Source organism: Fistularia commersonii, chromosome 3, assembly GCF_037954325.1.
Source record: "Fistularia commersonii isolate RoL2024-O1a breed Wild chromosome 3, RoL_Fcom_v1.0, whole genome shotgun sequence".
NCBI lineage: Eukaryota > Metazoa > Chordata > Actinopteri > Syngnathiformes > Fistulariidae > Fistularia > Fistularia commersonii.
This window is the reverse complement of record NC_141286.1, coordinates 19,462,711-19,606,889: the sequence shown is the minus strand read 5'-3', so window position 1 is coordinate 19,606,889 and position 144,179 is coordinate 19,462,711. Positions and strand designations below refer to the sequence as shown.

Sequence of the window (144,179 nt, the reverse complement as noted above, 5' to 3'; positions counted from 1 at the left end):
ATATAACAGAAGCCTTGAAAAAATTGTAACTCAGCCAGAAGAAAACCACTAGAATTTACACACAGAGCATATACTATTTATGTAGATATTATATTTCTGTATTGATTAACTTTAAGATTACATTTTTGTGAGGACAATCTGTTCATATCTAGTTTTATTTGGTCTCTACACAGAATCTCAGTCTGGTGCTCCCACTGCATCTCTAGACTTAACACCAACAGTTTCCCTCACACATATTGAAAGATTTAACAGATGCTGTTGAACAGTAAAACCCTCATCCGAAGAGCATGGATCAAAGTTTTCTGTTTTTAGAAACAATGGCAACCACCAATGATCAAAATGATTTTTTTTTTTTTTTTTTTTTAAATTCAGGATACATCTTTCAATTACACTATGGGTACATGTGTTACATGTATACAGTTTTTTTTCTGAATGTTGAAATAGGGGTTTAATCTTATTTTTTTGATAGTAAATTATGCTTCTTTTAGTCAGGCAGATCTATTATCTCTCATAGATAGAAATATGTAATATTAAAGTAGAAGGCCCAGGATGTTCCACAGGTAAAATTTGTGAAGACATGTCTGAGTGGTGTATGCAAGCACTCTCTCTCAAAATAAAGCAAAAATAATTCAATTTTACCAGCTGACAACTGAATAATGAATTATATGAAAGAACATAATAATCATGCCACAATCAACATGGCCTCCTTTCGTCATTAATGCACCAGAAATCAAACCTACTGACCATCAATTTTAGGGAATTACTGACAGTGCTTTCCAGTGCAGGATGTATTGCTAATGCTGCCAGTCATTTCTGAAGCATTTCGTTCCAGCAGCGTCTGACTGGAATGTCTCAAATGGAAATGCACTTTTTCAGCGAATTGCCACTTGTGTTGCTGGAGGAAATTATTTCAGATAAGTTTGACTTTGAACATCTTTGAGTTGAAGAGGTTTGTACATATTTGGAAGGCGTTGTCCAAAAATGTCTATTTCAACAATTGTAACTTCCAAACGTTGGCAGTAAATACCACTGAATAATCGGTATTTGCAAAAAATTACAGTATCAAAATGCTATCGCCAAAATTTTGAGAAAAGCTACTGCTTCTATTTTACTTAAAAGTGAAGATCAAAGCATTATACTCACTATAATAATTTTTTGAAGCACCCTACTCTGGCGAAGAGCATTCGATTCAAGACGAGTGTACAATAGAATCAATATTTGCATGATAATTGGCAACTTATTAGCAAGGTTGAAAGAGCAAGAAGAAACTGGAAAAAAATGTCAGAAAAAGGAATATTATTCCAGTTGCTACAAGGCAAAAGAAATTATTATGATAAAATGTGCAGATAAAGAACCAATGAAGTTCCGTATTAGGCAGGTATGAACCTTGAATGTAGATTTTGCTCTAAAGAATATTAACTTGTTTCTTTTTGCATCTAATGTACCATTACTGACCACCCTCAATGAATAACAAGGAGTCCTTATTTAGTATTCTAAACATGTGGACACTGACTGATCTTATAACAATAAAACCCCTAAGATTTCTCCACAAGTCCGTCACCTGTTGTGAGGTACTGAGTGTGGGCGCTGTGAAGTAAACAAAAATATATGCCTACCTGCTGTGATGCAGTGGTAGCCTTCATGTTTCACAGAGAGATGATAGAATAAGACATCAAGCCTGCATTGTAGAGAAGAAATCACTAAATTATTTACTCTTAATTCACCTGTGCATAAGATCTTCTTATCCTTTCAGCTGCTCCCCTCAGGGGTCGCCACACCGAATCAACCTCCGCCATCTAGCCCTATTCTCAGTATATGCCTCTCCCACACCAACTGACTTCATGTCTTCTTTCACGATATCCATGAATCTTCTCCTCGGTCTTCCTCTAGGCCCCCTGCCTCCTTGGCAGTTCCAACCTCAATATTCTTGAACCAATATATACACTATTCTTCTTCTCTAAATGACCAAACTGTCTCAGCCTGGCCTTTCTGACCTTATCTCCAAAACATCTAGCATCTATACATCCAGATTACTTTCATAGAAAACCTAATCATCTTCATCTTTGCTACCTCCAGCTCTGTTTCCTGTCTTTCCTGTATTGAATATGGACAATACATTTTGTTGAGACCATAAGAAAATGTAAACATAGGGTAGGTTGGCTATGAGACACAAGCTTGACTTGGGTTCAGACCTTTTACTTGGAGGAAGTTTAGTAACTGGACCTCTGAATTGTAATTGAATACCCCTGCCGTAGATTGTCACCAATGGTGGTCATTGTCAACCCGGGCCCTGACCAATCCGTATTTGGTTTTGACATTAGTTATTTAACCATATAAACACAGTGGATTTTTCACCCTTCTGGGTATCTAATCTTTATTGGGAATAAATAGAGCTTCACTGTGCCCTCTTTATAGTGTTGAGATCTTGGTACTGCAGGTTGCATTATGAGTCAGTATATAGTCACAGATCAGACATTCCATTGCACTTATAAACCCAACATCTTTTTATTGTTTGGTTCTGCTTTATTTTTACCATTCCAAAATAAAGCCAAGCAAACCCAGGACCATTGCATCTGTGGGCAGCTTTCCTCAACCCACGCACTTCTTTGAGTTGAAAGTTTGCTAAGCGATGCATCAGAGAGACAGTCGCTCAGATGAGCACAACCAGGGTAGAAAATATGAACCAACATGAACACAAAGCTTTAATATATAACATGAGTCAGAAATATTGTCCCAGAAGTCTAAAAAGGCCATTGGAAAAATAAAAGACACAAAACACTTCATACATGTACTGCTTGACTTCAGAGAAATATGTACTGAAGGGATTCAGTTTATCGCATTAATCCTGATTCAGTATAATCCCCTCCATTTAAAACCTTGTTCCCAGATATGGAAATGAGTGATAGTAAAACACGCTAACCAAATGATTTAGTGATAATTGAATGAACACACACATCCCGATGGTTCAGGAATACCCAGAAACTGAAAACTTTTTTTGTAAAACTCATAAATCATATAGAAAACAATAACCGTTGCCATCATGATCAGGAAACTTTTGGAAGTTGATGAAGAACACAACTTAGAAGCAGGAAAACATGATCCAAATAATTGCTTTTGAAATACCGCCTACATACAAGTAGAGTGCAGATTAAGCATATACACACAACCAAGAGGGGAAAAAAACAGTGATATCATGGCAAGTGAGAAATGATTAAGTAGAAACACAGGGGCAGGCAGACCTTGTATGGACTGATTAACTGACAGATGGACAGCATAACAGGGGGAGGGTGATATTTTGAGTGTCTGTCTAAACACAATGTATCACATAATGCTGAAAGACACTTGATAATAAACCATTGCAATGAAAATGAGTTGTTTGCTATGTATTTGATAAAGTATAATTGTTATTTCATTATTCCCTAGATAATTTTAGAATTAATCAAATGCGAGTATAATTTTTGTTTAATTAAGAACCATCAATATACTGAAATTAAGACCAAATAGTATGCATACAAGAGAATAAGAGCACTTGTGTGTTTATGTAACTGAGCAGGAGCAAACAGGACCAAAGAAAGGGAGTTTTCAAGGGCCAGGAAACAAACTACAGAAGCAAAATAATACCTTGTTTATTGCTCGTAAGAATGTAATGGTAGCTACAGATGGAGACCCCAATTTTCTGTTGTCCTGGGGTTACGCCCCTCCACGATGTAATTTGTTCTCTATTTATATGGGTCAGACCAAATGTAGGTTATGTGCAACAAACAAAGAAATTGATTTTTCTGTATCAAGCATCAAAAAAGAGAGACAGAAGGAAAATACACAGATGCAAGAGGAAGCTGCAGTTGAGATGGTTGCCTAGAGATGGTCAATTTGGGTTTTCAATTCCGAGCTTCATCTGCTCATTCATCAAGGTGTCCTTGAGGGTAATACTGATTCCTTGGGCACCTGATTGGCTGACCAGCAGCCATTGTTTTACACATAATTTGCCACAGTCAATGTGTGTTTGCGTGTTTTTTGTGAGGGTTGGGGGGGTACTTCTCTTACTCCTCACAAGTAGAGTATATGAGGCCTTTATATAATACCTTTCTTTTCAAGCACAGTTCCACTGAGGATAATGCAAAACAATGGCTATTCTAAAATGATCATCAGCAAAAGCAGCATCAAATATCTGGGCCCCTTTTGAATTCCTGATAATATTTTGTCAAAGATACCAAGGTGATATCATCTCACCTCTATTGTAGTCTGGGGACACTTTAGTCTCAATTTTACCACTGTCATGTAAAATCGTATCTTTTCTTGGGTTACAGATGTCTGCTGTGACTGAAATTTTAGAATAAACAGAAGAAAAGCTTTCAAGAAGACCATGATATAATTGCATTTTGCTGCAACTAGTCTGCAGTAATTATGCTAACAAACATCTAATCCCAGTTCATTGCTTACACAGATAATTGGATGCAAGCCCAGGTGGCACTGTATTAGCATCCGACCCATCAAACACATTTGGCAGGTATTTCTTCACCCTCTCAAACAGATGTTCCTGATACAGGTAGAAATTACATGCACAAACCTTTTTAGGGAAAAAAATGTTTCTTTGCAGTTTCACATTAATGATACTGAGGAAATGTATTCAGCTAGATATGAAATAATGCCATATATCTTGTCGAATCCAAGAGCAAGATCAAGGTTGGAATGCTTGTTTTTGACCATCAGAATTGGAAATGTATTTTCAACCTTCATCACATTTGTGTATTCTCTTCCCACATTTGTCACCTCTTATGTTCATAACTTCACTATGAAAAACTGTGCAAGACAAAACTATTCTCTGCTGTCTATATAATTCTCAATAACAAGTGAAGGGGTTACAATGGTGCCAAGCATACTTTTAGAGTATAAACAGAATAGGTCATTTTTATGAAGGCCCCTAATTAATTTTAAGGAGAGGCTGTGTGTGCATCCAAATCTAAATGTGGGCAACTGAAAAAAGAAATAAATGGAGAAGACAGAATAACAATGATAATAATAAGACTGCTAGTTTAAATTGTATTTCAAAATAGGTAGAAGGAAGAAAAGGAACAAATAAAGCTCATATTACCCACTACAAAGAATGCAGCTCAAAGATCAACGGTGTAGCCACTAGGACGGCATATGTTGTTTGCAACATTTGTTCTGAGTTTCTGTTTCCCATTAAATCAGATCATATATTTTATTTTATCTTCTATTATCTTTTTTTTAGCAAACCATTTGTGAGTGATATTTTTTCACCTGCTATGCATAGATTACAGGACTGGCATGTAAAATATCTGAAGTGGACTTTATAGCAATCCTAGAACACATCAACCTCACAGTTCTGTCTAATGAGCTTTTTCTGTGACCCAATTTCATCCCTATTCATCTAATTTAATGCCAGCCAAACAGACTACATTGAGCATGTTACGATGGCAAGAAGATAAAGTGGTATGCAACCTCAAAATTGCATTCTGTTTTGCTTTTCTTAGCAATTTGCACAATGTCTCCTTATATAATTTATTTTTGGGGAGTGGGGGTTGTCACTTGCTGCGAAATGCAATTTCATGTAAAACATAAAACTATTTGGCAGATTGAGAATATTGCTTTTTATGTGATACTATCTTTTCAATTAGCTGTGTATTTATCAATCATCTCATTTGCATTCATGAAGAGCTCTGCAGTGAAAAGAAAAAAAAAAAAAAATACAAGCAAAATGCACAAAACAGCTTTGTTGGCCGATTTACAAATAACTCATCGCAAAATTGAAAAACCCAGAGTGACCCCTGTCTTCTGTGTGTGTGGTTGAAGGATGATCAGCAGATAAAATGCTACTGTTTGAACACGAGTGCACATTCAAGGACTGAGTTGCACAAAAACAAAACAAACACCTACAACAAATATAGGGGGAGGAGCAGTTAGCGTCTTGATTTTCTGCTATTGGACCCAGCCGAAACAGATAAAAATAAATTGCAAGACTAAACAATTGAATATAAGTAACAAACTGCCCATAGTCTATTGCTGCCCCCAAAATACAGCCCTTAGAATATTTTTCTTCTGTTTTTTTTTTTTTGTGTGTGTTTGATGTTTTCTATCAGATATTTATTTATTTTTAGAATTCATTAATTGTTTTTTTTTTTTTGCCACAAACATTATGTTTGCCTCTCAGGATACTCTGTCTCTGAAAGGCAGATCAATTGACCAATGTTAAAGACCAGAGATCAAAGCAGCTTTTCTGAGTTAGCTCATGATGAGAAAAAAAGTATGCGTCGTGATAATGTAATATTTATGTTCTGAAAGCGATGTAAATTTAATGTGAACACCTCTGCTGCATACATATAGAATACCTTCACGAAAAGGCCATAGGGAATACCTTTATAAATATTGAATGTTGAACACAAATATTCCATCTCTGTTCATTATTATGTCGATTAATTGTTTAAGCAGGAGGACAAAAGTATTGCATTAACAACACTGCAGATTGTCTGAGAAGACATTACTTGTTTCGTCATACATGAATAAATATCTACAATTCAGTCTTTGTCTGGAACGTTTTTTCTGCATTCAGGGCTGCAGTGGGCCTTGGGCCAATATCCGATGTCACTCGGCAAGAGATGGGGTGCACACTAGACCATTCGCCAGTCAATCACAGGAACATATATAGAGACATACAATCATTTCCTTTGCCATTCATGCCTGGTTGATTGAGTCTTCAATAACCTACTGTGTGTTTTGGATTGTGGGATGAAACCATAGAAGCTAGAGAAAGGACACATAAGGAGAACATGGAAACTCTACACAAGAAGGCCTGCGGTCGGAATTGAACTAGCAACTGTTTTGCTGTGAGGCAAGAGCAAATTAGTAAATTTGATGGAACTGAGATGAAAAAGCATTTCCCCTCACTGTGAAATAAAATTTGGAACTTCATTATGGCTATAGAAAATGTCAAGAATCAAAAGTTCAATACTCTGCAGTGTTTAATTGCTGTTTGTCTTGCATTTAAATTTCTGACAAGAAAACAAGTAGATGTCAGATCATGCAGCTTGGTAGGAACTGCCAACTGTCTGACATTGTTGTTAAGCAGCAAACTGCTGAGAAAAAGTGACATGTTTACTTCTCATTATGTAAGGTTAACATTTGCTGTTTATTGTGCAGTTTCATGTCTATAGGTTGCATTAAAAATATTACTTGCTTTCTCTCTTCAAGCCCACCTTCGTCACCAACAACTTTAGCTGAGACATCTCCATTGTTGAAGATAGTGTCTTGTCTTTTAGATAATGCGGTAATGTAACTGTTGGAGAACGTGCTGTTTTACATATCCAGATGTGACCATGGTAACACAAGATGGATTTATATAAACTAAAACTGGTGAAACACACAACTGATGTAAAGACTGATGATTTTATATTAAGGACATATAATAATGAATGTTGCTGAGTAATGTCATACAGCAGTGACACAATGTGAACCCAGATTAGCACCAAACTTGCATGGCTGCTCCCCTCTTAGATCACAGCAACTGCAAACAGCAGAGTGCAAGAGGGCTTTATTGAACATGGCCACTACACAGGTGACTCATCAGTCTCAAATTACAAATCAAATAAAAATGATTTGTTCATAAAAATGAACAAATAATTTAGGGCACAATTCAACAAAGAACCAATGGATTTATTTTGCAGTGGCAGCATCATTTTTTCCCAATAATGTACACCCTTTGGAACAAGTGTAATTCAAGGGCGAATCAATACATTTTTGCCCATCTACCATCAAGTTAAAGTAAAGCAGACTTTTTTTTTGTTGTAAAGGACATCCCTTTTTCATCATAGGTTTAAATGGTATGTTTTTTTATACAATTTTATATAATTATATTACTCCATAAGTGTGATAAGTAAGGGTTGCAGGTTTTCTTCAAGGTTTTTCAAGTAAATCTAATTCTTCAAGTAACAAAATTCCATCTATAGTGTTCTTTGTTTGCTTTCCTGTATTGGATTTAATTAAAATTTCCTAGAGATTAGCTTTTATTCCCTTGGCTTAATGCTTTATTACTCAGCATACTACCTCAGCAGTTTTGGTCACAGGGTGAAAGTATTCCCAATGCAACTGTGCTAGACTGAAACAGGCATGGCAATTGTCAGTCAGAGCGGCACGGTCGCGCAGTGGTTAGCGCTTTGGCCTCACAGACCTGGTTCGATTCCGACAAGGGAACCTTTCTGTGTGGAATTTACATATTCTCCTCATGTCTGCGTGGGTTTCTTCCGGGCTCTCTGGTTTCCTCCCTCAGTACAAAAACATGCAGGTAAATTGGGAAAACTGCCCCAAATGAATTAATGAGTGAGTGAATGGTTGTTTGCCCATATATGTGGCCCTGTGATTGATATATATATATATATATATATATATATATATATATATGTATGTGTGTGTGTTTGTGTAGCCCAGAGTGACTGACAAGGGTGTCCTGACTGATGTAAATATATATATGTGTTTGTTTGTGTAACCCAGAGGAGTGGCTAACAAGGCTGTACAGTCCTAATGAAGGACCCAAAGAGGTGCCCAGTACCATCCAACTACTTGCCCAAGTGCAACATGGAAGCTTCTGTTGGCATAAAGTATACTCTAATAGCAGCTTGAATGAGAAGTCACATGTGCAAAGCAAAATTGGCAACAATACCAGGGGGGCCAAACACCAGCTACTGGTTTAGAGAGCAATCACCCATGAATGCAACACCAGAAGTATCAACCTATGCGCTGTTGGGATTCAGTCTAACTGTAAGCGCTGAGAAAGACCCCCCTGGGTTTCCCCCGTTTGTTCTTGGGAGCAAATTCTCCTTGATTCCGATTGTTACTTTGCTAAACCCCAGTTTGCCACCATATGAATAACATCTAGCTGCTGCAGCCACATATCACACCGAAAACTGAGGCAGCGGACCAGTGAGTTCCAGAGCTACTATCCTGAAATAAACAATAAGCCAAAGGGAGTACACAGGGAAGATGGCCCCTAATAGTGGCATGGCATGTACACTGGCAGCTTAAAAGAGTAGCTGATGTAATTTATAATGATACTTTATCCTTTTTTAATCCCTCGTGGGGAAATTTGTCCTTCGCAATTAACCCATCATGGATGAACCATGAGAAGTAGGCTGCCATCCCACAGTGCAAGGGAAGCAGTTATGGGTTCAGTGTCTTGCTCTGAAACTCTTCTACACTCTAGGAGGAGCCAGGAATCAAATGTCATGAAAACACCATTGACTGGAAAAAGCTGGAATAAAAGTCAGCACAGAGGTATTAATTGTGACTCAACAGGCTTTTAACACAAGAGCAATCAAGGGCGCAGTGTACCACACCAGACCCTAGGTGCCGGATTTGCAAAAATGCTCTTGAGACGATAAAGCACTTAATTGCAGGTTGGAAAATACTTGCAGCAATGGCATGCTCTATGGAGCATCATAACCAGACAGCTTGCATTGCTTATAGCTACATTTGTACTAAATATGGAAGACGAATGCAAAGGGGATCCAGATCAGCCAAGTCAAGATCCCACTGGGTTTTCCAATTCAGACGGACAAATTGGTGATGACCAAACACACACATAGCGGTGTTGACGAACTGGAACAATGATGTCAGTGGTGGATGCAGTGATTCCGAGTAAAAGTGACAAAAGAAGGACAGAGCATGAGAAGCTGGAGAAATATCAGGCCGTCAAGAGGAAGTTGGAAGAGATTTTGAGCATAAAGGCAAAAGTAGTACCAGTAAGGTTACTTGGAGCAGTAACCCCCCAAATTCGGAGTTTAGCTCAATCCTGGGAACAGCTAGGATCATGCATAGAATCCTCAAGCTCCCAGGCCCCTTGTAGATGATTTGAGCTTAAAGGAGATTTGAGCTTAAATTTAGTTTTGCTTTGTTTCTTCATCTTTTCAAGTGCTAAATACCTGCAACATAATGCAGTTGTTCTTAATTAATCTAATAGAAAAAGGTAGCAAAGTTTTACATGGTAAAGATTCCAAATTCACATACATTAATATCCAACTATTCCGAATTTTAAGGAGAAAAAAAAATCAAAACCACCTGGTGCGATCAAAAAAAATCTTTGGGTACTTTTGGACCGCCATTCAAATTGGATTATGAGAAGTTCCTCTGATCTCTTAAGAATGTCTCAGCTACAGAACACCAGCCGCTCGGCCTCCCTCGATCTAAATTCATGCTTTCTCAATCTCAATTCCCTTTGACTGATTTCAGTAATTGGATTCACAGTGATCTACGGCTGCTGTAAAGCTATTCATAAAGGAGAGATGAAGTGCTGCAAGGAGACCTAAGGATAGGAAAATAGCTCAACTATATGGTGCCCTCACTTAAAACTTCAGAGTACATATTCCTGGAGCCTTATTTGCAGTCTATCTTAAAACAATGCAGGTAAAATTAAATGCCTTTCATATATATCACATGGCTATACATGGCAACATAAGGTGCTGTAAAACAATCACACCCTTGTATTCCCAAGACAACCAAACACTGAGCCAATAAATTGAAAATTGAATTGCTATGGAGCAGATCCATCAGCCCTATTGACACCTGGCTTCTCAACATTATCACATGAAAGAAATTACAAGGAAAAAAAAAAAAAACAGTTAATTCTTTTTTTCTGAGAATAAAGCTCTGGTATCATACCACAAGCTTTTCTAAAATTATGAATTGTAGATCTCCTTCTCTATCTAGGAAGGGATATTTGCTTATCATGCCAGGCTTATATTTCTTATTTTGGCTTAATGCTATGAATTTAGGGCTTTAAACTGCAAAATTTTCATTTTATATCAGGTTTTTAATGATTCCCCAAAACTTACATGATACTCCACACAACTGTTCTATAATTATCAAGAATTAAACAGTACAATGTTTCCAGATTGAATTAAAACTAAGGTCTTTCTGTGTGTTTGCACATTCTCTCAGTGCAACCTTTACGTCTCGTATTATATACCATATACATTATAGTGGTTAGATATAGTTTAACATGCATGCAGATGTTTAGATTGGAAAAAAAAACATTTCGTATTCCTTTCCATTATGGAGTAAATATTTAATGCTCACAGTTGTCACTACCAAATTAACAGAGTCTAGTTTAGACTGGAGGAAGACACTCTTACTTCCTTATAGGAATTGGCAAATTCATAGATTAAGAAAGACAGCCAAATAAGCAAAAAAATGGACAGTACAAGACATTTAATTTACATATTCCTTTAGTAGATACTTAGATACTTGAGTTGTCAAGTCTCAGCTTGTTTTAAAAAAAAAGGATTATAAGAAAAATAGAATAAAGTGCAGCAATGCATACATACATTTACATATACATGTAAAATGTACATCTTCACCGAATAATAACAAAATCAACTCGCGTATTATTTTGTTATTTAAGATATTTGGCAGCTTAATTTCAAATTATATGTCCCAGCCTGTATTTCTTGTCCATTAGCATCCTATTTTATACCTACCGGCAATAATTTCATTACAGTATCAAAGGGATCTCTTGTTCTCTGAATGAAACCAGTGTCACATTGAAAACAAAACAACCCCAGACAAAACCCTTTACAGCATGGTAAAGTTTTCCCTGTACTGCCTCTGCGGTTTTTTTTTTTTTATCCCTCTGTTTTGCAAACCTCTAAATCCTTCCAGCACATGGCTTGGGCCTTCATCCCTCTCAAGGGAAGGATTCAGACAAACACAATGAATGAGCAGAGTTGCATTGCAGTAATGAGGAGAATGTCAGAGGAGGGAGAGGCTAGTCCTGTTGCGCTGTCACAGAAGATATTCTCAAGGCCTGATCAGTTGCTTCTCTGCAGGCAAGACACTCATGCAGACACACATAGGCACACATTCCATATCTTCCACAAGGCACAATACACCCTATGCAAAACAAGGGCAAATACGCCATTTCAGCTTGTGTGCTGTTTCAAGTAGCAACTTGACTTGAGCCATTGCAATCCTTCAGGCCTGGAATGTCACACAGTCCATCATTGCTTGCCCCATGATGCTGCTGACAAGGTCACAGTCTTCAAAGCATCTTCTATGCTCACAATGGATTCATTTCTCTGTCAGCAAATTTTCCTCCCCTTCTCCTTTCAGCTTTTCCCCCCAGGGGTCGCCCTAACGAATCAACATTCTCCATCTAACCCTATTCTCTTTTTATCCTCCTCTCTCACACCAACTACCTTCATATCCTCTCACTCCGTCCATAAATCTTTTCTTTGGTCTTCCTCGAGACCTCCTGCCTGGCAGCACCAATTCCAGCATCCGTCTACCAATGTATTCCGTATCCCTCCTCTGTACACGACCAAACCATCTCAGTCTGGCTTCTCTGATCATCTCTCCAAAACATCTAACATATGCTGTTCCTCTGATGGACTCATTTCTGATCCTATCCATCATACGCCCTTTGTTTTGCCTTTGCTACCACCATCAATGCCTTATGTTGTATCTCCCTGTTCTCTTCAGTTGTCTCAGTGTCCCACTTCTTCTTCGGTAACCGCTTTGTCTGTATCGACTCCTGCACTTCCTCATTCCACCACAAAGTCTCCTTATCAACTTTCCTTCCTGATGACACGCCAAGTGCTCTTCTATCTGTCTCCCCGATAACACTAGCTGTAGTTGTCTGGTCATCTGGAAACTCTCTCTGACCACCTAGAGCGTTTCTTAACTCCTCCCTGAAAACCATGCAGCCCCCCTCCCTTATCAGCTTCCACCACTTTGTCCTCTGCTCTGCCTTTTTCCTCTTGAGCTTCCTTGTCACCAAAGTCATCCTACAAACCACCATGCTATCTGGCTACGCTGTCACCTAAAACTACTTTGCAGTCATTGATCTCTTCAAGGTTACCTCATCTATACAACACTCTCCTTCTCCTCAAACTCATGTCCCACCTCCGGAAACATAGCCACTAACAACATTAGGCGTCACACCTTCAGTTTTCAGTTTCAGACTTGAATATTCTACAAGACTTATAAGTCTATCTGACATTCTTTTCACCTACGGAACATTCCCGACAAACTCCTCCTTCAAGATAACTCCTACTCCATTTCTCATCTGTCAGTGCCATAATAGTACAACTCAAAGCCTACTCCTAAGCTTCTAGCCTTACTACCTTTCCAACTGGACTCCTGGACACACAGCATATCCACTTTCCTTCTCTGTATCATGTCGACCAACTCTCTAACTTCTTCTGTCATAGTCCCGATATTCAAACTCCCTACTCTCAGTCCCAGACTCTTGCCTTTCCTCTTCTCTCTCTACTTCTGAACACGCCTTCTTCTTCTTTGACCTACAGTAGCCAAATTCCACAAATTATCGGTACCAATGGCAGTCGTTGTTAACCTGGGCCTCGACTAATCCAGTGTGAGATTATTAGGTTTGCTTCGCATGTTTGGTTTTGGCAAAAGTTTTACACTAGATGCCCTTCCTGACTCAACCCTCTGCATTTATCTGGGCTTGGGACCAGCTCAGGGAGACACTGGCCAATGCCTTTCTGAGGTTGCATTCAGTATTGAAATGTGATATAGATTATTGAAGATAAAAAAGTAGAAACCATTGAATGAGATTCACCCAGACATTTGACTGTTCATGTGTATACTTGTTTCTACAAAATAAACATGTAATGACATGACCCTTGAAACAGACCTTGACCAGGTGAGGTCCTCACTTAAGTGCACACTCGAATATTTAAAAACACAAACCTTCTCAACATCAATGTCTCAGATGAAAAGGGTCTGATGAGGTTTCCTTTCCATCATATGTCCACTATCATCTCCTTTGTCTTGGCCGTATTTAGGATGAGGTTGTCCTCACACAGGACTGCCCACCTCTATCCTGTAGGCCGTTTTCTCCACTCCAGTGATGCGTCCTGTCATTGCGATGCAGTTGTTATTCAAAGGTAGTGTGCACAGACATTCAGCATTTGGCATGCATTTTTCATGTTTGACGAACATTGTGGCTCAGGCTTGTACAGATCTGACAATGACACCGTATGTGTTATTGCTGGGAGCCAACTACTGAATCCCCAATAAACCACTATAACTAGGAATACTAGGGTTCATATTAGAAATAAGTGTAATTTGGATTAGGGTATGGTAAATTCAAGAAAACATCAACTGGCAGTGTTCTCTCTATTGATAAATGCAAAGTGTATTTTGTAAAGATGTGTGTAATTGATGTTATCGGAGGACTTGTTTAAAAAATCTGCACTGACCCACATTACTTCTTTTTGTATTGTGCTTGAGTCACAGCATCAGGATTTGACATCAGTAAGTATTAGCAGGACTTAGAGCCTTCATAAATCCACTCCAAATACAGAGAAGAGTCAGTGAGCCACTAGGATTTCATGTATAAAGTCATCAACACACAGCTTGTGGTGATGCATATTTGCTTTGATGATTGCAAAGTCGAAGTTTCACAAATGGAGTCCGGTAATGAATGCTGAAAAGATATAGACACTTACAGATATGACCTTGTTATATGTTCCTGCCAGAAAAAAAAAAATGACATCACAAATTTAAGTCAGTTTATTTGGTAGCATTTATCTTATGTATACTTGTGCTGTTGAAGGATGATACATGTCAAACGTAATCTTAGCAGGATTGTCTGTTGCTATTGTCAGGGGTGACCTACATTTTTGTTTGTTGCCATGGAAATCAACGCCTAATTCAGTATTTTGATATTCTTGCTGGCTTAGGTGGGATTCATGAAATCAGATGTGATGGTGCTGTCTTCGTGATAGTGCTGTCTTTGTTTCCACAGGAAACTCAAACCATATTTTCTTTTCTATTAGAATGGCCTGGATTTATGCGACAGCTAAAGACAGGGGAAACCAGTCATGTAAAAGTATTGTGGCGAGTCACAAATGTCGGTGTTTATGTTGATGCTTGTTTTCCGTCTGATTTGCGTGTTGCTGGGAGTAATGTGGGTGTGGTTTGTGGTGCAATGACTTTGAAAGGGGTTTACCTGAATTTGAGTGGGAACAATGAGTTGCATTGAAGGCTTGTGTGGCTTGGCTGTGGCTAATAATACCTATTGCTCCTTAAACAGGTTTGGTGAAACCTGTTTTTATCCTTTGAGTTGTTTTTTTTTTCTCTTCTTTTAACCACTAATGTCCATTCAAGCATACCCTTTCTGTGTTTGTGATTGATTTGATTTACCCTAAATAAATAACTCAAATTCTAAAAAAATTGTTGATGATCAAATTTGAGTTTTTTGAAAGTGTGGCATCTCCAGGATATCGTTGGAACCTTTTTTGTTTATATATACTGAAAACGCCACCCAAGGGAGATATACCCCTCAGGCAAGGAGATCAACCCACTAATGCAAGGCACACAGGCTCTAACAAGGATGGACAGAAAGAGGGTTTAGGGAAACAACTAAAACCTTTTGTTGATTTATCCAGTAAGTAGTCCAAAATGGCAACCACTCAAAACACTACTCAAAACTCTGGCTGGGGAGGACATATAGGCGGATGGACCATCACGCCAATAACAGGAGAGGGGCTCACCACAGGGATGCGGCCAGTGGGCGGCCAAGAGAATGGGTACGCGCGCACACACACACGCACACACACACATACACACACACACGCATAAAAGCATGATGACAACAACCATTGGCGTGAAACAGGCACGCAGATACCCCGCCACCAGGTGTTAGGCCTCCTTGCTAGCTTCCCCAGCTCCTTTTCTATTAAAAAGAATAGCATTGAACAAAACAGCAGCCCGCCAGCAGCAGACAGCCCCACGTATTGGAGGTCAGCAGACTACCACAAACTGCAATGTACATAATCATCATCAGCAGTAGGGAAAATAGGCCAAGAGCTGATAAAAAAAAAAAGAAAAAAAGAGATCCCATGCCAGTAGTCCCACTGGAAACCCTGACATTGCCCAAGTTCACACCCAAGAAACTCAGATGAGACTCCCTGCAAACTGCCACTTTTCTACAGGGGGCAGATCCCTGGAGGCTCAGACTCCCAAGAGACAACCAAACAGACTACCAGAGTTTGTAAGAAATGATTAGATCTACCAAACACCTTGGCGTGGTCAGTGCCATGCTTTTTAAATAAACTAAAATATGGGCGCCAATTAGCGCCGATCAGTCGCATGCGATGACAACAATGCTGTGGCTTAAAGACACAGACACCCAATATCCACTACTATTGGAACGCTTAACTAAAAGCAATGTTTTGTGATGAATCAACAAAAAGTGGTGTTACATTTTTGGGCTTTGCCTTGTGGTATGTCATGACTAAAAATGCTTATCAGAACATTGTGATTGCCTGTCACTTAACTTGATATGTATTTGTATTTGTATTTCATTTTAAAACTCAAACCGTATTTTTGTATTTATTTATGTCTAGTGGGTAAGCTCACTCAATTATTCACATGAGAAATTAAATCAAACTCATGAGACTGTTATTTTCTAACCTAGATAAAGACGAATAGTATCGAGTAAGGTGTCCTGAAATTGGACAGAGTTGCATATTTTTCCAGTCTTGGTCGGGTGCTAATCTTCCCTTTTTTATTTTTTTGTCTGATTAAAACCAGCTGTCTTTGGGCATTCTGATCTAACTTGTTTGTTTAATAGTAATTCTTTTCCAGTTTCGCAGCCATAGTTATCAACTTCCTTACATGCATCAACAACTGTGCTTCTCAATCCATTCTTTTGTTATTTGCTGTCTTTGATATTTAACAGACTTTTTTGAGTTTCCAGAATTTCTTTGTTTTACTTCTTCTTTAAAGAGAGGTAGCTACATTTGAAGTGTTAATGTGATACTAAAATATACATGACATTTTGAACAAAGACTTGGACTTTATCAAAGAGAGCTGATTACAGGCAACTGCTCACTTTTTTGAGTATGGAATGAATAAGAAGCTGAGCTGGTGATACCACAAAAAGTGTTTCGTAATATTTTGTGGTGTTCAGGTTTGGGAGGACTGATTCAGGTGTTGGAGAGACACCTTTTTTTGGTCCACTAATTCATATAAATATCTTTCGGTTATCCCCTGCAATAACCCCTTTAAAAATGAGCTGAAACGGAAATGAAAAAGAACAAGGTTAAAAGGAAGGTTGGGGTGGAAAGGATTATAGCGACCTACACCCAAGATACTGAGTGCAAATACCATATCCTTACATAGAGCTAGCTCCCCTTTCACCCAACAGCCTCCCTCTGTAAGATTCCAGGGAACCCCCCCGCCTTTGCTGTCCTGAACCCCATATCCCTCTGGGATATCCATTCAGCGCAGCGGCAGAATGAATGTGAGGATGGGCTGGGGTGGCTATTAAAGTATATCATTTACATGTGAAGGCAGCACCCATCCACATAATACAGCCTATAGGGCCTCTATGTTGTTTTTTTCACCTGGGTTAGAGTCAGACTTTTCTGTGAGTTAACGGATCCGCAAGCATTTGTTACGTGAATAATCCATGTGTGTTTAGGTTAGTTAGTTTATAAAAGGAAGGTGCATTTGAAAGTCCTCTCAACAAAGCAGTATGAAGTGGGGAGTGGGGGTTAAATGACAAATGCCTCTGACTTGGTATATAAACACCTTGCAAGCTAATGTTAATTTTTTTAATGTTGCAATTCATAAGTATTCACATGGAGGAGACCTCAAAATCATAACTCATTGAATAGAGACAAAGAAAATGCTCCCTATAAGCTAAGCAGCTTTCTATCATTTCAATAAAGCCTCGGGGGGCAGGGGCCGGTGTGTCCCTGAGCCGGTACCAAGCCCAGATAAAAGCAGAGGGTTGCATCAAGAAGGGTATCTGGCTTAAAACTAAACCAAACATGCAAATCATACCTAATGACCAGATCATACCGCATCGGTCGAGGCCCGGGTTAACAACGACCGCCATTGGTACCGATGACCTACATGGTAAAAAAAGAAATTGGGCAACTGTTGGTCAAAGAAGGAGAGGAGGAAGGCATGTTTGGAAGCAGAGAGAGAAGAGGAAAGGCAAGGGCCTGGGACTGAGAGTGGTGTCTTTGGATATCAGGACTATGACAGGAAAAGGTAGAGAGTTGGTTGACATGATGCAGAGAAGGAAAGTGGATACACTGTGTGTCCAGGAGACCAGATGGAAAGGTAGTAAGGCTAGAATCTTAGGAGAAGGCTTTAAGTTGTACTATCACGGCACTGACAGGAAGAGAAATGGAGTAGGAGCTATCTTGAAGGAGGAGTTTGTTAGGAATATTCTGTGGGTGAAAAGAATGTCAGATAGACTTATGAGTTTGATACTGAAAACTGAAGGTGTGACGCCTAATGTTCTTAGTGGCTATGTTTCCGGAGGTGGGATGTGAGTTTGAGGAGGAGAATGTTTTATAGATGAGGTAACCTTGAAGAGATCAATGACTGCAAAGTAGTTTTAGGTGAGAGCGTAGCCCGACAGCATGGTGGTTTGTAGGAGGACTCTGGTGACAAGGAAGCTCAAGAGGAAAAAGGGAGAGAAGAGGACAAAGCGGTGGAAGCTGAAAGGTGTGATAATCAATGTCAGTAGTTGTTATGCCCTGCAGGTGGGATGTGAGTTTGAGAAGGGGAAGTTCTGGAATGGATTTGATGAAGTGATGCAAAATATCCCCAGAGATCATAAAGTGGAATTTTGGTGCAGACTTCAATGGGCATGTTGGTGCACGCAGTAGAGGGTATGAAGAAATGATGGGAGATTTGGTATACAGAATAGGAACACAGAGGGTCACATGGTGTTAGACTTTGCAAAAAGGATGGAAATGGCTGCAGTGAACCCTTTTTTCCAGAAAAGACAGGAACATAGGGTTACTTATAAGAGCCAAAGTAGGAGCACGCAGGTAGACTACATCTTGTATAGATGAAGTAACCTGAGAGAGATCAATGACTGCAAAGTAATTGTAGGGCGTAGCCAGACTACATAGGATCCTAGTTTTTAGGATGACTCTGGTGACAAGGAAGATCAAGAGGACAAAGGCAGGAAAGTAGATAAGGACTAGATAAGTAGATAAGGTGATGGAATGAGGAGGTGCAGGAGTATATACAGAGAAAGCGGTTATCAAAGAAAAAGTGGGGCACTGAGAGGACTGAAGAGAACAGACAGGAGTACAGGGAGATACAGCATAAGGTAAAGATAGAGGTAGCAAAGGCAGAACAAAGAGCACGTGATGACTTGTGCCCTCGGTTGGACAGTAAGGAATGATCTATACAGGGTGCCGAAACAGAGAAATAATGATAGAAAGGATGTAAAACAGGTCAGAGTGATTAAGGTTATCGAGGGAAATGTATTGACAGATTCTAGAAGAGTGGGATGGGAAGATGGAAAGAGTATTTGAAGAGCTGATGAATGTGGAAAATGAAAGAGAGACACGGGTAGAAGGGCTGACTATTGTAGACCACAAAGTAGCAGAGATTAGTAAAAGTGAATTGAGGGAGGCATCGGAGAGGATGAAGAGTGGAAAGGCAGTTGTCCCTGATGATATACCTGTGAAGGTGTGTAAGTGTCTAGGAGAGGCACCGGTAGAGTTTCTGACTCGATTATTCAACAGGATCTTAGAGAGTGAGAAGATGCTTGAAGAATGGAGACAAAGTGTGATGGTGCCCATTTTTAAGAATAAGTGGGATGTGCAGAATTGCAGCAACTATAGAGGGATGAAATTGATGAGCCATACAAAGAGGTTGTGGGAAAGAATAGTGGAAACTGGACTGAGAGCAGAGGTCAGCATTTGTGAACAGCGGTATGGCTTCAGAATTAGAAGTAGTACTACAGATACAGTATTTGCGTTGAGAATGCTAAAAGAAAAGTACAGAAAAGGCCAGAGGGCACTGAATTGTGTTTTTGTTGACCTAGAAAAAGCATATGGCAAGGTGCCAAGAGAGGAACTCTGGTATTGTATTAGGAAATCTCTAGCGGCAGAGAAGTATGTCAGACTGGTGCAGGACATGTACGCTAGTTGTGAGACAGTGTTGCAGTGTCGTGTAGGGGTAACAGAGAAGTTCAAAGTGGAGGTCCATCAGATATCATCTCTGAGCCCCTTCTTGTTTCCACTGGTGAGGGACAGGCTGACAGATGAGGTTAGACAGGAATCTCTATACACCATGATGTTTGTAGATGACTTTGTTATCCGTAGTAAGAGCAGAGAAGAGGTTGAGGAAAATCGAGAGAGGTTTAGGTATGGCTTGTATGGCTTCTTCGGTCATGTACAGAGGAGGGATAGAGACTATATTGGTAGACCGATGCTGGAATTGGCGCTGCCAGGCAGGAGGTCTCGAGGAAGACCAATGAAAATAGTTATAGATGTTGTGAGAGACGATATGAAAGTAGTTTGTGTGAGAGAGGAGTATAGAGAGAATATGGTTAGATGGAGAGAGTTGACTCGCTGTGGTGACCCCTGAAGGAAAAAAACTAAAAGGAGAAGAAGAAGAAGAAGAAGCTTTCTATTATGTCAGTGGTATTTGCATCTAGCTAGTAGTGCTGATACCCTCTTACTTATGCTACTTCACGTTTTGTATGTGCATCTGTATAAAGTCTGTTAAACTCCTTTGATGTCTACTTGTATACATTAAATAATCACATTAAATAACACATAACTTCTAGATGACATGATCATACTCTTTCTATATATATATATCTAGTGTGCAAGACTATACAGGTGAGTAGGTTTGCTTCGCTTTTTCAGGCTTCAAGAGTCAAAAGAGTGTGTCTTGACATCCAGTTAAACACTGTTACTTTTTACATTTTGATTAACTTGAAATATTCTTTAACAAAAAATAACCAAAAAGTATGATGTAGGTTGATATAAATACAAACGGGTATAGATATATAGAGGCCATATTGAGTGTTACCAAGGGTAGACCACAACATATCAAAACCACCAAAAATACATGCAAAAAACAAACAAACAAGATAAAATGGCATAAAGGGGTATATAATGGCTTTAAGGGCTCAAGGGGTCTCAAGTGCTGTAGACAGTCCAGTGTTATTGGGCTGTACATAAAATGGTACATCCCTGAGGCTTTTTCTCAATCATGGAAAGAATTTCCCCCATTTTCTTAAAATAAATTCTGAATTAAAATTTTGTGAAAATGAAAAAGAAAAAAAATCGCATTTTAAAGGTTGCAATTGGCCTTTATGTAATTTCTGTAATTTTGTATGAAAATGACCTCTGAGAGATTTAGATGAATGTAGCCAAAAAAAAACTTTACAAATGAAACTGAGATTCTGTCACCTTAAGGTTGTCTGGGTTATTTATGGCCACACTATTATATAAATCCCTGACCCGCTCTCAAGCCCAAATAAATGCAGAAGGTTGCATCAGGAAGGGCATACAGCATAAAACATAAAACATATTCTGCTTTGTTTAATACATTTCTGTTAACTACATCATTCCATACATGTGCATTAGTGGTTTAAATGCCTCAACTTTCAATCAACGATGTTGATGACAACAGCCTACTTAAGACAATTTATACAGGAATTTATCTTTTATTAGAATGTGAGAGAGCTTAGCAACAACAAAGGGTGTGGACAAATTTGATCCAGGCTATATCGGTCACAGGCTTCAGCCTGACGCATCCCTGATATATTAAAAAAAAATAAAGAGAATATGGTCGAACAGCAGAGACAATAAAGATGCAATATCCTGTCAGCTTCAGTGTCCTCATGTTACTGATCAAGGAATTTGGATACTGCCTGCAAAACTACACAAGACTCTGGAGAACAGATGTGGATAGCTGTGGGATTTGACCTTATGGCAATGTAAGTTTAAAAACAAATTAAGCTGTGAGACAGAAACACCATATGAAATAAAGGCCAAATAATGCCCTCTGAATTTGAGGCTTTGAGTAAAAAAAAAAACACCTTAGTGTGATGTGGCCTATACATATATATATATATATATATATATATATATATATGGTTGCCAAAGTTTCTGTACCAAATATTAAGTTATGTTTTTTTGTTGTAGCTCATACTTATGTCATGCAATAAAAAGCAAATTAATTACTTAAAAATTATACAATGTGTTTTTCTGGATTTTTGTTTTAGATTACTTCACTCACAGTTGAAGAGTACCTATGATAAAAATTCCAGACCTCTTCATGCTTTGGAAGTGGGAAAAGCTAGCAGTGTATCAAATACTTTTTCTCCCCACGGTATATCAATTTGAGACAAAATACATGTGGATGCAGAGAGGAGGTATATCTTGTCAGATTAAAATACTAAGCAGCAAATACAGCAGAAATACAGGTTTACACTGCATAAATCGCATCCTGAGGGACCATCCTCTAGCCAAATTTCAAGCAGTCTAGAGAACATACAGAGCCATCACTGCTAGAAAACTTGAGATATGGGAGCTTTTTAGGTCATTTACATATTCAGAATGGGCCATGCAGATTGGACAGATCTTGTTTGTGGCAAATACATAACAGTTGCCTAATTTTCTTCACTAGATCAACATTAAGAAGCTTGGCAATCACATGATTTTAAAGGCTGTGATTTGTGCTTCAATTCAGGATGATCCTGAACTTTGACTCTACTTTTTATTTACGCACCGCAATCCAGTCTCTTTGTCCCACTTCAAAAATGTTTCTAGAAAATCTTAATCACAAATGTTCAATCTAATTTTGAGGTTATTTGGTAATACAGCTTTTTTCTGAATTTCTCAACAGAGGTCAGTTTTCCATAAGAAATATATGCAGCACAACTAATGTACTATTATTGCACAGTATGACTGTATTTTATTGTTTATTGATATAAAAATCAAATATCAAAATGAATTGCGGACTGAAATATTACATACTGTAGTTGGCATATTAACCTGTAAATTGATTAAACCAAAAGGTGAGGGGGCATTCCTTGTTGTCTTTACATTTGTCAGATTTAGAGCATCAAAAAGAAATATATATCTATAGCAGTTACATTATTAAAGTTGTAATATTTGATTAGACTTGTTTTGGAGATGCAACAATAATGTTAAATTAAGAGAAAAATATATGAAAAGTAAAGAAAATAGTAATCCATGCTATTTACTTTACTTGTTCCTTTTTCACCAGGCAGACAGACAAAAAACAGACAGATTAATGAAAATACACACGCACGCACGCACACACACGCACATGCACACACACACACACACACACACATACACAAAACAGAAAACACGGGCATATTGTTGTATTACAAATCCCTGTAAGGCACATTGAAGACGAAGAGCCCTAAATGATAATGAACTGGAAGGCTATCATGCAGCAGCAGATGCACGGCTTCAATGTGGGAGTGTGTCCCTTGACATGGTTTCTACCAGCTGGATACATTGACATCAATGCTCTGGGGATAGCCGTGTAATCAGAACTGCAGGCTGCTGCATATTGCACCCCCTACGGCTCTGCAGTAAACATATGCAGACGTATTCCTTCTGCATGGTTAAGACAACACTCCAGCAACTTGAGGGACTGTTCAGGAAAGGGCAAGTGAATGTGACTGACTGTGGAGTAACAGACGCAATAAAACTTGCCTTTGATTGTTTGTGTAGCCTTGACAGTGCAACTTATGTAAGGACACCCTTTGGAAAAGACACTAGGAGAAAGTAAATCTGTCTTTATTATTGGTCTGAATCCTGTGCATCCCATTGACCTACGATACACTCACTTAATATTCTAACAATAATTTGACTGGCTTATAGGTTTTGTTTTTTTGGTTTCATCTTTTATGTGTATAGTTTTACAATATGTCTCCTTGAACAACAATAACTGACTTACACCTGTTATTACACAAAAAAATATTTGTCTAAAGAGATACATTCAGGTCTTAAGGCGATGTAGGTGCTCCGTGAAACAATTTTCCTTCAGTCACATTGATTAAACCGTGTTGAGACCTTTTGGTTATCAATGCTATTTAATGTTTATGTTTCGGTGGAAGTGCCTGGTTGTGGATACTGAAGAGAGAGAAAGTTTAAGGTTGGAAAAATGTTGATGTTTTTCACAGAGCAGACAGAGATGAGATAGCATATTTATAAAGAGAGTCCGCTGAAAGTCCAGTTCAAAGGGATTGTGTGTAATTCATTTATTCACTGATTGATTGACTGATTGGTTCATGCGGCTCGAGGGGGTCACAAGCCTTCTTCTTGAGCTGGTCCCAGGCACAGAAAAATGCAGAGGGTTGCCTCAGGAAGGGCATTAGGCATAGAACTTGTGGCAGAGATAAATATGCAAATCAAAGTATAAAGTACAATTTTCATGCTGGATCAGTCGTGGGTTGGGTTAACACCTGGCAGTGTTGCAGATAACCAGAAGGACACTAGTGGACCTTAGGGTACTGTGGGTTGAAAAAGGAGAAGAAGAAGGCATGTTGATAACCAGACAACGAGGAGGAAAGCCAAGAGGCTGGGATTGAGAGTGAGGGTCTTTGAATATTTAGACTATAACAGGAAGAGCTAGAAAAGACAGGAGGCAGAGCTGGGAAAGATGTACAAGACAGTGGTGAGACCAGCAATTCTGTATGGCCTAGAAAAAGTTACAATGACGAAAAGACAGGAGGCAGAGCTGGAGGTCGCAGAGCTGAAGATATTAATGTTCTCTTTGGGAGTGATGAGGTAGGATAGGATCAGGAATGAGTCAATCAGAGGGACAACATGTGTTAGATGTTTTGGAGAGAAGGTCAGAGAAGCCAGACTGAGATGGTTCGGTCATGTACAGAGGAGGGATAGTGATTATATTGGTAGACGGATGCTGGAATTGGAGCTGCTAGGCAGGAGGTCTAGAGGCAGACCGGAGAGAAGATTTATGGATGCAGTGGGAGAGAATATGAAGGGAGTTGGTGTGAGAGAGGAGGATACAGAGATTGGGTTAGATGGAGAAGGTTGATTCCCAGTGGCGACCCCTGGAGGGAAAAGCAGAAAGGAGAAGAAGAAGAAGATAACAAGAAGAGCTAGAGAGTTGGTTGACATAATCTAGAGAAGGAAGGTGAATATACTCTGTCCATAAGACCAGGTTGAAAGGTAGCCAGGCAAGAAGCTTAGGAGCGTGTTTTTCAGTCTTTCTATGATGGTATTCATAGGAATAGAAATGGACTTGGAGTTATCTTGAGACTTTCCTCCAGATGAGATAGGAACATTGGGTAATTTATAAGAGTGGAGGTTGGAGCACACAAAGTTACTACATATTGTGTAGCTCATGTAATCTGAAGTAGGTCAATGAATGCAAAGTAGTGGCAGGTGAGAATGTATTCATTCAGCATAGAGTGGTGATTTTTAAGATGACTCTGATGACAAGGAAGATAAAGAGGACAAAAGCAGGCTGAATGATAAAGTGGTGGAAGCTGAAAAGTGGGGAGTGTTACTTTTCAGAAGAGGCAAGCCAGGCTCTGGGTGGTCGGGGACGCTTTGAGATAACTGGATAACTAAAGCTAATATCATCAGGTTGATGAGTGCTTTGTGTGTCATCATGAAGAAAAGCAGATAAGGAGAGATGATGGTAGAATGAGGTAGTGCAAGAGTATATACAAAGAAAGGGCTAAGCAAAGAAGGAGTGAGAAATGAAGGAGACTGAAAGGAGTGCACAGGACTTAATGGAGATGCAGCACAAGGTAAAAGTAGGAAGAACGTGCAGCAGGGTTGGGTGATAATGGAAAGAAAGTGATATGTATTGACAGTTACCAAAAACGGATGGTAAGATGGAAAGAGCACTATGAAGAGCTAATGAATGAGGAAAATAAGAGACAGTGAAAACTAAAAGGAAAGGTAGAAGAGGTGACTATTGTTGACCATTAAGTAGAAGAGATGAGGAGTGGAAAGGCAGTTGGTCCTGATGATACACCTGTTGAGGTATGGAAGTGTCTAGGAGACAAAGCAGTAGAGTTTCTGACTAGATCCACCAGGATCTTTGATAGTGAGAGGGTGCCTGCGTAATGGAAAGTGTGAAAAAGAGATGAAGAGATGTATTCAAGGAGGTTGGGACCGCTGGAGAAAATTGTCAGGGCTAATGTGTGATTCAAAATCAGTAGTATGTGGAGAAAGGCTTCAGGGAGGGCTGTGTCTCCCTCCAATTTGGGCGGGAGTTGGGCATAGTTGATGTCATGACAGTGACATCAACGATACCATGTAGTAGCAGGTTGTTGGAGAAGCTAGATAGTAATCCGCAGTGGGCTGGACTTAAGCCAAGCAAATCTAGGTGCATTTCAGTAATTAAAGGGAAGGTAGTTGACAAGAAGCAGTGCCTACGGTATTAGAGAAACCTGTGAAGAGTCTAGGTAGGTGGTTTGATGCCAGACTTAGTGATAAGGGACAGTTTGAGCTGTTGAGGCAGGAAATGAGTCAAGATATTTTAATTATAGATAGGTCAGGGTTCCCAGGGAAGTTGAAGTTATGGTGTTTGCAGTTTGGGGCCACGCTGTCTACGCAGTGCAGCCTTGTATGGAAAAAGTATATTGGATTTGCCAGTTTCTAATTTGTCAGAAGAGTACAAGTTGCTATGGTTAGACTAGAAATGACTCTCACTCGGACAAAGGAATCAATGGTTAGGAGTGTGGCACCCATAGGTAGAACAGGAGGAAGTGGAACCCAAGGGAGGCAGTGCAGGAAGCACAGGCAGCTCTTAGTCACGGGGATATCATAGGCCGGGTGCAGCATGGGCATGTGGGTTTAGGCTTAGGGTTGGGGATAGGAAAACCGGGGTGGATTAAGGCAACAGTTGCAGAAAAGAGGAAGTTGATAGTTGATGAGATACATAGACCAGAGGAGGTAGTAAGACATACTAGAGCAGTGTCGCAGGCAAAGCAAGGACAATGGGTGAATTGGGAGAATGTAGAAAGAAGTGGAGACAGTTGTTGAGCATGGAGGCTAATAGAATAAGGTTTATCGTAGGGGCTACATATGGTGTATTGCCATCTCCCCAGAACCTAAAGCAAGGTTGGGCAAGGACGCTGCCTGCCCATTGTGTTCTGGGGAGGGCACACCTAGACATACAGTTATATTGACAGGGTGTAAGGTTAGTCTTTCCCAGGGGCCATACACTTGGCATCATAACCAAGTCTTGAAATGTTTGGTAGCAGCAGCGGAAGAAAAGCATTTAGAAATAAATTCTGTCGTTCGTAATAGGGAGGTTAGGCTGATTAAATTTGTACACAACGGAGAAAAGGTTAGATCATTTAGGACCAGGCACCACACAGGGCAGCTAAGTGTAGGCGGGGCGTGGGAGCTGATGACTGATCTTGACGAGCAGCTGGTGGTACCAGCATATATAGTTAGTACCCAGCTATAGCTGGATTTGCTGCTGTGGTCTGGGGTAGAGAGGATAGTATATATTATTGAGCTTATGGTCCACTGGGAGGATTGAGTTGATGAGGCTATGTAAATGGAATGTAAAAAAAAAAAAAAAGAGTGGTATGCTGAGATGGCAGCAGAGGCAGAGCAGGAAGGTTGGACAGCCTGGGTGCAGCCAGTAGAGCTGGGCTATTGTTGGTTTGCGGCAAAGTCTGTCCTTGCCTTACTGACTGGGTTGGACATTCGTCGGCGGAGCCTGAAACTTGCCGTCAGTAACATGTCTCAGGCATAATACGTGAACTGATGGGAATGTTCTTCCACAACTTAAAATCTCTTTTTTTTTAATTTTCTGAAGTGCACATTTTTGTTGATTAATTCCATCCATGTGTGATGGAATAAAACTAATTCATTTGATATCCACAAAGGTTAACTCCACAGTGACAGCCAAAGCATTATTTCCTTGTTTTTATTTTCCCCAGCTGTGAATAAATTTCTTTTTTAATCCGTGTTTGTCTAGAGAGATACAGAAGCTGCTGCATTCCACAGCTTTATGGTCCGTGTTTTGTATGCAACGACTGATCCTCACGTCAAAACATACTTCGCTTCGGTTAGACTAGTTTCACCTCTTTTTGCTACAGCTTTTTATTAAATTGTGTGTGTGTGTGTGTGTGTGTGTGTGTGTGTGTGTGTGTTACTTCCACAAAATACAATTCTTGATGTTTAGTATATTTATGTGCGTTAATATCGGGATAGTAAATGCCTCTTTGGTCAGGTGGAAGACTTCATGTGAATGCATGTTTTAAAAAGTTTAATTCGATGCAGAGATAAAAAAAACATGTTACTTTGCACATACAGCATAGTTGACCTCTGAAAGTGGAAATGGCTACTTCCAAGGAGAAGTACTTACAATTTCACACGGTCTTCGGTTTGCTGTCAAGAACAACCTACACCAGGGTTGCAACAGTGGCTCCACTGCTTCATATTGGGACTTTTCTACATTCAGCAAGCCTTTCCTTCCTGTGTGTGTGTGTGTGTGTTTGTGTGTGTGTGCTGGAGAATCTCTGGATGTGTGAGGTAGGAGACTGAAGACGATCGTGATAATTGTGCTTATGTTGGGGAGGGAGTAGGGGTGGCAGGTGGAAAGGGGAGGGGTCAGGGGTGGTCCAGACAATCGGTCCTTGTGTACCTTACACATTCGCAGCCACTGCGCCTTATTTGAAGGGATCTCTCCCGTCGCTCTCTCACTCGAGTCTTTCCTCCTCCGGTAACACCGTCGCGATCGCCGCTCCATCACTTTCCGCTCTCTCCTCCTCGCGGTCGACCATAGCCGTTCAACTTTAAAACCAACCAACCGAACTTAGATGGGGAACACGGTTACGGCGGATGGAGTTTATCTTGTCCTCTCCGGGGAGCATCACGAAGTGCGGAGCGTCTGTGAGGACCGGGGGGAAGCGGCCGTGATGGATGTATAGTTCATCATGACAACATTACATCTAACGACAAGGTATGAGGGAATCAAGTGAGGATGTCTTCCTCGCACTGAATGAATATATGAATAAAAAAAATAAAATAAAAAAAAAATACACTAAAGCTTTTATGATGGCTTCATATTTTTAATATGGTGGGATTTCTGAGTACTTAGTTGCTGCGTTCACGTTCGTGATTCCCCCTATCCTCGAGTCCTGGCGGACGAAACAGAGAACCTGTTCACGCTGCAGTGTTCAAACTAGCATTTGTTCTTTTAAGAATCTCAATGAGCGGTTAGTCCCAGATAATATTTTGAATCAATTTTGAGTGAAATCCGGGATTTATTCAAACACACCCCCCTACCCCCACACACATGTACTGGAGGATTAATGATGTGATTTCTCTTTGCATTGAGGAGGGAGTCGATGATAGTAGATAACCATAGAAAAAAACTATATTTTGTACTTGATATATCAGCTTGTGTGTGTCTTTGTGTTTTTTTTTTCCTTTTGAGGTTCGAATGGCTTGCATAAGTGCTTTAAATTCCTCTGACAGGACTTGTCCCTAAATAGTCATAAGTTGAAGAGAACCTGAATTTCAAGTTGTCTTTTTAATTTGCAGTCTTGTCATTTCTTTTCTTTTCATTTAGCCAAGACATTAAATGTTAAATTTAGGTTAATGTTTTACATCAGAGTTGAGTCAAAAATATCTTTAATCGTGGTACAAATAAAAATATATCTTTCTATTCTTAGACACTGTATTTAACTTGTTTCATGCTTTAGTTCTGAAGAGATTCTGGTGCTCTGACTACTAAGGAAAGCCTTATTAGTTCATTAATCAAATATGTTATGTTTTACCTAAATTTCACAGTGAACCATAATTAAAAAAAGTACTGGTCACCAATAAAAAATGATAATATTGAAACAATGTCTGAGTATTCCAGATTTTAGACAAATTTCTGGTCACCCCTTGAGATTGATTTTTTTTTAAATACGTTTTAATACCAATTTTTTTTTTTTTTTTTTTTTTCTTTCACAGAGAGGACCAGGAATAGACACATGTGTCTGGATGAAGTTTTTCAGCCATGCAATGTTCCTGGAAGGCAGTGATCCTGCTGGCCTTGGCCTCCATTGCCATCCAGTACACGGCCATCCGTACACTCATCTCCAAGCCTTTCCTGTTGTGCCCATTACCCACCCCTCAGAACTGTAGTGTGTTGGGCCAGGAAACAGAACCTGCCTTTGAGCGAGGAACAGCAGGTGGAGGAGGTTGCGATGACTATGCCTACATTAACATCAATACAACCCGTAAAACTCATATCCTGATTTTGGCTGCAACCCGTAGCGGTTCTTCGTTTGTTGGCCAGCTGCTCAACCAACACCATGACATTTTCTACCTGTTCGAGCCTCTTTATCATATTCAAACTACACTTATCCCACGTGTGTCCCACACTCTAACAGCTGCAGACAGGCGTATGATGCTGGGCGCCAATCGAGACCTTTTGCGAAGCCTGTATGATTGTGACCTCTATTTCCTGGAGAGCTACATCAAACCAACACCCTCTAACCACCTCACATGGAGAATATTCCGCCGTGGTACAAGCAAGGCATTATGTCAGCCACCTGTCTGTAAAGCCTTTGGTCCCTCCACAATTAATGTGGAAGAGGGGGACTGTATTAAGAAGTGTGGAGCTGTTAATATGACCCTAGCAAGAATGGCCTGCCAAAAGAAACAACATGTGGCCATCAAGATTGTACGTGTGCCACAAATTGGGGATTTGCGGGCCTTGGTAGAAGACCCAAGGCTGAATATCAAAGTCATTCAGCTGGTCAGAGACCCACGTGGGATCCTGTCCTCACGGATAGACACATTCTGGGATACATACCGGTTGTGGCGCACTTGGAAGGCCACAGGGCGAAAGCCCTACACTCTAGATCCAAGCCTTCTCAAAGCTCTCTGTGAAGACTTTCACAGTTCTGCTTCAACTGGTCTGAGTAATCCTGATTGGCTGAAAGGAAAATACATGCTGGTTCGCTATGAGGACGTGGCCAGAAATCCTCTCCTCAAAACAAAGGAGATCTATGACTTTCTGGGGGTGCCACTGGATAAAGATGTAGAACACTGGATACAAGCAAATACTCAGGGCAGCAACAAGCCCTCAGCAAAACACAAGTTTGGTACAGCACGAAACTCCGCAGCGAATGCAGAAAGTTGGCGTTTGAAACTGTCTTATGAGATGGTAGAATATATACAGACACTATGTCAAGATGTACTTGAACAGCTAGGATATACGGTTGTAAAAACAGCAGAGGAACTGAAAAATATGTCCATCTCACTGGTGGAGGAGAGGAATTTTGTACCATTTTTATAGGAGAGATAGCCCTTGAATGACTATTTTTGATATTTTTATAGTTGCCTTATAATGTCTATCATTTGTGGGAATTGTTTCTGAAGAAATCTCTTCAAATTTGCACTAAACTTGAAAGATTGCACAGAGGGAACTGTTGTTGACTCCCAGTGTGACAGAACAGCACACTTTAAATACAAAGTAATCAAATATTATATAGTTTATATATGTCTCATTTAGGGTTGAGTTTTCCCTTAAAGGGCATTGTCTTCATTATTGTTTTTTTTTAATTTCCTTCATTTAAATTTTCATTCTGTGGAAGCCCTGCTGTGCAATATATTGTGAATGTCGCAGTCAACCTTTATGTGGGAAGAAGGAAACACTTTTAAATAACTTATGTTAAAAAAGGCTGATTATGGAAAAATGTATTGGTTTCAATATCAAATGGACCGGTCTGAGCCGCAGTTCCCAAATGTTTCATGAGACAATTTGCAACCATCTGTGTCACAATGAAGATAGGTCATTTTAGAAAATATTTAAAATGTGGATGTAGAAATGGAATACCTTCTAATCTCAATGGACACTGAAGCAGGTTTGCTACTGTATATGCTTGTTTCATCTGGTGGTTCTACTTATTTTAAATCATTCACACAATGAAATTCAAATATCTTTCTTTGAGTAGATATGTCTGTGCCGCTGCAGTGCATCAATATCCAGACTTCATCAGGTAAACAATAAAAGATCCCCTTGATTCTGTGTCTATTGATGCTCAATATATGGAGATAGCATCAGCATCGTTATGTATAAATAATCACTGCATTAATCGCCCATCTCTTTATCTTGGAAGCTTTATGTAATTCAGGGAAATCTTGCAATGAAGGGTTTCTTTATAAATTCCCAATTTTTGCAATATCAGTGTGCTTTAAAAATGTAATAGCTGTATTGCCAACAATAGATCACATATACAATGTATTACAGTAATGGATCTTTTTAATCTGGGATTAATCCTTATATCGTTTTAGTCGTGGGCATGCAGCTTCACCATGGCAGTATAAAGGTGAAAGGGTCAAGTGTGCACAGTTGGGTAAAGAAATATTTAATTTTTCATGCCCTACTTTGTTATTACAGGGTACAGCTGCCATACCATGGTGCAAAATGCTCCCTTTTATTTTCTTAATTTTTATTTACTTATGTACATTTTTAACAGATAACATCTAGCATCAATGTATGCAAAACATCTGTCTGACCACAAACCCCAAAATAAGAAGATAGGTGCACTACCAAATTGATCAAATCATGACCTTAATAAAGGAAAGCTGTAGGACAATTATTGTGATAAAAATGGAATGAACTTGAACTATGGCCCAAACAGCTTACAGGAAACAGTACTTACTTCTAAAGTATTCCATAGTAAACAGGCTAGTATGTAAGGTATTTTGGCAGTTGACTACCTGCAGTTGTGCCTGCAGTGCCTGCAGTCGACTACCAGTTAGTTTGTAGAAGACAACAATTATTTCATGCTGTGCATCGGTCTAAATCTCCTTATGTCACAACCAAAAAAAGAAAGTCAGTCTGCATTATATAAACACCAAAAAGGATTTTGGCACAAAACATAGCTGCACCTATAAAATAAAGTGAAATCGTTTCACTCAGATGGTGGTAAACATCCCAGCCTCCACAACTACTGATGCATTTGAAATCTTTAAGTCCTTTTTCAGCCCCATATCGAGATGAGGAAGTGTTGGAATTATTTCCACCTAATTAAAGTAAATGCAGTGTTTGGAAAACAAATTATTACACAGCAGTAAAAATATCAGTATTTTGAAAGATAACAAAATATAATGTCCCCTGTTACATACGGAATGTGGAAAATGACTAATGTGCATGTATAAAATGACATCATGAAGTCTGTTCCAAATAGCAATAATGATCATAATGCTTCACATGTTCATTTCTCCTATTTCTGTTTTACTCACTTCATTCATGCAGCTTACAAAAAAATGCTCATTATCGTAAATTACATATCTGCAGATAATTGTCCAATCAATTAACCTGCCACAAAGGCATTCACTGGTTTCCTCGTAATGACCACTTGTTTACCCGTAAAATATAAACCCTGTGAATGGAGCATCACACTGGGGCTCATCAGTATTGGTGGCCGGATGTCCATTGAAATGCAGAGCACAAACCTTTGATCCTCCTCTGTGCTGAGGCTGGAGGCAAGCCCCCCACCCCTTTCTCTTTCTCTCTCTCTCCATCGCTCTCTCTCTGCTTCTCTCTATCACTTCTCTCTATTTCACTCCCTCTTACTCTTTCTCCATCTCTCTGCCTGCGCTCTCTCCATCATCCACTGTCTTTCTTACACTGATCTCAGGGGATAGCTCCTTAGCTTTAGCGCTCACTCTTTGTTTTTCACTTTACCTCTGAAATTACTGAATGTGCTTGGCATATTTTTCATTTTAAAACTAATAAATTCTGAAAAACTGTGGTCGTGTACATGCATATTTTTTAACCTATTAGCAATGAAGCAAATTAAATTCAATTTGCCTTTTGTTTTATTTACTAAAGAGTATTATCTTAATTTCCAGCATAGTTTGTCCTCCGCATCAGTTCATTAACTTAACTTATATATGTTAAGAGATAAAAAATAAAAAATGTTTTTGTATTCTACCCAGCCTTTCACTTAATCTTCTGGCTGATGCAAGCAGTTTTAGCTCCTTACACTTTTAGGCCTGCATCTTGGACAGCAAATTTGACAGCAATGTTTCACGATTCTATGATCGTGATAGCATCTTGAAGCCTGCTAAGCCTGAATTTTTCTTCAAATACACATTAAAGTTAAATACATAGCAGTTGAAGTGCCAGCATTTTTTATCTGACATGTTTCACTTGTTCAACCCAGTCACCTATAAAATGACTTTTTAACATTGTAGTATGATGGTGAACAAGGAAAAAGATGAGTCTTAAAATTATGATTATTTTACCAGACAGTTGGTCAAGGTCCTATAGCAAAGCAATATTCCAGTGGAACATCCACCCTTTGGAGGTGAAACGCTTTATCACATTCAGCAATGTTGTGCTGTTGAGCACCATGAGTAATTTACCGTGTCCCAGGGCCCCATGGACCCTTGGAGAAAGTGAACCAAATCCCTTTCTCTCCATGCCCTTTCTCTATTGTTATCTCTACATAATGTGACCTTAATTATCTGACCCTGTGTGACTGCATGATATACCAGGAATAAAGTTGCCGTCCCGTGTCCAGTTCTTACGAAGTTGAGCTGACAAAGCATGCTGTGAAACCTAAAAACTACTTCCCAAAAAAAAAAATGTGGCTGCAAAATAACCTTTTCTTGAACGGTGCATAGTAATAAAGAAACTGATCTTACAAAAGAACAAAAGATTTGGGATAAGTGACGTTACTGACCACTTATTTTCTTTTTCCTTGTGTGTTTGCGTGTGTGTGTGTGTTTGTTTGCTTCAAAGTCTGGGTTTGAATACAAGATGATAGTTATCAAGTTATGTCATTCAATATATCTGTGTAGTTTCATTTTGGTGAACATCTTATCTCATAACAGGACACATGTTGGCCTAATAGCATGAGTTACTTAAACTATAGACCGCATGTTACTTTCCCACACATTCTGTTTTTCTGTATAGTCAGTATGAGCTATGCAAAAAGTCACACAATTCACGCAGGAGGGTGAATTAACACAAATGTATTTAAACTAGGTTTAACACAAAGGTCAAAAAGCTTTAGGTATTCCTTTATTTTTGTACAGAAGTCACTATAAGATACATAAAAATACAAAAAAAAAATCTATTATTAATAATTATAATCCGCATTATTCATTAATGTTATTTTTATTATCATTAATATTATCATGTTGTTTTGTCCATCCATCATTCAGTCCTTTTCGTGACACTTATCTGGTGTCAGGTCACAGGGGCAGTCATCTGAGCAGCAAGACCAGACTTCCCTCACTCTGGCTTCATCATCCAACTCTAAATAACCCTGAGGCATTCCAAGGCCAGCAGCAAGACACAGTCACTCCTGTTATTATTTTCAATATTAATAATTTATTATTATTGTTGTTGCTCTTACAAATTATCAGTGAAAGAATGATAAATATTATAAAGACGTATTCTCAACTGTCTGTAATGTTGTTGATGAAGAATAGATCGCTTGCAGGCAGCCTGACCTATTTGCTAGGTATTAACCTTCATTGATGTCTTTATATTATGGCTGCATTGTTGATATGTAAGCCTTATATTTTATGTACTAAAGTTTAACCTACTTCAGATATTTCTTTTTTCATTTTTAAATCATATGGAAGTGTAAAGATTGTTGTGGAAGACTTGCTCCACTGTTGGCAGCTGGGTTGTGCAGTGTTTGGTTGTGAATTATAGACAATACAGCTCATCCTGTCTTCCCAAGGCCATTGCATAGTTCGCACACAAATCATTTAGTCCCGTCAAAAATGCTGGCACCAACTTTTGAAAAAGGTTGGCAGGGAAAAAGTTGTCAGTGACACTACTGCGATGCAGTGGATACAGTGTGATGCAAGTAGTTTCATGACCTAACAGGCATTTATTGTTTTGACCTGACAACATGTCAGCTTTATTGACGATCTGGAATTACTTGACCTCTTTGCTATTGCAATGGTTTAATCAGCTGTTGGTCAAGTGACCGCTGATGCTCTTTTCAGAGGGGAGCAGTGAGTCGGAGTTGAACCATGCAATCAAAACGACTCATGTGAAAATCATAAGATAGTTTTTTCCAGCGTTTCTCCAATGGTTGCGCAGGTTGGTATTTGATTGCTGGTAGAACGGCAGGGGGCGGGTGTAAGCAAACTGGGCTTTTCCAGGAATGATATGAACAGAATAATTGAAGCTGTCAGGTGGTCAGCATAACAAAAAAGGTGAAGCCAGGTCATTAGTAATAAATCCAGAGCACCCTGATAAATTTAATAAAGAGAATTCTGATTTACATGATAAATCATAAATTCATGTTTTGCTAATTGAATACATGATAGATTTAAGACAAATGTTTTGCATGATCACTGAATGCATTCAGATGCATCGATGTTCTTCAGACCACTTTTTTGAATTTTTCATTTCATTTAATTATGATGAAGAATGTGCTTGAATATTTTTAATGAGAAAGTGAAAAATGGAAATGGCATTCTGCAGCTTAAATGCATGAACCAACAGCTGCAGCTGGTACGCACAGGATACTCTTTCTGTCTTACTCGTTCTCACACACTCACACACAGAAATATGCTTTTTTACTGAGGATCCATTGATAGTTAACTCCCTTGTGGAAATGTGGGTACAGGTAAGTGAGAGGGTATGTGTCTGGATGAGTATACACACATGCAGTGTTGGTCATGTTGGTCAGTTCATCTTACGTCACTGTGGTCAAATGTGCTAACCCCCCTTTTCTGCTATTCAGAATCTCCCTTTAGCTGGTGAGAAATCTGAAAAGAGATTGGCACACATGCTGAAGATAACAAGTATGAGTATGTAGGAGCAAAAAATGTATGGGATTATGGCAAATATCTAATGTATATTTTGAGTTATGTAGATTATACAAATGTGTGACTTCTTTATAAAAACAAACAATCTGAACTGCAGTGTCCACATTAAACATGCTAGAAATAGGCAGCAGAATATATGTATTTCAGACTGAAGGCTGGATAATTCTGAATCTAACAGGATTGCAATTGTTTTCTCAGACATTTGGGCAGCAAATCATAGCTGCTGTTGACCAGTGCAATAGTGGGGAATGACTGCAATGATGTTGAATAAGCTACATAGAATGAGACATGTCCTTGATTCCAAATATTTTTATATTCTCCCAAGCTTCTGATTCTTTCCATAAGCATGTTTTAACGGTTACAAATCTTCTTTTCTTTTTTTACTTTTGGCTTTTCCCTTTAGGGTTTGCAACATTTAATCAACCTCCTCCATCTAACCCTGTTCTCTGTTTCTTCTTCACTCACACCAACTTACTACTTGTCTTTCACTACATCCATAAATCTTCTCTCTGGACTGCCTCTAGACCTCCTGCCTGGCAGCTCCAATTCCAGCATCCATCTACCAATGTAATCACTATCCCTCCTCTGTACATGACCGAACCATCTTAGTCTGGCTTCTCTGACCGTCTCTCCAAAACATCTAACATGTGTTGTCCCTCTGATAATCATTCCTGATCCCATACATCCCCATCACTTTTAAAGAGAACTTCAACATTTTAATCTCTGCTCCTTGTCTTCAATGCAACTGTCTCCAAACTATACAGCATTGCTGGTCTCACAACTGTCTTACACGCTCTTATTTCAATCTGGCTGATATTCTTCTTTCACATAGTATCCAAAATACCGTTCCAACCAGCTTGATTCAGTTTCTTCACCTCTTTTCCGCACTCTCCATTGCTCTGGAATATTGACCCTAAGTACCAAGACAGCTTCTCACTCTTTAAGGTTGCGTTGAAAAATCTAATCAAAAACTCTTCTGCTGCCTCTCCTAGACACCTCCATACATCTACAGGTATATCATTAGGACCAACTGCCTCTCTACTCTTCATCCTCTTGAAATCCCTCCTCACCTCACCTTCATTAGGCTACTTTGTGGTCCATGATAGTCACCTCCTCTACACTTCCCTCTATTATTTTCCTCATTCATCAGCTCTTCAAAGTATTTTTACCATCTTTCCATCACTGTTCTGGCACCTGTCAATACATTTCTCTCTCTATCTTTAATCAACCCAACCAGCTGTACATAGAAGATAAGATAAACTTTATTGATCCCCATAGGGGAAATTCTTTGGTCACAGTAGCCTAATAGTTATAGTGTCAAAAATAAATATGAATATAAATATAGATAGAGAGTCAGAAGTCACATAATAGCAAAGGCATCCATGAATAAATAGACACCTGGGAGAACAACAACATCGGGGATAAGAATGGACAACATAATGGAACAGTAAGGGTGAAAAATACACAACCAGAACTAAACAACCATATAAATAGAGTGACAGTAGCAAATCAAGAATAAAATAAATAAACAAAAATAGGCAGGATGCATGGGGGCTGGGACCAACAAGGATAAAAAAGACAGCAGAGTTTGGGCATGACATGTGAATGGGTGAGGTAGTGAATGGGTGAGGTAGTGAATGGGGTGAGGTTGTGAGGTTGTGGTTGCATAGATGCACCTCAGGCTGGTCAAAGTTGTGTTCCGTCCAAACTGCTGTTATACAGTTTTTTGACCGTGGGCACAAAGGAGTGTTTGAAGCCTTCAGTTCTACACTGGGGTGGGGATTAACCATTGGTTGAAAGAGCTGCCCATCAGCCACAGCTCGTCGTGCAGGGGGTGGTAAAGATTGTCTAGTATAGCTCCCAGTTTTTCTTTCACCCTCTTCACTGCCACTGATTGAAGATGGTCCAAGTTCAACTTGTTGACTTCGCCAGTCCTGGCAATGCCCCACCAGCACAATATAGCAAACAAGAATGCACTGGCTACCATAGACTGGTAGAAGGTCTTGAAGAGCCCGCTATGGATGGCAAATTACCTCAGTCTCCTCAGGAAGAGCATCCTGCCCTGACCTTTCCTGTAGAGTGCATCAGTGTTGTGTGACAAGTCCAGTTTGTTGTTAATGTAGACCCCAAGGTATTTGTAGGAGTCCATAGTCTCCACCTCTTCACCCTGGATGGTGTTTGGTACCTGTAACCAGTAACCTGTTTCCATCTCTCTTTGTTTTGCCAAACTGTAGAAGTCACACTCCTTCCCTTCTTACTGTCCAACCAAGCAAACAAGTCATATGCCCTTTGTTTGGCCTTTGCTACCTCCAACTTTACCTTGCGCTGCTTCTCCCTGCGTTGCTTCATCCCTGCAGGGCATGGTCAATAACAACACTGAGCATCACACCTTCAATTTCCAGTTTCAGACTTTAAAGTCTCTCTGAGATTCTTTTCACCTCCAGAACATTCCTAACAAATGTTGTCCTTCAAGATAATTCCAACTACATTACTCTTCCTGTCAGTACCATGACAGTACAACTTAAAGCCTGCTCCTAAGCTTCTAGCCTTACTACCTTTCCACCGGGTCTTCTGGACACACAGTATATCCACCTTCCTTTTCTGCATCATGCGACCAACTCTATACCTTTTCCTGTCATAGTCCCGATTCTCTCTCCCGATTCTCATAGTCCTTACCCTCAGTCCCAGGCCTGTTCTCTTCTCACCCTGCTACCGAACTCGCCTTCCTCCTCTCCTTCTTTGACCAACAGTACCCGACAGTTTCCACTGGTACTTTGTAGGTCATCGGTACCAATGGCGGTCGTTGTTAACTCTGGCTTCAACTGATCCGGTATGAGCTTATCAGGTTGATTTGCATGTTTGGTTTTGGCAACATTTTTTATGTCAGATGCCCTTCCTGACGCAACCCTCTGCATTTATGCGGGCTTGGGACCGGCTCAGGTTCAGCGTCTTGCTCAACAACACTTTGACAGGCAAGGAGTAGCCAGGAATCCTACCAGGAATGTTTGCCTCCAGCGACGACCACTCTTAACCCCTGTGCCACACTGCCCCTTCATGTTTTCGAATCAGGAAATACTTAGGACTAATTGCACATATTGTACAGCCAATGGCTTTTTTAGTATGTTTGTATGTTTTTCTAAAGCTGCTTATGTTTAAGTATAGTATTTGGGTAAATATGCTCTCACAGAAGAGCACATGCGAATACAATAGTGAGAGGTCCTAGCCACAATCAAACTAATCTCCATGAAACTGGCTTGTTTGGGAAGCTGTAATCATACAATATTGAAGAAACAAGGAATGGCAAAAAAACAGTGGTTTGATCTTACATAAACAACCTAGATTCCACAAAGATTGGGAAACTGTATAAAAGATGAATAAAATGCAAATTCAGTTATTTGCAGATCATTTTAGTCATTTGTATGGTTTTTCATTTATTTGTGTAAGTGTGTGTGTGTTTGTGTCCAAATCTCTCTTTTCTGGCACTGAGGTGTCTGAGCCTGTAAGACAACTTTTAGACAAGTATTATATCTTTCCCCTTTAAATTATTGAAGACTAAGAATATAGTACTTCCTCCTCTCCCGTTTCTGCTGTCAGAATGACTCACTCCCAGCTGGGTACCAAACCAGAGGTGTTGAGTCCTTGAAATGCAATGATTGTGTATGCCTGCTGGCAGTGTGTACAAATGTTACGCACAGAAGTATCACTGTGATGTAACACCATGCATTCTGTTATACACCAAACACATACCACATATTTTAGCATTCTCACACATATTCAGGCTTACGCACACTGCTTGGGGCACAACGTGTCAGACTAATTTTTGAGATAGATTCTAACTCTCTCATTCAGGATGACTAGCCGATCTCTGAATCTAGTGATTTCTGGATAGATTTTCTGTATTCCTCTGCTGGTATAGAATTGAGATATGGTGCTAGTTTGGATAATTGCACATGGTTTGGATTTATATATTGTTGTATTAGTTATATAAAGAGTCAATTGTACAGCATTTCAAATATATACTCAAGAAGTACCAAATACATCAAAATACATGTTATATCTCACTGGATTTGATGTTACAATGTTTTCCTTCCTGACTTGTCTTAATGAAATGTCCTGAAGAACCCTATTCTGCACATGCTGTTTAACCACTGAAATGTCACAGTGTTGCCGATAAAATAGGGGTGGAATTCAGTGATATTTGACTTCAATATCATGGCCATGGATGTCATCCTCCTGGATTTTTTCGATTTGTCATAGGTGATCTTTAAGCGACCAGAGATGGGTTTGGCAGGAAAAGCCTGCTACATATATTGCCTGTGTCAAACCAGTCTCCAGGCTGTTTTCAGGTCATTCCTGACAGCAACAGCTGTGGACAATGATATATTTAGAATCGTGAAACAAGAGGAAAAGAGGTTCAGTGATGTAAGCAGTACTGAGAAGTGAAAACTCAAAATCCGGGAACATGACCTGTCAAGTCCGATATCTACAAACATGTGAAGACACTGCATATCAGCTCTATGGTTATACTCTTTGGGTTGTCAATGTTGTAAAAATCACACACACACACATCTTCTGTTAAACATGGTGGAGGCAGTGTCATGGCATGAGCATGCATGGCTTCCATTGGCAGTGGATCACTTGTGTTTATTGATGATGTGACACAAGACAAAAGCAGCTGGATGAAGTCTGAAGTGTATAAGGATATACTTTCTACTCAGATTTAGACAAATGCAGCAAGTTCATTGGACGGTGCTTGACAGTACAGGTGGACAATGATCCTAAGTATATTCTGCAATGGCCGAGGCAATCACCAGATCTCAACCCAATCGAGCATGCATTTCACATGCCCAACACAAAACTATGGCAGAAAGACCCACAAACAAGCAGATACTGAAGACAGCTGCAGTAAAGGCCTGGCAAAGCATCACAAAGGGCATGGGCATTACCCTGCATTTGGTGCTGCCCTCGGATTCTAGACTACTGGCAGTCATTGCCTGCAAAGGATTCTCAACAAAATATTGAAAAGTAACAATTTCCTTAGGGTTATGTTTATTTGTCACATTACTTTTGAGCCCCTGAAATGAAGACCATTTGTATAAAAATAGCTACAATTCCTACATGTTTAGTCATATTTTTTTGTTCAACCTCTTGAATTAAACCTTAAAATCTGCCCTTCAATTCTGTTGTAGTTGTTTCATTTCAATGTGGTGGCATGCAGAGTCCAAATCATGAAGATTGTGTCACTGTCCAAATATTTCTGGGCCTAACTGTATTCAATGGTGTGTGTCTTTGGACTGTTTGGATTTTATTTATTCTTTGCATAAATGGCTACAGGGATAAAACCATGTAGTGGTGGGGCCAGTTACCTGTCAATCAAAGAGCCACATGCAAAACATACAAATACTTAGTTTTTCTGAAAAATATTCTCATATGAAACATTTGACACCAATAAATATTTCACACATTCATCTCATGATTTGGTTTTGATGGAGCAATCCATATTGTCTCTCATTCAAAAATTTTTTTTGCAAAAAGTAATTGAATAATAAAGCATGATTACTGATTCTGGTATGATTACCAACTTTTTTATGTAATGGGAAAACCTTAAATATGAATCAGCATTTCTGAAATGGTGTTAGCTTATATAGCATTTTCACACATTTGCATTTATTCACATTGATGGTCGCAGAGCTGACATGCTATACGCACAAAGCTACAAAGCTCAGTTATTGTTGTGACCAATTTAAAACAAATCAAAATAAAAAAATGCTAATGGTATGTAGAACTCCCATTCGCCCACAATTCAAAGTAGTCTGTCTTGCACATAATAGTTAGAAGGAGGGCTGCACTGGACTTACTCTCTTTATTCTGAAATGCACTCAGTATAGAAGTGAACCAAGCTTTAAATGCCTTCAAATATGTTAAAAATACTTCAACAATTGAAGAAAGCGAATTGGGGACGTTGTATTTCCTGGGCTAGAGCCAGAAGCTATACTCGACACTATAACCCCCTGCATTCCGATTAATTTTTTTCTCAAGTAATAAACTAGTAAGTAACTAAAAACATATTTGGTGTGGATTACAATACAGAAAAATGTTCAAGGGTACTTTATTTCAGATGGGCTATAATAGATTTCAATTTTTGAGAATTAACATCCTCAGTGAAATTAATGGGTTTGAATGTCTTCCTCATATAAGGAGTGGTGCTGTGTAGCCCTTCATGTCTCCCTGACAGGATCGTGTCACTGAACACACACACACACACACACACACACACACACACACACACACACACACACACACACACACACACACACACACACACACACACACACACACACACACACACACAAACCAAGCCTTTTGGCACCTGGCCCACTGTTTGATTTTTCATTTCCCCCCATAAATATGCAGTGAATGGAATTGGCTTAAACTGTTATGTAAACATCACCAGATTTTATTGGTGAGGATGGACTATAAATTAACGGTCTACACATTACAGTATCTACAATCCATGTTAATAATCTTCAAAATTATATGTGATTTGTTATTCAATGTGGAAAATTAGGTTTAGTTAGCTTTGCTTCCTGAACTTTTTCTTTATGTAATAAAAAATACGTTCGAAAAACTCCTGCTTTGAGTGATTTTGAGACAAACAACTTTAATCAGTCTGCTATACAAGACAGCAAAGACTAGAAGAGAGCCACTCAAATAAACAGTCATCAAAGTTGGGCATTTTTTTGGATCCCTTCAAAGTTGCTTTTCTCAAGAAGTTGCTTAAAATGCCTTCCCAATGTTTAACTTGCCTTTATCTTGTTCGAAAAAAATGGACTGAAATACCACTAATAATCAGCAAGGGAGAACACTTTCCAGGGAGAAAAACGCATTAATTCCAAAGTTAACAACTAAGAGGCCATTACTGTGGTGGGATAAAGTAGTAAAGGGCTGGCCCTCAGGCTGTGCATTGCTGAACAGAAAATCTTATGTCATGGCTTTTTGCTGTAAAATAATTGAAAATCCATATCTATAATTACACAGAAGAACAGCTTTACCAACAGAACCACAGCACTGAGACATTTCTGTGGTTAGCATCACTTTAAGGATGCTTTACAACCTCCTTTGTCTTTTGAATATTGTAACACAATATGATTGTCCAAAAGAGATAAAGAAGGTGGAGGAACTTAAGTATGGTACCTAAGGTCGACAGTCTAGAGCGGAGTGTGGAAAAAGGGAAAGAAACATGTTCAAGCTGGTTGGAACAGGTGGAGAAAAGTGGCAGGGGTAATGTGCAGCAAAAGAGTAAAAAATCAGGCAAAATTAAAGGTTAAGTGTACACGAAGGTAGAGAGACCAACCAATGATTTGTGGTAAAGACACTGGCACGGAAGAATAGACAGGAAGCAGAATGGAAGGTAACAAAGATGAAAATGTATTTTGGGAGTGACAAAGATGGATAGGATCAGTACTGAGTCCATCAGAGGGACTGCACAATGTTAGATGTTTTGGAGATAAGGTCATAGAGGCCAGACTGAGATGGTTTGGACATGTGCTATGTGCAGAGGAGGGATAGTGTACATTTGTGTGGAGGGAGGCTGATGTTGGAACACTCAGGTAGGAGGACGGAAACAAGACCAAAGAGGAGCTTTATGGATGGGATGAAAGAGGACAAGAAGTTAAATGGTGTGAGAAAAGTGGATGCAGTGATTTGGGTTGGATTGCATCGAATAATTTGCTGGGGGAATATCTGAAAGGAACAGCCAAAAGAAGAAAAGGTTGATTTTTGTGCAAAAAGGCACTTTAAAGTGTGTAACCTTTACAGAAACTCTGTATCTCTGAAAAATATAACTAATGACAGCAAATATGTTAATCCCTTTTAATTGCTTGCAATGAAGCATTACATATTGAATGGTCATGAAATTTTGAATCGCTCTCTGTCTCTTTCTCTCACATGAAAACAAGGACATGTTTACAAGGTGAACTGGAAAAAACAAAATGATACATTCTTAAGTCTGAATATTCTCCCTATTTGTCATTTATAAATGGTCGAGAGGCTTGGCAAGATGAAGAAAAAAGGTTAAATACCATATCAAGATTGTATTCATAATAAACACTTCACTTCCACTGATGCAGAGAGGTTAGCGATGTGGGATACAGGCTGCCACTGAAGCAAAGACTTTGGCTCAGACTTCAACTAACAGAAGGGTGGCAGGTTTTCACTTTACACAAATTTGCAGCAATGCAGGTGAACCAGCAAACATATAAAAAACAAGAAACAGGTTTTGACGACTATTATCATGACAGAGAGAGTAACTGTCTTTTTCATTTTTGAAAGAGCACAAAGAAAGAAGCATCGGGTTTGAGGAGCATTGCAACTTATTTGATATCTTCTTGCGGAAATCCAAAAAGAGGACGATAAAAGTATTTCTTTCATTATTAAACTGCAAAGGAAAAAGTCCTTGATTCTTCTACTGTTGGAAACGTTTTGTGACAGAGAGGAGCTGTGTTGATGAACATGCTCTCTTTATCTACCATCTGTGATGTCATCTATAGCTTTGCATATTCCCTGTCTTCCCTCGTCTTGCTTATCTACTGAAGTGATGCCTTGACCTCAAGCAGATGTTTATAGTCTAAATTCACTCGTAGAGAATTCCTAGTGGTACACCAGATCCTTCTTTGTATGACCAACAACATTTTAAGCATTGTAATGTCAAAATGGGGAGTGGTCGGGAAGTTTTTGATACTCTCTTGTGCTTCGTTTATTTCTAGAGAGTGGACTTCAGTGTGTAACAGACTCCAGCAGTGCCAATGTTGCATGTGAAGTCCATTGTAGTAAGGATATTTAGCATCATTCGGCATTGCATTTATAATGAATTACTATGCAATTATATCAAAACCACACATGCTGTATCATCAATTACGAACAAAGTTTATGAAGCAAAGTCTTCATGAAACACAAACTTCCCCAGATAACTAAAGAAAGTGTAATGGGAGTCATGGCTGATATGTTGTTCGCATGTGCAACAACATTCTTTAGTTGCACATGTCAGCTGTTAATTCTTCACATACAGAATTGTGACCATCACGCACATGAAATAATGATAAAACAGTAATCATAAAAAAAAAAAACATTATATTTTTCTTTTTTTAGTCTTTCGAGACCCCCCCCCCCCCCCTCATTTGGAGGGGCACCTGGTCTACCAAGTGAGTTACAGTGACTGTTTTCAAACATATAGCCCAAATTTTAACCAAGAATGAAGATAGACTCCCCTTTTGTTTGTATGTTTGTTTTGTTTTGTTTTTATTTTTTATTTTGTTTATCACTGTCACTATTGTACAATAATCTAAAATACAATAAACTAAATGCATGTTTTTGGTTCTTTGGTTACATTTTTATTTATGAACATATGTGATTGCTCACCATTTCCATCATAGCGTTGTAGAGAATTAGCTAGAATTGACACTCCCAAAACAGCCACTACCTTTATATGATAAAGTTAGTGATAAGGTTATAGGGTGAAGGACCTGATTGTTGTGGTAGTGACAAACAAATACATAATTCTTATTACTATTTTATGATGCATTTTTCAGGGGGAGGTAAAACATAAAAATGCCTGAAAAAAAAAAATAGAAGGGAAGATGCATCAAGGGAGTATAGGAAATTACTGAAATAACCCGGTAGAATGTGATTGACATTCAAAAAAACAGAGGATGCCTGGTTGTGTTTTAACCTATACTCAACCAACATTTCACAATCACAGCCTGAAAGTTATACAACAGCATGTACTTCAAAAGCTACAAAGGATCCACAAGAAAGCTATTCCACCCAAAGTTCTATCACTTTTATTAGTGATAAGGTTCTCTGTCCCATGGATAATATTGTTATTGGAAAGTTACCTGTTGTCCCAATTGACATAAACCATTAACCATATCCTGGGATCATTGGAGATTAAGTAATTTAAGTAAAATAAATATCCTCACAAATATTAAGTTACATTTTACACTTCTATTACGCATGCTTTATTTATAGACAATATATTTAATTATGTGTCCATTTCCATTAAATTAAACCTCTTCTAGACCACAGTGGATTTCATGGTGTAACACATTGGCATAGACTACACTTCCCATGTTCATGGATTCTAATTCTATTTACCTTAGTTACGTGATCATTCCATCGTCCACTATATTATTTAACATTATTGTAAAAGGCACACTTATCACACATTCACTTTCATATCCATACCTACATTTTCTTTTATGTGATGTTTCAACTGTTGTGATAGGATGTATTTTTTTTCTACTTGTAAAAGTGTGGTTTGTAAAGTCCATGTTGTGCTGAACACCACTGTGATTGTGGAAGGAAATATAAATAGCCCGGCATGTCAGCAGGGGTTTATGATGGCCTCTTTTCCTCAGAGAACACCCATTAAGTCATATACACATCTAACACAGTGCAAATGTCAAAAAGAAATTGCAAAGCCAATTTAGCGTGCAGAAAAGTCCTTGTGGTTACTGCTCATAAAACTAAGTGACAGCTTATGTCAAACCTAAAAACAACACTCCAGAACAAAAAGAAGTATAATTATCATCTAAATGCAACTCTGTTATCTATCTATGTATCTATGTATCTATGTATCTATCTATCTATCTATCTATCTATCTATCTATCTATCTGTATGTATGTATGTATATATACATATGTGTGTGATTGTGTGTAAAACAAAATATTTAAAAGTGCAAAAATTGATGTTTAGTTTATAGCCATGGAAATCAAACCCGTAATTGTCTTCCTCCCTAACTTTGTTGAAAATGCTCTTGAAGTTACCAGCTAAATTGTATTGAATTGTGTAAACCATGCAATGTAAGCAAGAACAAACAAAGAAAGTATCCATACTAAATAGAATGAGCTCTTGAAAATGCTGTCTGCGTGATATCTACCACCAAGAAGAAGAACACCGGTGAAAGTGGTTAAACTCAACAAACATAGACTGGATTACCCTATAGTATAGGGGTGTTATTATTCAACATGGCAACTCCAAAAACCCCACAACTTAACATAAAATATTTGTATTTGTGTGTGTGTCAAGAGAGCGAGAGAAAGTTAAGTAAAAAAAAGTGTAGCAAAGTACAAAGAAAACCCACACTACCTGCAAAATTGTCAAACTCGGAAACTAATTTTAGATCGGTGCTCTCCATAACACAGACACTAAGAGGTGCATAGCCTTACTGTCCAAGCAGATGGTCATGACACATCCAGATTTATGCAGCCCAGTTAAATTAAAGAGACAAACATACCTTTTAAACTCAATTAGATATTTCCCTAAGATGCCTTTTGCAATAAGCCAAAATGCACATTTACATATGTTTTCTTATGCATTGTGCAGATGATGATTCTTAAAAATGATCCTGGTAGAAATATAGGCGAATCTCCTTTGGTACTACTACTCCGTGCAATGTGCACATCCAGGAGAACAAGGTGATCCACACTAGCATAAGCTGCTAATACTTCCTTGGCCTGCTAACGAGCACCCTTCTCACCCCTTCATTGTAAACCCCCTAAAGCCCCCACCCATTAGCAGTGAACCTTTTTGAGAGCTCCCAGTGTTTTGAAGGACGGGAGGCAGAGGCCAAAGACTCCCAGACCAAAGGCAGGATTAGCAACTAATCCTCTGAGGTATTTTTCTCTCCCCTACCACGCTCCACTTTTCAGGAATCTGCTTGCTGCATGACTTTAAGGAAATAGAGGTGTTGTGAGAGTCTGCAATGGATAGGATATGAGTGAGGTGGTTAATGAAATGCACATAGCTGCATCAGTCCCGTGACATTCCTGATTTTAAACTTTTAGACCAGTCTTGAATCCTTTGCCCAACTATTCTCTACCTGAGAATATTTTTTTAAATTTCATGTATTCCATATATATAAGTATTATACATACATAGAATGGTGTTGAGATGGAAGATAAAAAAATTTTCATTGTACATTAACTTGTTCAGACTTTTTGGAAGTAAGGTTATGGGTTCACTGTTACCTCAAGTACCTTAGAATAAGATATAATATGCACTTCTGTATGCGCATGAATTTGTAGGTCCAGCATGTTGGGCCCAAAGTATACCCAGAAAACAAGCTTTTTAAAAGTTTCCTGCTTCTGGCCTTGCATATAGACACGGAAGAGCAAAATTGTGTTCTTTAAATTAAACATGAGAAAGCCAGTACCATCATTTAAAAAATGTTCTCTGCTCTTTAACTTAGTTTACAGACAAAATGAATATAACCCCATAACTAAATTTCATAAAGCCCAACAAAACTCTCTTAATTTTATGTATGTTAGCCTCATGTGTTCTGTGATTGACATCCCTTGATGAGAGCCCAATAACAGCAATCAGTAGCACATAAAGTCTGACTAATTACTGTGTCATAATTACCATCAAGGAGGTCAATGCTGAATTCTTTCAAAAAGGGCTAAACATTTAAATCGCTATGCAATCAGAGCAGCCTGAATTGTAAAATCTCTTCATCCACAAACATTTCTGATAGAGCTCCATGGGGAGAAATTTTTCAGCTAGGATGTCTGTTTTCTTTACCTCTCACTCAAGTACCCTCACTCAAATAGTTTTGGTCACATTAAATCAGCAATGCCGTGAAAGGTAGATTTCAATGGTATAAATATCATGCAGAGAAGAGCTGTTTATTTGTGTCTGAGACATCTTTCTTTATGCCCCTTCATCTGTTTCCCCAATAGAGCAGATTAGATTATACTGAGGAGATGCAGCTGAATTACTGTTTGATCGCTGCATTGCATATGCTCCCCAAGGAAGGATGTTCTTGAAGAAAAGAAAAGTGTGCGTATGTATGTATGTATGTATGTATGAATATTGAAAAAGATGGGGAGTGAGACAGAGATAGGGGGGACAGAGAGAAAGGTCCAAAATGTTCAACATCAACTATGGGCTGTTGTGAGATTCAGATTGTTGATTCTAAGCATGTAATTATTGCTGTCATAATCATAAAATTACTTTAATGCATGATTGGAAGGATGACACCAAATAGGCCGCGGTGTGACTTTGAGATCTGTAGAGATCAAGGATATCGGTCGGATTGACAGACATTCTTTGACTTAATTCTGAAAAGAAGATTACAATTGGTTGGACAGGAGATACTCTCTATGGCAGTACAGGACTGTCTCAGAAAATTAATGCTGTAATGCTATTACAAAAGCAAAAATGTCATACATTCTGGATTCATTACAAATCAACTGAAATACTCCAAGCCTATGATTATTTTAATAATGCTGATTATGGCTTACATCTTAAGAAAACTCAAAAATCCTATCTCAAAATATTAGAATATCATGAAAAAGTAATTTTTGTGTTTTTAATTGCATCACAGAAGATAAAGAACTTTATCACAATTTTCTAATTTTCTGAGACAGTCCTGTAAACTACACTATAGAGCCAGAACTTTGTGGCCAACACTGTCTTTTGACAAAATCACAAGGATTGCTTTTCTAATATGGGCTAGTCATTGGATTTAAAATAATGTGTTTCTAAACTCATCGAAAGTAGGCATTGTAAGTAAATGCAGGTTTACTTAGGGTTTTTCTATCCAATCCACTGGTCATTTAATTTTCTGGTTTGGTCTAATACTTGTATCAGATCATTAAATAAAACATGGTCTGCTGATCAAATACGATTCTGACATGTAAATGCTCAAACACCTTTTTCAAATCTTAAAACAATGCAAGGTTGATATGATAAAAAAAAAAGAAAAAACAATCAGAAAAGCAGTGTCCCAAAATTCCCATGGTAAGAGCGGTGTCAAGTGACAAGAGTGTCGAGAGACAAGAGTGGCCATGCTAGTACATTCAAAACATTTGTAAGGCAGTTGCATCAAAAATCCATCCATCCATCCATCTTACCTCATATTTTTTTACACCAAATTCCAGTAGGCATACACTCTTGCCTTCCTCCTTTCCTTCTTCGATCTACGGTAGTTCAGTTTCCATTGGTTCCCTGTGGGTCATCGGTACCAATGAGGGTCGATGTTAACCAGGGCCTCGAGCAATCCAACACAATCTGGTTATTAGATTTGATTCCCATGTTTGGTTTTGGCAGAAGTTTTATGCCGGATGCCCTTCCTGACACAACCCTCTGCATTTATCCAGGCTTGGGACCGGCTCAAGGGAGACACTGGCCCATGTCACCCCGAGGTTGGCTCAGGGAGACACCGGCCCGTGCCGCCCTGAGGCTCCATTATTTTATCACATTTTATACAGTTGAAAAATTGCTGTGAGAAAACGATCTGTTCAATTCCAATAATATTGATTGTATTTTTATATAAGATCAAATGGGAATATTTTAAGAATAGCTGCTTGTGTGCAGGCTCCAGGCATCATTAGCATTCTGGTATCTAGACAAGAGTCATGTGATTCACAAAGCTATGTGTGTTCATACAACTGTGCTCTGACATCCTTTTGCTATGCTAATAGACCTTTCTCCATGGTCCTTGAGCAACATCACTGAAGCATGAGGATAATTAATACTATCATTTCGTTTACATTGTAGCCAGATACAAAGTAGAAAAAATGATATTGTGAATACAGTGAAAAGCGTATACAGGTGTCCCAACCTATCCCTCTTTCCTGCTTGCACCTATGTCCTATCAAACTCAATCTACTGACTACATACTTTCCTTTGTTGTATTAAATGTAAGATGTATGTTGATTTGGATGCAAATATCTGCGTCATAAAAATATCATCTTGTTACGATCCCTTTCATTATGTATAGCCACTATGCATGATTAACTATAACACTCAACAGCTGTGTGTTGATCAAAGATTGTACATCATACAATGCTCAATTCTGCATAAGCCCGCAAGCACAGACTACACTGGTGGGTGGTGGGTGGCACATTGTTGCCACTCATTGATTCGATTTTATAAATTCTAGTTGGGCAGCTTTCTTGAATGTAAGAATTTGAGTAAACAGAGGGTATTTTTGGAATATAACTCTTCCTTATATCCTTTTTACCATTTTCAACCTCTCTGACAAAAGCTATTGTTTATATGCAAGTTCTTTTTTTTATTGCCTTTGCTTACTTTATCACACCTTTTGATAATGATCCATCTTCAGTAATTAATGTTTTTGTTTAACATGGGCTTTGTTTTTACATGGGCTCAGCCGAACATAACTGTTTCAGTAAGCCATAGGCTAAAGACTTTTTCATAATCAATAACATTAATTCAAATGATTGTCTCAGACATGCAGTCCATTTCGGTCGTGCATGGACAATTTTACTATGCAAGTGCATGCGCAAAAAGGGTTTTACACTGTCACATGAAATTTCAAGCAAATAACAATGTTGTTCAGAAACAAATTATGTTAAATTTTTAGATCTTCCTTGGACTAAGCTGCCTTGTAGGAAAATGATAGACGTGACAAAGAAACATACATTTGGTACCAGTCCAGTGAGTTTCAATCTACAAAAAATGACTTTCAACTTCATTTGTCACTTGTTAGATAACCTGGTCAGTGGTAGTTACTGTCAGTGGAGGAACTGTCACCCCACCTCTTCTAAAGTGGGTTTTCTCATTCCAAGAATACACACGAGAGGTGTGAAATGACTTTCCTTAGAGGACCGTATGGTCTGAGGGCCTGAGCCTGCATTATCTTTTTTTTTTTCCTCTATTCACTTTTTTTATCACAAGAATTGTGATTAAAAACACAATTAAAAAAAAACGAATTAATTAACAATTGTTGATAAATAGTATAGATAATAGAATAGTTAATTCTGATATTAAGATGTATTCTAATGCATCTTTATCAAACAATGTTGATATAGTGCTACATGACCTAATTTGTAGTTTGGGATGAGAGTTTGACAGGTGATATGTGTGCATATATTACTGTGTCACAGTAAATGCGTGTGGGTGTGTGTGGGTGTGGGTGTGTGTGTGTTTGCATACATGCATATTTCTCGGCATGATGTTGCCACCAGCAAACAGATGAAGTGTCAAAGTCATTCCCTGCCTTACAGCTGTTGCACATGATGAGAGTTCTTCAAAGAGTGATTCTGATTCAGTGGTTATCTGCAGAGTGCATGGGATTCTAGTTACTCTTCCCAACCCAACCTCTGGACTAACCTTTCTGTTCTTTGGAAAATGCTGTGGTCTTACTGCCCCTTGCCCCCAGTCAGACTCTAAGGCACCATCCCACAGTGTTCTTTGAGGTTTGAGATGTACCAAGTTTGCATTTTTCAGTTGCACTCTTTTTGGATCAGAAAACTTTAATGCCCCTATCCACAACCCAGTGTCAATGGAATATCTAATAATATGGGCATGCTGTGTTGTGCGTGTATTTCAACTGTAATGGCAAAAGTATATGCACAATCTAACAATTCATCAGCAAGACAAAAAGATTATTTAAACAATTTTCAAAAGTAAAACTTTAAAACTGCAATAGTTCAACTAAACCAGTGCACAGCTTTAGCTTTCTCAGAAGAAGACAGCTCTTTATTTCATCAGTCAGTTATGTATACAGCACATCATCGGCAAAATGTGTCCAATGCATTTACCTCATCATGGATGAACCATGAGCAGTAGGCAGTCACCTAGCAGCAGTTTGGGGTCCAGTTTTATGCTCAGCAACAATTTGGAAATCAAATCAGGAATATTCAGTTCCAAGTAACAGCTCTGACCAACTCAGCCATGCTGCTTCCAGATTTAGATTTTCAATCAGATTTAGGGCTGCTTCAACTGAAGAAGACACCCAGATGAGAGGTACCGGTAAACATCTTCAGGGAAAGAAATCAAAAATTCCAGTACGCACAGTAAGATTTGATATTGTTCAACCATGACCTGCATGACATCTTATAGCAATCCTTACCGCTACCTCGCCATTGTTGCCATTTTCAATTAATTGTGTTTAGTGTCCGTGCTGGATTTCAACACTCCACCTACACGTTCCCTTTATCCTTCACATTCTAAGAAAGAGAGAATGTAATTTTAGAACATTTGGATTATACATGTAACTACTTGTGATTTTGAAAATAGTGGCGAAACAAATTGATTTTTTATCACAAATTACTAAGTCTCAGCTCAGTCTGATTGCTTAGTTACACACAGAAAACAACGTAACTGTCACGTAACTTTTATTAACTTGGAAGGTATTGCACCTCAGACTGATGTCAGTGCTCTCCAGCAGTGAAGTGCAGTCAGTAGAGGCAGGTGAGGATGGGCCTCACCTGGCATCATGGAAAGAAAAAAAAAGTAAAATAAAAAATAATTAGAATGGTTCTATTTATTCAGTGATTTGTACTATAAAGTTATTTTCCACCTAACTTCACCATTTTTAGTCGTTTTTTTTCAAAATCGCTGAAAAAAAAATCCCATTTCGCGTTTAATAATGAAGAAGAGCCGTGCGATGATGCAGCAGCCAGCGGAGCCCACTATGGATTGCGCAATAAGTGTGCTGCCATGCTATGCGACTGAGATCGTATTGCTGTCTCTGTGGATGTCGCCATTAAAAATTTCAAACACTTCAAGCACTAACATATGAACTAAATTTCCATACTTAAGCTGATGTGTATAATTTTTTTTGTCAACAACTGTAACGTGTTTCACGTGCCAACGATCGTAAAGTGGCAGCAAAGAAACACTAAGTGAGGCACGCAGTGACGGGGCCTCATGGTAGGGGGCACCGGTGATCCCAGGGATCCTTTTTACTACTGACATTAGTCTAAAGAGTAATGGAATTTGCAATAGCAAGCTACTGAAACACGTAGCAAGCCATCCAGGTATTTTTTCCTCTTGCTCGGTTTTATTTCCAAAATGGAGGATTACATAGCTAAACTGAAAGAATTTTCTAAACTGGACTTTCAGTCGAAGCAGGAAATAATAAGTAAGGGAACACCGACGCCGGCGCTAACGGATTAGCTTCAGACTAGGAGACGAAAGACTCGGTCTTTTCAAACGGAGTGGTACACATGAAAAGGCTGGCTGTGTGGATGTCCAGTAAGAGACCGCCTTTTCTGCTTTTCCTGCATTCTTTCCCAACTTCTGACAATCAAACATGAGCGGTCAGCCACTCACATTCAAAGTCAAATCGCGCTAAAAACATTCGGGATTGCTTAGGTAAAGGAAAACCGCTCAGCGCCGCATGGACTTCATTTATAAGTAAAGGTAAGAGATAATAACGTTTTTTTTATGTGCTTTTTTCTATGCTGCAGTTTGTATATGTAAAGAATGCTGACATGATATTTTAAACAAAACACATTAACTGCTGCCAATAAAATGGCGAAAAGCTACTCCGTAGGGTTCATTTGTTTGTAAATCTGATTGATGACGTCAGTACCTCACCAGCCATCAACCTCACCGCACGTCACTGCTCTCCAGTGTACAACCTCTTGAAAATGTCAAAAGACATGCAACCGGATTATTTGAGGCATTTTTCATTAAAATAACACCCTCATTTTACAGCACACTCCAAAAACCATGAAGCTTCCCGCACAAGGAGTATGCCAGGTTTGCAAGAAGGTGATTTCATACACTATAATCTGGCTCCTTCAAAATGTCAGTTTTCTTGCTTACACCCTTCAACAAAATCTTGCTTTTGACTTATGACTGGTTCCTTTTGTAGGCCATCTTGAAGCAGTGTGATGATCATTTTGAAGTTAAATTAACAGTTTTGCTATTCCTCGCTGAAGTCAATCAAATCTTGGAGATGCTTTGTTTGAAATGCTATAAAAGTTACAGTTGTAAACATGTTGCAGAAGCAATTTCTAAAGCTTTGTTTTGGTTACACCAGGGCAAGTCATTGTTGTTGTGTTGGGCTACATTATTCAACACACACTTCCCATTGAAACCTGGTAACACATGTTGTGAATCACATTGTTGCTAAAGAATAAAAACCTGAACAAAACCCGGTAGTTGTTTTCTGTAAAGTACCTTTCACTCTCTTGCTCTTGTCATATCAGGTTGTTTGGCAGAGAGGTGCGGTGAACACAACAATACAAATGTACTGGTCATTCAAAAAAACACCTCTTAAAAATCAAGCCAAATTCTTGCATTGTACCAGAGTCACTTGTGTAATTGAACATAGCCTCTGGTTTTCTCTTTCAACACCAAACAAAGAACAAGTGAAAGAGTAGTGACTTAAACTTTTTCAAACATCTAAAGGTAAAGCATACTGACATTAATTTGTCAATATTTTAATTTCAAATTGAAGTATATTTTGTGGTAGAAAGACTGAAAAAAGAAGAAAAAAACATAATAGTAACGTCAGCATCTTTCTCCGCTGCTTGGCTCTCTGTCTCTCAGATTGACGTCCTATGGTGACAAGGTATCATTGTGTTCTTAATTAACGTGAACAATTGACAGTATTAAATCTCTTTTATGGTGGAAGAAAAAAATTTCAGTGGTTTCAATGCCTCATTTGATTGCATACCCTTAAATGTAAAAAGTAACATTATTAGGTTAAATTAATCTAATATACATTGATAATTAACTTGAAAGCTAACATTCACTTTCGTCTCTGTACGGAGGCTTTAATTATAAATTGAAGTAAAATAAAATTAAAATGAAGGAACAGTTTAAAGTATTGTTCGAAAGCCCACTTTGTTCGTCTGTATTTAACCTGTTATTGAAATAATAACATTCAGTTCGTGTTTATCGGTAAGTTCTCACAGATCCTACACTCCTGAATAGGCCGCAGTTATTCCGATGCTTATGAACGCATTAGCAAGGAACGATGCGGCACAAGCTAGATTTTTCTCTCAGTGCAGCAGAGGTTAGTTGTGCCTGCCAGTGCCACCCTGAGGCTGCAATGAAGGAAGTACATCTACATCAAAATAATTATCAGCACACCCCATGTTCTGGGTGAGCCAGGATCTGCATATTCCAGTATTTTCAAACACTATGTAGTAGATCACTAAAAGCAGTATGCTGCAATAAATCAATATCATTTCTGCTACAAGATATTTATGGCAAGTTTTCTGCTATTGCAGGCTGTCTTGCAAACGTAAGATTTCTGACATCATTGTGATCGGTTTATGGAGAAATGTGTTCGATCATCCAAAGGCATTTGGCAGTAGTACGTCATAATGTCATATTTTATTGGGGATCCCACTCTAGCACTGCACATCTTGTTATGATAACCCTGTTTTCTTTTTTTTACATATCCATACACTGACAAGACATAGCTGTAGTCAGTTGTTTTCATACACCCAAGGTAAATGTCCACTGGAAATCCTAATGGATTGTGGTATACCAGACCACTTTTCTTTTGTGACTAAACTTGAGTAAATGTTATAAATGTAAAAGTACTCCTTGCCCTCACAGTGATGATCACTATGTTGTCAAAGCACCACCACTGTGGAAAACAGACCTTTTAAAAAACTACAATTTGTCACTGTCGTATAAATGAAGTATTGTCATTTTATCTTATTGTCTAGTGAAATATCTTAAGCAATATAGTCATGTTTATTTTAATTTTGCGGGACACAATGAGTCTGACTTAATGACTTCTCAGCAACGTCAATTATTCACCTAATGCATACATCCATCTATTGATACAGGCTTTTTTACTTCTACAGTTAAAATTGTGGATCAATACATCCCCTACCCTAAAAATCAGAGTCTGGCAGACACAGAAATTCTATGTCAGGATTAAGAAGTTTCAATCTTTCTTTGCCCCCCCATCAATGTATCACAAAGAAACTCGAAATATCCTGGGAGATACTTCAAAGCTCAGGAACTATTTGGAGCAAGCAACTACTTATTAAACACATGTTTCATCATTTCTTGTAGAAACCTATTTCCTTCTCCATTTTTTCTTTCACAATATTTTGCTCTTCTTCATTCATTTTTTTCTAATCCACTGCTTTGTTCATATTCTCATGATTGCTCACTTATTTTTTGATCAGTCCGCCCCTCAGTCTCTCTTTGTTCACTAAGCTTTTCCGAATGAGGGGGCGAGAAACCCCAAAGCATGAATCATTAAAAGATGTGAAGAGAAAAATAGATCACTGCAGATGCACCTGCAAAAATAACTGCGTAGACTGAAGGGAGAGAGAGGGATGGGTACATAAGAGGAGGGGGAGGGTAGCATTTGGCTTCCATTCCTCTCATAAGACAAAAGATCTGTCTTGCGCTTACCTGCAGTGATTTTGCCTTTATGTACAGTATACTGTATTTCCATAAGCCAGCCAGGATATCCTAGCTCGTATTGTAACAAGAGTGATATTTTAATGCTTGATGTCATTATCATTTGTGAAATTACCTTCAAATAGTTAAGTGATTTGTATGATTTACCTGTTAGTGGCTGCAGAACATTTCTGTCTCACTCTGGCATTGAATAGCCTTGATTTGTAAACCTTACTTTGTAAAAAAAAATGTTCTGCCACCTTCTTGACTATAGTGTGTTATGTTTAATAAGTGTGTTGTGCAGCCCTTTGTTCTGTATGATTGCTTAGAACAGCAATGTTTATCAGTGACTTGAATTGAGGATAAAACTACAGGATCCTTTGAATTAGACCCTCATATTAGTAGTAATTTACAGGGTATTTGCACTCCAGGGGAATGCTATTTTTGCATGCCAAAAATTGTACTTTTAGATGCTGGAAACAGAAATTACTACATTACTACATTTGTCAAAGGATTGACCTGTTACACTGGCAGCGGTTTAAAGTCCGCTTGAATCCTGACAAATATTTTGAGGTAAACAGAATGAGCCTCTCAAACCAGGTGCTGAGAACACAAAGACATCTCTGAAATTTACATGTAGGATAGAAGAGATTAGACAGTTGTGCGGCAAACTCTGCAATTGTGCTTTATGTAAAAGGACACTGACATCCATCCAAAAAGGGAAAAAAAAACACTAAAACTCACTTTCCTAATTCCAAATTTTCAAATCAAATTGATGTTACTACAATCTAGAAGCAGGCCATCTCTAAATTTTACATGGTTATGCTATTTTCAAACTATGTGTTTAAATTCTTTCCTTTAACTTATCTGTAAATGGAATCAGTGGTGTATTAAAACAAATGTACAAAGGTTTACCATCCAAAATGGTTGCTACAGAAAGTAACCAGCATCAACCAAATGAATGAAATAAAACTTCAATAAACAAAAACATACGTAAAGCTTTTGGTGACAAGAGATGTATTTTCTGGTTGGACTTTGCTCATAGTGCACTGTCACTTAAACATTTGTCTGTGACCATTATCCTGAATGCAGGCTCAGACAGATCTGAATTCCTTTGATAGCTTTACACCTCAATGTGACATGGATAGTTTCAACACTTATCCATGCTCCTTTCACTGTGTGAAATCCTCATTTAACGAAGTGTCTCACCAACAGGTGCTTTTCTGAAGTAGTCACCAGGGCTGTCAAATATTGTGATACTCAATTACTCCTTCACTTCTTGCAATCAAGAAAGTGCCTGAACTAGGTCATGTGAGGTCAGTTCATCCCTCCACTGACTCAATGATTTGACTTGGTCACAGACGTACATTTTGCAGTCTGAAATGAGATCCTGATAAGGATTACAAGTTCAGTGAAACAGTCGCTCATTAATGTGTGTCACGTGTGGGTGTGGCTGTGTACACGTGCTTTTGCTTGTGTGTTTCTCACAACTTAATCCTTTCATTTTTACAGCAATCTTTGAACCTATTTCTTTTGAAAACATGCTGTTATTGAATCTACTGTTGACCAATTTGATCCAGTTTTGCATTAAAATAGTGGAAAACAGGTAACCTTGTCAGGGCAAATGTCTTCTCAGTTTCATAATGGAGAAATGTAATAATTCGTGGGTATCAAACATATCTGAGGACATTGTAACATCGATTAGATTAATAATGACCATATTAAAATCGTTGAAATATCCTTACCTCACAAATCAAAATTCACTCATTATTAATCCTTCTCCAAAACAGCTAGAGTGAATTTCCAAAACCTATTCATGTGTAAAACATCATGGGGGAGAAAAAAAAGGCAACAAGCCCCAATTCACTGATGTGGGATGATTTAAGTCCTGAACACATCTGAAGTCAAACAATTCTATTTTTGCAACCTAGCTGAATCAGTGGCACTTAGTCTATTCAGAGCTCCAGTAAAAAACAATTAAGTGAAGGCACATTGCAGCGTGAAACTACATCAACACATGTTAAACTGATAACAGTGTAAAAAGCATTTCTCAAGTCAACTTCAAAATTCTGCGCTTTCAGAGACTTAAAAGCCAATTGGACAAGAAGAATTTTGTTTTAATGCTTTGTCCATGAATCAAAAGGATCTCACAATTCAACTGTCTGGAAAACACACTGCTCGATTGTTTGTGAATTCCTAAACTTTTGCATGACTTTCTCTTGGCATGAGATGGAGTAAATAATAAAATTTCCATTTTAAGTTGAAACTTCCTTTAAATTAGACCCCATGTCTAAAACCCAAGGCATTGGTACTTCTAAAATGAATAAAAGTGTGTATTTCACTCACATTTTGAACCTAAATGATGTTTTATTTTCACAATATATACATTTAAAAAAGTCACTGGTTATTCATTTCACTCTCAAAAGGTTTAATAAATCAAGCCTGACTGCTTGGACAGGCAAACAAATCCCACACCATTATAATGCATGCTTTTTTTAAAAGTGTCACCCCTTTCATTAAGGAACCAGGTCCAGGACCAGATGGCCAAAAGAATTGCTCTTATCGAAATCCCTTGTCTTCAATCTCTTGATTCCAATTAGTTGGAAAAACCTTTCTAAATGTGGGACAATAAACTCCCACCAGGCCTATATCATCAAATGCGTATTTCAAGACATTACACTAACACCTAAACCATCACCTCAACCTTGTAGTTAATTTTGTGTTATTGATCAAAGATACAATTTCATCTTGAGTTACTTTTTGTTTGCTCATGTGTTTTTTGCATACCTGTTGAAAGTGAGGACTTCTTGATCAAAAGCTAAAGCAGTCATTTTGCGTCCGACATAGCTCTATGACTTATTACGTCCAGAAGCGAAAGACAAAGTTGATATCTGTATCAGATCTCATATTTGTGGATGTGGGAGTTGTGTTGTGTCATATATTCTCTTCAGTCGAACACAGATAAAGTTACAGTTGATTGATTGTCAACACTTGGCTTTATGGAAAGTGGTGACCTACAGGCTTGTCATTATGTCATTATTCACCCCTGGTATCTGACTGTCATTTAGCATCACTTTTTTATTCACTGTACAGTGTCTTTCAAGCTGTATTTTGATGTGAAGGTATTTTGATATGAACATTTGTTTAGTAGCATGCCTCAGTAAATTAGGGGAAAGTTAGTTCTTTTGCAAAATGAGGAATCAAAATCCATACCTGAAAATCATCCAGCAGACACTCATGAAGTGTCAGATGAACATTAATTGGATGCATTCCGCCAAGTTTTTTTTTTTTACCTTTTGATTTCAGTTCCATTGAAAGTTTGATCATCTATCATGTATTAAAATTCTTTGAAGTTTAATGAAAGGATTTATGTAAAATAAATTAAAAATGAAAAGGAAAGGGGTAATAATGATAATAGCAGTAATAATGATTAAAAACATTTTAATTAAAGAATCTTTGTAAAATTCTAGGATCCTTCAAAACACAGAAGAGTTCATGAAAGCAATGTAAAGATAAATCATATACAGAAAACAGAAAATAGAAATAGAAAATGAAAGACATTGCAGAGGCAGTAAGGGTGAGTAAATACGTTTGAACAGGTGACTTTTGAATATAGTTGAGATATAAAGTAATGTGGCAGAGTTCCAGAGTTTTGGAGCAGAGTGGCTGAATGCTCTGCTGCCCATGGTGCTGAGGTGGGCAGAGGAGACAGTAAGGTGAATGGAGGACATCTAAGGAAGCGGGCTCAAGTGCTGACAGGGATGGGGTCAGAAAAGTAAGGAGGGTTATGGGTATCCTTGAGGGTGTAAAGAAGGAGAGTTCTGTATCATAATCAAAAATCAACAACAAGAAGCTATATATATTTGTCGAGACTACCATAGCATGTCAGCAGGTGACCATGTGAACAGTATCTAATGGAAATTAATTGAGGTAATCTATCAGATAAGCAGTTCTGAATCATGAATAACATTTGTTTTCAACCTACTTCATTTCAGAAAAGAAAATTGCTTCCAATTGTATTATATAATTGTGTCACACACTTTTAATCACACTGGCAAATTAAGCCAGAGAAATGAAAATAATTTGCATATTTTGCCCAAAAGACTATGTGTCAATGCAGACTTGTTTTATGCCACCTTTTATCAAGTGAGATAGGAAAGCAAAATGATGACTAGAACTATTCCGTTTATAACCAATGCACATCCTCCAGCCTATCAAAACACCAGCAGTCACATTCACAGACACATTGCTGTCTGTAGGTAAAATACAGGTAAAATACTATTTAGTTATCACACTGGCAATAGCACCACTCATCCCTCTGTGTAAAAAAAAAATCAGATTTTTGTTCAAGTGAAATTTTATTTTCATTTAAAATCAGAAGTTATTTAGGGTTTAAGTTGTGATAAATTTCTTGTGGGCAAGGCAATGTTGTGATTAGAAAAATATACAATTTAGGTTAGCTTTCCACTTCCCTACAATCATTTGTTAATGTTTGCAATCCCTACAAAATTGTATTTGGAAGATAATATTAGGCCATAATATTTGGCCATTAGAACTGAAGAAGCCTCTCAAATGAGGGATGAAACATCTTCAAGTGTAGAAAATCAAGTCCAGTTGCCACAACAAGAAGATTTTCACAAGAATCCCTGCAAAAGAGTCTCTTACTTGCCCACAGACTTAACAAGGAGTTAGTAATTGTGATGGTAGAGGCTGAAGTCAATGTTGATTGATGCTTATGACTTCTGCACATCCTCTCCCTAATACGTGAAACATGTAGGCAGGGGAAAAATCTCCAGTAATAAGTTTTATTACAGTGCTCCAAAGCCCAATACACAGGCTGTCTATGATGATACAGAACTGGGGTGTAATTTGCTTTATTCTGTATCTTAGAAGCATGTATATGTTTTTATTGTTAAATGGTTGTGAGAGGAAAAAAAATAAACTAAACCTATAATCTTTGCAAATATTAAAAAAAAGAATAGTTTTAAGGGAAAACAGATTCACGAAAGCATTAAATGTAGTGCATATTTAGTCAGTAAATGGAAGTTAGCCAACTGATCTCAAAATACATGAGAAAGACTAATTTGAACAGCAGGTAACTTCCAAATAACTATTGTTTCTTGGTAGGAATCTTAATATATAATTTTTAGGATTTATATATTAAGGAGAGACTCAAATTCATACTCTTATCAATATTTTCCAACACTCAGCGCTAATGATAGTCTTAAAATGTCCCCCAAGGAAGAGTTAATGCCCAGGAAAGTCAATTGTCTCTCATAGATTCATTGAAAAGTTTGGTTCCAAGATGAGAGTTGCAGCCGAACTTAGGACAATTCAATAAAATAAAGTTCAAACAAATGTATAATTCTAATAGATCATATCAGAACTGCACCAATCCTGTATTATCTACACATTAAAATATAACATATTCCTTTTCTATGACTGTTCAAAATGTGCATGTTGCAGTGAAGAACCACCAATCCTCTGTGGTTTTGAAGTTCCTGGCCATAAATATCATACATAAGGAATAAGAAAAAGGCAAATCTGACATATGCATATGTCAATGTTGAAAAATATCTGTCCATCCATCCATTATCTACTACTTATTCAGCACTCAGGGTCGCAGAGAGGCTGGAGATTATCCCACCTGTCACTGGGCAAGAGGCGGAGTACACCCTTGACTGGTCCCCAGTTGATCGCAGGGCCACAAGACATAGACAAACATCCACTCACTCTCTCATGCATACATCGTAGCAATTTTACAATTTTTCTACATAACCTTCTGCATGTTTTGGACTGTGGGAGGGAAGTGGAGAACCACACAGACAAATGGAGAACATGCAAACCGAAGGTTCCTGGTCCAATTCCTGAGATACTCCTGGCCTGTCAAAGTGTTATTGAGTAAAAATTGTATCCTAAACTGCTCTCCAGGCTCTACTTGGTGGCTACCACCTGCCCATGGTTTATCCACGAAGGGTTAACCAGAGAATAATTTCTCACAAGGGAGTAAAGTATTTCACATAAAATTGTATACTTAATTTGAGACACTTGCTGAGGATCATACTCTCATCTACAGGATGATAACAGTAGCTGTTTTAATAAATAATTGATATTCAGTATACCATTCACGTCTTATTCTATATAAACAATTTAATGTAGTGTACATGTTAGAGAACTTTGTGTGGACTTTCTAGCTTTGGGCAAATACTGGGGGGGAGGCTTACAATGTGATGCTGGCTGATTCTATTTTGGACGGGGGAGGGAACACAAACAGAAGATGGAAAGGAACTGTCATTTTCAGTGGATGAAGCACCATTTACCAACCCCCAGGCGCCAGCTGGTGTCAGACTCCACTCTCTATCCAACTGTTTGATGTGTAGGGACAGCCCCAATTGGTCAACTGTGGTAAAAGTTGGAAAGGGTGTCCCCGGTAAAGTGCTATATACAAATGTTTTTTGGGCTGATGGCCATAGTTTAGGTGAATAAGTGGCAAGAGTTTGCTATCAAAGTAAGGTACACATTCTTCAAGTAAGCGTACAACATGCAAACAGCATTGTCGTAATGATGCAATTCAGTCAAATACATTTCTAACGAATGTATAAGAGCAGAACTTATCAAAAGTAAGTCCTGCTCTGTATATTTCTGATGATGAATCATGCATACGCACACGCACATGCATGCAAGGGTATAAAAACAGTTTTGCTCTACAGTGTGTCAAGAGTGATCACTTTCAAGCTTTATTTTTTTTTCTTTGGTTTTAAGGCTCATCTAAATAATACATAACTAATTAACCTGATGCAATCTGTTAAAAGTTACTCCGTTGCTTATTGGTATTTTCATCAGTTTTAGCAAAAGGATGGTGAACTGTGTCATGGTTGATTCTTGTCAAAATCTAATTCTTATAGCAACTGGATTTAATTTTCATTCCCTAAGAAAACCAAGTCCCGTTGCCATGAAAGAAGATTTTGACAAAGACAAGTAGAATTTAAACTATGGCATTTAAGGAAGAAAACATTTAATTTTCCTTCATCTTTCTTTCTTTCCAGATCAGTTTTTTCTTTCCTGATCATTATGCCCCTTGTATCCCATTATCACCTCCCTGTAGTCATTTGCCAGGGTTCATGCCACAACCCCTAACAATTGTATTCCATTCAGTTGTTTTATGTGTTTGCCATACTGCCAAGTGACTGTGACCTCTGGCTTCCTGCAAAGTGTGAATGCAGCTCTACCTGGCCGTTTGTAGTATCTGCAGCTTTGGAGTCTTCTTGTTGTTCACAAGAGTGTTATCTCAATTGCATTGAAATAAAGACTTGGTAGATCAAAGTTATGGTTTGAGTTACATACTATTCAAACTGTGCTCTAATAATTAATTATGGTTACTATTTTTTGGCATTTAATAATTTTGATTTTTTGATTTTTCTCAGATTGATATAACATTGCCCACGTACCAAAATGCAATATAACCGACTAGTAATCAAATTTAAGTCCATGATACAATAATGTCCTCAACAATCCTGGAAATAACACAGCAGAAATAAAGTTGAGCATCCATTTTCAACACAGGCCGGAGTCCCATATACAGTACATCATATTTGATATGTTAATGATTGCTGTAACAGATTTCTGACCCAGGCCCATTGGAAATAGTTTGGTCATAGATATTAAAATGTGAAACTGCTAAAAATGAAATGTTAGGAATATGCTAAATTATATTGTGAACAACATACATCAACATAACAGATTATGATATGCCGTTATACATCTCTAATATATAAAAAACAATAATTTCTACTAACCACAGAGAATAAGTTCCCTCATTTTCCAACAGGTTTAGTCTTTTAAAAAGCATATGCATTCTTGGCTTTTGTAAGTATAAACACATTATACAACATTACATTACAGATACTATAGACAAAGCAGTCAGACCAACTTACACACTTTTTAATCTTGCTGTTATTTTCAAAAGACATTTTCTAGCCTTATAGTGAGGGGAAAAAAAGATTTATATGGCCAGGATTTTACATAGACATCTGTAGAGCCTTGTGATATATCTGCTGGTAAAACCCATTATCAGGAAGAATCCTTTCTTTTCTTCACACCTGCAAATTAACATCATTTGTCATTTTTCTCCTTAATACCTATACAAATTAGTTCTTCCCAGAATTCACTCTTTTGGAAAATGGAGTTCCACTCACATGAAGATTCAGTGAGGTTATGATGTACAAGGTCTTTGATAGGCTCCTGCGGATTTATAAACATTATGTGACAGCTCTGTTGTGTTTGCAGTTGCACAAAGCTCAGTAAACTCAATCTACCGCCGGCCCCACTGACATTTCAAATGCATCCTATTACAATGCACTTGATCTTTTAGCCTCTCAGCTTTCCTGCTGCTTAATCTGTACAACTCTTTCAAAGATTCTTGAATATCATTGACAACATTAACAGGCAGATCCTACATTAACAGCCATTACTACCTTTTAAAAGCAACCTTTAAAAGGGAGAATGAGCGTCACCCTCCCTGAAAGATGTGTTCCCTTGGGAAATAAAGAGAACTTCCATAAAGTTAGCTAATTTTTGTCAACAAGATGTTGCTGTAAGTATTGTATTGCTTCGCTGGGCCACACACACACATGTTAAAAATATATATAAAAAAAACAACTTTGTAATCGCTCTGAAAATCAGTTGAATTTATTGTAGCTTTTAGTCAGGGAAACACCCGGGTGACGGTAAAGCGTCTGTTTAATGAGCAATAGCTGTTGCTTGCCACAGCCACGCCACACAAGACTCCAAAATAACTAACTGTTCCCGCTCAATTCCAGGTAAAACCCCCAGAATTCAGTGAATCCTAAACCGCACCCACAAAATTCCCAGCAACCCCAGAAAACAAGCATCAACATAAACCCCAACATTTGAGACTCGCTACAATATATTCAGCGATGCTTTTAGTACTTGAAAAAAAATACAAAATTAGCATTTAAAAACTAAAGTTTGAACCACTTTGAAACTTGTTGTATTTGTGTCTAAAATGGGGTAATCCTCTCCTACATCCTCTTGCAATCCTCCCCTTGGATTCCATTACCCTCAAGAATATCTAGACCCCTGAACTAAAACAGCTTTATTTTTGCCACTTACAGACTCAGATCGTCAAAAACAGTCGCATGGAAGCAGCATGGAAGACGTTTTAACACCATGCTTAGACACATGAAACACACATTTTGCTTTTATATGACTTTTTAATGTCATGTTTCTGCAAGCATTCTGTGTTTAACTCCTTACAAATTACCACTTGATTTTTATTTCCGAAGTATTTTTTTGTTTGATAATGGCACATAACTAAATAAATATTCCAAATGGTTTTGAACTACAGTTTTGACAAGTCCCCTACTGCTATTTTAAGAAGACGAACTTTATATGTCAATGTGACAGACAGAAGGTTCAAAGATGTTGACTAAAGTCCCTTTATTTATAAGTGGATGTACTTCATGCAGATTTTGGGAAAAACATAAATAAACCAATGCAAAACTTTGCTCTTGAGACCCTTAAGAGCTTTTTTCCTATAACTAAGTTCACCTGGTGCATGGTTATTTCAATGGTGCAGACACCAGGAGGATCACACAAGCGTGTTTTTGCCCCTCTGAGAAGAATGTTCTCATGAAGGAAAGTGAAAGGAAGGATAAAAGTGATTTATGAAGACAGAAAAGACACAATACTGCAGTGGTGAGTTGACAGCAATGAGCATTTCCTCATCTTCTGGTGTTAGACAGGCTGGCTCTTGATGTTTGTTTAACTAACTGCTGTTGTGGAGAATGAATTGAAACCAGACATCTATACCTCAAGTTCTTCATTTTGTTTCCTCGAAGATGAAGACAGAGAACCGATTCAGCAATTGTGGCTGAACGGGGATGTCTTTTTCAAGGCCACTGACTTTTGTCACCATCTTCATAGGGTTCCCTTAATGGAATTAAGAGTTCCCAACAAAGTTGATATCAATGGTAATATTTAACCTGAAACTGGGGAATAAGTTATTCATTAATATACAGGACATGGTGTTACTGTCCCTTGTGCCACTAAAGTTTTTCAGTCACATCATGTGTGTAACTAAGATTTCTGACATCCCTAAAATAATATTGATTAATTAAAAAATGGAACTAGTCCATTACCTATTTACTTTTATCTTCCCTTTTTAAAAACCAACCACTGGGGTCAAGTTCTTACCAATGTGAACAGGTATACATTCACAAACAAGGCAGTGACTACAAACGCTGCAGTATCAGGGGCGGCGTGGCGCAGGAGGGGGAGCAATCGAAGCAACCGAACATTCCTGGTATGATTCATGGCTCCTCCTAGTGTGTCAAAGTGTTGTTGAGCAAGACACTGAACCCCGAACTGCTCCCCTGGTGCTGGTGGACAGCAGCCTACTGCTCATGGTTCATCCATGATGGGTTAATTGCAGAGAACAAATTTCCCCAGGAGGGATTAATAAAGGATAAATTATTATTATTACAGTTGTGCTAGATTACATACTGCGGCATTCACGGCCAGATGGATTTCAAAATTCTTCGGTCCCATTAAACATTCCCGTCAAATTATGGCAAAATGGGCCCCAGGCTAAGGAAACCGGCTGTTACTCTTTAATATGAAAACAAAGTGGCATTGGTTTAATTTTTCTCACAGCCTTGATGTCACAAATTTATGAATTATTTCTCTTTCTGGTATGTGGCTTACTAGAGTTCCATATAATCTTCCTCTGAGCCAAATTAAACGAGGAGTTTCTAACAAGCAATTCCCCCACTTCCTTCGATTCACAGAGTACAAGTCAGATTTACAAAGGCAAACTTTGTGTGAGCCTCTGTCATGCTCAGATTGCACAAGATGTGAGAGATTACGTTGCAGGTGAAAATTACAGCAGATTACAGGTTTGCAGTATTGGATTTAGAGTTTTACTCTGTGCTGCAGCAAGTGAGAGAAAGATGGTAAAAAAGATGGTTGAATCAGAGGAGCAAGGGCTAATGGATATGGCAAAGGAGAGAATAAGCTCCTAGAAATACATGCGAAAAATCAGAGACCTCCTGGGAGTCCAACGGAGCTAAATTATCAAGAAAATACTATAGCAAAGGGAGGCTGAAAGGATACAGCATTGATCTGTCACACATTGACACCGAGGAAGAAACTGCAGAGGAGAGGATGGGATGGGCAGAAGAGCAGAAACAATGAGAATAATAGATTAAATTGGAAAAGGGAACAGGCCAAATAAGATAATGAGGAAAAGGAGCTTTCAGTTTTAAAAGAAGGGTCTCCTTTAATGAGGATTATTACCATCACTTTTGTGTGTTTGAAGCAAAAATATTTAGCAGTGAAAATTCCTCTGACCGTCTTCTCTTTTCAGTGTTTACTTATTTCCCAAAAGTTCTACTGTTCATAAAATTTGTGTCAAAATAATACTAACTGATGACACCATCTCATTGCATATAAATACTGCTTTCCCCTGAAATCCTAGAATGCAAAGATGCTAATGACCAGTGGAACATAAATATATATCCTATTTCTTACTGTGAAGACTGTGTAGAAAAAATCCTACATGTTTAGGGGGCTCAAGCATCCTTGAGGTTTTCGGAGATTTCTATATTATTGAACAAAAATAATTGACTTCAGCATGAATGAGATTTTCATATCATGAGGTTGGGTATATATTATAAAGATTGGGAATGTAACAAATTTAAAATTACCTTTTAGACTTAGTCGTACATGTCTATGTATATGATTGACTTTGGTAATGAACTGAGATACTCACTGTGATGACTGTATTTCATTTCTTTGACACGAGCTAGCTATGATTCCCAAGAGCCTGAACCATGATGGCCACTAAAAATAAAAAAGTAACTTCTAGATATCTGTAAATTTGGTGAAGCTTGGATACCCCTTACTAATATTTCCCTTGGTGGCAATATGTGAATTGTTTTTCATGAACTAAATCAAACAAAATTTTGCCATGGACTAATGCAAATCAATGTCAATATCATTTCAATAAGTTCAAGAGGAAATTAATTTCTTTTCATCCTGCTGTAATGAATCAAATGCCATAAATGCTCCAAGCCCCAAAGTATGAAACGTTGCTCAATATGATCTACAACCACCTGCTCATGTCTTCTTGCTCCACAATGGCCCCAAAGAACGGTTGAATACATAAGACTGGCATTTTTCCTCCCAAAGGATTCCTGCTCATATAAGCAGTTTCCATGATGCCTGTGTATTACATATTGACAACAATCTGGGTGAACGGTTTGTTTTTTTTTCTTAAACACAAGAAAGACGATATGAACAGTGCAAAGAAAAATTAGCATCCTATTTTAAGATTGAGAACAACGAAGCCACTGCTGTTTGTCATTTTCATGTGAAACTACATTCCAGCAAAAGGCTGACTAGTTTTTATTAGGTTATATTGACACCCTACTATCTCTAAAGGCCAGAGCTACACACATCCATAATTTTAAGGAAAAAGTCATATTTGATTGCCAACTTATTCCCTCCAGTATATTTTCCTCACACTAATGAACTTTTATGAAGTGAAATGTCAGACCTGTTTTCCCTCAAGCCATTTGAGGTTATAGAGTTGAAAGTAACCACTATATAAACAAAATTCCGGAAAAAAAAGTTTTAAATTTGGAAGTATATCACAGGTGCATCACATATAAGCACTTGCTGTATGACTGACGACATCAGAAGATGAAGTAATGTGCTATTGATATTTTTATATTTGATAGTCTAGTGACACTTCAGGAGAAAGTTAGTATAGAAAGTAACCATGTCAGTTGACAAAAACAATAACTGTCAAAACTGTAATTTAGTGTTTATGTAGTGGATATTTGGTGCCTGTGTCTTTAAGCCACAGCATCGTCGTCAGCACATGCGACTGATTGGCGCCAATTGTATCTGAGTTTCTTTAAAAAGCACAGCACCGACTACTCCAAGGTGTATGTCAGATCTGGTCGTTTATTACACTCTCCAGCTGTCTGTTCAGTTGTCTTTTGGGAGTCCAAGGCCGTAGGGACCTGCCCCTCATGGAAAAGTGGAAGTTTGCGGGGAGTCTCATCTGAGTAACGGGATGTATTGCTTTTCTTGGCTATGAGGTTGGCCGATGTCAGGGTTTCAGGTTTACTGCAGGCATGGTATCTTTTTTCTTTTTTTAATCGGCTTGTGGTGTGTTCTCCTTACTGCTGACGGAGAATGCTGACCTCCAATACGTGGGGCTTTCTGCAGCTGGCGGGCTGCTGTTTTGTTCACCACCAGTCTTTTTAATAGAAAAGGAGCTGGGGAAGCTAGCAGGGAGGCCCAACACCTGGTGGCTGGGTATCTGTGTGCCTGACTAATGCCAATTGTAGTCTTCCGTCAAATGTGTGTGTGTGTGTGTGTGTGTGTGTGTGTGTGTGTGTGTGTGTGTTTGTCTGTGTGTTTGTGTGAGTGTGTGTGTGTGTGTGTGCGCGCGCGCGCTTCACGTGTAGCTCTCTCTCTCTCTTTTGGCCCTCCTCTTGGCCGCCTCCCTGTTGTGAGTCCCTCTCCTGTTATTGGTGAGGTGGTCCATCCGCCTATATGTCCAGGCAGGTTTTTTGAGTGTTTGCCACTTTGGACTACTTACTGGATAAATCATTAAAAGGTTGTTAATTGTTCCCCTGAACCCCTAATCTCTGTCCATCCTTGTTAGAGCCTTGCATTAGTGGGTTGATCTCCTTTCCTGAGGGGTATAGCTCCTTTGGGTGATGTTGTCAATATATTAAAAAAAAAGGTTACATTGATACCCTGGACATGCCACATTTACATTTACAAATGTATTACAATAGCCCTGAGATGAATGTATAAGCAACATTATCTGCAAACTACATTAAGAATTACTTTGAAAATAATTGCTTACTTAAATATGTGAACCTGACTTACATCTAATGTACTTCCCATACCCTTGTTGGATTACTCACAAAAGAAATTTGAGCAATACACAGTGTACTTAGCCTTGCTGTTATAGTGAATTAACAATCACCCAATATTATTTGATCACCCACAGGTAGTTGCTAATGTCCATATATGGAAAGATGAGGGTTTGTTTGTGTGTCCACTGACACAAACATCCCAATAAAGGAGTCTTATTTTCAGACGCAATACCTATACATGGTGTGTATGTACGGAGCTTGGTGGCCCATAGAAACAAGAGAGGGTTGTTTGTACAGATCCTACATATTTTAATGAAACAATTACCGGTAGTCACACCCAGGACATCTCACTAGCAAGGCACCCAATGTCTGAAGAGCTTCCCCTTCTGCAATGTCTTCTCCCTATTCAAATAGAAGCAATTCCTGAATCAAAATATTTAATATATTTTCAGTTCTTCAAAGCTGGTCCTAAAGAACATGTCATACATTTCAATGGTCCATTAAACAAGTTGTATAATGGATTGAATTTCACTGTAGCTATGGTCACAATATATTTTTACGCTTTCCCCAATGCTACAAATGAGAAATAGCTCAACCCTTTTTAAAGGGCTTTTTACCTTCACTCAATCCTACACTGCATACATCTCTTTATAATATTTCTGAAGGGCCTCAGTCATCCAGGTCATGGTCAATTCTTGTCAAAATTTTCTTATCAGAGCAAGTGTTTTTGGAAGAAGAAAATCAAGTATAGCCGCTACGGTAAGATGATTTTGACAAGAATGTCTTTAGAATGACCAAACGCCCCCATCTCCCATACAGACAAAGAGCGATGAAAATGACTTACAACTGAAAGGGAAATTCATTCATTACAATTACATTTCACAATCAAAATGATATCAAATTTATTAATTGGGGAAACATTTCAGATAAGCCTGAAATGTTTCCTGAAAATAACCTTTGACACACATCTCATTCACCCAAACAAATATAAAAGAAGAAAACATCACTCTTTTGAGGTACTGAAACAGTAAGACCTGTGATGTACACTCATTGCCAAAAAATCTACACCAGTGGTGTAGCGGGGAACCAACCTGTGCCCTTTCCCCATCCCATGTAACTCTCAAACCCATTCTGATCAGTTGCAAGACCAGCCACACACAAGGACGTTACACCTGGAGGCGCAACCAGATGTTGAAGTGTCTGGGAGCAGTACCGGAGAACAAGAGGAATGTACTCCTTACCCCTTAGAGCGACCAATTCCACCATGGCACCCTCATTCATTCGAGAGGGTCGGAAAAAGCGGAACCATCCTCCCACCATACTCAAGCCTGGGTTGCTCACTGTGGCTCCAGACTGGAAAATGTTGGTTGACATTGGACAGCTACTAAAAATCACAGCTACTACCCTAAGGCCAGATTTGTTACTTTGGTTCCCATCACTGAAGTCTGTTTACATCATCGAATTTACTATTCCCTGAGAGAACGCGATTGCATTGGTCTATGAGTGCAAGAAACTGCAATACACTTAGCTGGCAATGGACGCTCAACAGCGAGGATGGAACGCAGAAGTCTGTTCTGTTGAGGTGGGATGTTGAGGATTTTTGGTTTCCTCCATCATCAGGCTGCTCAAAGATCTTGACATTCAAGGACAGGCTCTTCAGCAGGCAGTTAGATCAATCTTTAGAGCGGCTGAATGAAGCAGCCAGTGGATATGGATAAAACGGAAGGACCCCTGCTGGCATCACAGAGCTTACCCACTCAATAACATTGTAATGATCAACCGATCAACCCATAGCTGGCCACCTTTTAGGATGGTGTATAGTGTTAAATGGCCGAAACATCCTATGAATCAAAGGCACACCAGTGATGATGTGTGCCAAAATTTATCCCGTGTCTGAAAGTTTCTCATTTTGCTCTCAGTATATTCCTCATGTAAGTCCATACCATCTACTGGCACAATGGACACAATCACATCTCATCCCGTGTTTCCATGATTCAGAAGCCACAAAACAAAAAAATGCTTTGGGCAGAAAATGGACACTGCATGGCTGACACTGTGGGGAACAGGTGATGATAATCAAGACAGTTACAGGAGGGAAAAAAAAAGGTAGATTTCACATTAGCATACTATCTCCTCCTGGTCGTGACAACACAACTATTTTGTAGTTAACATCCAATATCCTGTTTTCGTTCAGTAAATTAAAGGGATCTGTGACCTCCAGCTTGCAATTAGTTTTAGCAACTATGGGTTTATATTCCTCCTGGGTTTTTTTGGAATGATAGGTCAATTGCTAAATGAATGATATCACATATAGTTCAGATATTAAAAAGAGTTTTATGGTCAGTTGAAGTAACTGAATGAACAATATACCAAATCAAGAACAGAATTATCTAGTTTTCTACAGTTTTGCCAGCATGGGATGGGTCTGGCCCCACAGGACCAATCCAAATTAATTTGTATTTTCTGAAATTTATAGACATGCAGATTGATTAGCATTTTACGCCATCATCATATTACCTGAAAAAGATTGTTCAATTGTGAATAATTTCTGTAGTGGTAATGCTGGACATGTAAAAAAATATGGTCTAGAATATCGTTTGTTTTTTTGCCAACATGCATCTACAAATGCAATTATACATCACGGCCGCACAATAAGTACAGCCTATAATGGCATTTAAGAAATGCCAGTTGCAATCAAGTAGCAATCGGTAATTTTAACATAAAAGCATTTGTCAATGCTTAGGGAGAACCAAGAAGGTACCCAGATTTAGAGATTGCCATTACAGACACTATGTGGATTGGCAATTGAGTGGAAAATGTTGAATTCTTTAGTAAAAATAAGAACATGACCAACAAATCTTAAATAACGAATAGTCTTATCAAAAATATGGACGAATGCCTTGCATGCCTTCACTTACTAAAATAGCCCCCCCAAAAAACCTTTGGCTCAACCACTCCCTGTTGTATTTTATGCTCCCCAGCATTGATCATTCCAGGGCAATTTCAAATCGCAGTAATTGCAAAACTGAATAATTTTGTAGAGTTAAACCCTCTGGTCGGAGGCAGATAAGAGAGGGTTTTGGCATGCATAATGGTCAGGATTAACTTCCCTTTTGGTCTGAAGTTCCAAGTAATTAAAGGCAGTTGACAGGAAGGTAATGACTTTTATTGAAAGAACATCACAAATATCACTTAAACAATAAAAAAAGCAACTTTCATGTTTGTAGAGGTTGTTAACCAAATGGAATAGGAACACATAGGTAATGCTCCATACATGAATATGTATCATGTGTCTGGGGATCAATAGACAGCATGAATAATCTGGATCAAATAAGCAGATGTATTTAAAAAAACACACTTTAAAGCGTTTAGTTAGAGAATGAGCAGTGAATCTGTTCAAACCTCCTTTTTCATCTTCTCAACCTTCTCCATCCAACCCTATTCTCTGTATCCTCTTCTCTCAAACCCACTACCTTCATATCCTCTCTTACAACGTCCATAAATCTTCTCTTTGGTCTTCCTTGAGACCTCCTGGCTGGCAGCTCCAATTCTAGCATCCGTCTCCCAATATATTCACCCTCCTTCTTCTGTATATGACCGAACCATCTCAGTCTGGCTTTTCTGACCTCTCCAAAACATCCAACATGAGCCATCCCTCTGATAGACTCATTCCTGATCCTATCCATCCTGGTCACTCCCAAAGAGAACCATAGCATCTTCATCACTGTGACCTCTACCTCTACCCCCAGTCTTTTTGTCATTGGAACTGTTTCAAGTCCATACAGCATCGCTGGTCTCACCACTGTCTAGTACACCTTTCCTTTCTTTCTGGCTGAGTCTTCTATCACATAGTTCCCCTGACACTTTTCCCTACCCATCCCAACCTGCTTGAGCCCATCTCTTCACCTCTTTTCCACACTCTGTTGCTCTGGACTGTTGAACCTAAGTACCTGAAATCCTCCAACTTCTTGATCTCCACTCCCTGTAGCCTCACTGTTCCACCCGAGTTCCTCGCATTCGCACACATATACTCTGTCTTCCTGTGACTTACTTTCATTCCTCTCCTTTCCAGTGCATACCTCCACGTCTCTAGATTTTCCTCATCTTATTCCTTGCTCTCATTGCAGATCACAATGTCATTTGTAAACATTATGGTCCATGGAGATTCCTGTCTAACCTCATCTGTCAGTCTGTCCATCACCACTGCAAACAAGAAAGGGCTCAGAGCTGATCTCTGATCGAGTCCCACCTCCACCTTGAACTTCTCTGTTACATCCCCCAGCACACCACACCACTGTCTCACAGCTAGCATACATGTCTTGCACCAATCTAACATACTTCTCTGCCCTTCCAGATTTCCTCAAACAATACTAGAGCTCCTCTCTTGGCACTCTGTCATATGCTTTTTCAAGGTCTATAAAAACACAATGCAGCTCCCTCTGGCCTTCTCTGTACTTCACTGTTAGCATTCTCAAAGCAAATACTGCATCTGTCGTACTCTTTCTAGACATGAAGCCATACTGCTGTTCACAAATGCTGACTTCTGCTCTCAGTCTAGTTTCTACTACTCTTTCCCATAACTTCATTGTATGGCTCATCAACTTTATCACTCTATAGTTGACTCAATTCTGCACATCCCCCTTATTCTTAAAAATGGACACCATCACACTTTGTCTCCATTCTACAGGCATCTTGACCCTAACCCTAATCTTAACCTTAAGATCCTGATGAATAAACTAGTCAGAAACTCTACCGCTGCCTCTCCTTGACACTTCCACACCTCCAAAGGTATATCCTCAGCACCGACTGCCTTTCCATTCTTCATCCTCTACAATATCTTCCTCACTTCAATTTTACAAATCTCTGCTACTTTGTGGTCTACAATAGTCTCCTCTTCTACCCTTGCCTCTCTTTTATTTTCCACATTCAAAAGCTCTTCTTTTGCACCCGGCAAAAGTTTTACGCCAGGTACCCTTCCTGACGCAACCCTCTGCATTTATTCTGACTTGTGACCAACTCGGGGAGACACATAAGTTTCCCCCCCTGGTTTCTCTGGGGCAATCAAGCTGTCCATATTTTATCGGCCCTATCACACTCAGAAGTACTGGAAGCTCCCTGTCATCCTCTATGCCATTTGCCAGTACAAAGTGCTAAAATCTCTCCTCATATGTCGACCACTGCTCCGTCGCCTGGTCAAAATCCCCAACATGACTGACAATCCCCGCCACCTTCCCGGCTAACCATCATCCGGTCTCCACAACCGCTAGCAATGCTAATATTAGCTGCCGTCAACAAGCGCAGATTCTTCACCACCCAAGCGTTCTTACGAGCTGCCGGATAAATCGTCCTCGTCGCCAATTTGTTATGTTGGCCAAGTGACTGTGCTTGAATACACAAACTGGATTTAACTTATCCAAAAATAACGGGGGCAAAGCCATGATATTGTGCTGCCAAACCAGAAGAACTTTTATTAACACACAGGAGGGAAAGATGGAAGATATGGCTACAGCGCAAATAAACACTATCGCCCCCTGGCAGCACCCAGGGGAAATGACCAGAGCAGACAAACATAACCCAATACATCCCAGAAAGAGTGAAGTCCTTGGCTCCTAGAATGTACCTCTCCACAGATCCCTGGTGATTCCGGGAATGACATCACGGCCAGTATTAAAGGGCCAGCACCCTGGCGGGACCAATAGAGGGCTGCAACCAATTACTAATAAACGTTCTCAGCTGATCAGATCTACCTGCAACATATAGAGAGGGAAAACAGCACCACCGAAGAAAACAACCCAAAACACACAACGAACCCTTGGTACATAACACACACAAAAATAAATATATACACACATACGTGTGCATGTGTCGACACATTACTTTTGTTTTTGTTCTGCATAGACATGGTCGATATTTAGTAATGCGGGCCACTGGGTCTTGGCAGGAAAGATAAAGGTTAATGATGGGGTAAAGGGCAAAAGCTTCCTCCTGTGTGTTGCTTTCGGCCCATTTTGAAGGTGAAGTAAGCTGATACACAACAGGGAGACAAAACTGGAACAATAACTGATGTCACAGGGCTGTAATAACTTACTTTACAACATTCATATTATTCTTGGCAAAAAATCAGCATCTTAGTTTCTGATTTCATTCTCTTTTTTTAACTAGTGACCTTTCCAAAAACAATTGCAGAAATGTCAATACACTAATTGCAAAAAGTGGGCTGATCATTAATAAGGACCTTGTGACTTACATTAAAATGTACCAACATAGGAGTTTGAAATGATGCAACATTTTCACCATGTAAGAAAATGCCAGGGAGCGAGTGGCACCCTGAAGGACATAACCTTTTACCATGCTGTGGTTCCCAGTAAGTGGGCCTGTGCATCTACGCTTGGTGATGGAGTATTTGACAGCTTGAAACCACCTATTGGCTTTTTCTTCCTCTCTATCCCCAACTTTTCTTATCTTGCTGTGTTCACCAGGCACCATTGGATTGGTAATAAAATATATTTTACAACTTTTAAGTTGAAATCGAGAGGAAATGACTGGGCACTAAAGTCTCTGTATGTCTGTGTGTTTGTGTTTGTTTGACAATGAAAGACAATTCAGCTCAATCGGGCTTTTGAGAAAGACACTGGGTATTAGTAAAATCATGCCTACAGAGTAAAAGCATGCCTGAAGAACCTTGCAACTGGTCTGAGCATACGTGTACTGAAAGTAGTATGTTCTTCCCCACAATCTAGTTTTTCTTTTAACAAAAATGCTCTACCAAAAATGATGAACATAACCTATAAAAATGGTTCGAGCTATTCTTTATTGTGAGCAACCCACCTCCCTATCATGTTTTATCTTCTTGCACCCATGACTGCAAAAGTAAGTTAAACTCATACAAGAATTTTCATGATGAGATGATGGTCCCAAGTATATAGTAATTAATATATTGCTTATCACCAATATTAAGTATTACTTGGGGGAATGGTTTGAAATTACTACTGCAAGAACCAGGTTAATGATGTCAAAGTACTTCATATGTATAAGGTGTGCATTATACTGGCACTTTGGGCTTTCTTTGATATCTTGATTTCTGTGCTTTGACTACAAGGCTTTCCTGAACACTGACTCAAGTTGGATGCCATGGTGCTTTTAAGCCTCTTTTACTGCATCCTCCCTTTCTCAACAGGGGAAAGCAGCGGTAGAAAATCATTTTTCTACTTGACAGCTTATCAACAAAGGTTTACATTTGGCTCACAGCCTTGCACAATTCACCGTTGGAAAGCACAGATGAGTTAAACTAGCACAGTAAAATAGATAACAATGTAACTGGTGGTTACTGAGGGACATGTGGATAGCCAGTAGAGTACTTGCACATCGTACCTGATTATGGTTGTTATTGAGGCTGACTCATGATTGTTCTGATCTGAATCACCTGAATATGTTTTACAGTTAATTCAGTTCATATATTTGTAGTTAACATCTGCTCTTTCTTGTTTTTGATAAGACCTACATACTTGTTAAGGCACCTGCTCCCAACGCCCCATCATCTCCATAAAATAAACTCAACTTAGCTCACATTGCAAACAGAGGGACCAATGCACTCATGCTATATTTAAAAGTGAAGCTGCAAACAAACTAAATCTCTGTGTGTGATGTTTCACAAGTGAAAAAATTCAAGTCCAGTTGCCACAACAAGAAGGTTTCGACAAGAATTCACCTTTACCTGGATGACTGAGAACCTCCACAGATACTGCATGTTCAAAGGATTTGAATTATACTAGAGTTATTAGAATTATTTAAAATTACATCTCTGCTAAAATACATAACTTACTTGATGTCAATTTGTTCTTTTGATCAATTGATTAATGCAGCGGTAACTTTGATTTTTGTTGACATCTTGTACCTGTACCATACCTGCACATCAAAAAAATCAGCAATGTGACCTTAGAGTTGTTTGTAATGTTGTCAGACAAATGTTACTCTTCTTCCAATTGTATCAAAGATGACAATGTTGTGGTCAACATACCTCTCTTTGTTTTGATCATGAGAGACAGTTGTCTAAAAAGAGTCTTCACACAAGATAACATACAGAGGAGGAGCAGGGCTTCTATGATTATGAATAAGGTTATGATTAATGGAGCTCTGACAATCTTTTGTCTCCACCTAGTGGACATTTTTATTCTGGAATTGTGCAAAAGCCAAATGATATTGACAAATCTTGCAAGTTTTATAAGCGACTACACTTTCAGTCTTAATTGTGTTTTGTTTATCTATCCAAATAATAATTTTGAATTTTGAAAGGATTCTCAAGAAATAGGTATTAATCTATGCTGGCTTCTCCATAAAATCATTTACAATACAACATATATTAAAAAAATAAATAGATAAATCATTAAAAGTATGATAATGCACGGTCAAAAAGTTGAACAGCAAAGGACTTCATTTGTGACTGGCACAGGAAAAGAATGTTGAGACCGTGGTCAGAGAGTCTCTTAATCCAATCTTGTTAGGCTTGTTTACTTTGTGAGGATAAACACAATTAAAAGGAAAAAAGAAAACATCAACAAACTACAGACACCAAATTCCATTCATTGTCCAATAATTTGCCTTTTTTGTTTTTGTCTGTTATATGTGTTTTATGTTTTAAACATTCAGTATCTCCTTAATTAAAATTGGTATTTTACTTTATTGAATAAACATAAAAGGATCACATTTTAAGTTTAGATCAGTAATGTTTTGCTTGGTCATATCATGTTTTGTTTTGTTTTTTTTTTCTTAAAAAAACAAACTCACCCATGATCCCTTGCGCTAAACCTCTTATATGCATACATGGTAATGTCTGCCCTGTACGTTTGGAACTGGTGAACCTGCTAATTTGCATTCCGCAAGTGTTTTCCTCATATCTTGTTCAGATCACATTCCAGTTACTTTTGCACAGCGCTGAACTTAAAAAATATCTTGTAAAATTGTGTTTCTTGCAGGAAATGGTATTCAGTGTTTGAAAATAAGAATTCAAATAAATTCTGTATATCAGTAAATCTAAGAATTTGTTACGAAGAAAACTAAAAGAAAAATGAAAACTCCATAAAGGTAAATAAAGGCCCCCCTGCCCGATGGCAGCTGGGATATGGCACAGAATCCCTCGTGGTGCCAAGCGAAGGATAACTGGTGGATGGATGGACAGAAAGGAACAGTTGCCACAAGAGTCATACTTCAATCAACCATGATATATGACAATTATGTCATGTATCTCCACACATTCACTTTAAATATTCCTTCTAAATAATTGAAGGATAGATCAAATATCCTGGGATTGATCAAAAGCTACAAAATTAGCCTTCGCTATTAATTTGAAAGAGATTAGCTGACCTTTGTTTGTTGATTCAGGTTCACTTGCCAGATCTTAAGTGAATCATGACCTAGGCTGTGATGTCAGAGCTTTGGTTAATTAGTTTAAGAAATCTACTTTAGTGGTTAAAACACAGCTCAAACAAAATAGACACATGACACCTCCTGCAAAAGGGTGTCACTTCTGAGTGAACAAAGTGTTTGAACTTATGATAATTGGATCAGGATCTAATCAGACAACCAGCGAGGACATGTAAAGATATTGGAACAAGCAGCGCTCGGTGTCTGTAGTTCTGTAGTGTAGCTGCTTTGGGAGCTGTGACACACAAAGTCTCAGGGTGAGGTCAACAGAAGAAAAAACAATTTACATTGCATGTGCCATAGGCCTTACAGTCTCAGCAGCGCAGGAGAATTAAAGGCTGTTCTGTTGACCTCCATTGGCTGTAGAAAGACAGCACTGGGCTGTTGAACTAAATTGATGGAAATGGATTTAGGGTATTGGTTGTGAGTACATATACATATATATATACTGTATATACAGTGAGACACTGTATCTAATCAGACATAAGCATGGAAGGTATATCTTCCAAATGACCTATTTATAATCATAAATATTGGTGTAAGATTTGTAAACTTGTTTATTTGTTTGTTTTATTGTTCATTTATTTATTATCTGAGAGTAAACCTGGAAGCTGTTGGTAGATGTGTATTGTGTTAAAATGTTGTTTATTACGTCTCTTGTTAATAAATATGAATATCTTGTCATGTCTTATATTTTAACTCTTACTGTCTATAGTAATTCAATGAAGGGATGCCATTTGTAAATGTGTAGCAAAAATGTAAAGGAAAAATTGTCAGGACCACCCTACAATGGAGTTGTTCCATATTTTTGACAAGTAATATTACATCTACCAGTGCATTGCAATCAAGTTCTCCCTTACCAAAAGTTAAAAATATTAAATTTAGATAAGTATATGTTACCTATCTTTGGAAGTTAAAGTTTACTGAGGAAACAAAGTTAAGTCTCCTTACGAATCAAATCTTAAAATATAAATGAAAAAACACTCTAACCTCATTTGTACCTATCTCTCACCTTGTTAATGAACTGTATTTTACAGGTAAGAAACAGAACAAAAAAAGTTGGAGGAATAAAGAGAAAGGATAGTTGCAAAATTATGAAAAGTCAATCTGTGCACAAAAAATGAAAAAAAAAAAGAAATGAAAGAGTCATTACGTGTCTTTTCACTTGTTAGATTGCAATAGATTTAATGGCAAAGTAATTTAGTTAGATTATCCAGCAGTGAGTGCCTCTCTGATCTTCCTAGGGACACTTGGAGATGATTTTGACACACTAAGTAAACCTGCCAATCTAACCCTCCTACTTCATCAGTCTCTCTTGCTGAGTACACTTAATGCAATCTAATTAAAAGAGATTGATACACCAATTCCAAATTAGCATGACCTAAAGCTCTTGGGTTCTTTTTTTTCTAAAGAGAAGAAGAACAAATGAGTGAGACAGATTAAGGTTAGCAGTAGATTTGGACCTTGGGTATGTGAACGATGCATTCAGATAGGTCACTCTGTTTTATCTCTATGGCAACAATTCTCGTTTTCCTTTCCATTGTTTCTAAATTTACACTTACCAAGAAAAGAAGCTCTCTCAACTTATCGCTTCAAGATCATCATTACTGACCTGAAAAAAAAACAAGTGGTATGATCCCAGGTTGGGAAGGGGAGGTCAGGGTAAAATAATGTTCCATTTATTGGAATTTATTGGAATTAATTTCAATTTCACAGAGATTTTGTTGTTCCTTTAAAAACAAGAATACAAATTGACTCAACATACAATTCATCTGAAAAGGAAATAGACTGAATAATAGTGAAAATTTCTGTTCAATACATTTTTGAAAAGTAGAAACTAGATCTAATTTGATCAGTAGCATTATTATTATCATTAGTATTATTATTATTATTATTATTGTTGTTTCTGTTATTAGTTTTAGCATCACAAACAATAGTTACAGCTCTGGTATATTTATTGTATATGCTTACCATTGTAATTAACATGGTGAAATCTTTTGTATTAATCATTTTGGAGCCTTAAAAACAAGTGGAAACTAAAGAGTCCATCACCATGCTTTAAAAGAGCTATAATTGTTAAATAGAAGGTAGTGACAGACTCCAGAAAGTGCAGTAAATTCTTTTGCATTTATTGAGTTGTTAAATATGTGGTTGTGGTGACCGCTATCATACCGATCAATATATTGTTTAGTATGTTTGCATTTCTAATGTGGCTATCATTGAGAAGTCACTGTCATTCATTGCTTAGAGAGATCCCCACACCCTGGGTTTCTTGAGTTCCAAAAATACTTAAGCTTCTTAAAAGTCTTTCCCCTACTCCTACGCATTCACCTGAGGCAGTCTTAAGAGTTAAGATGTCCTGGGAATAACTTTTATCTTTTCAAGGATATAGATTTAGAGGTTAGCAGCAATTCTTGAAAAAAAATTTAACATGAGAATCTTTCAGCTGGAAAAGAATCTATTTGTGCCTGGAAGCTTTTAGAAAAAAAGATAACATCACAGTGAATTTTCATTGTTTCAATTTTGCTATGTAAAAACGCTGAATGCAGTAGCAACTTTTCACTTTAACTTTTTGTAATACAATTCTTTTTTAGATTCTTTGCTTTGTGTATGTATATGTGTGTGTGTGTGTGTGTGTGTGTGTGTGTGTGTGTGTGTGTGTGTGTGTGTGTGTGTGTGCGTGTGTGTGTGTGTGTGTGTGAGGATGTGTAAACTAACTCGCTGGTTGTTGCCATTTATATTGACTTGCCAAGACAAAAGTCAGTTGTGCTGAACTACCAGAATGTGCCACCCATGCTGAACTTAAAAGTCGAGGATGGGAAACCCCACTAATGTAATCCCGCAGTAATCCAGAGGCCACTCTAATCACTTGTACGTAAAGAAAAGATTGGGATTCCATGAGCTTATGAGTTGTCCATACAACTCCACCACTCCTGCAGTGCAGACTTAGAGAGTATGTGACTATGAACTCCTGAATTAAAAAAAAAAACAACCATGGGACAAACACAGCAAACGGAGAATACAGAAGAGATTGATGTCAGGGCACTGCAAGACATGTACAAAAAGTTTGTGGTGGAATGCCCCAGTGGACTTCTTTTTCTGCATGAGTTCAAGCGTTTCTTTGGGGTCGACCCAACCGGAGAAATATCTGATTATGCTGAGAACATGTTCCGAGCTTTCGACAAAAACGGGGTAAGACTGATATTGCAGGGATAGCCTTTGATTTTGACGTATCTTAAAGAAAATCTGAACAGATTCTTATTGTTCATTCTAACGACTGTGTCTTTCAGGATAATACCATAGATTTCCTTGAGTTTGTTGCAGCATTGAACCTTGTTTTTCGGGGAGACCTAGAGCACAAACTACGATGGTCATTCAAAGTGTACGACAAAGATGGCAATGGCTATGTGGACAGGGATGAACTACGCTCAATAATTGATGTAAGTTTATGTCAACTGCAACATATCTTGAGGGTGGGAAAGGGGGGCTTCAAACAGGGAAAGGAGGTACAGAGAAATTGCTAAGTAATGTTGATTATGTAAATTATCAACAGAAATGACCATATGGAATGCAGGAAAAGCAATGATCAATATCCAACAGGTGTGAGTATCTTTTTAACTCAAATTGTTAGCAACATACATATTTCTTAATTTCCATCTAGAGCCTCCATCGTATTAAGAATGGCACAAAGAGTGGCATGGCTGAGGGTCAGCTGACAGTTGATGAAGTTGTGGATCGATTGCTACAGGCTGTTGACAGTGATGGAGATGGTAAGTTTTTGGTCATATTTCAAATTTCAAATTTGAATACAGGCACTTTTGGAGCCATAACAGACAGAAATGATGAAGGCCAGGATAATCCTGAATGTGCTTTTATATCATTTTTGTCCATCAGGTTACATTAATCTGGAAGAGTTCATCAGAGGAGCACAGCAGGATCCCTGGGTGCTCAACATGTTGAAGTTGGACATAAATCCTGCAGGGTGGGTTCTGGAGCAAAGGAGGAAGAGTGCCCACTTCTAAAGACTACCAACACATACCAGGCCTTTTTTTTTACAGACAACAGACAAGTTGAAATCCTTATTTTATCTTAGTTCAAAACATAATCGGGCATGAACTTCTCCCTAAGTGGCCATCCTTTAGCTTGAAGCATTTAAAATATGTAAAAGAAAAACAGAGAAATACAGTTATGTGTTCCTTTTTATGCACATTTCTCACATTAGCTATGCATTCTGTAAAGGGCCTTTTGAATAGCTCAAAGCAATTATGTATCGTTGTTTGAAATACATGTTCCTGTATGCTCTGCCTTTTTTTTTATTAATTCTTTTGTTTTTCTCTGTTTGTATTTCTTATGCTTGCTTTATGTCTGCTTTCTCTTCTGAACAAATACTATTGATGTAAATTCTCATGAATTAAAGTCTATACCAAAATGTAGTATCAGTATTCCTTACATACTTTTAGCACCTTGATTTAATGAGCACTGCGGACTTAAAAGAGTGCTAAAAAAAACAAATGGATAAATGGCAAATTACAAACACTGTATAACTTGCATTGTTGCTTCAGTTAAAAAAATATCTATAACAATGAAATTGTTGTGCTCTGAAAACTAAGTTGCTCACTATGATCAGACATACACATGATGTGTTGTAGTCTAAGTTCCCCAGTGCGTTTTCCTCTATGATTGATGCTTGACAACTCTTGTTAATCACATTAAGCACAGGAATGCATTTGTAAGATGGAAGTTAATGTTGGGAAATTTTACATCCACTTTTTATGACACAATATTGAGGTCTTCTAAGTCATTAACCACAGACCTAAGTGAAATTGTCAGTGTTAAAGTTAGGTTGTCATTTGTTTAAGATGCTGTCAAACTAAGTGTGAAGTCATCAAATGTGACTGAAGCGTGACTTTATGAGTTCAAGTCATGTGACTTAAATCCACAGTTGTCTATATTCATGTCAAAAAGCATTGTGTTTTTCACTGATCCTTGCCTTTAATTGAATGACAGTAAATCAGGCTGCAATATTATTGGTTCGAGTACCAGTAATCAGGGCAATACCAGGCTCACTGCAACTTAAAAATGTGTACTTAAAGACTGTGAATGCAGGTCATCTCTAAAGGAAAGAAACATCTGAATAATTCATACAATGACCATAACATGCAGTTGACCGTGTATCATGCTGCATTTAATTTATATAAACTACGTAATATCATAAGTAATATTAGAATTCAAGCAATTCCAGGGTATGGTGGGGTCTGGAAGTCTCTAGCATTTTATTTGGCTTCAGTATCTAATTCATTTAGTTTTAGTTAGCAGTAAAGGTAGTAACAATAATGTCATAGTTATAATTATCTTTATCTCTCTTGTGTTCCCATTCAATTACTGTAAACATATATGTATGATATCTAGCAATGTGGTTTTATGTCCCACTTATGTCAACGCCATAGGTTTTGTCTCAATGTTGCTTTTTTAAACTTGGAACCAGAACACCATCACCAACATCAACAGCAAATCAACAAAACACAAGGTACTCTACTTTTGGGGGATTTTCAAACCATACAGTGGATCATCTTTCAGAAACCTTTTATATCAGGATGAACCTCATCATCACACACTAAAAGTGATTCCAACATACTTCTGTTGATTATTCATGGCCCTTGTCTCATGAGGAATCCCACCATTGCAGGGATTTGGCAATAGGGCCTTTTTTCCCTGTCTTCAGCCTCAGTCTTTGAACTGACTGAACGCCCTTCACCTTCAACCAAGGCCAAAGGTGGGATAACACATGTGGATAAAGTCTACTACTGACCTCGGTTGCAAAAAGTTCAAGATGGGATAAGTCATGCGGATTAAAGCTTTAAATTCAGCCTGTTGAGGCTAAAAATAAGCCTCTTGGTTGGGTCAGACCTTACATAGAAAGGTTATTACTCTAAGCTCAGTTTGTGACCTATTAGTTGGCGAAGAGACTTTTCACAGCAGCGCTAAGGGGAAGACTGACCTCTTCTATCTAGATATAGTTTTATTGAAGCCTCTTTTTTGTCTGATAAAAGTACAGCATGGGCCAAAACCAGCAAAGTCAGGCAAAGAGTGAAGAGCTTGAATTAAATAGCATTCAGGACCTCTACAAGTCATTCATTATGGAGTGCCCGAGCGGATCTTTGTACCTGCATGAATTCAAGAGGATGTTTGGTGTTCAGAGTGGTACTCCTGAGTCAGAGTACATGGATAACATCTTTCGAGCATTTGACATGAATCATGTAAGTTTTCTTTTTCTTTACTATCAAACTTGTCAGTCTAATTTCAACAAATTTCCTAATGATATAAGTAAACAAATTAGTTTTTGAGAATACATGGATGTATTTTGTGGTCTGAACCATTAAATCTTGTGATTGATTTTAGGACAACACAATGGATTTTATAGAATATGTTGCTGCACTTCATCTTGTTCTACGTGGGCAACTTGAAGATAAACTGCGATGGTCTTTCAAGGTGTTTGACAGTGATGACAACGGCCGCCTAGACAGAACTGAATTAAGAAAGATCGTAAAGGTACTCATTGATAAACCTGGTCTCAAACTAAAATACAAGTTTTTTTCTTGTATAAAAATACTGTGATTTGATTTTGAGTGGGGTCATGAACTGATACTTTCACTTGAATTTTGTGTAGGGAAAAAATAAGGGATAACTTCAAGACCTCCAGTTTGTTAAGCAATGAGTGTTCTGGATTCCAAATTATAAAATGCCAAATTCAGTTATTAGGGTGGCTGGAAAATGCAATGCCATGCATTCAGATCTGAGAGAAAATAGCAAAATATACACAGCCAACGCAAAGGCTCCGGGTAGTCAGCTCATATTGCCTGTCTCATTATCGCTTATGTCTTTCAGATTATATACAAGATCAAGAAAGGGTCTACGTCTGATCAAATAGGCATTGGGAATCTCACCTCTGAGCAGCTGTGCGATCGGATCTTTCAAGAAGTAGATCTAAACAGTGATGGTGAGTTATATACATATTTAGAACAGAGTGATCTTTGAAAAACTAAATCCACAGATATGCTATTTGGCCAAAAGTATTCACTCATCCATGCAAATGATCAAAATCAGGTGTTCCAATCACTTCCATGGCCACAGGTCAATCAAGCACCGAGGCATGCAGACTGTTTTTACAAACATTTGTGAAAGAATGGGTCACTCTCAAGAGCTCAGTGAATTCCAGAATGGGATTGTGATAGGATGCCACCTGTGCAACCAATCCAGTTGTGAAATTTCCTTGTTCCTAAATATTCCACAGTCAACTGTCAGCTCTATGAAAGGACATAGAAAGAACAAACAAACCAACAGAGCGGGGTCAGCAGATGCTGAGGCACATAGTGCTGAGAGATTGCGAACTTTCTGCAGAGTCAATTGCTACAGACCTCCAAACTTCATGTGGCCTTCATATTAGCTCAAGCACAGTGTGCAGAGAGCTTCATAGAATGGCTTTCCATGGCCGAGTAGCTACATCCAAGCCACACATCACCATTTGCAATGCAACGTGACGGATGCAGTGGTGTAGAGCACGCCGCCACTGGACTCTAGAGAAGTGGAGACACACTCTCTGGGGTGATGAATCACGCTTCTCCATCTGGCAATCTGATGGATGGGCCTGGGTTTGGCGGTTGCCAGGAGAATGATATTTCTCTGACTGCATTGTGCCAAGTGTGAAGTTTGGTAGAGGGGGGATTATAGTATGGGTTTTTTTTCAGCAGCTGGGCTTGGCCCCTTAGTTCCAATGAAAGGAACTCTGAAAACTTCAGCATACCAAGACATTCTGGACAATTCCTTGCTCCCAACTTTTTGGGAAGTTTGGAGCTGCCCCCTTCCTTTTCCAACATGACTGTGCATCAGTGAAAAAAGCAAGGTCCATAAAGACATGGATGACAATGTATGGTGTGGATGAACTTGATGGGCCTGCACAGAGTCCTGACCTCAACCCGATAGAACGTGTTTGGGATGAATTAGAGCAGTGACTGAGAGCCAGACCTTTTCGTCCGACATCAGTGTGTGATCTCACAAATGTGCTTCTGGAAGAATGGTCATAAATTCTCATAAACACATTCCTGAACCTTGTGGACAGCCTTTCCAGAAGCGTTGGAACTGTTACAGCTGCAATGGGAGGACCAACATCACATTGAACCCTATGGATTAGGAATGGGATGTCACTTAAGTGCATTTGCGAGTCAGGGCACTGAGCGAATACTTTTGGCCGTATAGTGTATTTACATATCAGTTACTCTCTTTTTGTTTACAGGTCAAATCACGCTCGATGAGTTTGTTGAGGGGGCAAAGAGAAGCGCTTGGCTGCAGGAATTCCTGCGCCTTGATGTAAACCCTAGTGGATGGGTCCAGAGGTACCTGTGTGACAGGAAACTCATGGCTCCCAAAGATTCTTGAATCAGAAGAGATACATTTGCAAACCATTGCTAAATGGAAAGAATCAGTATGTTGACATGGGGGATCAACAGAAACCCTTGGACCAGCAGATGGAGTCTCCTTTTGCCTTTGGCAGCACTGCCATGAAAAGCCTACATGATATTGACAAGCAGTTGCTCAAGTTTTGGGCCGGGAACCAGTGTGTGGAATTTAATGACATCTAATGGTGATTCTGGAGATTGCAAGCCCATGCCTCACTCCTCTGAAGCTGTAGTGGTTGATCAGGTGTCAGGTTGGGATAATACACATTTTTGAAAATTTGGTTACTTGAAGAAAAAGAATATAGTCTACGAACCAAGTAAGTACCTGTCAGAACTCTGCAATTTCTCAATGACTCTTTTTCAGTTTGCATGTTGTTCTTCTCTCCGTCTTGAACACTGGAGGGGATCTACAGGCCTGAACTCTTCAATACACAATTTCTAAAATGTCACACAGAGATCTAGTGCAGTTAATCAAACTGTAACCATGAGGAACCACTTCTTTATAAAAAGAAAATCGTGCAGTAAAATGTATTTACCAACTTTATCTCAAATGGAGATTCTCTCTGTATTTGAGACAATGTTAATATTTCTTTAAAGATATGATCAGGTCTAAATTAACATGTCGCTCTCTGCTGCTCCTCATCAGAACAGCTATACAGTGTTCTTAAATTCTGTATTAAACCAAGATTTTCCGACAGTAGGACTGTGTGACCCATATTGCGCCTTCTGTCAACATGATCCATGATGCAAAGTAAACAATCAATTATTCTATTCTTAATCAAGCAATATATTTTCCAAAGAGCAAGCCCATCGGTTCATCCTACGATACTTTAATGATGTATTGCTCATACAAGAAAATTTTACATTAAATAAACAAATGGTGTGTGTACCGAACCGAGCAAAATTACATATTTCACATAATCAGTGGCAGTCCATCTCTTAGGAAGTTGGGGGTCACAAATCTACTGTTGGGCATGAAGCAAAGGAATCTGAGTTCCTGGTGCAATTGAACTGAATAAATTAGTAGATAAATAAATATATGATGAAGAATAATTTAAAATATTGGGAAAATTTCCCTTATGTCTGAATGAAAGAGTGAATGGTTGTTTGTCTACATGTGGCCCTACAATTGACTGGCAACCAGCCTCTCGCCCAATGACTGGCGGGACAGGCCACAGCATCCCCCGCAACCCTAAGTGTTGGATTAATGGTATATAATGGATCGATGGATGAATGGATGGCTGAAAAACAATTACATACATTTTGGGTAAAAAAAAAAAATCACCAAACTATGTAATTGAAAAACTATATATTGATATATCTTTGAAATGCGCAAAATGTTACAATGTTTTGTACTGTGATGAACACTACTGTTAATTTCAACTCAAGTCAGCAATGTAACTCAAAATGGGGGGTGCCACCACCTCCCGGACCCCTTTACCCCTTTACCTCGTCCAAACTGTAACATATTTTCTGGACTTGTTCCTGTTATAAGTTGTAACCACAGTATGTGCCTTGAGCTATTACTTTGAAGCCTTAACAGTGAGCGGAAGTGTGGTATGTAGTGGTTGCTGAGAAATGATGGTGTGAAGACGGAAGAAAATTATAAAGATGGGAACATTACCTGTGTGGAACTGGAGTCTTCGCATTTGTCATTTTGTAGTTGTACATAGTATAGGTGACTTTCACAAGCCCTAGGTTACAATACAGTCTCAAAGGTTTAATTCATTCTATTCAAATGTATAAATTCAACATTTTCCAACCCACATATTTTCCTCAGCTCCAGCTGTCACGAAGATCTCTCTTTTTTAGATGATTAGTGCCAATGCTTTTGTATTGATGCTTTTATTTTGTTGGAATGGAGTCATCTTATGTCATAGGACTGTCTTATTTTTGCATCTGTGAAGCAGCTATTTTTTCCTGATTTATTTAACAGTGCTAAACAAACAGCTATAAAAGGCAAAAATCTACCGAATCTGCCTAACACATAATTCAACACCACATCTTACAACTGTAATAACATACAAAGTCCACAGGGAGGTGCTAGAGAGACTTGCTACTGTCCTGTTTGTACTTCATAATATATATATATATGTATAAAATAATGTATATAAACACGTGTTAAAATGTCAATACTGTAGAGTGGGGTGGGGACTGGCCAGCGGAACCCCAGAATCCTTTGCAAACGATAATGATGATGATTGTTGGGAGCTTCTCTTGGTTCTATGTTGAAGAACTTCATGGTTGAATGACTGTAAAATGTTGTGTTTTTTGTGTGACACTAACCTGCACCTTTAGTTATCACCTTCAGGTGTTGATGCTGAGAAAGACACACCCTGGGTTTCCACTGTTCGCTGTCTGTTAAATTAAAGCCATCTTCTTAAGAGAAATTTATCCTTGACTCCGATTGTTGCTTTGCTGAACCCCAGCTTCCCACATTGGTGTCAGAAGTGGGATGGCGTTTCAGTGGGGCTGAGAACTGTGCCCATGCATTCTCCCAATTGAAATTTGCACATATCAGGGCCCTTGTTTTTGCTTTTCCCGACCTGCAACGACCCTTCATGGTGGACACAGATGAGAGTAATGTGGGTCTACAGCCCGGTGAGGAAAAAGGGCCTCTCCTCCAAGCTGATAGGAGTCCCATGTCATTGCTATTGTTACCTTATTAACTTGCTCCTCTTATAACTCTCTCTACTTTTATTTTATTGATGAAAACGCACCTTCACGTATTTTTTACTCAGCACATTATTGACGTTTCATCCATTCCTTTGTGCCCTCCGACCCCGGTCACGTGGTAGCACAAGGTGGTAGCCTTCGGACCACAACCAACGCCATTATTGTAGTTCTGCATTCAGACCGCCATTTTGGTAGTTTTCTGAGGCTGCCGCCATTTTTGCAGTCCTTCAACTGACTTTTGTCTTGGCAAGTCAATATAAATGGCAACAACCAGCGAGTTGGTTTACACATCCTCACACACACACACACACACACCGGCATTTCAGATTGTCAAATAAACTTTATTATATTTAAAAGGGGAATTTATTGGTATTCTGTGTGTAAATATTGTGACAAAACTGTGTGACAGGGCCAGTGCCCGGACTTACATTGCAGTTTTGTCTTGAGTTAGGCTGATGGTGTTTTTGGTAGGTCAAAGGAGATGGCCAGTCAGTTTGTCAGGTCTATAAAAGCAGCTGAGACTACACAGTGAAATTGCCTAATGAGGCCGGCCTGACGTCATTGTCGGTGATTCGTGACGCTCCTTGCGGTGCTGGGTTTGACCAACAGACGAAGAATAACCGCGGAGGCAATGGCGCGCCACGTCCGGCCATTGTATCGGCTTTGTAGGTCCCCAAGTGCTCTGGCAAGTCAGATTGGGAAGCTTTCCGGGTCCAGTTTGAACTGTTAGCCCATGCAGAGGGGTGGTCGACGAAGAGGAATGCGCTGCAGCTGGCTCGATGTCTCATGGACGTTGCACTGTCCTGCTTCCTGCTGCTGGACCTCAGTGAGAGGCGGGAATACAGGACATTTGTGGGGAACCACAGAGGTGGTTCAGACAGTGTTTGCAACCAGAGCTCCTGCATCATGAGCTAAGCAATTGGGGCAGGAAGTCTGGTGAGCAGTTGTGGGTTTTGGCTAGAAAAATAGAAAGTCTGACTCAGTGGGCCTATGGCCATATGTATGCCGTCAGATGTACAGGGGAAGCTGGCTTGCGACCAGTTTATCAGAGCTCTTCGCCCTGCTGCATGTCCAAGTGCAGCCCCAGCACCCCCAGACCCTGCAGGCTACCTTGGAGATGGCTGTAGAGAGGGAGATTGTGTGGGGTGGGGTTGATCTGAGCGGTCAAGAGGAGAAGCCTTCTGGTGTAAGGAATGCAGTGGTGAGCCCCACGGAGGAAGAGATAGGCATGGGTAACTGAAGTAACTGAGGTATTGAAGGCTTTGGCACTACAGCCGACACACAGGACACGCCAGGAGCCAAGGGTCTACAGGGGGTCCTGGACATTTTGTTCTGCGCAGCGTCACAGGTGGGTCGGCTCTTATGAAGGGCATGGGCATGCTGTCTGCATAGGTGGGGTGAAGAATTACATTTCATTACAGTAATTTGGCAGACGCTTTTATCCAAAGCGACTAACAAAAAGTGCAATTCAGGAAGAATGATGGGTAGCAGCAGTACAGGTCCCATGTATCCTAGATTTGGACTTTCTGAGGGCTGCAGGCTGCCAGTTGGATCTCCTGAAAGGGATGGTGAGTTTTAAGGAGGGTCCAGCGGGCACATTGTTTCCCAGTGTTCTTCCGGACACACCCCTTGTCAGTCCTATGATGAATGCCATGGCCACTGTCGCTCTTCAACCCATCTCCAGACCGCCGTTTCAGGTGTCTTTTGCCCCAGGGCGGCATTCGCTCTTCCAGCCCCAGGGGGGAACTCTCCACAGCTACCCTGCCCGTGCTGCCACCAAGTGAGAGACAGAGGGAGCTGCGGGCCATGGAGGAGGAAGAGGGGTCCTTTGCCGAGGGCTGGGGATGGTGGACCCGAGGCCTGTTCTGCAGGGGGGGAAACCACAGTAGGGTCCCCCTGGGGGAAGAGGTGGCAGCATTCACCATACAGCCCAAAGGGCTGAGGGCCTTGTTTGATGAGCTGCGTCTGCACCGCGGCATGCTGCAGTGCATGTGGAAAGAGCCTGCAACAGGGGAGGAGAGATGGCAGGTGGTGATCTCCAAGGGCCTGCTGGAAGGGGTGCTCAAGGCCATGCATGGAGCTGCTCCACCGCCTCCACCAGGGGCTCTACTGAGGTTGGAACAGGAGGGATGTAGAGGATTTCTGCCAACGCTGTGACCCCTGCATGGCCCACATGGGCCCCCTGGCTGTTGTCATGCACCGCTCCAGCAGTTTCCAGATTCTGTAGACGTGCCTGTCGGTCCTGAGTATGCCAGAAACTTCAGGACAGCCTGCTAAACAGTTTTGCTCAAGAATAGCAGCAGAGGGCTTGTGTGAGGCAAAAAGGGAACTATGATGTAAGGGCTCAGGGGAGACACTTTCAGGTGGGAGAGTTGGATGGGGCTTTGTAGAGTCCTAGAGCGGATGGGGAAAGTGGCATATAGGGTGCTGATGCCTGCAAGAGGAAGAAAGCTGGCCCTGCACAGAGACAGACTGGCCCACTACAGAGGGGGCCCATCCACAGTGGTTCAGAGGACAACAGAAGGCCCTTCCCAGTCAGCGTCCCCACCCTTGCCCCAGTCTTCGTCCCCACCTCCATGACATGTTAAGTGATTTGTCATTTCGTATGGGGCAGAAGTCTTTATCTAACAAACCTTTTCAACAAAGTCTGTATGTCTATATGCGATCTTTCAAGAAGCTTCCTTAAATGAATAAAACTGATTCAAAATGCTCATGCAGACACTTTTTTTTGTTTTGGTATTCTCCGCTGTTCTTTGTATTTTATACAGTAAATGACTTGCTCTGTGCGGTCCAAATACAGTTATACCATTAGGGGAATTCAATCAATGTAAACATTTCCCTTGGCCACCCATACTATCTTTTAAGTGCTCAGTTCGTTGTAAGTGTGTTTACTGCTCAGCATTTAACAGTTGCATTCATTGTCAAATTTGAGATTTTACTAAATAACTTAATTAAAAAAAATAACTAAAATGTTTGCATTTATTTCTGACACACTCCCCTTTGAACTACAACACAAAATGCAAACAAGGGGGTTTTACATTCGTAAAACAAACTTCACCTGACTACTGCTCTCTTAAAAATATTACACACATTCATATACATACATGTTTTGGGATCAGTAAAAATCAATTCAATTAACTTCATGTCCTATAATTTCAGTTCACTTTAATTAGATTCAAATCTTCTCTTAGCATATTCAAAAAGCAGTCAGCTGAAGTATCTGTCTCTCCCCCGTTTAAATGAAATGATTTATTTATTTATTGAACATAAATAGTACACACAAATATATAAATGTACAAATAAACATGGCAAGGTAGAACTGAATGTCAATGAAACAACCAGGGATGAGGAAGCAAAGGACATAATGACATTCGGTCAGTATGTAATCAGAAGTTGATAGTGTTAACGGTTTGTGAGAAATTTATAATGCTAGACAAAATAAAGAAATTAAAAGGAAATAATTAAATAAATAGATAGACAAATAAATTAAAAAAAAAAAAAAAAAACTTGCAAAGGGAATATAACATGTAATTAAGTTGGCGGTTCACAAGGAATCTCAGACATCAAACGGAATATTTTTTGGTTTTAAATTAAATAATTTAACACCAAGTCAATTGGTTCCGCATGCGTAATCTACATTTTTCCTACACTCCGCGAAGGCAACACCCTATCGCGGCATCGCAGGAGCGTTCAGGTGTCTCAGCCGGGCGGCTGCACTCTTCGGCCAACGAAGACATGATATCGGGGCGGTATGGCGGACCGAGAAAACAGGAAAAGCAGTCCGCCATACGGGCGTCACATCCAGGTGAACTCTCCCGCTAGCTTCAGGTAAGAGCTCCGATGGGCGGGCGGCTGCGTCTGGGTTGGTGGGTAAACCGGGACCGGCGGTTGTTTGCACCGGAGGTGGTTCATGAGCGGCAGCCACCGCGGCCCCGGAGGGCTTAAGAGCGTCTTCTCGGTTCTGATCTGGCCGATACCTCCGGGTCGGCTCTGCGTATTACGGAGGAGGGGGGTTGTGTTTGGGTGTGTCCGGAAAACGTGAAATGTTTCGCCTATTTCTATTCAAACGGTCCGTCATTCGTTGTGTTCACATCCCAACACTGTGTCCGTTAGCAACTTTTAATATGAAGAATTTCTCACGATTTTTTTTTTAAAAAGCTTTAAAAGAAAATTGCAATCTTCATGAACACTGCAATGAATGGACAAATTGATGTCACTCATGTTTATCGGGAGGTCTATCTGTCAGGGGCATAGCAACCCACGGCGCGGTTACCAATCCACGTCCCGCAAGGTTTAGTAAAATGAGGAATTAGCAGGCTTCCTGGGGAGAAGCTGCTACTCCTCATTGGAATTACTGAGGGGATGTCAGCATATGATCAATATTCCCCTGTGAGACGACAACACAAACACACACACATACACACACACCCGCTGGCTCTGTCTGTCTCTATCTTATTAGCTAAGCATGAGAAAAAGCAGCTGCAATCATATTTTAAGATTTTCATCTTAGTGGTTGTGGCCATCTTTTATTTATTTGTTGGTGAGACTGAAGCAAAGAAACACTCATTGCCACTTGGGGACACACACACACTTTTGCAAGTGGTAATGAAAAACAAATTAATAAAAACAATTGTATTAATTTTAACAAAAACAGATGTATATTTAATCAAAACATTTCCATCCAACTCTAAGTCATTATTCTAAACAAAGCTGGTTAAACTTGACCATTGCTTTCATATAATGCAGATTTCTAACAATATGATCAATTCATGCAAAAATGGAATGCAATTTGTAGGTAAAACCATCAGTCTCTGGTTGGTAGGTCATGTAATGGTGCAGCCTTAGTGCATGACACACACACACACACACACACATACACACACACACACACACACACACACACACACACACACACACACACACACACACACACACACACACATACACACACACTATCACCACCAGCATCTTCAAGTACAGTGTTGAAATATTCTCTCCTCACAATTTTACTGTTCAGAAGCAGCTTGTTCTGAAATTGTGAATTCAGTGATTGTTTCAATGTGACCCATTTTAGAAGCCTGCTAAAATTTTAATTGCAGCAAACCCTTGTTTATTGCAGGGGTTACGTTCTAAATATAACCCGCAATAGGCGAGATCCACAGGGTAGTCAGCTTGTCATGAATGTCATTGCTGTCAGCAAAGGTTTCATAAAGTTTTTTTAGCTTTTGTATGGATAATGTTGGTATCCGGCATAATGTTCTTTTTCCTGCAGTCATTAATCCACAAAGCTAAAGCAGACTCCATCCTTACAATGGTCTTGTTGCGGACAGTCACAACCCTTTTTGCATCCTTGTTAAAACTTATCACTGCTGTCATCCTTGTTATTTTCCTCCTCCTTTATGTAACGAACTGAAGATTAATTTATTCCGTAATGGCGCCCTACAGCCACATAGTTTCTATGTTCATTCTGCATGTCCAGAAGTTTAACTTTTTCTGCGATAGTTAACATCCTTTTTGGCGCATCGTCAGGTGCCTTTGATGGTGCAGAACGTTTAGTCGACATTGTGGGTTTTGTCATGGAGAAAATTTGCAAACGTAAATTTGGCAAGCTGTAAAGAGACAAGGGGTGGAGATTGTTGACACTGGTCTATCGTCCTTTAGCCAATTAGCATGCAGAACACAACATACTGTACTGTAAAAAAAAAAAAGCATTTAAAAACTGCACTAAATAAATCCGCAAAACAGTGAAGCCACAAAAGGTGAACCGCGTTATAGCGAGGGTTTACTATACTCTTGTTCATGGGGAGTCACAACCTGCTCACTGAAATTTGACTGTGAAATTCTTGTGTGTCTTAGATATTTTAATTTTGTTTTCAAAGCCTGGCTACTCTGACATTTTATTCCCCCTCTATGTGGATTCAGCAGAACCTTTGCAAACTGGGAAATGGGATTAGAAAACATGTTGTTGAGGAAAATCTATAATTTTTTGGACGGATAAAAGAAAGAAAATGTAGTGCAGTGTGTAAGGATGACTTTGATGACTGGAAATCTTGTATAATGTTATCAATCTATGTATACATATTTTAGGTGGACTTTGGGGGGGTTATTTATAAAATGATTATATACATTTTGAATTTAAAAGATGCCATTACCCATTGTAATATACAACCCTATTGCTAAATAAAGGCTAAATGAGAATATGTAGTAGTGATTTGTCTTGAAAAGCCAAATTGTTCTTTCCATTAAGACCTCAATGAATCTCACAACCAGTTCCTTTCTGGCTGAAGTGGTTGCTTGAATGTGTGATCCTTCCTTAATTAAGATACAATTTTTTAAGACAGGTAGTGCATTCAATCATCCCTTATTCCTTTTCTAAAGGAGCTTCCTTACAAATTTGAGAAATTTGGCAGTATTCCTTAGCATTAGGTACTACTTTAAAGACAAAAACAATCAATCAAATTACTTCCTCTCTCCCATATGTTGCCTTGAAACATCTTTTCACCCCTTCATTTAATCTCGTCCTTTCAGCACACTTTCAAAAGTGATTTCTTGTCAAAATCTTCTTGTCGTGGCAACTGGACTTGAATTTCTTCACTTGAAGACATTTCACCCCTTATCCGAGAGGCTTCTTCAGTTCAGAACTGATACATGTTCCTCATACATGTTACTTCTAAAGTGATCAGACTACTCTCAGGTGGATGCTGAAGGGGTGCAAGAGCGCTAGAGAAAGAAGACAAGGGAAGGTTCTGAAGGGCATCCTCGAGTCACAGCATTTAATGTTTATTAATTTCTAAATGAGGGAAACCTTGATTGCAAGACTTTTCAAGTTCGGAGAGGGAGAAAGACAGCAATTGATCAGGGTGAATGTCACTTGAGTGGCTCTGAATTTCAACCACTATTGAAGCTGACGGGCTGGACAGTAATTGCTCTGGTTTTAGTTCCACTCCTGCTGATCATTAGCTGCTGTTGTTCAGTTCTGCTGAATCTGCAAATTCCTTTTTGCATCTTTGTCTCTCTTCCCCTCCCTCTTTCTCCCTCTCTTCCTCATTTCTAGCGTGCCCGTGTGACTGTATGCAGCCGTGTGGTTGTAAAACTGAATGAAATCATAAATCCTAACCGTAATTTAATTGGCATTTAATTTTCTTTGGATTGATTGTTAATCATACCAAGCCTGCATAGTCGCTGTCTGTCGTTTTTTTCAATTTTATCATATATATATATGTGTGTGTATTTTTTTCCCTTTATTGTAGTAAGATCACTTGAGTAATTAGCAGTCACAAGGAAATGAACCAGAAATCAACAGAAATTTGGAAGCAAAACATAGTTGAGATGAGATCAACAATACAGTGGCAAACCCATTTTATATAGATACATGCAGATATGAAAATAGTTTACTGGAGAGCTTGGGCAGAGGCAGTGCTGTAAAGGACACCAAAAATTCACTGTTCTGGTGGTTTGGTGAAATAAATCTCTCATCTATGAAAGTTCAAGAGTCCCAGTCAGGGAAAAATCTGAAACAAAATATCACTTGTCTTTTCTTAATGCAATAATGTTGGGATGGATATGTGTATAATTTTCAAAACCGTTAACTGTATTGTGTGGAATGATGCAATTTCACAAGGTAGTTTTATGACTGTTAAACTAGATTTCAGAATATTAAATTTTTCTCACAGTTAAATGTACACTTAGCTGGTTGTGTAAGGGTTACTTTGTTCAGCTGATGTGATGAGGAGGATTAGTTGTGTGTAGGTTTGTGCATGCTTGCACACAGTTATTGTTTGCCTTTTGTCCCCTGCCTTCGGTTTTCCCTCAGAGTCCCCTTTGTTAACATTTTCTATCAAGGATAAAATGATTTCTGTAAAAACACAACGCTGTTGCTATGAACACTTGTATATAAATGATAAATATGTTTTTGTGTTCTTCTCATGTGAGAGTGAGTGAGAGTAGGCTATTTGGGTGCTGGCCATGGGTCAAGGCCAAGCTGCATGTCCATATGGCTTCATGTTGTTTGACTACCAGGCAGTATACTTTGCCATATTAGAAATGTGTCCACCAGCAGATATTTAGACAAACCTGTATTTGCTACATCAGCTTAGTTCCCCCAAAGCGATCAGTGATTCTCCTGTTGTTTAATGCTTAAGGTCCACTGTTGTGTAAAATCAGATGATATTCTGACTATACTCTGGTCTTTGAAATGAGGCATTTCACTGAGATACTCACATTTGCAACCCCCCACGTAAGATTCATTGCTTGCTTTTTTTTACCTTTTATGGTCCAATGAAAAAAGTTTAATTCTTCTGAAATGCCATGCATGTTTTGTCCTTGTGTATTAGAGCAAGAAAGTTGCATAAGAGTGCATCCATCTAAAAAATGAGTTTTTATCTAATTGGCCAGCTCATAAAAATACAGTCCCTCCTATCTCAGTATCTTGGGTCTGACATCACTCTAGCCCTGGTTTTCAGAACCAAAGATAATTTTCAAGAGGATGGATGTAGAGTGAGAGGATAATAGGTGGTGCTTTTTATGGTCAGTGTGCCCCATAAATAAATAATCATGACTGTAGTGGAGAGAGAGACAGAGAGTGAGAGCAAGAAAGGAGTGCCCCATGTCCTGGTGTGTCTCTTGTTTGGGCTCTCCATAGCAATGGGTGTTCCCCTGACAACAGTATTTTCTTGCATAGTAAATTTGATGCATGTAACACAGAATAAACATTAGAGGGAGACAGAGACAGCAGCAGTACCTTATTATATAACACAACTCCTCTTGACAGCTTCAGGCGCTCCACTCTAAATAATTCCCCCTCTGCCTTACTCCGCGGATGGGTGGCAGCAGCACAGAAAAGAAACGGACGCTTTTCCCATCAACCCGGACGAGCCCACCCTCCCCTCTCTTTTCCTCCCTCCGCTGCCCAGCACCCACCCCAGCAATCTTCCAGACCCCCACGCTCCCCCCCACCCCACCCCCACACACACACACACCCCCACTTCCGAAACCTCTCGCTTACTTTGTCATCCTCCTCTTTCGGCTTTGGATGTCCTCCTTCCTCACAGTATGGATTCAAGAGGGGAAGGAGGAGAGGGTTGGATGGAGGACCAGTGGGAGAAATGGTAGGAAACCTTTTTTGATTTTACTCATTATGCTTTCACATGCATGCAGCAACATTACTGTGTGACCTTGTGTGTGTGGATGAGAGGGAGCATGTGTAAACATTAAGATGCCACCCCCTTGCTATATCATTGTCTACTTGCATCTTAATGCCCATGCCCTTGAAGGAAGCAGTAAATGCATTTGGCTGTGTGTGTTAGCAGTGTGGTGGAGCTTATTGCAGAGGTTGCTGGCTAAGCTGACTGAAAATAGGACCCAAGAAGCCACAGAGGATATCACAACACCCATGCGGGTTTATGTCCAAATTACAACAACATTGTCAGTATAGTAAAAGTCCTGACTGGGTTCATCAGATGTTTTTTTCACACAGTAAGCAAAGATGCAGGGGATGTATAGCATCTTACAGGGCAGTCCTGGTCCTGTCCTGGTCTTGTCCTTGCAGGAGGGCAAAGCTTAAACAATGACCGAAAGCCTACCACCTCTGTATGGGACCACAAAAAGAGTTAGCTATTCTGAAAATTGTGTGGAATATAAAGGCATTGTAGAATTGCTGGTAGGTATTAATAGTGTAAGTATGAAATAATCAATGCCAGTTTGACTATAGCATGTGCAAATATGAAAATACATAGTTTTCACTAGGAAAAAGGCAGTCCTGTTCAGGTGTTTGCACAATCAGATATTACAAAAAAAGGATTTCTTGTGCTTAAGACAATTCAGATGGTTATCTTAGTAAATTGTCACTTGCGCCAAAAAGATGCTTCTTAAGACAAGTTCAGTCACAATTATTATGTGTGACATGTGCTCAAGTTTCATTCGTTGCTCTCTGTATTGAATCATCTGTCGCCATAGTCAGGACGACTTTAAAACTGGAGTGTTGGGACTGAGACTATCAATTTCTCCACATGTACTAGACATACATAGGAACCGAGAAGACGTCTCTCACTATCCCGAGGTGACATGAGATTAACAAAATAATAATAGATTGCACATTAACAGTAAACTGCAAAGCAGCTATGATTATATTCAACAACTTGAAGCTTTACAGAGACACAATCACAGTTTAGAGGCACAGTTTTTGTTTTCAGTCAGTGTTTGTGAGCAAGCAGTAGGTATTTACAGAGCAGGGTAATATTTGGGCTGAGATGAAGGCTAATGGACTGGACTGCAATGGTCAGGGTACAAGGAGGTCACTCTACCCTTCATAACAGAACTAGCGTCTGATGGCATAAATAGTCCTATAAGCTGCCCTGTCAGCCACAGATCTCAGACTAGCACCGGCACTTTTCCAAAATTCTTAAGTAAAATAAAGTGAAACATCCATCCAGCCAAGTCATTGATCTGTGATAGCAGTTTGTTGTCTTAAATCTGAAGACCTAGCAGCATGATGTGGAACAAACTAGATTTCATGGTGCTGTGAAGTAAATATATTGATGTGGACATATACAATGATCCAGTCAGTTACAGATAATCAAGCGATATATAACACACTAATAATATATGACAGAATGAGGAGATGTGGATGTGCATGTGGATGAGTTTACCTATAAAGACAAAGAAGAGCAAAAGACAGAAGATTCTTTTATTTTAGGCCTGACAGCAATTTCCAACACAATATTTAATTTCAATGTGATATTCTACCTATTGTTAAAGTCATGCAAATGTCTTTTCATCCTATGAGATTTTTTTTTAATTTGTCTTATTTCAATGGAGTTCGTGAAGAAAAGGTGATCAAGATGAAATCCTAAATTATAACAAAAATTAGTCAATATGTGAGGATGTATTACTAAACTCTACTTGAAAGTACTGAATAACATGCTATAGTTATTTCTTAAAGATCAGACAATCTAATTTTGCCCGCAGATGATCAATGAGACATACATCACTTGCTTGGTTTAACTGACACTTGTCAATCAAGCCAAGCATTTGAGGTCTATGACCTTGAACCAGTATGTCTGTGGTTAAAATGCAAGGTGCCTATAGATATAGGCAGATAATCATAGGCTCACAGAGTACAATTAAAATTTTAGATTAATTGTTATTAATCATGGAGTCAAGGGAGATAGATCACCCATCTTAAAATAGAATAGCGCATTAAATATTAATCTCAAACTTCTTGAGAAAATTTGCAGCTTAAGACATATTAGAAACAAAAGTAGTTGATGAGAAATTCAGAGTGCCCTGCTTACTTGCTTACATTGTTACTTTTCATGCCCTCAACATATAAAGAGAATGTTACCATGGTCACTCCTTAGCTTTTCATGATGATGTTTTCATTATGTGGATGTGTGTGTAAAGCATGTTTGCACAAACCTTTCATGTGTAGATCAAACACAGATCACCTATAATTGGAGCTTTTTCCAACTATAGTGCATCCTTTATTATCCATGGTGTCAAACTCTAAGTACAGTGGGGCAAAAAAGTATTTAGTCAGCCACCAACTGTGCAAATTTTCCCACTTGAAAAGATTAGAAAGGCCTGTAATTTTCATCATAGTTTCACCTCAACTATGAGAGGTCTTGTATGTCTTCCATTTTCTAATAATTGCTCCCACTGTTGATTTCTTCACGCCGAGCTGCTTACCTATTGTACATTCAGTCTTCCCAGTCTGGTGCAGGTCTAAAATTTTGTTTATGGTTTCCTTTAACAGCTTGGCCATAGTAGAATTTGGAGAGTGACTGTTGTCTTTTACACTGTTGTCTATGATACTGATAATCAGTACAAACAGGTGCCATTCGTACAGGTAACGTGGGGAGGACAGAGGAGCCTCATAAAGATGCTAAAGGTCTGTGAGAGCCAAAAATCTTGCTTATTTGTAGGTGATTTTATGAGTAATTTACCAACTAATTCATTAAAAATCCTACAATGTGATTTCCTGAACTTGCAAAATTGGTGGCTGACTAAATACTTTTTTGCCCCACTGTATATGCAGTTTTACATGATTTTTTTAAAGATGGCTCATTAACATAATATTCTTAATATCTTCCCACAATTTGCAAATCAATGTAATGAATGTGTAGGCAGGAGTCTGTATTTTTTTTTAAAACATTTTTGAGTAAATAACTTCACAATATGATATCAATGTTAGCTGGTATGTCAATATACCAGAGTTACCATATCAGGAATAAAGATGCTAATGGCTACCTGTTTATGGATTTGAATCACAGGGTTCACTGAGGTTAAAGCAATGATGTCCGTTTCACCCTGATGTCACTACTACTACTCCAGTGTGCTGTGTTTCACACTCAGTGTTGACACAGTAGATGTGCAATAGGACCTTCATAACCCTGCAGGTCAGCTGAGTCAGACCCCTTCGATCACTTGAATGAGAGAGTAGCAAATGTTAACTGTTGTTTTTACTCTGTCTTCAGATAATGTCGCAAAATTTCAGTAAATTAGTCTATGCAGGGCTCAGTGAAATCACTGCCAGTGCTGGTTGATGACATTTTGATGGGAATTTCAAAGACAGATGTCATGCATTTGATATGGGTGTCTGTGTAAACTGTGGAACATTCTTTCATTTATGTTTTCTGGGATTCAAAATGCGAGAACGGGGTGGATTATTTCTTTTAAAATACAAGTTTCTTTTAATACTAGCTCTTCACACAGGGTCAGGAAAGCCCCTGAAGTCCGTCATTTCCTCAAATCCCCTTATTTCATGTGGTTTCTAATTGATTTAATCCTCATATCTTCTTTCATTCCTACCACAGGCATATTACTGAGCAATAATTCTGTGTGCCAGTTCTTCTAATAGTGTTGCTGTGAAATGGCACACCACTGCTTCACAGTTTGTCTACCTGCTGGTATAGTGAGTTGTCTGTGTTGCAAGCAGTTCCCTAATACCTTTGCAATTAATTCAAGTTATCCTTTTTATCCCAGACACAGGCCAGGGGAGGTGTGCCCCCATTGCAGTCATTTATTAGCTCTGTGCATTAATTCTCATGGGACATGTATCTGTGGGGTGTTGGTTGGAATCAGTTTTCAAAGGTCATTATTTGAAAAGATTAAAGTAATTTATTATTTGTCTTTAAAAAGACATTCAGCACAATACTATTGTTGTGATATACTTTGTTTTCTTCTTTTTAAAGTTAACTGTAGCCCCCTTAAGTATTTTTTTATTCATTTAATCCCAAGTCTGCTGCCATACTCTTGACTTTATTTCCTTTCGTGTTTTGCTGTATTTTTGAGCATTCCCATGAAAATTACTAATGTCTCATTCTTAAACCTGTATATCCTTTGGAGAGCACCATTGCTCTATTTGTTTACTTTGTAAGTGTGTAGAGCAAAAAAACATAGAAGGAAAAAAAACAAGAAAAGAACAATTATTGGTTTCAGCTTCAGTAAACAGTAAATTGTTTTTAGAAACAAAGCAAAAGCACAGCAGGGCATGCAGGGTAACTACTGAGCCTGCTGTGGTTCTTAAATCAACATGATGAAGGTCACTTCTTCACCACAGTGTATCTGTATCCATATATTTGCTCATAATCCGTTTCAGTAACTCTGAGGGCTTGTGCATTTTTTATGCTATTCTACATTCACATTCTTTATTTTTTAACATTGGCACATTTGGTTGTACTGCTCATATTCTCCTTAGCTAGTATTTACTTGTCCTAATTTCACTCTCCTCTGCTCCGATGCAATGTGTCCACTGTAGGACTTTAGGATTACCTTCTTTTATCTACATACTTAGTGTTCATTTGGTGTTCAAGTGTTCAAGTTTTGTTTTTCCTTGCATGATATGCCGAGCTAAATTCCACTCAGTGTTGCACCGTCAGCAGTTTTCTTTTTTTTTTTTCTTGTTTCTGATCAAGTTGTATATCGTCACCCTCTTAAAATAATCACCAAAGTCATTTTTTCAAAATTTTCAGGAAACACAAAAAACTGTACCATTTGACACACTCATGACATAGGCAATTTCTACTAAAGGGGTAGAATGGCATAATCTGTTTAACTGAGGATGGAGGCAATTTTGCTAGAGGTGCTCAGCATCATGAGGAGGTGATTCAGGCAAAAAAAACATTTTTGTAAAAAAAGAGGGTGATGATATAGTAAGGACCATTTTCAGCCTCTCAGACTTCTCGTAAACCCAAAATTTGTCCACACCTTCGATTTATACCTCTTTCAGGGTTGTCCGGTCCGATATCATCACTTTCCGTCATGATTTCACTCTCACATATATACTCCTTGGCGGTGTGTCATGCACCTGTGCCTGTGACTCTGTCATCAAATTTGTCAGATTCAAACTCAATTTTTTTCCCCCACCCAAGAGGTCATCTGCAGGTTGACTCGCATTATATTATTGGCAATACAGGTCCAAATTGTGAGTAAACCATGCAAAGTATATAGCTTTGACTGTAGACAGTGTTAGCGTGCTTGGCATCATTCATTTGGCACCCTACTGTTATATCTGTGCCTGATTTGTGACAATGTAATTAACTCTGCATTGTACACTGTTAGTTTTCTCTGGTGCTGACATCCCTCCTCACTCACAACACACTGCAGCAAAGAGGTCACTCTGTCCGGTGGTTATTCAAGAGGTTTATCGCCTGGCACATAATTTTCTACCCCCTAAGCTGTCCCTTCATTCCCATTCATCCGTGTGACTTTCTATCCTTGAACCTCATCAAGACTAAATTTATAATATCATTCTCACCCTTCTAGGTGACTGTCCTTTTCTGTCCATTATAGTTTTGAATTGCGTCTTGTTTTTTTTTCCTATTGAGAAATGTCAATTACTAGATGTTGCGTCCCATTCCCCATTTCTGTCATTACTATTGGTGCACAATTGGTGTACAATTGGTGTTTGTTTGGTAGAAATGTCACATATCTCATATTTTAAACTCACCTTGCTTAAAAACATGCTTTATGAACATAGTATTTACTATTATAAAAAGACATTAGTACATCTTCTCCATAAATACCATGCATCAAAGATGGTAAGATACATTTCAATCTATGAATTCTGTGTTGAAAAGTCCTGATTCTATTGTATTTAGGTATTTAGGCTCTCAAGTATTTTGTCATTTATTATGATGCTATTTCAGTGTATCATCTTTTGTTAATGGTACAGGGATTTAAAAAAAGAAATTTAAATATCTGATTTTCTAAAAGACTTCTCAACGCATTATTGAGTTCTATCTCTATACTGTATAAATACGTACAAATTGCCTTTAGTGTGTATTATTACATATTTATTTTATACTTAAATTACTGTCTGGTAGTCATTGTTGACAGCAAAGGAAGAATTTCATTCCACAATGAAAGTATTCCCTTATTGTGCTCGTGAGAAAAATTAAACGTTTTTGAACTTAACTGCAGCTAGTCATCTAGGTGCCATTTTAGCAATTCAAATGCATTACTCCAGCAGCTTTTTCAATTATAGAATAGTTTATCAAAGGCAGATGATTGTGATCAGTTTTTAAAGGCGCTCACAGCTGTGTGTACATTTGCTGGAACAGACGGCCGCTACATCTCTATAGCTAGAAATTACATTAACATCTTCCCGCAACATGGTTATTGTAGCCCTACAGGTTCACCAAGTCTGTGACTGTTCACAATGAAGCTTTTGTGATCCCTCTGACCCCCCCTTTCCCACCTCTAATAATATTCCCCTGCCCTCTGTCTGCCTGAAGGCTGTTGAGTAGAGATATAACAGACAAATATAATCAGTGGGGAACACTGAAGCATTGTTCACTGGAAGATAATTGAATCCTGTGACAACCATAAGGAGTGTGCACATCCGCCTTCCACAAAAATCTTTGTTGTTGCTACAAAACTTTTCCAGATGATGTAATTAACATAATGATGCACACTATGTGAAAATATATCGCAAACACACACAAACATACAGAAGTATTTGGCTGTATTTATAGTGTGGTACTGCCACCTGCTAACATTCAGTTGAAAAGAAAGATATGTAGCATATGTTTTCACACTTATGTCTCAGTGCCAATGGCTTTCATTGTGTATTACATAAAGTCTACATGCACATAACATTCACAAAATCTGTGTTGGAGATACCCTTCGGAAATGATCTCTTTTGTTTTTGTTGTTTGACGTAGTTTCAGTTGTTTTTTCAAGATGAAACAAAAAGCATTGAGTTAACTTTGCAACAATTGCATTCACTGCAAATTGCCAAGCTTAATGGATTAACAGCATACTGTATTTCAAACATCTGTGTTTGTTGACAAAACTTGTCTTAATCTATTTGATTGTTGCTTACTGCATGATTTTATTCTAGAGATGCACAGCTGGATCAACTCAGTTGTGGACCCAGTATAAGCAATTCTGTAGCAGTCTTACTTACTGTACACACTGATGCAGGTGTTCCTGTGGTAGCTGCAAATGCAAAATATCAGTGATCAAGTAAACCTTTAGACTGAAGAATCTTAATATATAAACAGAGAGCTCTTTACCAGAATCTGTTTCAAAGCAACAACCAGAACTTTCTGGAAGAAAAAAAAATCTTTAGAAACTTCTGCTAGATTTAATGAAGCACACTAGTGTAACCTGCTGCAGCTTCTGTTGAAATCTCTGGGTTTCTGTTTCGAGTTTTGATATGGTGTGAGTTAGACAAACTGTAAATTTAACCTTTTCATGAATGCTAGTTATGAAGAGATTATTCATGCAGTGAATTAAAATTCTTATTAGAAAGCCAAGAAATCCTGGTGCAGTTTATGCACTTCTTACTGTCACAAATGTTAACACATCTTACTCGTATTAAACTGAGAATGCTGATCAGGTTGATATTGGAGTATTGCGGTTTATATAAACATACACCCATAATGTTCTTTATCCTCTTGCTCTCAATAAAGTCCAGATATTCCACAGTATAAAGCTATTTTGAAGTTGTTTCTCATACATATCAAGAGTTTTATGACATTCTGCTCAGTCACATTGTTTTCAGGATAAAAATACATAAGAAGATTATGCTTGCATTGTGATTTTCATCTATGACACTATACGGTCTGGTTAGAGAGGAAGCGTGTATCGCCTTGAAGTTGCCACATTTTTCAGACTAGTTATTTAATCAGCAAGAGACTTGGAGATGCGCCATGGCTTTGGATCTTCGGATGAGTGCTGGAGGCTTAACCAAGATTCCCCCCTTCCATCCCCAACCCCCCTGAAACCTTTTCCCTTTTCTCCTAATCCCCTACTTCAACCAGGTTGACTCATGACATCAGCCTGGATGAATTTGAGGATGATGACCTGTCAGAGATTACAGAGATCACAGATGAGTGCGGGATGAGTCTCAATTGCAATGGCCTAGATATCAAGGTAAGCTCATACACTTTTTACTGAATATGCTTGGTGTGCTTGCAAGGTAGTCTTAGTTCTAAAGCACCTGATGCTTTGCATTTAATGACTAAGTGTCTTTTCTCTGAAGATTATGTGATGAAAGACTTCTTGTGCTGTAATGTCCTGTCATAATTCATTTAAAGCTGATCTGTTTTTGCCAACTCTAAGTTTGCTGTATGAATACAATCTTGACCTAGGTTTTTGTGTGGTTTCAACAACCCCTAATATACTGTCATCTCAGACTTCTATATACATACAAATCTCCAACCTAGATTGTTGAATGAATCAAATAGAATTATTCTGCTGGCAGGTTTGGTCAATATACCAATGTTCACATTATATCTTCCATATTATATCTTGTTCTTGATATTTCTTTCAAGTCAAAACTGTTATTTTTTATTTCAAATATTTCAAGAGACTCTTCAATTTTTTTTCTTTATTTACAAAGGAAAGAAAAATGTAATTTGGAAATTTGCAATTAGTCACCTATTAAAATGAAAATCATGAAAATGAATGGCAACCTGATGTCAGTATGTTCTTTAATCTGTCGTACATGATACGAGCAGGAGAAATAAAAAGAGATTATTTTCGACTTGTGTCTGACTTGTGATATTTTCAGTCCAAAATTAAATCAATCAATCTAGCCCGATGTTGACTTAAATAGCTGGAGTTGATATAGCCTTTTAAATTGAATACCTACTAAAATATTAAAGTACATTTCCAATATGATAGTAATTGATTATTCCATGTTCTTTTTGAAATAATGCCTGGAATAGTCTAGATATCAAAATTACTTTGATTTAATTAATGTATTGATTAATTGATTTAATTAAGTTAATTAAATAAGTAATTAACTTAGGTGAAATGATTGCTTTCAAAAATAGAAGTTCATCCTACTCACATTCTAGTAAAATGGGTTTTAAGTGGTAAAATAGTGGCTTTTCATAGTCCTAATTTTTGTAGCTTTACATACAGACACACAAACAGCAGATCCAAGGTAAGAGCACCTTTCTATGTTTTTAATCAATTTAGATAAGGAGAATGATGGTCTGGTATCCTCAATGGATTGTGCCACACTTGAACACTGCTTGCTCTTTAGATGTCAGTCGGTGGTGACAGTAAAGCTGGTCCTAAATGTAGGGGTTTTAAAATAATGCTGAAGTGCAGAGGTTTTTGTGGGGGTTTTGTGTTTTATTTTCTTCTCCTGGCTTTTTGCCATAATTTGCAAGTGCCGTGGCTTTGTCCATAGGGTGTGGTTGGTCAAGCTAAGTGACCATAATTGTCACATATTTGGCTATCACAAATAGCAAAGCTGAAGAGCTGAGACTATATATATATATACACATATATATGAAAATAGAAAATACAGAGTACAGAGTAAAATACAAAGTAAAATGTATAAAAGTTGAGGACCGGAAAGTGTGAAGCATTAATATGAGGGAGGGATGTCGAGTGATAAAGAGGCAAGGAATGAGCAGAGGTAAATTTATTATTCTGTCAGATCTCTCTAGCTCTTTCCCCACTGAAGCCATCATCATCACCACCTCCTCCACAATTCAGCCTTGCTCCGGTAACCAAGGCAACAAGAGGGTCGAATGGTGTTTCTTTTTTTTTTTCCAAGTGTCATTGATGCTTGCAGATGTGCAGATTGTTTTAGAAGATGACCTGGAAAAAAAAAAAAAAAACTTTGGCGTTTCAGATATAGAGATATTTATATCTCAGAATCTGAAAAAAATATTGCTTTCTCTGTTTTATATCTAAAAATATCCCCTAATACTGACTTTGGCATATTTCTAAGCATGTAGTGGACAAGAAAGAATCTTGGAGGGTCGAATTTTCTGTTTGACAGAAATAAATAGATAGATAAATATACTAGCACATACTAGTGCAAATAGTGTGCAAATACTCAAGTAACATTGTAAAACCCCATTTAGCAATGGCTGTGTTTTTCATACTGTAGGAGCAAGGGGACACATTCGATTTGCACTCCTGTTCATCATTAAGTAATGCTGTTTTGGAGGTTGGTGGCCAGCTGCTTTGCACCGATTAATCTATTCAATTTTCTGTCAAGATAATTTCAGAACCTGACAAAGTATAAAAAAAAGGCATCAATTCGCTTTACTGTATCTGAAACTGCAAAACAATCATTTAGTTTCACTTTGATCATTATTTTGCACACACATGAACATAAGAAAGTACAAACTAAACACAGGATGCTCTTATTGTACACATGGGAAGTGAACCTGCTTTGTGTGCTCATTAAAGTCAATGATCAAAGTAGTACAAAATCAATTTATATGTGATTTGGATCAATAATAACTTAAAGTTTATTTTTATTCTCTTGTATTACCTCATGGATTGTTTGCTAATGCGTTATAGAAATTGGACTTCTATTTAAACTTTGCCGTAAATATTAGACCACTTATTTCTCACCCCATCTGCTAATATTTTCTTCCAAGCAGACTAATTTTACAGTTCATAGTCGCTCGTTCAAATGTAACGTTAAGTCTTACAGTTGCACTCAAATGAATAAATGCCACTGAATGTAGAATAACTAAAGCTAGCCTTCAGACTGCAGGCTAAAAAACAAAAGTAAGGATCACTGATATTATTTTTGCATCTGTTGCCTAGATATACGACATCATGAAACCCTTTAGACGCAGCTTTATATATATATACCTCTTTTGTAAATGTCCACATATCCGGTATTGGCCTGGCCAGTTTAAAAATGTATATACAGCCTGACATAGCTTCTAAATATTATGGAGGAAAGGTATTGTAAACTGAAAGCGCTATGCATATCCTCCACTGTGCTCACATGTGGTGATCTCATAAGTGAGCTCATTATCCCAGGGGGATTCAGGGTGCATCTTGTCTTATCAATAATGGATGGTCACATTGCAGAAGGCAGGCATGTTGCCTGTCTCTGTGGAGGGTAGTGCCCAGCTGTACGGAGTACAAAGTAAAGGTTGTATTCAACAACTGCGCCCCCTTTAAAATATTGATCTGTGTGGCAAATTTTAATGATTTTTAAAGTGGTCTTCATAAAGTTTCATAAAATACCTTCTATTATTCCAGACAACACTTACATTTTCCAACGTTTGTAATATGATTTTCGACTCCGACTAAATTATATGTTAATTATTTAATTTGATGTTTGGCTAAACACAGTCATGAATACCCTTACCTGTAGTTTAACCAACCAGTAATTGTATCTTTATGTAAGTGTTGTATAAAACATGAGTGTCTAGCCTGTTCAGTTATAAACAAAACCCTATCTGGATGAGAAGGAATGGAGTTTAGCTGTGGTGTATGCTAAATATCACCATCTTGTCTCATGCAATGTCTACCCCCCCTTTTCCCTAGTAGTCATTGCTAAATCATGTACGATTTTGTGGAGTCTTTCAAAGACTATAGTTTGTAGTGATGTATTGCAATGCTTATATTCTCTTTGCTTTTATCTCCAGAGCCTTACCTGCAGTGTATGTCACATAGCGTGCACAAAATAAATAGATCCAGAACTCACTATACAGGTGGACAGGAAAGCTTTCCAATACGAGCTGGCAAATATGTTCACGATCTAACTCACATTCAAAGAAACACAACCTACAAAACTGAATGTGATAAAATTGTGGATTTGAAAAGTCTGTTTTGTGAGCAGATGGCTTCAACCAGCCTGGTAATGCACAGCCTTTAATGAAACCCAATAGCTCATTCTTGTATTGTATATTGTTCCAAAATGAAGACTTCTAAGATTATAGATTCATAGAAATCAGTAGAAGTTGATGTTCTTGAACTTTAGCAAATTTTTAAGGTTGTTTCATGAAAATCTTTTGTCAAAACTCAAAAATGCAATGGCAGTGAAGATGGAATAAATCGTTCCTACAATCTCCCTCATTACTTTACAAATCTGTCCTTTGACTTGGCTTTGCTACTTCAACAAGTTCCCTGATCCTGTGGATAATTTGACAGACTAAAAACATGACCTTCTTGGTAGAAGTAGGAATGGATGTCAATTTGAATTGGTTTGCACAAGGCGCTGGTCATGAAGGTTTAATGTGCAGCAACTGTAGTCCAGAGTGAAACATTAAGATATCTGATGTTCCTCAGATACATGAAATGACACTATGAGTATCACAGAACACGACTGAGGGTGAGAAGATGATTCAGTGCATATGTACATGGGTGGGTGGATTTGATAAGCAGTAATTTGCAGTAATTTGTTCGGTAATGTATGTGGGAGGGGTCAGACAGTATTAACAGTAATATTCATATGATAACAAAAACAGAAAATCAGTGTAGCAGCTGACCGTTTAGTCATTTACTTATAGAAGATTTATCTTTTTGATGCATGTTATTCTTTTTGGTCAATGTCAAATTCTTATCACATTAACATCCCTTGTTATATTGTGCATGTGACAAAAAGAATACAATACAAATATGCTAACTTTTGTTACTTTTGTCATTTTCGTGTTTTTTTAACTATTAGGGGCATTTGTAAACAGATAGTACCACTAGAATTTTTTTAATATTTTCCCTGTTGAGTCATCTCCTAAGGCACAATTGGCAAGCCAAACATTGGATGAGACACCACAACAAATACAATTTTGAGCAAAATCTCTAATCTCTTTAATTGGGTCACAAGGAGATTCTAAAAATAAACATTTTCTGCCATTCAACAAAGGGATACAACATAAACGGCACAAGCATGAAGTACAAATACTTGCGATTTACATCATAGACATTTTTGTGCATAGCAAAGTAAAATTCAATTATATTTCAAAATCTGATGATAAATACCTCAACAAATATAACATTGTAATGTATGTATTATTATTCAAAAAAATGTTACTTGAAGTAATACACCCACTTCTAAACATTGAAATAATGCACGCCCATTTTCCTTCTTCCAATTTAAATGACTAATCCATAGTAGCTTTGTCAATAGTGAGAAATTGAGAAATCCATCCATCAATTGTGAAATAATTATTCACAAAGATCTTCTCTATTACACTAAGATTTTATAAGAAAATACTGTCACAGCCACCAGATCCGGTCCAGGTTCAGCATTAGTAGTTTTAATTAAAAGCAATTAAATGCCAGTTTAGAAAATATGGTAAGAGTGACTGTTAAAAATTAGAGGATAAAAATGAGCAAAAAATAAGTTATGTGAAGAGATTAATTGCTTTAATGTAAAGAAAATTGGTTCAGAAAAACTGAGTGCCTATTTCCGTGGCAACAATGTTGCACGTTTCCACTGCATATGTCTGAGCTGAAAATAAATGCAGTGGTGGTGCGCACTCACTCTGCCCCCATGGATACTGCTCACGTCATCTCCTCTTTACCGAGTAACATAGGGAAAGCTGTTCCATAAACATGCAGAAAATTAGGTGTTTGATTTTTGGACTTGTTAATCATTCACCTTTATTGTGTCCACTCATACTTCTACATTTCTACAGCTCCAACTGTTAGAATGTATGTTTTTTTAGCAGAGGATTTTTGTCTTAATCGGGCTTGAATTTGGGGCTTAATGAAATATCACAACTTACATGGAATCTGATAACATTGTACTTAGAGTCTTATCAATGGACTTGCTGGTATAAGAAGGGGATAAAAGCATGGAATGCTCTACTGTTGTTTTTTGTTCTGTCTTAGTTTTTTGGAGGTCAGAAACTGGATAGTTTCAGATATCTACAGTACACTAGTTTTAATTCTATTCTGAATGTGTACAATGTTGATAGCGTTCAACTGGCCTTTGGACCTACAAGTTAGAATGTGTAAACAGAAGAAATACTAGGATTTTATGAATGCCCAAATGTTAGACAAAGCTTTCTATGTCAGAGCTAACGGCTAGTGAGTTGGCTACTTATAATTATTCAATAGTCCCCACCACAACGCTTCCAGCAAATAGCCAGTAACAGTAAATGCCTGCCCAGCGTCTTGAATGTCATTAAGTTAAGAGGTAATTGGCATTATAAAATGGGGCTAGATACTCCGTCCTTTCTATCTCTTGCTGACGTGGGATCATGTGTGACAGTAATTTTGGTCTCCATAATATTTGTCCAAAATGCAGTTTCTATTGATGTTTACTGTTACAAATGAAGAAGATGAAGCTAAAATCTGGATATTGTATTCGCAGTGCTCTATAAGCGTGTCTTAATGCAATGTATTGAAAATGTAATCCTGAATTTTTTACAATTTAGGCTTTTCATCATCACATTCCATGAAAATAATGTTTGTCCCAAAGCCATTTGCACTACATCTTGCCTTATCATCTTGTAAATTTTGTCTCTTCCTTTATTTATTCCTCCAGTAAGGGGTTTCCCCGCCTCTCTGTGTCATGCACTCTTAAATTTGACTTGTTGGATGTGGGAACCCCCTGCCAAGGCTGCTTTCATTGGACAAGAGCTCAGCATCAAAGTGTCACAGCAGCATCGGGTGAACATTTCCATCCCCTCCTCGTCAGTGAGCCTCTTGTCTCCTGGCAACAAGGCAGGAGCTCTTTTAAAGGGGCCAGTCGGAAATGAATGTCATAAAAACATATGAAGATGCGCAGCAACTTGCTTCATTAGCAGGCACGGCTCTTCAGTAAGGAGAAAGATGACACAACAGAATGAAAAGGAGACAAAGAAAATATGCTGGAAATAGGGGCTGACACAAAGTAGCAGAAACAAAAGCAGACTTCATGAAATATAACTAAGCTTAACCAGAGGATGACAAAGGATTTTACTGGCAGATGAATGCATTCACAACCAATAAATGGTTGTAATGATTATTTTGAGGCAGTTCATTCAGAGGTATATGTTGTATAAGCTCTTTACTATCATAACAGTCTTACTCTTACTTATTATTATTATTATTATTATTATTATTATTAATTCAAATAAATGCAATGGACCTGATTATTCCCATAATGTAAAACTGTTTATGTGAATGTCAGCTCCAGTTCTAGTAACTCATTTCAGCTGCTCCTTTCCTTTAAGGGAGAAGTCTCTGTGATCCACCATTGATTTTTCACTGCATAGAAATGTGCTTTAAGGCATCAGTCAGCTGATTTCATTGGGTTAACCTCAATTCCATTCACCCACTTCTGGTGAGCTGACTCTCTGTAGTTACACACATAAACATTAACACTGATATGGCTATAAAGTAGAACAACCCCCTATTTGCATGCAAATCATGACTATACAGACAACATTAATAGATGTACATGTTTTCCTCTTTGAAGAATATAGGAAAAATAATGGTCACTATTAAAAAAAAATTACATTCAAACCATTACAATTAAATTGTTGGGAACAGTCTAAGTAAGCTCTGAAATTGTGATAGAGAATCACAAAACATATGCATAGCATGTTAGTTCATAGATCTATTACTCAAATGAATGCTTATTTTTGTTTGTGTGTGTGTACCCACATCTTGGGAGTTTATGCAATTTCAAGGCAATCAATTGCTGTAATATTGTCAGCCATATTTTATTATTATTATTATAAACTTTTATCAAAATTATTTTTTAATTTATGACCACTCCCTGAAAGGGAAGTGATATAATAGTCTTGGAACTGCATTGTGCTGATTTTCAGTCCAAACCTAATAGTTCTGTTGCAGCAGTATTCTTGTCACACATGTTATTCCATTTTACATCTAAAGAGCCCAACCTTACATTGTAATTTCAAAACTAGACCGTCTTTGTCCATCATTTCTAGAAATTTGTCCTCATAGAGATGCAATTCAGTGATCAAATGGGGTACATCAGATCCATCAAAGTTAGTATAAATGCTCCTTGTTGCTCTGCATTCCTTTTAACTCCATTCTTATCTGCCATTTTGTTTTCCTTGTGTATTATGCAATTGCTAAGCTGAAAATGTGTTGCATCATCAATGTATGAGTTCAGCCTTGAAACTGCCAGATGGCTACATCAGTCACTCGTCAAATAGCTAATATGAACACAATGATTTTAAGTAAACTAGTAATTCAATGAGGATTATTCGGGATTATCATTTCTGGACTATCTGTATGTTATGATCAAAATGTGACAGACTTAGTCTGAAACAAAAACAAAGCTGTGGAGCTGAACACTGATTAGAGTCTTTGCTCCCCCCCTGTTGTAAGCAGCTCAGTGTTGGCACTAAATGTTATAGGCTCAAGCCAGAGCAGCCTCTAATTGGCCGTTTCAATCTCCTCATTATATTCACACTCTCTGCTTCTCTCTGTTTCCCTGCCTCAACTGATGGACGTATCCCCCAATCACTGCAGAGCCATGTGAGGCGAGGAACCAGTAGCGTGTCGGGGAGGGCTGAGCTGGGCGCTGTTGGCCAGCTCCAGGCAGAGATGCTGCATTTGGACCTCATTGATGGTGCTGACGGTTACCGCAGTGATAAAGATTCCTCGAAGGCATCCATCGCAACGCCGCCTGTCACAAAGGACCCCACAGCACCTGTTACCATGGATACCTACAGACCCAAAAGACCGACAACTCTTAACCTCTTCCCAATTGTGCCCCGCACACAGGTAGAGTGTTAATTAACCTTATTGATATACAAATGCATGCACACACACATACACACACACACAGGGTCGTTGACAGCTGATTGAATACCAATGAAATAGCAGAATAGGAGGATCCTATGGTAAAGGTGACCTATGTATCTTAGGCACTTGCTTCGTCCTCAAACGCAGAAGTGACAATTCGTGACCAAAAAAGTTCATTGCTGATCAGATGAAATCACATCTGGAATAATTACAATTGTTCCTCTGATAGGATGTGTTCACTGAAATGAACAGCAACCGCTATTGTCTAGACAGTTTTTTTTTCCTCTCTCTCGGTGCCCATCTCTTTTCGTCTTCGACTGCCACTGCTGGAGCTTGTGACTGCATGCCATTGTCCCTAAATAACATAGAGATTCAATATCAGCAAAGATTTTTTTCTTTTCTTTTTGGTTTTTGGTCTTATTTGGTTCCTACAAGATCATGTTTCTAAAAGGGTAATGGGAAGAGTCATGGAATGCATTAATTGTTTGGGTCCTGACAAGTAAAGTAGATGACAGTCTCACTCTTTCAGTTTCCATTCAGCCTTACAGTTGTGTGATCAATAGTCTTTATTTTGCTTTTACAGCAGATCAACAGAAGTCTAACCAGTGATAGTGACAAAATAGAGCATTGTAAATATGGAAATAAGGGAATAATGGAGTGGTTATCGATGGATATTTTTGGATGAATATCATCCGTTTTCAGGGAAGTGCATGTCCATTCAGGAATGATTTTATCGTGGATCCGGGATCATCATGATGTAATTGATAAAACAGAGATCCAAAAAAGTCTCTGATTAGTCTCTGACTACTAGTAGAATACAGATCCTATGCCTGAAACCCTATCTTGGCACCAAGTATAGTTATTAAGACTGGCACAGAGTTCCATCGGTTCCTTATTCCTAGCTGAATTGAAAAACAGTATACATACTGGAAAACATGATTCGTGGCTCTCTAACACCTAACTGACTTTGTGCAATTCATCAGAAGCTCAGTTTGACCTGCAGTTACCACTAAACATCCGATAGTATTGCTTAAACACATGCGGGGTGATATTGAGCTGATGACATTTCACTTCTTCCCTCATCTACAATAAAACTTTTTTTCTTGGATATGGGGAGCAACATGGCTGATGATTGCTTTGGGTTGAAGAAAGAAAGAACTTAATGTGAAAGTAAACCAAAATGCTGTGCTAAGATGTTACATCCTTGTTTTGGGTCATAATATAATGTAATCACTACAAAATTACAAATACAGTAGCGATACCTAAAAGGTCTTTCAACAAAATACATTTCCCATTGAAGCAACTATAAGCAACTGCAGTCTGACAACAAATTTTATTGTGTAAGTTTTAATTCAAAAAAGACGCTGACGGATGGATAGTAATGAAAAGGTTCTTAATGCATGCATCACACATTTAATACTCCATGGATATGCCCCTATGATGAAAGCTTGTTATGCAACATAAATGGTAAAGTGCATGTAAGTGAGTCTGCAGCTAACTCTACACACCTCTTCCCTCTTCACAGTGCAGGCTGTCAACATGATCAACCAGGCAGCATTATATTTTGTTGGTGCTGAGTTCTTTGACCAGATTCAGTGATGTAGAAACAAAAAGGTCTTCTGTAGATGGTTGTGCCTTTGGTCTGTGTGTGTGTGTGTGTGTGTGTGTGTGTGTGTGTGTGTGTGTGTGTGTGTGTGTGTGTGTGTGTGTGTGTGTGTGTGTGTGTGTGTGTGTGTCCATGCATGTTTGAGCTGTCATGGCTGGAAAGTGTAAAGAAAATAATAGCCCTGTGATGTTTTGTTCTTGGGAAGTCCTCTTGTCTCCTGAGATTTTTTTTGTATCTTTTAAATGTCTACAGATAAAAATAGCAAGTTTATGGAAAAAGAAAACACATTAAAAAATTGTATAATTTTAACATTTGAAATTATTTTTTTTCCTGCAATCCACCTTTGTGTTAGCAATTAACACAATTAACATTAACAATGGGACAATGGGTGTGTGCATGGTCATCTCTTGAACAGCTGGTCTGGATTTCCAAAGGAGGTTACCATATTAACACAATCATAGACCTGGACAACTGGCATAAGATATGCCTTATTAAGGATAGCTCCATTCCTTTGTCTTAAACTGGACAAAGACCTGCTGATCAAATGTCTATACCTCCTTCAAAAGAAGCATTTTTTACATGTCTTTTGATATAGTAATTTTCAATGCCTGTTATTTTATTGCACTTTGTATCCTGAAACAGGGTCACATATTACTGCAAAAAGCATGTATCTGCCATTAAACAGACCCTGTTTCCAGCGATAAATCAACAGGGGTTAATTTAAGTCCTGTTTATAACATTGACTTTAAAAGAATAACTTTGCATGTAATTATATAACTTTTCCATTAAACTATTTACAAAAATTACCTCCCCCCAGAACTTTAACCTATAGATTTCTTTCGTTTGGTGAAATATAATGTGTGTGTGTGTGTGACTGTGTGCGTGCTCACGTGCATGCGTGCGTGTGTTTAACATTTAGATTAATACTAATGCATACAGAAATAATTGTGTGATCTTCCTAAAAAAGATCAAATTCCTTTGTCCAAGTCCAAGCTAGCTTGAAAACTCCAGTTTTCTTGTGCATTATCTCGATGCATATTTAGACATACGGGCAGACAAAACAAGAGATGAAACATCACTTGGGCGGAGGTGATTATATCAGATAGATGAGAGCTACTAATTTCCAGGCAGTTCTGGGAGAGGGCTTTGGGGCAGGAGAAACTGGTTGCAGGTCAGTGACTAAGTAAAATTACAAGAAAAACATTTTGCCACACATCATTTGCCAAAGGGTTGGTTGTGGCTCAGTTGGTAGAGCCGGTGTCCCTCCATTATGAAGGTTTGACAATTGTATTCCTGTCCTCCTGTCTGCATGCTGATGTGTCCTTTGGCAAGACACTGAACCCTCTACCACCGTGTGTCAGTGAGTGTGTGTGAGCGCGCGCACATGCATGCAATCCCATGTAAATTCCTTTGTCATAAGTAACTGACATCTGTAACTCGTGACGAACGGAATCCAATTTTCTGCCTAAGTGTTTAGATGTTTCACCCTTCCTTCGAGAGGTTTCTTCAGTTCTAATGACTGATCGGCAGTTTCTGAATATAAATGCCAGGTTTTATGGCGGGTCTAGATTATGGTGGCTTGTTATGTAAGTGGAAGAGTTGATCTGCAGAAACTAGATGTAAGAGGGGTTGTTATGCTAATGAGGGTGTCATTCATTGGAACAAAAAAGCAATTTAGTGGGATTACCTGGATCGGAATGTGAAAAGGTAAAGCTAAAGAAAAGAATGAAATATGTTGGATCACATGGTCTTAGGTGCACGTGGACTTGCTGGGTCTGGTTCTGTTGTCGGGTCCTTCCTAGTTGTTTGGAGGGTGCAGATGGGCCTGGTCTCTGTATGCTCTATATGATCTGTATGATCTCAATATTTGTGAAAGGTTGTGTCTGACACCCCCCGTTCAGAAATGCCAAATGTGTTGACAAAGATGGCTTTTGCTGGATATTGGATATTGCTGTCTTTAAACGAATGGCCCCAGGCCCCAGGGGCCCCAGGGCTCTCCTGTGTTGGGCAATCAGTTTGTGCAGAGGTTGTTTGGTCTCTGCAATGAAGACATCACTACAATGCTCGGTGCAAGTGACAGCATATACCACATTCTGTATCTTGTGCCTGGGTGTTTTGTCATCGGGGTGCGCCAGTTTTTTCCTCAGGGTGTTGTGGGGTTTGAAATGTACCGCTATGTGGTGTTTGTTGGACACCCTTCGAAGTTTTTCCAAAACACCAGCAACATACGGTATGATAATGTTCAATCATTTGTAGTTGTCTTCCTCCTGTTCGACATTCCTGTGCCTGCTGATTTCTGATTCAGTGAAGGCTCAATTGGGGGAACCCACAGGATCTCGAGGCTCTCTTAATGTGTTGTATCTCTGTCTTGCTTCCTTTGGCGGTTGATGGGAGGTTCTTGGCCTGGTGGTGTAAAGTTCTGATTACCCCCAGTTTGTGCTCTAGGGGGGTGGTGTGAAACGAAAAGTAGTACTGGTCAGTGTGTGTTGGTTTCCCGTAAATTTTGATGTCCAGGCTTCTGTCCTGTTGGATGTGAACACAGCAGTCTAAGAAGGGGAGTTGGTCGGAAGTGACGTCTTCCCTTGTGAATTTGATGTGGGCGTCAATCGTGTTGAGGTGAGTGGTGAAAGCTTCTACCTCATTCTTCTTGATCTTGATCCATGTGTCATCTATATACCTGAACATTGGGTTGAACTGGCTGAACAAAGCAAGGGCCTTGCTCTCAACCTCCTCAATGTATAGGTTTGCCATGGGCTCGCCTATAGAAGAAGCCTCTCGGATGAGGGGTGAAACGTCTTCAAGTGAAGAGATTTAAGTCCAGTTGCCAAGACAAGAAGATTTCGACAAGAATTCACCATGACCTGGATAGCATAAAACCTCCACAGACAAAAAAAAAATGAAATACATCCATATCTAGAAAGCTTAATCTGCCTTAATCTTAACCCTGTCAATCTTACGTCATATTTTTTTATTACTTGTGTTTCCAAGGAGATGATTTGCAACATGATTTGCTTGTATTATCTACCTACCCTACACTCATAACCAGGAAGTCGACAAGGTGTCGAAACATTTGGGCCAGATACTTTCCCAGACATTTCTGGAATTGTAATCAAATTATGTAATTTTATCTTTGAATAATATTGCAAGATTTATTTGAGTAATGAGTTATGGAATATGATTGGAATATGATATGATTGTCCATATACCATAGTAATACAATGAATTACAGTCTGTAATACATTTTTGCTTGAATCTCAAAGTCCTACTACGAAGCAGACAGGCTTCAACCAATTGTACAAATACTCAATTAAAATGTCAACTACAACTGAAATTATATGATACAGTAAACATGCAAAATACTGTCATCCTGTGCTGTATAAATTAAAGCTATGTCTTTTTTTTTCTTCACAAAATCTACTAGAAATAACCTGTACATAATAAACTCACTAAGAAAAGTTTTGTCATCTGCCTGTGCAGTTGACAGCCACATGCTGTTATATGATGAAAACCTGAGTTATTAATACACAGAAGACACTGACACACACTCACACATATCGGCTTTTTCTTCGTCATTTACCAAGAGGGAAGATCTGTTTTGGGGAGTGGCCAAACAACATCGCCACCTGCTGACTTGTTACCACGACAACTGGTCAGTGTCTGTTTAAATAGGACGTGAGTCATACAATCCTGGTGGGTGGGCAGAGACACCCCCACCCCCCCACCCCTACTTTGTTTGGACAGCACAATTTCACTACTACAAAAATCTCTAATTTTTTAATTAATAGCAAGTCAAGAATGTCTCAATCACTGTCAAATACTAGATGGTGACAGGACAGATCAATTGTTTATTTATTCTTTAATCAAGAGGTTCCTAATGTAATCATATTTGACAGTTATGATACTTTTATTTGACATTTAACATTTCGGGGTTCCACTTTATTTTAAATGAGTAATTATTTTATTGTGAAAAATGAAAATACTTCTTGCGTTAGAGCCAAGAATCAGATAGCAGGTTCGTTGAAGTAAAGATAGTATTGTATTTTTTCCTCATTTCTCCTGTATTGTCTCATTTGGGAATCTGATGTAGAAGCCGACTTTGTTGAGAGTATAGTGTTCCACCCAATAATACTTACTGTATGTATTAAATGGTTTACCGTGAATAACAAGCAAAGCCACAACTCAATGAGAATAGTAAATAAGCAGTTTCCTTTCTGCATATGCATTTAGAAAGCATTCAGAAATGATGTTCCCTGTACGTTGCTGCGCTGTTCTCTTACACCACAGCCACCATTACTGCCGCACTGACACATTCCACCGCTGTAGGTCAGCAATACAGTTTTCTATGGATATTCGCAAGTTGTCTGATTCATTCATATTTGTATGATGTTGGGCCTTATTTACTTGTAATACCGGTAAAGAATAGTTAAAATTGTATTGAACTAAGAGGGATATTTCTATTTATTCAGTTTTTATTTGTTTATTTATTGCGTTACTGTAATTAGGAAAAAATATATTTAGAATACATAAATGCTCAAGAAATGTGTAAATGTGTAATTTCTACATTTCACCTAATCGAACAGTGGCAGAAATGGCCTTAAGAGACTCCTGTTTTGCTGGTTCTGTATGTGTATGTTCCCAGTGGGGAAAAAGTCTGGTTCCCTTTAAATGCACACCACCGAGCACAGACAAAAGATTCATTCAACAGGCATTCAAAAGAATAAAAGTGTGTGTGTGTGTGTGTGTGTGTGTGTGTGTGTGTGTGTGTGTGTGTGTGTGTGTGTGTGTGTGTGTGTGTGTGTGTGTGTGTGTGTGTGTGTGTGTGTGTGTGTGTACCGGGGGGAGTTGTGTACATTGAGCTTCAGGCCGCAGAACTCGGTGACCAAGCTACCCTGTCTTCATTCGTCTTTCTTTCTCACCACCTCGGTCCTTTTTTCCCCTTACAGGACACATTGAACAATAACTCCTTTGGGAAGAAATACAGCTGGCAGGAGAAGGTTTCGGGATCAACGTCACCTCTTAAAGCAGGTTTGTTTTTGCAATTCTTAACCTAATGAAGCAGCTGTCCTGTGAAATTGTAATTATCAATCATGCTGTTGTTTATGCTATCCTACACAAAAAATATCTAAAAATTAATCATTTGCAATCAGGCTGACAAGCTCTGCAGGGGCGTGCCCCACAATTTGAGAATCAATGATCTAATGGGAAATTATATCTTTTTTCAGTGCTTAATAAATCATTGTAAATCACAACAGTTAGATGGGCTTTGATACATACAGAAATATTGCTTAACCCCATTCCCTGTATTTATATGTTCCACTTAAAAATGGGTAGAAAAAATATCCTGTTCAAACTTGGCATTAAAAAGGGGAAGCAAATGACTGTACCCAACATGCATCAAGATACTTTTTAATCTGATTCCTTTGAACTGTGAATATGTATTGCATATTTCCTTTTTAGAAGAAAGGAGATACACCTTCACAGTGTCATGAATTTGCCCATCTGGTTTAAATATGTTGCTACATAAAACACTCATTCAGAATGTACCTGTTTTATGTTGTCATGTTGATTCCAGCTGTCAATGATCGAAAATATGCCTGGATTTTCTGGCCTTGGCTTATGACATAATGTGTCAATCACCTTCTTTTAGCTGCACTTCAATGAGCTATGTGGATTTAGTGGAGTAATCCTGACATCTGTTACCTAACCATTTCTGTATTTCTGTTCGTGCTTTAAATTCTATTTAGCATTTGCTGCCATGTCTGCTTTCATACTTGTTGGTATGTCTTCATTTCTGTCATTTTTGCATACTGTATACTTACTCTGTTTGTCTGCGTGTGGCCTCTGCACCTGTTTTTGTGTCTGTTTGTTGTTGTGCGTCACCTCTCTCCTTTCAGGTGACCTCACCCCTCCACAAGAGCATAGCTGCCTGAGTGATGAAGACAAGGTGCAAAGTGGCGGGGCACAGACCAAAGACCGTGGCACCTCCACCGATGCCCCCTGCAGACACAACCACACATCTGGTCACCCGCAGAGTTCGTCCGCAGCAGTAGCAACACGGTCCAAACTTCAGGAGAAGCCTCCCGCGCCACCACCACCACAGAACTACACACCAGCACCGCTCTATCCAGTCGGTAAGGTGGATGGAGGCGGGCACATCCGAGAGAGGATCCACTATCACACAGATGTTCGCTTGGAGCCAACAGAAGAAATTTATCTGACACCTGTGCAGCGCTCCGCAGATGCTCTGGAGCTTAATAGCACACAGGATCGACCATTCCTTTCACAACAGACAGAGCAAGGCCGTATGTCCATCAGCTCAGACACAGAGGGGCCACCTCCTTACCAGCCACTCCCTGACCGGACGAACCCCTCAATCTATGAGGAGGATGAAGTCTATGTCCCACCACCGTCTTACGCTTCCTGTGTAGAATCCCTCATTACGCCACCCAGTGTGGCTCTTTCTGGCCATTCTTCACTTGCTCTGGATCTCAGCATGAAAGGGTTAGGAACGGGTGCTGGGGGAATCCTGAGGGCTGGATCATCAGTAGAGTATGTTGATGCCACTGATGAGAGCTACTGTGAGGAGGATGAGGACCTGGACAAGGTAATAACAGACAGAAGAATGAGAAAAGGGGGAGCACAGGGAGATGGCACCGGTAAAGCTGGATTGCTTAGGACTTCCATGAATTCTGATGCTAGTGGCCTTTCATACGACTCAGTCAAATACACACTGGTGGTGGATGAGCATGCCCAGCTAGAACTGGTTAGTCTTCGGCAGTGCTACCAAAGTTATAGTGATGACAGTGACTCAGCCACGGTCTACGACAACTGCGTTTCATCTCCCTATGAGTCGGCCATTGGGGACGAGTATGAAGAGGAGGATGAAGAGGAGGATGGCGCTCGGTTGGGTGTTGTAAGAAGAGAGGCCACAGCTTTTCTTTCAGAAGACTCAACTCCAGAAGCAGACCTCCATTTCTCCAAGAAGTTCCTCAACGTCTTCATGAATGGCCGCTCTCGTTCCTCCAGTAAGTGTTTCCAAGCCAATTGGTTCCAGTCAAAACATTTGGCACACGCTGCTTTATTTTCTTGAGGTATCTTGGCTCCACAAAAGGGCTACTCACACTGCATATTTAAGCCATAATAGAAAACATATTTGACAGAATGCCATTTCCTTAAGCATTTTTGAGATTAAGTGATAGTACCCTTAAGCACGATTATCAAAATAATTTGCAGTGAAGTGTAATTCAAAGGTTATGATGCTTAACTTTTACTACATGTTTTTTTATTTGAATGATTGTATGTAAAACAATAAGGTGCAGCTCTCTATAATTTTATAATGTATATAAAGATTTTCCTAAGTAACAATACTTTTCGTAACCTCTGGGAGAAAAAAAGATCTTCCAATATTGTAAAGACAATATTTTGGTTTTATAGTATACATTAGTCTGGTTGCAGCTGTTTCTTTTTCAAATGTAATTATGATGTGATTTTTTTTTTTTGTTTGTTTGTTTATTTTTTTATTTATTTATCTATCCATCCGTCCATCCACCCCCCAGAAAGTATGAAAAGCAGTAGCCTTTTGTACTGAAAATACATTTTTTTATTTAAATATACAACTTTGTTTTCATTTTGCTTTTTTTTTTTTTTTACTTTTAGACTTTTGACAGCTGCAACATTTCACCATTTCACTATTTTTAAGACTTCTTACTGTACCCAGAGTATCGTGCGTGAAACTATCAGGAATCACAGTAATCAGTCTTTGCATGTACTGTAATTCCCTTTAAACATATGGTTACACAGCAGTGAACACTGTCTAGTCGAATTGGCAGCATAGTGCAAAAGGCTTAAAGCTCTGTTAAAGTGAAGCCACAGAGATGTTTGGGAGCTAGAATATTCTTGCACAGCACAGATCCTCATCCACATGACTGCCTTAATTGGATATATCAACCTTTTGTTGAGGTGAGCTGCACTCAGATTAAAACTTCTAATGGCGCTAAGTTACATGAATGTTGATTTTAATGTGTAAAAAATCTGTTTTGTAGTTTCAGTAATCTCTATTTGGCACAATAGGTAGACGGCTTTAGAAATGGCAGCATTGGTTGTTTCTTCTGGCTCGTAAATAATTCACATGGTTGTCTAACTGCACCCGGGTGAATGCTTTCGTGGTCTCTCTGTTAAAGAACATGGTGGAAAAAGTAGGGTCTGACTTCTAATGGCGATAAAGACTTTATCGTGTTGACGATAATTTTTGTTTAGCAATTTAAAAAAAAGGCCTTTTAATCACAGGCTATATATTGTATATGTATATATGTGTGTATATATAGGTAGGTAGGTACTGTTGGTAGGTTTGTGTGTGTGTGTGTGTATGTATGTACCGGTATGTATGTATGTATGTATGTGTACACACACACACACACACACACACACACTCACATACACACAGGGAGGGGGGGGGGGGGTTAAATGTTATTTGATGTGGTCGAGGGGGAATTGATGAAACTCTAACCAAGTGATCAAGGCTTATTGTTCATGGATCCTCAAGTTCAATTTTAGGTAAGTTGACTTGAACTGTGTCAAGGGGCAAAGAAGGTGCTGGGTGGCTCCTCTATGCTTCACTGTGACATAAAGAATACCAGATCTAGTGTATATTAATTCATTGTCCACTGAGTGAATGTAGAAGTTCATGAGGTATCCCTTTAACCCCAACATTGTCCCCGTATCTCATATTATGTTTCTTACGAAGGAGTTGGTAAATCTGTTTTCTGTATGTTCTGCCTAAAAGATAGAAAAATGTAGTCTTTGACTGAACATAAATTGGAGTTGCGTAAGAGCTGTCAAAAAGGTTCACTTGGATTTTACTGAGCAAGTTTATATACTTCAATTGGATCTTTGTGAAAATAAAACACATGATCTAGAGAAAAAACAGAACCGCTGCCAATACCATGTTTTAACCCCTAAGTTGTCCACCTTAAGTACTGCAACTCTTAAGCTCTACCAAAATATAAACCCACTATATGCTCTGCAATAAAGCAATGATTGTAATTTTAAAATACTCAGGAAACTTAACAAATACAAAGTCTATCACAGCATTGGTGATTACAATATATCATTCTAGACAGGCACGATAGATGTTTTGAAAGGTAAATGAAGTCCTGTGGATTCTCTTGGATGCTCTCTGCATGCTCCTTAAAGGCTCGTTGGAAACTCGCAGTGCATTTACAATATTTTACTGTTGTACAATTGTACAATAGCACAGAAAAGATCAGTTGAATGTAAGTTCAAATATGTATTATTTGTAATAATAACAATCACAATAATATGTCATGCTTAATTAAAGTCTAAACAATACTCCTGGATTACAGGAGTTTTTTAGGTAAAATAAGCTGGGTCTGGATGTTAACAAATTTTATCATTTGTTTTCTTTGGATTTTAAGGTGCTGAGTCTTTTGGCTTATTTTCCTGTATTATTAATGGGGAGGAACGAGATCAGAGCCACAGAGCTGTCTTTAGGTAAGGATTTTATTTATCTATCAATCATTTATGTTGCAAATTTGGCCAATAGGGGCTACAATTATTGATTTGAATTTTAATACAACAACAAATATAACTGCAGTCTGGAAATTCTGCATGGGTCATACAGGCCACTCTACTCTTTGCACTGCAGTTGAATAGATTTTATTTCATGTTTGATAAGATTATGAGCTAAAGAATTGATTGATATATTGCAGGTGCAGTGAAATAGTTGGATATTGTTTCATTGCTTCACAGCAAGAAGGTCCACCCTTTCGATTCTAACAGAGATTCCTCCAACAGCTAAAAAAGGCAGCAGGCTATGAGGGGCCCCGAAATTGCCCAGACGTCTACATGAGAGATTGAATGGTTGATTGTCTCTATATGTGGCCCCATGATCAACCATTCCAGGGTATACCCTGCCTCTGGCCCAATGCAACTAGAAAATGCTCATTTACATTTTTTTATTTCTCCTCCCAGCTTCACATTGGCAAATATACAAAAGGGAGAAGCTGTCTTTTGTCACAGCAGTGAGACAATGACAGTATCAATAAATATGAGTATAAATAAGGGAGACGATTAAAAGATAGCAAAAGACATCCACAAATCAATAGACAACAGAGTGAACAACAAGGATAAGAATAGACAACGGAACGGATAAAAAAAGACATCAAGGGTGAGAATAGACAACTTATTTTCAAAAAAAGTCAATGCCTCAATGCTTCAAACATAAAGCCTAAATGTGCACTGTTGGTAGAGCTGTTATTAGATGTTTTCTTGTTGTTTTATTTGAACTTAACTAGTAAAGTATCGCTCATTAATCTTGCATTGAGCTTGATATCAAGATTGAATTGTATAGTTTATTCAAAAGCTCTGACGATTGTTTTCTTTTTTTTGTTTTTTTTTTCTTCAACAGACTAAGGCATCTTTATTCACAGATTCATAAAATGATTCCATTTAAATATGTAGTTTGTACATGGCATAATTCACTATTTTTTTTGTTTGTTTTGTTTTGTTTTCCTTTACAAGAACTCACACATTAAAGGAGGAAGACAAAGGTTAATTTCTAAGATCATTGATGTAGGTACTGCATTTGTCTGCATGATATTTGATGAAACACCCTGTCCTCACTTTACCTCCGTCGATCTCCACAGATTTGTTCCTCGTCATGACGACGAGTTGGAGTTGGAAGTGGATGATCCATTGCTGGTGGAGGTCCAGGCAGAGGATTACTGGTATGAGGGCTACAACATGAGAACCGGTGCCCGAGGGATCTTTCCAGCTTACTATGCCATAGAGGTCACAAAGGAGCCTGAGAGCTACAAAGGTACTGACACAAACAACAGTAATGTGTGACCGCGGAAGCTGTTCCTTGCTGTCAAATGGAGTTTGGCGAAAGGAGAAGTGTGTGTGCAGTTCGGTTATTTTCTCAGTAAATATCATTACAATAGGATGGAGTCAATCGGTAGGAACATTTTAGTGTGTAATAATTCTGTGTCAGCACTCGGAATAGTAAAGATGGAAGTACATCTGGGCTTTTAGGGTATTATTATGATCTGCTCTACTCAGTATAGTTTGTCACCTGAGAAGCAGTTGAACAAGGGAAAGAAAGATCACTATCCAGCACATTCTGGGATCTTTCCGTATTAAAGAGCAGACTCTTTTGCCAATGAAACTTTCAAAGGATTGTCAAAGTCTTAAAGGGAGGCAATGGTGTGTAGAAAGGTACATCAAATCTAGTAGCAGCAATGGGAAAAATGTATATAAAGGGTATTCATTTGTATTCAGTTCAGAATAGAGTTTCTCTGAATACAAAGAGTGACACATTCATGGAATATGTGCTTGACTAACACATTTAGATTCACAGGACATGGTAGGTGAAAGAACGGGTTAATAGAATATTAGGGATTTGTTCAGTATTTTTCTCTGTGACAGCTGAATTTAAGATACCCATATTGATGACCTTTTTTAAAAAAATAGAAAAAGGTAGATATAATCCAGGATGTACCAGTAAGACTTTGTAGGGACAGTAAATCATTAAGGATTTCTCATAATTAATTTATTTAATCATTGTACAGCCATAACTTCATAGACTCTAAGCCTTGGGTAGATTTGTGATTCGTTTTTTTTTTTTTTTTTTTTTTTACCCTTTGCAGAAAAGAGCAGCGAATGGACAGACAGATATCGAATGAAATTTCTGGGGTCGGTCCAAGTGCCCTACCACAAAGGAAACGATGTTCTGTGTGCAGCCATGCAGAAGGTTTGTGTTGTATTCTGTGTGTTTGTTTGTTTTTTGCTTTTTCCCTTATCCTTGAATTGCAGCTTGTAGAATGAAACATCAAAAGCAATGCAAGAAGACATCAGGGACTTTTCCAACTGCCTGCATAATGCCTCAACCTGCCACATGTTATGTAGTTGACTAAATTCTGGTGTTTTTTACATATATATATATATATATATATATGTATACATATTTATAGGGCAACTGCTTATTGATTAAGTAAAATTATTGTGTTTTTTCACTTTAATTTACTTATTGCAGCTCCTCAAATCTGATTGTTTATTGGAATAACAGGTTTAGTAAATATTGATCAATCAGTGCTTTCCAGGGAAGGAAAATACCTGGGTTTATTTATCTGAAAAGGAAAGGTGTACAAGACAGTGGTGAGACCAGCAATACTGTATGAGTTAGAGACTGTGGCATTGAGGAAAAGCCAGGAGGCAGAGCTGGAAAAAAATCCTTTTTCTCTTTTTTTTTTTATTTTTTTAATTTTTTTTATTTTCCAGATTGCTACTAACAGAAGAATGACAGTCAAATACAACCCGCCATCGTCCTGTGTCCTGGAGATCAGTGTGAAAGGCATTAAGCTGGGAGTTCAGGAGGACTACTACGCCTATGACAGAGTGAGACAACTTTCTTCCATTCTGTCACGATGTGCCCTGTCATCAGGTAGTTTCAACAAACTGGCATTCTAGACTGGTAGCTTCTTTTACAATGTGGGTATGTCACTACCATGTGGCCAATAAGGATGTTGATATTAGAGGCACAGATTCAGAAAACTCAACATTTGTTTTTTTTTGTTTTTTTTTTAAATAAACATAAAATTGTGTTTATTGTCTTCACTTAAAGGCCTTCACCTGCCAGTCATTTCAAAAAAGGATGCTATATGGCAGCATTAGAGCTGTTAATTTTCACCCACAGAAATTTCTATTCTGTGATTGATTAAACACATCACAAGAATGTTATTTATTTATTTATTTTCATTATTTCACTTTGTTAATTCAATTTTTCATCATGCCCTTTTTGTGTTTTCTCAACCCTACATAATTTCTTCAAGTTTAAAAGAAGAAGAATAATTAGCTTTGTGGGACTACAAATCAAGACATATGCAACTGAATCTGTTTATATATATTTTTTTATTTATTTTATTTCAAGCATTTGTTCAAATATCTGATTTCCTGAGACTAATCTAATCTTTCCCTTCATAGTGACACATTTATGGTCAAAAGATCCTTTTTTTTTCTTGACACTTGACACATTTTCATCACACAAGCATAACAAACAAACCACATCTGTATTGCTTTTCTTGATCCTCTAGTTACGCATGGAATATAAATTCCTTCTTCACTTAATACCAGTCCATTTCCCTCTCATGAGGATTGTCCCTTATCACACATAGACATCTTGGAGTTTTTTATTTTAGCCCCTATTTAGGCCTACCACCCCTCCCCGGCACAGGGTTTCTTTGTCAATGTCTGCAGGGTGCTTGTCTTGTTTCCTCCCCATAGTGTTCAAACATCTGTTACATCTCTCTCCATCTGAAGCTAAGCCCATTACAATCTTGTAGTAGCCTCTTACCCAATAATCCTCAAATTTATGATGCATTATGAAATCATTTCCACCATCCCCCAGACTTTTACAAGGAAGACTGAATTACAAATTCTTACAGTTGGTTGAGAAAAGTTGCATCAGTTCACTGAACATCTTGTTGCTGTCAGAGAGAGAGGCCATCTTAAATCAAGTGGCCTGTTGCACAGAATGACTTCATAGAAGTATGGTTTTAGATCAAACGTACTAAGGCAGAAAAGTTGATTTATGTCATGAAAACAAAAGTTCCCTGTAGAGTGGTCACATCTCAACTAAAGATGTTGCCTATTCTGTAACAATAGATGAACTCATGCCAGACATTTTTGCACATCTCCTCAGAGCAATGAGTGCAGTCACTTCTTCCAGTTAAAGAACGTATCTTTCTGTGGTTACCACCCCAAAAACAGCAAGTAAGTATCATAAATATTGTATATTCCAGTCATTTCCAAGTATTTTATCAGAGGAAAATGGTTGAAAGAAATACATTTAATTGAAATTAGATTTCTGATATAACTGCCTTGTTTTGCCTGGATACGCTAGATGTTCCATAACAGTGGCAGACACACTCTGAACATTATGTTTTAAAGGTTATTCCTGCAGCGGACAGTCTATCTACTATGCCATACCTGATATCTTTGCAGGTATTTTGGCTTCATCACCAAACACCCCGCAGACCAGAGATTTGCCTGCCACGTGTTTGTGTCCGAAAATTCTACCAAGCCACTCGCAGAGTCCGTGGGGTGAGTGCAACAGAACTTCTCTTTAGCATTGTATATTATACAGGGGGAAAGGTATACTTTTACTTCAAGTGAATCTTATCGATATAGGTGCTGCAACTGCGCTTCAGAGACTGTGTTTTAGATTGTCTTTTAAGAAGTATAAAGATTGCATATAGTATAATTGCACATTTGGGATGTCAGTATCATTTTTGCTATTTATTGCACATTAAAAACAAAAAGGAAAACATCTGTAAATCCTCACAAGCATTCTGAGCCAAGAAAGTTATGTGACTTCCACAGTAAAATTATATTTGATTAAGTTCTAAGCTTGACTGATTTACATGTCCCTGTCTTTCAGGAAAGCCTTCCAGTTGTACTATAAAGAGTTTGTGGAGTTCTCTTGCCCCACGGAAGACATCTACTTGGAATAGCCTAAGCCTGCCTTGAACCCTAGCCTGTACAGTAACTCTGTATTATAACATAGCATTGCATGAAGGACATCTTTAAAAAAACACACATACACAAACATCTGACAAGTAAGACGGAAAAGGTTTTTAATGATGTGTTTTAATCTTGGTTGCGGAAGACAAGATTGAAATGAGCCAAAAGAGGAGTATCTTTAGGAAGATATATGCAAAGTGGTGTCAGCGATGACAAGACTGTTTAGGGTTTTTGGGCTGTCTGTGGAAAGCACAAGCATTGTTTTCATCACACCCATGGCGGCACAAGGAAGCCTGTAGAACCACCTCAGGGGGTGGACAATGAAAGCACGGCCATATTGGACTGTATGACCCAGGACCTGCAACAGAGTTAGTCAGCCAAGGGGTTGAAATACAATGAACACTTGTTGAATATCAAGGGTCTGACAGAATGGTATGTTTGAAAAAAAAAAAAAAAATCATCCTGACATTGCAAACCTACACTAAAACACAAACATAGGAACGAATATTTCATGTGTTCACATAACATGAACATAAAATATCAATGTAACTGAGTAGTGATGAAAAACAAACTGTTATTAAACCAGCTATAGATCAGGCTCTGCTCATTTTGGGCAACATGGGTGTAATGGTACACATATAACTACCAAAAGGTTTGGTATCTAAAAGAGAATGACCTCAGCATTGACGCCTTATCGGAAATTCTTCACCCATTTGAAACTTTGAGGGAGACAGACGCCGATTTTTAAGCCACTTCAATTAGTGTCATCAAGACAAATGTGAGGGTGAAAGTATATTATTTGTTACCATTTACTACTTATTTTGAAAACAATATTTGCAAAGTCTCTCTGTGTTGTCAAAGGTTCAAGTGCCAACTATGCAAAAAATTTTATTTATTTCATTTCAAATGAACATATACAATATTTTATTTTTAAGAAGGGTTTAAATGTGGTTACAGTCTGAGCTAATATAAACAATTAAAAAATGTTGCTTAGCTTAATGTCTATTTTATCTAAGAAATACATCTGAGGGCAATTCTAAATCAAGATGACAACCAGCATGATTTCAAAATTCAGTATCATACTTAAAATCAACAAACCGTTATCACAAAAAGGTTTGGTTAGTTAACAGCTCAATACAGAACAATATATTGTTTTTAACAGTTGTCAGAGTTCTAAATCTGATGATTAGCATTAGGTAACTCTACAGCAGAATTGTAATTAACAAATGATCAGATAAATCTAGAGTTTTTATATATGATTTCTAATTGAGGACATTTGAGTGACGTTACCTTCAGTTCATTAGGATTTATTAGTGGTTTATTTGTCAATACTGTGCATTTGAGGCCTCAACTAAATATAATATATAAATGATGTTTCAGTTGTGTGCTGCCAGACTGATATTAGATTTTAATTCAAAACTCTTGTTTACCCTTACAACTCACTTGGGACCCTCTTATCAAATGATGTTCGGGATCAACACCTTATTTCTAGATTAAATTTTCCTACCATAAAATGTCATGCAAAGAAATCAGCAACATCAGAGACAAGTCAGTTCACGATTTGTGTTTGGTTTCTCCGCACATGATCGGTTATGCGAGTTTTGGAATGCCAAAGGAAGGATAAACTGAAACCCAGGATAAGACTGGCTATAATTGTAGATGGGAAGAAAAATGCACTGCAACGGGCCTGATAGCCGAGAAAGTTTGATGGTTAAATTGACAGCAAATTTTTACATCTGAGAAGTACACAGCAGTATCTGTTATTCCCAGTGGTTGACAATGAGTGAAGGGACAAGCCAGCTTTTTGGATACTTGCTTTATTATTAATTTTGATATCTCCCTGCCCTCTGCACATACAGAGAAGACCGCATCTATAATCTCTCATGCTAGATGACTCCTAGAATACTGGCAAGTGAGAAAAAATGGTTAGTCCCTTCAACAGCTCAACCCCCCTTGGATGCTGCGTAGAGTTCCTTAAGTGATGACTTCTTTTTGGAGTCATCATTTTGGACCAGTGTTCCACATTCCAATGGGTCTATAAAGAAATATTTTTTATTAATGTAACCACAAAAGAACAGGATATGCATGTACTTTAGGTATTCTATCAGTTGAAGGGAATGTAGGGAAACTTCTGTTAACAGTAAATAAGAGTGGACAAGCCAAGACATACTAATTACTTTCACAATTTTAGGAAAACAGTTAATGATGTGCTGAGCATCATGTGGATTATTATGGATATGTTCCTCTTGAGACCTTTATCTGCTCCTATCAGTACTGTAGTGCTAAGCTTAACAGTCCCATCATTTGCACAGTACATTTTTGCTTTTTTACTGTGTGTTCCAACTGAGACTAACAAAAGCAAAAATTACAATTTTGTTAAAATGTCAAAGTTAGAATGTCGCTTTAAAGGATGACATCAGACATTGAAATTCTGCAGTGTGTTAGTCTTGAGGTTTCCTCTTCATGGTTTTTTTTTTTCCACACCTGACCTATTTAATGCTCTTTAAGTCTGTGAATTTTGAATAGGTTCGATCCTCAGTGTAGCAGTTACAGGTGCTGAAAAGGGAGCAAAATTAAAACTGGTGTCTTCAGATCTTCACTAGTAGTGCCTCTTTTTCATCAGAATTTATCACAGCATTTTGAAAGGATTGAGTGTGTTTTGATTTAGGAATTTGAATGAAAAGTGTGATATAGGAATATAGCTGGCGCTTTTCTTTTTTTTTTTCCCCACAGCAGGTGGCTAATTGTATTGTCATATTAAAAAGTTGTACTCATACCAATACCTTACATTTAATACAACAGTAACAAAGAGACAGTTTTAAAAAAATAATTTAAGTAAAATCACATGATTAAAAGATGAATAACAACCTTATTGATTTATTTTATTTTATTTTATTTAAAAGGGAATAGAACACGGGTGGCACGGTAGCACAGTGGTTAGCGTCCTTCGTGCCTCACAGCATAAAGAACCCTGATTAGATTCTGACAAGGGGGCCTTTCTGTGTGGAGTTGGCATGTTTTCTCCATATCTGCATGGGTTTCTTCCGCGTTCTTGCAGGGAAAATTCCCCCGCATAATTGGGAGAATCATTGTTCCCCACGTCTCGCCCGATAACAGCTGGGATAGGCTCCAGCATCCCCATGACCCTGAGTGCAGCATAAGCGGAAGAAGATGGATGGATGTACCATAGCATGTTGTCCCAAAAAATATGTAAACGTTTATTTTATGAATGCATTTAAGCATTATTTGTAAGACAACAGCCCCATAATTATATATATATATATATATATATATATATATGTATGTATGTATTATCATTTTCATTAATATCATTTTTTATTACAAATCTTTACATTGTGGTTCATGACTGCACATACCACCGCCCTTTACCATATGTGCTACACACTGGCCCTCATTTAAGAAACGAACATAAAATCAAATTAGATACACAGTATGAGCTGAGTTGATGAATTGGGTAGATGAGTAGATGGTCAAAATGTTCATCAAAGCACTAAGCCTGTGACCATTTGTCCTACTTTTTAAAGGGCATAATCCAACAGACTTACATTTATCTATTTTTCGGAACTAAAATTGAAAGCTTTGCAATAAAAAAAGGAACTTTTCATTGCTATTATAAACAGCATGTGCAAATTAAAATTAAAGTAAAAAAAAACACCACAGCATGGGTTCAGATTACATTGACACTGTTAACCACCGAAGTAAGAGTGCGTGGTCTTTGATGAAATATATATTAATATTTTAACGAAGAGTATATCTTTATTTGTCAGCATATCAGATCTTAGACTGGGTCTGATTACGTTACATTGTTTGATCAATCACAATTAACTTTACTGTACAATGATTATGTGGTTTTGTGTCTGCATTGATTTCTATGTTAAGTTTATAAATGGGGGCCATTGTTTCCAATTGGAATTTTTGTGTTACACCTTTTGAGATCACTCCAATCAAAACAGAAAACCAAAGGGATCTGTCTTAAAAATTTTAACACAGAGCGGGATTCACTCCGCACAAAAATAGGCTTACAATATATTTTTTTCATTAACTTTTAAAAGATAATTTAATGACAAATTTAATATAATATAGAATGCCAGTTACAGAAACTGCTTTCAAGAGGATGTGGAAAATCATTTGAGCTATCTCGCGGTTCTTCCTCATGAAGAAAAAGGCATTGAAATTGATCTGCTGTTGCTGATCATGATGTACAAACATTTCATTTTCAAGAGCCAATAAGGAGGAATTAAACTGAAGAGGGTGTACAGTAATGCCATATATAAATAAATACTTTAATATCTGTAATTATAAACATTGCATTGTTTCAATTCAACATGTAGTAAGTGAAATGTATCTTTGTTTTGGATTTTCTAGGTGTGAAATATTTTTTATTTAAAACTTTAAAAACAGATCTGTTGTCCTGTCATTATTATAATGTACTCAGAATGTGTTTTTCAATTACAAGCAGTTAGTTGTGCCTTCTTGCTTTAGGAATCATTTTAATATGACTTCCACCAGTCACGTAAAGATGCTCCTGATATCCAGTGCACGGATGGAGGGTTTTGTTAAACTTTCTGATGGTTCATAATTGTCTTATTCTGCCTGCCCCCTTATTTTGCAAATTTGACTAAATGTAAGTAGTTACATTGAAAGAAAGAACAATATTGTCTGCAATGCTAAAATTAGTGTTTGAAGGCTTTCATTCTCTAAGAAAGTTTGACAGAAGGAGATCATCAATATAATACGCAATTTGGATAGTCATCATTTGTTCCCTTTGCAGGCAGGTGATTGGTGTACCAAGGGCAAAGGTCTGGGATTAATGAATGAAATAATGGAATACAATGGAAAGAGCTGCTTTAAAAATACATGTCTCCTTAATAAAGTAATAGCTTCATTTCAATGTTCAGTCTTTCACAGTGTGCTGTAACTCCAGTGACCACACCGGAATCTGCTGGTTAAGCAGAGTAGTCTGGGTGCCCATGCAGGTCTGTCTCCTTCCATCACAAATATTTCATCAGTGGCATGTTTTGGCAATATTCTGCTTGACCTTGGAAAAAGCCATTTAAGTAAAAGTTACTTAACATTCCAGTCCTACCTAAAAATCGTTGTAGACCAAGTACATCGGTTTACTCTGCGAAAATGGTTGAGAAATTGTTTGAAAAGGAAAACAATTCCGTGGTTTAGACTTTGCTTCCAAATTCCCTGTATCTCAACTGAGCATCTAACGATTGACTGGTTAAAAACAAAGGCAATAAATAGTGGCCCCACGTTGTAACTTACAATGATGTCAATTTTACATCCTTTTAGGGGTGGGCAAACTTTTTTACTGACGACCACAATCGGTTCTAAAAATTTGACAGAGGGGCTTGGACAAGGACTGATGGTTGTAGTGTTTATGTGAACTGATGTAAGTGGCATAGAAGTACATGTAAAGCTATTATAGGAAGGGATTTGGCCTTTAAACAAAGCAAAAATATGCAAGGCTCATTGTACAAATTGTTTTCCAAATGTATTGGTTTCATAACTCAGTAGAGCAAGTGTCCCCAAACCTTTTCCCGCGAGGGCCAAATAACTTTTCCCTTCTCTGACGGGGGGCCGGGCCAGTTTGTAACAAAAAGTGTGACAATCGCAGAGGTGTCTACATGTAAACATTTATTGTTTTCCAGAAAGCCACACATAAGCAAAAATGAACCCTTTCTGGGATCTTGACAGGAAAAAAAAAATCAGAAAATAAATGATAACATTATTGATGAAATAAATAACACATTTATGAAATAAATAATAAGCAAATAACCCTTTTCAAGTTTTTCACAGAAAAAAAGACCAAGGAATATTAACTTTCTTGTAGAAACAACTGTTTGCAGCTCTTGCATATCAAATTCACTGTGAAAACCAGAAAGCAAGTATGCTTGTAGAATGGATTTTATTCCAGTAGATGTCATTATGATTATATTTGTTTATACTCAGAATGGCTTGTTTAAGTCAGAAAAATAAGCTAACCAATATACTGTATGTTCATCCCGATAAGACCCGATATGTTGTTGATCTCTTTTTTGCCAGTGCCTAAAAGTCAGGAGTTAGTTTTATTGTGGCATTTCTCCGGATGGAAGCGAGGTGTTGGTTACTTGACTTAGATCTGTGAAGGGCTTTGTTGGTGTTCATGATGCTTAATGTCTGCTTACATATTGATAGGATGAGCACAACAACGTCAGCATCTTATACGCCGTCCTTCCTGATGTTTGAAAAGATGGCTTCGTGAGGTGAGGCATAAAAGTCATTCAGTTTAAGAGGGTTGAACTTCTCCTTTGAGACTGAAGATCGATTAGTTTCAATTGCAGTTCATGAGGTGCGGTTCCAGGATCTTGTGTCAGGGAACTCAACAGTGGCAGAAGTGACTTTTCAATCAGAGAGGCGACGGCAGAATTCTCTGTGCAGTTCGTCCAGTGATTTGCTATATTTTTTCGCATTTCGAGTTGTCTCTTTCTGCATGGCTATTTTTAGGCAATTAGATTTGTTCGAAATTTGTCTGGAGAATAAAGTCAGCCTGGATTTGAATATCCTAGCATTTGTGTACATGTCATGCACAAACTGATCTCTCCCTTGTAGCTCCACAGCAAATGCAAAGTCACAAAGCCAGTTGTTGTCACTTAGCTCAGGAAAATTGGCGATTTCCCCATTAAATCCAAAAATACGCTAACCGTTTCTTGAGCGCCCATTCTCCTAACATTTTGCCCAAATGTAACCAGGTACGAGTGGTAAAATAAGTCACTGCGATCCGCGTTGGTTTCCTCCAGGAACATAGTGAATGGACGATGCTTCATTCCCCTTGCTCATGTGAAGTGAAGTTTTACAATTGGATTCACGACATGATTAAGCTGCAATATGGACTTACACAGAAATTTCTGATGAATGATGCAGTGAAGGAAAATAACATCCTGCTCAGGGTTAGGGTTTTACTCTTTCACTTTATCCTGGATTCTTTTCAGCTGCCCAGCATTTTTTCCAGTTAAATTTGACGACAGTAGCAAGTTTATTTCAAGGTAGCTTCACTCTCGTGATGACTGCAGACACCTGGCTATAAGTCCTCTCCCTGCATGTTTCCCATCTGGGACTCTGTGGTCAAAATATCCTCCCTGAGCTCAAAACTGTTGTTAATCCCCAAGTAAAAATCAGGAGCTGAGCAGTTTATTTTATGTCATTACTGCGAGTCATGGTCCTGCATGATAATCAGAAAACTTTGTCCCCTCAGGGGAAATGGGGGGCACAAGGGGTAGCAAAGCCAACATATATAAATATGAAATAAGCGTGTAGAATGGGTGACATAGGAATCAAATAAAATAAGATCAAAATAACAATTAGACAAAAAGAAGATCAAAATAAAGTGAAAAGGGAAGCATAGAGTGGAGATTCTTGACTCCAGATAGACTGTACATCTGTACAAATGGCTGTACATCTACAGACAACTGTTCATTTACGCAAAGAGCAGAAAAAAAACTGTACATAAGTCCTCTGCATTTATATAATTAATATAGCAATACTTAGGGGGGAAGGGTGGCGAGAGGGATTTTCAAAGTCGCTGGTAGTTGAGGAGTTAGACAGCTTTGGGGACAAACCTTACCCTCCTCCTCTGGGTTTTGCAGCTGGGGCAGCAGAGTCTACAACCCAAGGGGCCTCGAAGACCAGAGACAGGATATGGGATGGATGACCTGATGGTTTGTTGGTCGTGGAGTCGAGGAGGAGTAATAAAGTAATTAAAACGGTCAGGATAATGCTGCTCACATCGAATGACCTTAGTGGCATTTTCTGAGAACCTCAGGAGGTTGTCTCAGGTTGTTCAAGGTGTTTATGGATTGAATATGAGTGAAGATTTTCTGCATGCCCTTTCTAAACTGATTTCTTCAACTTGCCTTTACTCTTGAGACACAAGAGACCTGCTGTCTCAACCATCTATTCTTTCAAAAACTTGCCTTTGGAGAAAGGCTTACTGGCCTTCAGTAATTTGAATGCCAGCAAAAACTTGCACAACTCTTGAATTGTGGTTTGTCTGTGATTTATTTATTTTTTCCTGTGTCTGTAAATTAGCCATCAACCTCTGAGCCTTGACCGCTCATTCTTGTGTTGACTGCTCACTAGCGTAGTAAGCATGCTCCATGGCAAAGTGACGGCTGATTTTGTGTTATTTTAAAACAGCAACAGTTTCTTGATGGCCGTTGGCGACTCCAGAGTATGTTGTCCAGTCCTATTAAACACACGGTACTCACTGTCAACTTTTTCTTTTCCTTGATTCGCTCATTTTTAAAGAGGGGTTCAAAGAGCAAAACAAAAAAGTGACAGAGTAAAATATGCCACCCTCCGATAAAGGTCAAAGTGTGAGGCGATCGCCATCTACTGGTGAAATTTGAGTGTTTCTGGGAAAATGTAAAATAAGTAAGTGCTGTTGTGTTTCCGACACTGTTCACTATTGCCAAGTATGTTATTTTTTATAACTGCAATTAAGAATATTTTTCTAACCTTATTTATTGTTAATACTATTTTAAGCAAGGCTTTGGTGAGTGAGCTAAGGGCTAACATTTTCTACTGCCTAAAAAAACTGCCCATTCGACAACCAAAAGAGTGAGTATTTAAAAGTCAGTGAACATGTGCAATATGTGGCTGATAAATCTGATAAAATACAACTGAGTTGCAATGTAATGGCAAGTGTTATTTCCCTGATGAGTATGTTTGGCTCTTGTGCAGACATCCAGAAACATTTCCATCCAAAAACATATTTATTTGTGACTGATGCCCCGCCAAAGAGAAAAAATCTCCTGGTATCAGACTTTAGTGGCCATGCGCTAAGTGATATCTACTACTTAAGTCCGGCCATTGTTCTATTATCCATTATTTACCTATTAAATAATATAAGAATTTCAATGGATATCCCAAGAGGGAAGACATTTAAAAAAAAAACATTCAACCAGCACTTTGAACAAAGTCACACAATGACAAGGCTGGATCACTGGTATTTATATGTTCATTGTTTTTCCATGATGTGGTATTTGTCTATTATTTTGTATTTGTTACACAATGATTTTTCAGGGGGGCTTGTGTGAGACTTTGGCATGTCAAAGCAAAGTGGAGGTGCTTCTATTACTGAATCCAAAGGAAAGTAAACAATTTAATGTCTGTTTTTTATGCATTCTTCTCTTTTAAACTTCACCTGCTGTCACTAGAGTTAAAAAAGCGTCAATATACGCTTGAGAGACCAGCTGTGGTTCTTTAGTAGCTGTCACTCTCCAGGAAAATGTCAGGGGGCAAAGGAAGAGGGCCAGGCTTCTCACCATAATCTGCAAAATATACATAATCACAACGGAAAAAGTATGAATTTATATTTATAAGCAAACGTGATGATCTAAGATGTGTTTCACTTGCCATCAGTAAGAAAAGAATACTCAGTCAGAAAGTCAGGATCGAAGAATGGCTTCAAATCCGCTAGTCCGTCATCACTTTCACTAGAATATAAATTCCTGTACAGATTTTGCTTGAATAAGTAAAACAATAAATAAAAAATGAACACATTTTATTTCCATTCATTCCATATTTACATTCCATGTATCCGGAGGTAGTAGTAGATGTTAATAATCATTACATGCAAAGCTGGGCTCTGCTGTGTTGAAACTTTAACACTTTGACATTGTTACTGTGGTTATTACAACTTTAACATGATTTGGTACATGAGGTACATAAGGTAAATTTTGCATGTTATAATTTCAAATAACTGAAATTCCCCATCCATCACAGCAGCATGAGTAGCATGGATATAATATGTCCTACCTTTGAAACACAGGAGCAGTCAACCCTAGACAGACTATGAGACAAAGAAGAATGACTAAAGTCAAATGTTGTTTC

The 144,179-nt window shown here is 38.5% G+C and overlaps 4 protein-coding genes across 6 annotated transcripts; all 4 read left to right on the top strand.

The window, feature by feature from the left end:
- Positions 1–28,457: 28,457 nt before the first annotated feature.
- LOC147235785 (carbohydrate sulfotransferase 1-like) lies at positions 28,458–33,545 on the top strand. Its single transcript, XM_086143999.1, has 2 exons — positions 28,458–28,752; positions 29,754–33,545. Exon 2 carries the CDS (start codon positions 29,800–29,802, stop codon positions 31,084–31,086), a length of 1,287 nt encoding a protein of 428 aa, XP_086000125.1. The 5' UTR covers positions 28,458–28,752; positions 29,754–29,799; the 3' UTR covers positions 31,087–33,545.
- A 50,340-nt stretch (positions 33,546–83,885) lies between these two features.
- LOC147235784 (guanylyl cyclase-activating protein 2-like) lies at positions 83,886–85,496 on the top strand. Its single transcript, XM_086143998.1, has 4 exons — positions 83,886–84,266; positions 84,365–84,514; positions 84,736–84,844; positions 84,969–85,496. Exons 1-4 carry the CDS (start codon positions 84,069–84,071, stop codon positions 85,094–85,096), a joined length of 585 nt encoding a protein of 194 aa, XP_086000124.1. The 5' UTR covers positions 83,886–84,068; the 3' UTR covers positions 85,097–85,496.
- A 1,548-nt stretch (positions 85,497–87,044) lies between these two features.
- Positions 87,045–91,813, top strand: LOC147235783 (guanylyl cyclase-activating protein 2-like). The gene is made up of 4 exons (XM_086143997.1): positions 87,045–87,331; positions 87,474–87,623; positions 87,960–88,071; positions 89,365–91,813. Exons 1-4 carry the CDS (start codon positions 87,131–87,133, stop codon positions 89,505–89,507), a joined length of 606 nt encoding a protein of 201 aa, XP_086000123.1. The 5' UTR covers positions 87,045–87,130; the 3' UTR covers positions 89,508–91,813.
- Positions 91,814–95,908: 4,095 nt separating this feature from the next.
- Positions 95,909–137,936, top strand: mapk8ip1b (mitogen-activated protein kinase 8 interacting protein 1b). Of its 3 annotated transcripts, XM_086143994.1 has the most exons (13): positions 96,021–96,031; positions 101,254–101,310; positions 109,471–109,582; positions 117,860–118,114; positions 124,685–124,766; positions 125,636–126,766; positions 129,176–129,251; positions 130,406–130,578; positions 131,408–131,511; positions 132,039–132,155; positions 133,459–133,529; positions 133,761–133,859; positions 134,197–137,936. In XM_086143994.1, exons 2-13 carry the CDS (start codon positions 101,255–101,257, stop codon positions 134,267–134,269), a joined length of 2,349 nt encoding a protein of 782 aa, XP_086000120.1. In that variant the 5' UTR covers positions 96,021–96,031; position 101,254; the 3' UTR covers positions 134,270–137,936. The 3 variants fall into 3 exon arrangements, with proteins under 3 accessions (XP_086000119.1, XP_086000122.1, XP_086000120.1); XM_086143993.1 differs by lacking the exon at positions 101,254–101,310 and having other exon boundaries at positions 95,909–96,031; XM_086143996.1 differs by lacking the exons at positions 101,254–101,310; positions 109,471–109,582 and having other exon boundaries at positions 95,933–96,031.
- The last annotated feature ends 6,243 nt before the right edge of the window (positions 137,937–144,179 follow it).

Excerpts from the sequence above, each read along its gene's own strand:
- LOC147235785 (XM_086143999.1), top strand. The coding sequence starts at position 29,800 with ATGCAATGTTCCTGGAAGGCAGTGATCCTGCTGGCCTTGGCCTCCATT.
- LOC147235784 (XM_086143998.1), top strand. The coding sequence starts at position 84,069 with ATGGGACAAACACAGCAAACGGAGAATACAGAAGAGATTGATGTCAGG. Across the intron at positions 84,267-84,364 it reads GAGCTTTCGACAAAAACGGG|GATAATACCATAGATTTCCT; the intron begins GTAAGACTGATA and ends TGTGTCTTTCAG. Across the intron at positions 84,845-84,968 it reads TGTTGACAGTGATGGAGATG|GTTACATTAATCTGGAAGAG; the intron begins GTAAGTTTTTGG and ends TTTGTCCATCAG.
- LOC147235783 (XM_086143997.1), top strand. The coding sequence starts at position 87,131 with ATGGGCCAAAACCAGCAAAGTCAGGCAAAGAGTGAAGAGCTTGAATTA. Across the intron at positions 87,332-87,473 it reads GAGCATTTGACATGAATCAT|GACAACACAATGGATTTTAT; the intron begins GTAAGTTTTCTT and ends GATTGATTTTAG. Across the intron at positions 87,624-87,959 it reads AATTAAGAAAGATCGTAAAG|ATTATATACAAGATCAAGAA; the intron begins GTACTCATTGAT and ends TATGTCTTTCAG.
- mapk8ip1b (XM_086143993.1), top strand. The coding sequence starts at position 95,955 with ATGGCGGACCGAGAAAACAGGAAAAGCAGTCCGCCATACGGGCGTCAC. Across the intron at positions 131,512-132,038 it reads TGTGTGCAGCCATGCAGAAG|ATTGCTACTAACAGAAGAAT; the intron begins GTTTGTGTTGTA and ends TTTATTTTCCAG. Across the intron at positions 133,530-133,760 it reads TACCACCCCAAAAACAGCAA|GTATTTTGGCTTCATCACCA; the intron begins GTAAGTATCATA and ends ATATCTTTGCAG.